We start from the raw sequence: 144,179 nt of genomic DNA on the forward strand, positions 1-144,179 counted from the left end.
ACGGTAATTGAGGCGACCAACATCACTACGGTATTCACGCCTAAATGTTACTACAAGTTCGTGCAAAGCATACCTACGACTAGGATTCATACCAACGCAGAAGGACAACATTTCTACAAGTTCACGAAAAGGTACGCCTACAGCTAGGGTTTGCACTAACACACAAAAAAAAACAAGAAAATCAAGTTGAAGAGGAAGTGTTGCAAGACATACCTGGGATTCGCTCGTCCGCTTTACTATTACCACATGGACAGAATAAAAAAAAAATAGGTGTGAAGTAAAAGGAGAGGCCGTCCCTCCTTTTATAGGCGTGATACTTGGGGGTTTGAATAAGGAAAGGACTTTCTATTTGAGTCAAGTAAGGAAAAGAGGCAACCGGGGCCGCAAAGACCAATCACCATGCCAAGACCGTCTGTGCCATTTCCTTGGCCCCACCACGCCAAGTCGTCCGCCATTCTTGCCTCACCAGGACCGCGCCATGCCTTGGCCCCACATGCCAAGATGTCCGCGCATGCTTTTCCTCACCAAACTGCGTCATTGCCTTGGCCCCACCACGCCAAGACGTACGCCATGCTTTCCTCGCCAGGACCGTGCCATGCCTTGACCCCACATGCCAAGCCGTTCACATGCTTTGCCTCACCAAACTGTGCCATTTCCTTGGCCCTACCATGCCAAGCCGTCCGCGCCATGACTTGCCGCACCAACACCGACAACTCGCCAAGCCAGCATCGTGATGTTCCCTAACCCAGCCAAGGTGATGCATAACCAGACTAAGCTGATGATCTTCATCTCACCATTTCCCGGTCTACACCACGAATATAATCTACGCAAGGCCGCCAAACACGAGGATCATGGACTCTCCTTACCCCTCGAAAAAGGTTAGTCGGACCTTCCTGACCATCTTTCCATGACTTGTCCTTTCGATTTTTGTCCTTGCCCGTCACCATCTTATGCTTACCTCGCAAAAATGCTCCTGTTCTGAGCTAAGCAAGGGACTAAATGTTGATGGTGGTTTTTAACTTAGGGTTAATATCGTAAAAACGTACAACTGACATGACGTCACTATGACCATTAACACATTTATTGAATCGATCAGCATGCCTACGTAATAATTACCAGGGTACCTTTTTTTTATGTGTCATGTTCCACGGCAGAATCCTTAACATTGACCGACATCATCTATGCCAAACCCTAATTTTCATGCTACTGCGCCAAGGCATGCCAACCATGCCAGCTGCATCACTGTGCCAATGAAAAACCATGCCAGCCACATCTCCGCGCCAAGGCATGCCAACCATTCCAGCCGCACCACTGTGCCAATGGCAAACCATGCCAGCCACATCTCTGCACCAAGGCATGCCAACCATGCCAGCCGCACCACTGTGCCAATGGAAAACCATGCTAGCCACATCTCCACGCCGAGGCATGCCAATGGAAAACCATGCCAGCCACATCTCCACGCCAAGGCATGCCAACCATGGCAGCCGCACCACTGTGCCAATGGAAAACCATACCAGCCACATCTCCACGTCAAGGCATGCCAACCATGCCAGCCGCACCATTGTGCCAATAGCAAACCATGCCAACCACATCTTCGTGCCAAGGCATGCCAACCATGCTAGCCGCACCATGCGCCAATGGCATGCCAAACCCTTGGCCCCACCATGCCAAGCCAACCGCACCTTGCCTTGGCCCCAACCATGCTAGACGCACCATGCGCCAATGGCATGCCAAACCCTTGGCCCCACCATGCAAGGCAACTGCACCTTGCCTTGGCCCCAACCATGCTAGCCGCACCATGCGCCAATGGCATGCCAAACCCTTGGTCCCGCCATGACAAGCCAACCGCACCTTGGCTTGGCCCCACCATGCCAAGCCGTCCGTACCAACCCCTTTGACCCATTATGCGAAGCCATTCGCGCCATTGGCCTTAGCCCCACCATGCCGGACTTCCACATGCGGCTACCAAAACGAAGGCGTGCGACGATCAACGACCACCCTTCCATCCTGTATGCAAATCCTAGTCGTCCAAGGTCGACAAGAAACGCATGGTAACCTTTGGCACAAAACCCTAGTTTTGGCCACGCCAAACCGCGCCAAGGAATGCCATGCCACATGTTCCAATGGCATGCCAACCACCTTGCCGCGCCACACCATGTCGGCCTTCCCTATGCGGCTACCAAAACGAAGGTGTGCGACGATCAACGGCCACCCTTCCATCCTTGATGCAAATCCTAGCCGTCCAAGGTCTCCAAACAACGCATGGTAACCTTTGGCCCAAAACCCTAGTTTTGGCCACGCCAAACTGCCAAGGCATGTCAACTACCTTTTCGCACCATACCATGCCGGCCTTCCCTATGCGGCTACCAAAACGAAGGCGTGCGACAATCAAAGGACACCCTTCCATCCTAAATACAAATCCTAGCCGTCCAAGGTCTCCAAACAACGCATGGTTACCTTTGGCCCAAAACCCTATTTTTGGCCACGCCAAACCGCGCCAAGGCATGCCATGCCACATGTTCCAATGGCATGCCAAACCACCTTTCCGCGCCATACCATGTCGGCCTTCCGCATGCGGCTACCAAAACGAAGGCGTGCGACGATCAACGACCACCCTTCCATCCTAGATTAAAATCCTATCCGTCTAAGGTCGCCAAACAACGCATGGTAACCTTCGGCCCAAAACCCTAGTTTTGGCCACGCCAAACCGCGCCAAGGCATGCCGTGCCAAATGGAATGCCAATCACCTTGTCGCGCCATACCATGCCGGCCTTCCCTATGCATCTACCAAAACAAAGTCCTGCAACAATCAACAGCCACTTTTTCATCTAAGATGCAGATCTTAGCCATCCAAGGTTACCAGCTAACGCATGGCAACCCTTGGACCTAGTTTGGTCGCGCCTAAACAAATCCAAAACCCTAACTTTTGGCCGCGCCTAAACTGGGCCACATTAAAGCCATACTAATCATACTTTCATGCCACTGGCTACCAAACGAAAGGTTGCAATAATCAACGGCTGCCTTCCTCTTAAGATGCAAAATCTCGATCGTTGAAGGTCACCACCGAGCCGGAAAGTCTCCCAAGCTAAACTTTCCAGACAACAACAACATGCTACATGTTTTCCACGAAAGCACTCGAGACATCAACACATGTCACAAACTGGGGGATGCTCATTGGGTATTGGTTTGGCGGTTTACAGCGTGCGACGTACACTACGCTCGTTATAAGAAAGTGTCATAAGGATAAGGCGGTTAGTAAATACAGGGAGTAATGGTGAAACACTTTCTTTTATGGAACATAAATTCCAAGCGTTACCGGTTACCACCTCCTCCCATTTACTCACCCGTTTTCCATTTCTTAATGAGACAAGAGTACGTTTCACTTCGACTTGTATAAATAGGCATTCCCTATTTCCACCGAACAACAAGTTCTGGTCAGGAGCATACAACACTCAGAAAACGTTTGCTAGCTTTCGCATCTGTTAGCTTCCCACTTTGTGATACAAGTCACAAAACAACTACTCTTTCAGAATCAAATATTCTGGTCTCAACACTCTCTTCGCTTCCCTCCCCAAAACTAACCCTTCTCCTCTTCTTTGTGACCGAAGCAAGTCTGGAACGACCATTTCTTGGTTTAGGACGGATTTGTACAGATTTATCTCTCGAATCTAAAGTACTCCCTTGCAGTACATTGTTTAGGGTTTAGACTCGTTTCCCACCCACACGCCCGAAATTACCAAAATCAGCAGAAACAGTTTTCACCCTCAAACAATATGTTAACTTGCAATTTCTACAACTGGAAAATGGGGACAAATTGACATTCCTGCTTTACCATTCATTCTCAATGATTGTGTATGCGCACAATGATTGCGTGTAATGATTGCGTATGCGCACAATGATTGCGTGTAATGATTGCGCAAAACTTGTGCGGCCATCCCTCTCTGGCCTGATGCACAATGATTATGCGATATTGGTTCTAAACCAATAGCCTTCGTAATGCGCAATGATTTCGCTGCAAGCTCAAGGCCATCTACCCAACTGGCCTAATGCATCATGATGATGCAACATTGGCTCTCTAGGACAATATTCCTCTTAACGCGACAGAAACTTGAGATGTAGCTTCATCTTATGCCATGCCGCATCCTTCAGCATGCACCATGCTAAAAACACGGGGTGTTACAATCCATCGACTTAGGCATGCACCAATTATGAATTGTACATAGCTAGGAAAGGAAGTTACTCGATATGAAAGTTAGGGAAGCTTGAATAAGTCATTTGCATCACAGAGATGATGCATGGTAAGAATGACATGAGCTTGACTGGTACACCCTTATCACGAGAAAGAGTTCCACATAATTCTTCTCTGAAAGTGGTTGGATGAAAATGGGTCTTTAGAATTAAGAAACATCCAGACTGTTAGAGCACTGCCCGGTCGAACTCGTATGCGTTGATATCTCAAGCATATTTGTCAATGTTAGTGATCAAAACTATAAGTATTGATTTTTAGCCTATTTATAGATGTCTCTGACTAGGACATAGATTGTGTAGTTGAGCTTAGTTTTCACGGCGTTCATCATTTGAAGACGAAGAACTACTAAAGGGAGCTTGTGGAACTTCATCGAAAAAAGGTATGCGGAGACTTAAACTCATCTATCACTTGGAAAGTATATTTCTACTTTATCTCCTATATTGAGACATAAGTCGTATTACGATATAGTTTTCTATATACACATTTGAAATTTCGAGCTGAGTTTATCTCGCTTACATATTTCTCGATATATGTATTGGCAAGCTTTTGCTTAGACCAAGTTCATCTTATATCATGTGAAAATTTCCGAGTAACATCTTACATGGTTTGTGTGATACAATCATTTGGTGTTGCCTTAGAATGTTTCGTAATGATTATTTCAATAACTTGAAAATTGCTTTGATGCGAATAGTGTGTGAAAACGGCTATTGTCATCCTCTAAGAAAGTTACAATGATTGAAATAAGAGTTTAGAACATTTAACCTGTAACAACATGAACATTATTCCTTGGGCTTTTAGCCGTAGCCTGACCCATATGGGTGTTTTTAGCTGAGTGGTCATCCCTTAGCAGCATTACTGAACATGAATAGTAGATGCTAGGAAGAAACTAGATACCTTGAGCATGTACTACACCTGTGTGTCATGAGCAGCAGGGAGGGGCGTAGTTGCCTTTTTCTTTCTTCGTATTTTATTTTGGTGTGCTTGGTTTTATTTACCCGGTTTTCTTCCCTCACTCTTCTATCAACATTTCTAATCTAAACAATCTCTAGAAATTAAAGGAAAAATGTTTACGACTTCAAATTCAAAAATTGAGTTCAACCCGCCGTCTGTTTTTGGCTAAATTACTCTTTGCAAAGGTAGGGGTTTCTTTCTCTCTCAATTTCGTTGGTTTTGCTTAATGCTTTTGGTGCTCTGTGCTTACATAAAAGGGAATTTCCTTCTTGTTTTAGAATTATGGGTATAATGGCGTTAATCAATTCGTCTTATTTGATTTTATTATCCATTGAAAATTTGGGACTTTTACAGACTAATGAGTGGGTATGTACATTTTCATGTGAACCTGAGTGTTTTTCTCATAGCACTTTGAAATGTTTACAAAGTTAAACTTTATAATGATTTGTAAAGATCAAAACTGTTTAAATTCACTCAAGTTTTGAATTCCTTCGTACTTTGAGATTTCATTTCAAGTTTTCTAAACCAACCTCATATCCGTTTGTGAGAATGACCCACTGGATAAAGTACTTGAAACATGCAGAGCAACTAGACTTGCTCGTAAGTTGTGCATTCATTAGTTTTTGGAACAAATTATTATTCTGGACAGCCTTATCATTTAAACTCTTAAGCATATTTCTGTTCGTGCTTTACATTTATGTCAATGCTTCAACGTCTGTGTAGGCTAAATCAATAATTCGTTTATGTTCCTTGAAGGGATTTCATGGGTTTATTCATCGTATTCTGAATGCTTTCTTTTTATGAATAACTTGATAACAACAAGTAGGACATGGCAACTGGCCATGGAAGCCTTTAGGGCTGGGCAATTGGCCATGAAAATTATTAGAGCTTGGCAATTGGTCATAGAAATTCTTAGAGCTAGGCAATTGGCCATGAAAATTATTAGAGCTTGGCAATTGGACATGGAAATTATTAGAGCTGGGTAATTGGCCACGGAAATTATTAGAGCTTGGCAATTGGCCATGGAAATTATTATGGTTTGGCAATTGGCCATCGAAATTAGAAAAGTTTGGCAATTGGCCATAAAAAGTAGCTGTATTTGGCAACAGGCTATGGATGAATTTGTAGAGTTACTTCTGTTGATTTAAATTCTCAATTGCGCAAAGTTCGCATTTCTTTTTACAAACGACCTTGTGCTTTGTGTATAATTTATGTTTCCGCAAGAACCTCTTTTTTTCCGCCATTAACTCCTACTTGGCGTTGCTCACTCTTTTCTTTGTTTTCCTCCCGCAGGGTACAAGAGGAGCTTGCAACAGTAAGCTGGGCAGAGCTTACGGCAGGCCTTGAAAGCATAGAAGTTAGTATTTTGTCTTGTTTTATATGTATATCACGGGGATGGATCTGGGGTAGTTCTAGTATCGGCTTCGACCCATGTTTTTGTCATATTTTGATGTGTACATAAAATGGAAATGCTAGGATTTTATTTTGATGTACAATAGCCGCCTATCTGAACTTGGGTCTAGATATATACATTACTGTCAGTATCCATGTATACTTATGTACTTCTCTTACATGTTCAACTGTTTTGGGTGGTAGTAATATTTTGAAATGATGTGCTATGTGGAAGTCTATTGGATTTAATTAAACTAGTCTCCTAGAACCTGTGAATGAAACAAATGCATGTACTCCCACTATGTTTAATAAGATTTTCCTTATACGTAATTATATAGCAGTGTCTTTGGTTATCTATTTTTTTGGCTTAAATTATATATGGGATTGTTGATGAACCTCTTTACTGGAACTATGGCGTTAATAATCATGTTCATATTTATTTATGCTTGTGTTACATCATCTGATGGACACCATTTGCATTTCTGTTTTTCCGAACTGAATGGTTTCCTCTAAATTTCTAGTGTTTGTTCCAAATTTGGTCCTTGTTTTATTTTGACGGCCTTCGTTACCGCACTTCCATATGAACTGCCATGTTATGAAAATATTATTTAATCCTTGGAATTGTTTCAGTAACCTGGTGTATGTGTAGTTCTTAGGCTTATATGCTTGATTTCTAAAATGAATGCTTTTTATTTCCTCTCTATTCCGATAAACTCTCATTTTTGAACACATATTCTGGTAACTGTTTTGAATGTATTATTGTCTTCTCTTTAAAATGAACACATAAAAATATACACGTATTCATCTTTCGAGTGACGTACCGGGGAATTAGCCTTGCTGAATGGGTTGAAATCCAATCCATTTAGAAGATAAATTCTCCCGTCTGTTACATAACCTTTATTGGATATGTCATGTTGTGCACTCTTGCACATATGTAATCCATGTGCGGGAACCAAAATATGCGCACCTGTTGGTTTGAGAAATCCGGGAACCTAAGTATGCGTACCCGTTTACGTACTGGCGTAAAAGTTCATGTCCGAGAATTTCTGTTGGGATTTGAAGTTTCCGTACCCGTTTGCGTACTGGCGGAACTCAATCTTAGCATGAGTATTTCAAGTATGCGTACCCGTTTGCATACTTGAAGATTAAAATTCTAAAATCGGTTTTAATTATGAATATAAATATTTATATAATAAGGAATGCAATCTTTGCAAACCGTGGCTATAATGTTCATGATTGATTCGAGTGAATCAAACCGATTTTGCTTCAATTGTGTTCTTGTATAATTCTATGAGAATATATCAATCGAACAACTCTTTAAGTAGTTTCATTTGAGTCATTTGAACTAGTTATGGATAAGGTTGATATAAGAGTAATCATATAGCTAACCTCGGTTAACTATTTGTGAACCAACATGGTGTACACGTTTAGTTACGGCTACATAAACCTAAATGAGGGTACATTTCATTAGTATGTAACAAGCTAAGTTCGATCTAACGGTTGAAAGATATTAGCTTGGTTGAATCAAGTTTTTCATCTAACGGTGAATATTGAATGCTTTGTTACCAAGGTAACTTGGATTGCAAACCCTGATTTGAAAACCATATAAAGGAGAACTCTGGCAACTGGGACATCCAATCTCCACACCTCCTGTGTATTACTAGTTGCGTAACTAGAGTCGATTCTCCTTTAACCTTAGGTTTCTTCGAGACCCTGTAGGTTAACGACTTCAAAGATTTCATTGGGATTGTGAAGCCATACCTTACTATTTTCTTCGTAGTTGCGTGTTCTGATCTTTCCCGATTCTATCGTATTGAGTACAATTGAAATAATTGACTCGAGATAAATTTATCCGATAGGCAAGATAAAATTAATCACAAACATCTTCGTCTCATCGTTTGTGATTCCACAATATCTTGTTTCACTAGTTGAGTAAGATTATTGTGAGGTGATTGATAATAATAGGCTGTTCTTCGGAAATATAAGTCCGGTTTATCAATTGGTTCCTATTCACCTTGATTTATCAAAAGACGGAACAAAAACTCTTGGGTATTTCTGTGGGAGACAGATTTATTCAATCTATAGACTTTTCTGTGTGAGACAGATTTGTTTATCAAGTCTTCGACTTTAGGTCGTAGCAACTCTTGGTTGCGGGTGAGATCAACTAATGGAATCAAGTGCGTAGTATCCTGCTGGGATCATAGACGTAAGGAACGCAACTGTACCTTGAATCAATGTGAGATTGATTAGGGTTCAACTACAGTCCAGTCGTAAGTTAATTGGTAGTAGGCTAGAGTCTGTAGCGGCTAAATACAATATGGTGTTCAATCTGGACTAGGTCCCGGGTTTTTTATGCATTTGCGGTTTCTTCATTAACAAAATTATGATATCTGTGTTATTTCTTTTCCGCATTATATTTTGTTATATAATTGAAATATCATTGGTTGTGCGTTAAGATATATCAATTAGAATATCCAACCTTTGGTTGTTGATTTACATTGATTGACACTTGAACATTGGTCTTTGGTACCTTTCAAGTAACTCTTATATTCAGTCGGTCTCGCAGATTTCTATTTACTGATTGCGGATTGAATTAAGAGTTAGAGATATTAATCTCTTTGATATACTTTACTCTAGATTGAGTTTGACTGTCTAGAAGACTCTCTAGAAAGTATATTGGATTAAGTCCTCTCAGATTGCCAAACGAATTATTGGGTGTGGTTGTTAGACCTCCGCATTTTCACAGATGGTACTATAGGTTGATATAAGGATAGACTTGTTGTCGAGGAATTTCATCAATAAGCTAGTCTAGACTACACTGGGACCTTCAGTCTAGTTGTTAATCCAACTACAATCAAGGTAATTCTTTCTCTAGCTGTAAATTTTAATTGGTCTACTACTTAGCTTGATGTTAGAAATGCATTTTATATGGTTTTCTTACTGAGGAGGTGTACATGTTTCAACCACTTGGATTTGTCGATCCTGCTCATCCATATTATGTTAGTAAACTGCATAAATCATTGAATAACCTGAAGCAAGCACCAAGGACTTGGTATGAGAAGCTTATAAATGTAATACTCACTTTTGATTTCAATCTTTTTATTGTAGACACTTCTCTTATTGTGAAGAAGCATCATTCCGTAATTACTGTCATTCTTACATATGTTGATGATATTCTTATCACTGGTAGTTCTATGAATGTTGAGTTCTCAATTACAGATTCATTTTCCATTGAAAGATTTAGGTCTAGTTTTTTGGTCTTGGATTCAAGAAAAATGACACTTGTTTGTTTTTATAACTATTTTTTTGACCATCCGGAAAAAATTGATATGGGTGGTGCAAAGACTTGTATCTCTCCATTTTTTGTGAATTGTAAGTTGTTTTCCAAATTTGATACTCCACTTGCAGATCCCACACCTTACATATCAATTGTAGGTGCTTATCTTACATGGACTACACTTGAAATTAGCTATGAAATAAATCAGGTATGTCAGCATATGCAGGATCCAACATTTAATCATCTAATTGCTACAAAGAGGATATTGGGATATATGAAAGGTACATTGGATATTGGAATTCTATTCAGAAAAGGTTTATCTGTGGTGCATGGATTCAGTGATGCTGATTGGACAGGAGATCCTGATTCAAGGAGAAGTACAAGGGGCTACTGCATATTATTTGGATCAAATCCAACTTCTTGGTCTAACAAGAAGCAAGCCACTGTTGCCAACTGAAGCTGAATTCAGAAGTCTAACTAACTCTGTTGTTAAGGTAATTTGGATATGTAAGTTGTTGAATGATCTACATGTTTTTCATCCTAAAACTCCTTCTCTTCTGTGTGACAACATGAGTCCCATTTCCTTCTCCTCCGATCAAGTTTTTCACACACGAATGGGGCATTTATCTGTCAACTACAACTTTATGCGAAAAGTGGTATGATCTAAAGACTTACAGATCTCCTACATCTCCACCATTGATCAAGTTGCTGACTTATTTACAAAGGACTTAACAAGTTTCATATTTCTTTTATTTTTAGGGACAAACTGAAGTTGCTTCTAAGGTATGCCCACTTCATCTTGAAGGGGGACAATAACACATAAACAGAGTTACACTCACACTTCTTTTATGTGTTGTCTGTTAATTCAATTCTCTATTCTCTAGTCTAGATGGTAGTGTACGTTTACTATCATGCACCCTGTCTATGCATGTTAGTCTTGTTATATTAGCAACTTATAAAGCTGGTGCCGGTTCACATAACGTGCTTAGACTATGGTTTTACACTAAATCTGATATTCTTGTAAGTGAAGGCATTAGCTTAATTTCTGTTATCACTATATGGTGGGATTAAAGTGTTCGGGTTGAAGTACTAAATTAGGCAGGAATTTGTCAAATCAATTGCTAAAGATTTGGTCTGATATGTCATTTTCTTGGATGTATACGTTTTCTTTTTGGCCTTTTTATAAGATTGGTATCAGCCCCTAGTAGAACTAGTATCAGCCCGTATAAATCATGCCAATTCATACTATGTCGAAGGGTGTATTTTCTACTCCTCTATTATTTTAGAATACTTCTGGCAGGTGGTTGTTTAGTGTAAACAAATAATCTATGAGCACAAAGACCCTTCAACATTCAGATTCTCCATACAATCAACAAATGTAATAGGTACTACTAAATCCAATCACAAATGAACATAAAAATACATTAACATAACTAAATAAAGATCCTTAAAACAAACATGATTGTAAAATGTCATACCACACTAGCACTGCCTCCTCCCTAGCCCAAAAATGCGAACAAATGAGCCAATAATAGTGAACCTCCAATCACCATAAAATTCAAGTTGCAGTTGCTAGTTGCTGCACCAGTGCTCCTCGCTAGTTTTGGGGTAACAGGGCTGGGAGCATCTACAGGTGGTGATGTATGATTTTTCGGAGGCCCCGCATTGCCAACTTTGACGGACAATTTCATTCCATTAGCACAATGATTACCTTCTGGGCATATGAAATACATGGTTCCTGCTACCAAAGGAACTGTGCTACTTCCATCGCTGAAAGACTTTATGGCATCTGAACCGCAGTTGTCGTACGTATCCTTCTTTACGACACTTAGTGAATGTGCAGGCCCATATGAAAAAGCTGATCAAGGTCATGACGGGATGAATGAAGTATTAGATTTTTAAATAGTTCATATAAGGATATGCAAATTAAAATAGCAATTATGAAATACTTACTTATTGTGTCACCGGGGAATAAAGTTTTGTCTGAATCCCAATCTTCATAACTGGTGCCTAAGGTCCAAGAGACTGGATAATCCACAGCACGAACAGCGGGAGCTAGCAACAGAAGAACAATTAGGGTTGCGGTAGTAATAATACTAGGAGTTGCCATGGCTATAGTTTTCTGGCTTCAAGAGTCGATCACAAAATTAAGACTGGTAATAATCTTGAAGAAGAGAGAACTAATAAATAGATCGAGAAAGAATATAAAAACCATGTCTGTATAAGTTTCATAGTTGTTATCATGTCACTATAAGTTCCATACGTATAGCAAGGAAAAACACAATATATGTCATCTAATGGAGCTAAGTCAGCTGACCAAGCAAAGTCACAAGCCAATTGAATATAAATGCTTAAAAATAATGCCATATGATTATTCGGCCTTGCTCTACAGACGCTGTAGGACTAACACTAACTGATTACACAGGAAATGGAGCAAGGGGTTTCCCCATAAACTTCACAACAATAAGAGAACTTGCCAGGGACGGAGCTGAAGCAGCATTTAAATGGGCTACATAGTTAAACACCAAGATGAACTTTAAAGGGAACTGCTACGGAGGTTGATCAGGGACATCTTTTTCCGCCTTATTATGGAGGTTTATGCTTTTTGACTGCTTCACATGTTATTTTCCAAGAACTGAGTTTGACATGGTGTGTCTTACCCAAGATTTAGTGCTCTCCCTATCACGAATGTAAACTATTCAATCGAACCAATACTGTAGAGAAATTCAATGGAAAAAAATAAAATCTAACAAATTAGTGGTACGTCAACTGACGAAGTCCTAGCCACATCCATCCACTTGATCAACCACAAAGATGAACTTTAAAGGGAACTGCTACGGAGGTTGATCAGGGACATATTTTTCCGCCTTGTTATAAAGGTTTATGCTATTTGACTGTGTCACATGTTATTTTCATAGAATTGAGTCTGACATGGTGTTTGCTTTATGCAAGTTTTAGTGGTCTCCCTGTTACGAGTGTAAAACTATTCAGTCGAACCAATACCGTAGACAAATTCAGTGGAAAAAAATAAAATTAAACAAATTAGTGGTATGTCAACTGACAAAGTCTTAGACTCCTCACATCCATCCACTTGATCAAAAAACCTTACAGCAATCATATTGAAGAAGAAACGTATAGTCAAGATACTCCGCAACAGCAGTTCATACTTCATAGGATATATATCCAGTAAAATAAACTTTTGTTAAGCATCACTCGCAGATGAAAGCATCTGCCAAAGTTATAAGCATATTCAAACTCGGTGAAAAAAAGGAAGAATTATTTCAACAATCCATTCCATAACAGCGGAAAAAAAAAAAGACGGATATCTACAGCAATCAAGCAGAGCCATCTACCTTAGTTTTGGTGCTAAGAGCATCCCGCAAAATCATTGGCAACTGCCTAATGAAAACAAGCGCATGCTAATATGCAGTTGAAGTCCACCCCATAAAGTTTAACAACACAGTTGCCAAGTTACTGAACATGTTGCCTCTACAAATTTTCGGTGCTTATTCATAGGTCAACGGTAGAGCTATGATGACACCTAAGGGTCCATAGCTCAGTGGTAGAGCATTTGACTGCAGATCAAGAGGTCACCGGTTCGAACCCGGTTGGGCCCTTTTTTGATAAACTTTTATTCGTTCTAGAGCAGTGACTTGTTTTGAATTAAATTAGCTACCGAAATCATCAAGGTAGACAAACCTGCAGTTTCCCCAGTATCAGCGATAAGAAACGACTGAACAAACGGAACAGGATAGAACCTCTTCACGCTATAGAACGACAGACAAATGATCTTCTATGTCTACTGCTGCTTCTTCAATGGAATAGGTGATCAACTCCAAACACAAGGTTCTCTTTTGTTTGAGAAACTCTAACAGTATAACTCAGTTTCGCTGCATAACATAAGCTTTGAACATACATAAGCATACTGTTCATCAAATGAGAAATGGAGAAGAAAGTGACATAATAAGAAAACATCAAAGAAGAGGGAGACATTGAAGACGCAGCCATTGTGAAAATCTCAATTAATGTCCATCAGTTCCCTCAGAAGCCTTCAAGGCAGAGCGGACATGTGCGAAAAAAAAATTTGGGGCCTCTTATAAGGTCTAATTTTTTTTTGTTCATAATTTTGTAATAAAAATAATATCAATTATCAGTATTTATTTATAAATATTTTTCTTCAATACTTATTTGAAAAATAAGAGTCTGTGGTGCATTAAAAAGAACTAACTATTGACGGAGGTGATAACGCGTACTCTTGGAGAAAAATAAATAAAAATAAGTTGAATTTTTGGTTGATGTCCACCAGCAAGAACGAAAATACACAAAAGAGAATTTAAAAGATATAATCATATAACCATTGGTAGAGTTGGTGGGGTAGAAGATAGAAATATATAAATTTACATAATATTTGAAGTAAAGCAGTTGATTCCAATCAGTTCAGTGGATTTTAAATAGCTTTATACCTACTGTCAGAGCTTAAATTTCTAGAGTCAACAAGTTGATCGTCCTTTTATGATTTCTTCTTGGAGCTTTCTTTGGAAACACAAACCCACTTTCTCGACCAACATCAATCTCAAATGAAATAGAATTCTCAAATTGCACAATCACTGAAGTTTTCTTTCAGCAATCTATTAATTACACCTTTAGTAATAAGTTATAACTGCATCAGATCTTCCAGTAATAGTAACAACATTTGCGATCTCACTAGATGCATATCTAGTTCTGACCAATTCAATAGAGGTCTTCTATCCTTTTTTACCTTTCATGAGTTCTATTCATCAATTTCTCATATTTGCATTGCTTTTATTGTTAACTACATATCCTACATTTCTCAGTTCTTTAATATCAAAGATCCTAGTACAAGTTTATTCACCTATAGTCTCACCATTTTCATTAAGAAATTTGTCCCAAGCTTAGCAGGAAATAAAAACAGCGATATTATTAAAATTAGCCCCGAATCTTCTCAGAGTTTCATAAACCATTACAAGAGTTTAAACATTCGGAACACTAAGTACCAAAATCCCCAACATTCAAATTCTAATTACAATATTCAAAATACTACTAATCAAACTCCATTTACCACATGACTACCAACTGTTCATCAAAAAACCTCCAAGACTACCAATTGTTTAACCCTTACCAGCAACAACTATACAAGCACACAAACCAAAAAAACTGCAAACAAAGCCGATCGATTACCCTTAAGAAGTAAAAAGAAACTTACCACCATCAACAACAACAGATTTAAGAAGTTTGAGATAAAGGGAAGTTACCAGAAGAGCCATTTCATATAAAACTTGCTAACTGTTTTCAGGCTTTATGCTCAACCTGAAAATCTGGCCTCTTCTAGTAACTCTACAGTGTTCACCACAACCCACCCCATTCATCCCCTTCACAGCGTTCACTATCTTCACTATCTGATGGAGCAGGCGAAGTTCCACTTGAGTATGAAGCATCATCCATATCTTCCTCATTTTCATCATCGGAATCAGGCACATTCAAACTTACTTTCAATCTTTCTGATTCACCCTCATTCATGGTTCTTGAGAAGATATTGGGGTTGGCAATTTCATACTCAAAGGGGCTCCTTAAATGCTTCTCATCATACACCATTCTTCCATGATTGTCCTCTTCTTGACCCCCATAAGCATCTGAATCCAAATCACTGGTCTCCATCTCTCCCTCCGCCTCAAACCCGTCGGTTGACTCAGAATCACTTTCAGTTACACTTCCATACTTGGGTGCCTTTGCTTGTTTCTCCGCTTGCTTCTCCTCCCACTCTTCATCTTTTATCTCTCGCCTCTCAAAATATTTTGGCAGCCATGCATCATAAAATCTCTCAAGCCTTCTCTCTTCTCGTTCTCGACCAACATTCTCTTCCTCCCTTTGTTGGATTTGAAGTTGCAACTGCCGATCGATATCAGATCGCACATCCTCCTGTAGCTTCTGTAACTCTGCAATCCTCAGTGAAGAAAGAAGAGCCTTGACTTGTGTATATTCTGGTGGATCTGGAGATGCAGCAGATGACGGCAGAGGTGACTCTTCAGGAACTCCCACAACCCCTGCACTCTGAGAAGACTTTCCTGCCATTTTTTAGACTTTATAAATTCTCCATAAACCTTTCCTTTTTCGTTGATAGAAAGATAATTTTCTGCTTTGAATATGCTAATTACCCCCAAAAACCACCTTTTAAATCCCTCACCATACCTATTCATTGCCATTTAAGGCGCTTGGTTAAGAGTCATGTCGCTTTGTTTACCACGCCTCTTCAAAGCCATGCGTCTGAGTTTACCCATCCAAATCATAATTATGCTATCAAGACCTATTTTCAACACCTAATCTTCATTAAGACTTTTACTTCCTTTGGATTTTCCATTAAGGGAGTATCTGGTGGGTTACCAAACTTTGATATTTATCTTTGGGGTCTAATTAACACTTTATGTTTTATGCAGACTAGGAGATGGCAGCACCAGTTGGGAGGCTTCACCGCAACCTGGGGCATATTAGACAGAAATGTCTTTAGTTTATCCATCAAACCTAACCACCCAGCAAGAACAAAATATCTTCCCCCTTACCACCCATCCATACAAAAAAAAATTCCCCCCTTTTCTACCATTATCACGTTTGGCAGTTTACATGATCACCTCAACGTCATCATGAATAATGACAAAAAAAATAAATACTCAACAACCCATATCCATGTCACCTATCCTCAATCCAATCTGTCTCAAATGTTCCAGCAAGGTACTATTAGCCACATCCTCTTGTGGCTCTCCCCCCATAATACTCACGTGAATACCTTGGTTCGAAGACAAACTCAAAATCATGGTAATGATAGTGATATTCCATATGTCAAAACTCTCACCCAAAGCATAACTTGCAGCTTTCCTACAACAATCTTACACCAAAACTCTCCTGAAAGTTTCCCCGACTATGGTCAACAACCTTCTCATTCCTTTTTTAAGGTTCAAATTCAAAAGAAAACAAACCCCTCCTGCATTTCCCTCTTCCACATTGCCTGTTACCTTTATCAAAACAATACCAATAAGAGATTCTTCTCTCTATCTCTTCATTTTATAATAGTTACTTGGAATTCTGATCTCAATCAAATAACATTTATATATACCCATTGCCTTTATACTATGGAAATCCCCTCTTCTTCTGAGAATACCCAAAACTTGAATCTTGAAATTCAAACTCTCTCAAACCAGATGTCTGAAAAATTAAATATACCATCTTCTCTTACTAAACCAGTCTTCATTGATAAGAAAGTTTCCCTAGCAAAAGTTGATACTAACTGGAAATGGTGTATGGCAGGATATATTTGTTGTTAAACTCTGATCCCAACCTCCTCTATCAGATTTTATATCTGCAACAATTGGCCATTATCTCAACACCCTACTGTCACTACCTTCAATGGTCATAGGAACAAAGTTCTCATCCGCTACTTATCAGAAGAGGATTTTAACATAATGAATTCTCAGAAACCTTGGTTCGTCTGTGGTTACCTAATGATGCTAAAAACTGTACCAATTGAAGGCTGGCCACCAAATCACCAACTTTCTTTTGATGAAGAAATTATGTGGTTCATCTTGTGTAATATCCCCAATGAATGCACAGAGTTTGAAGATCTTAAGCTTCTCACTCTAAATATGGGAGAACTCATTGAAGCTCAGAATCCGTTTGGTAAACATCCTCATAAGAAGAATGTTAAAGTCTGCATTAGAATTCCAGTTCAGAAAGCTCTACCAACAGGCATTCCGCTTTTCACAAATGGTAGAAATGAACCTTTTCTTATTGAATGTAGACACATCAGAGTTCCAAGATATTTCTGTACTTCATGTCGCATCCTTGATCAAAAAGATCAAAATTTCCCTTCTTGGAAAATAAAGCAAAAGAAGATTACAGATATGGACTGTCGCTGCAGTAATTACACTCTTCCGAGTCTTTCAAAGTTAATGATGCCTTCAGCAGCCAAACAAGTGACTCCTCCATCTGCTAGCAACACTGACATCAATATGCAACATTCTGAGGTTATACCAGATACTCAAATAAGATCTACTGCTATTGAAGTAAGTTCCAAAGGCAAAACTGTAGCTGTTGATCAAAGAATGGAAAACACTTCTCAGAAAAGTTTGTCAAACACTTTTTAAATGGGCCCCTTTGTCAACAGATCCACTACCCTGAAGATTTTTTATGTTGGCCCTGTTCAAAACACCCAACTCAGATGGAAAATGGCTTGCCAATTATCTTAAAGCAAGTTACAACTCAAAATGTTACTGTTGCTGCCTCAATTACTGGTTCTGAGTCTATTCCAAAGGGACCGATTCGCAGTACCAAATCCTCAAGAAGATTCAAAACTGCTGATATCCCAAATACCATCTCTATAATCACCAGAGGAGCAGGAAATTCGGCCGAAAAAGAAGCTATAGCAAACCTCAAAAGAAAGATCAATCCAAGATCTGACCTAAGAAAACGCACCAGAGCTAATTCCAATGTTGCTAGCCTTGAGGTTATCCTTGAAGAACAAACCTCTACTGAGCCTGATTATGCTCAACTATGCACCCCAATTACCAATTTGGGTGAATTACCAGACATAGATCTCTCCACTTACTCCCTCAATACCCAACATATCTTCAACTCCTTTGGTAGCTACAACGTTCCTGGTGATAGCTCCCCAGGTAGCAATGATGTCCGCAACAATTCCCCTCTCAATGTTGTCGGTTCTAGTCTCAATTCCTCCCAAAATTCTTCTCAAAATGGTGATGGTTCCAATGCTTCTCTTGGTGGTGAATCTGGCTCTACTACTCAGGTAAATCCCATACCCAACCATCCTACTCATGATAATTCAAACCCTGCCTTTAACCTCTTCCCTGTCAACAACATAAACTTAATAGCATGGAATAGAGGATTTGGAAAAAAATCTGCAAACAAAGAACTTAGTATGCTTTGTAGGAATGTTAATCCTGATATCATTTTCCTTTCTGAGACTAAATTGGAGAAAGATACGGCATCCAGAAAACTTAAAAACATGGGCTTCCCCTGCACTTGCAATGTTCCTAGTGTTGGTAGGAGTGGTGGTCTGGTTTTGTCCTGGAAAAAAAAGAAATCCATCTGAATGTTGTTGCTTCCAGCTTGAGGGGCATCTATGTGACTTCAACTGACATTATCCATTCAAAAACTTGTCATATTCATTTTGTGTATGGTGAACCCAATAGTACCCTCAGACCCTCCTTCTGGGAACACCAGTGTCAACAAACTACTTCCCCCATAGATGAGCCTGTCTTTGTCATTAGTGATTTTAATACTCTTTTAGGAACAGAAGATAATGGTGGTCTTCACGTTAATGATTCTGATTTTGAACATCTAAGAAATTTTTGCTCTACTTTCAATTTGCATGATCTTGGGTTTTCTGGCCCAAGATTCACTTGGTCCAATATGCAACAAGGTCCTGATTTAATTTTAGAAAGGCTAGATAGATGTTTTTTAAACCAAATTGCTGAGGACCTTTGTCCCAAATTATGTGTTAACAATCTCCCTAGAGATTCTTCTGATCATTGTCCCATGCATATAGGTTTTAATTATGAGGAAACTTGCATGCCTAGACCTTTTCATTTCATGGATATGTGGATTGGGGATCCTACTTGCAGAGACATTATAGCTAACTCTTGGTATGTCAATGTTATAGGATCTCCAGCCTATAAACTAAAAGCTAAGCTTCTTAGCGCTAAAAAAGGTCTTAGAGATTGGAACAAATCCTCTTTTGGTAATATTCAAACTGATATATCTACCATTAGGAAATATTTGTTAGAGCTACAGATTTCTGATCCCACTGATTTTATTACTACTGCTAGACTTAAAACTAGATTATAGTACCTTTATACCTTGGAGGAACTCTACTGGAAAGATAAGTCTAGAGAAGTATGGCTCATTGAAGGTGACAAAAACACACCTTATTTTCATAGTCACTCTTTTTAGGAGAAAGACGAATGCTATCTGCTGGATCAAGGATTCCTATAATGCTATCCTAACTGATAGAGATAGTATTGGGAATTCTTTCTTAGATTATTTCAAAAATCTTTACTCTTCCCAACCCCACCAATTCCAGGATGAAATTTTAAATGATCTACCTGTTAAATTTTCTGCTGAGGATAATGATACTCCAAATCTCCCCCTCACGGCTGAGGAAATAAAAAATGCTTTTTTTCAAATGGGAGGTAAAAAAGCCCCAGGACCAGATGGTTTTACAGGCTTATTTTACCAAAAACATTGGAATATTGTGGGTGAAGTTGTTGTTGATATGACCCAAACCTTCTTCAGACAGGGCATATAGATAAAGTCTTCAATCATACCAACATAGCTCTTATTCTCAAAGTTCCTCTAGTTGAATTAGTCAGTCAATACGGACCCATAGGATTATGTAATTTCATTTGCAAAATTCTTTCCAAAACTCTTGCTAACAGGCTTAAACCCTTTATGAATAACATCATATCCCAAAACCAAAGTGCCTTCATATCTAAGAGGAGTATTTCTGATAATATACTCCTTGCTAATGAAGCCATATATTCTGTAAATAATAATGACAAAGTTGAGGGAACTGCTTCCAATAAACTTGATATGTCAAAAGCTTATGATAAATTGGAATGGTCCTTTCTAGAAAAAGTTTTGAGAAAAATGGGGCTAGCTGAAAATTGGATTAAACTCATAAATCAGTGTGTTTATACTGTCTCCTATTATGTTCTTTTAATGGTAATCCTACTGGTTTCTTTCAACCTGAGAGAGGTCTAAGGCAAGGGGATCCTTTATCCCCTTACTTATACATCATATGTGTTGAGGCTCTATCTTCTTACATAGATTGTCTCCAAAGAAATGGAACTCTTAAGGGTATCAAAATTTGTAAAAATGCTCCAGAAATGACTCATCTACTGTTTGCTGATGATTCTCTTCTTTTCCCTTCTGCCACTACTGAAAATTTTACTGTTATAAAAGGTTATCTTCAAAAGTACTGTCTTGCCTCTGGGCAGGAAATTAATTTTGATAAATCTGGTATTCTTAGTAGGAAAATCCCTGAACATAGGAAAGCCTTTTTGGCTAATATTCTGGATATCCAAAGCAGAGATTTGGGTGATAAGTACTTTGGTACTCCTACTATTTTCAAAGCTTCTAAAATCCAAACCCATATGGGCATCCTTCAGGATGTGGATGCCAGAATAACTGTTTGGCTTCACAAGCTCCTCTCTCAGGCTGCTAGAACCACTTTGGTGAAACATATTGGCCAAGATATCCCCTTGTACCAGATGGGGGATTTTCTCATCCCAAAGCACCTCTACAGACAAATGGATGCCCATCTCTGCAAATTTTGGTGGGGTGAATCTCTTGACCGAAAAGTTAGAAAGCTCCGTCTTTTGGGTTGGGATACTCTGTGCTCCCCTAAATCTGAAGGTGGTTTGGGATTCAAAAAAGTTGAGCTAAATAATCTTTCCATGTGTAGCTAATAATGCTTGGAAAATTATTAAAACCCTGATTGCATGTTGGCTAAGATTTTAAAAGTTAGATATTTCCCTAGGATTGATTTTCTGAATGCCAAATGTCCTGATAAATTCTCTTGGACCTGGAAATGCCTTCATGTTATAAAGGAGTTGATTAAACCCTTTGTTTCCTGGATTATTGGGGATGGAAAGTTTATCGACCCCTGGTGTGATAAATGGATTCCAAATTTGGGTTCTGCTACTCCCAACCCTCTCACCCCTCAGGACCCTAGAATAAAAGTTGATTACTTCATTGATAACCATACTAGAACATGGAATGTTTCTAGACTCTCTACCCACTTTGATGATGTTTCTGACAAGAATATCGTCACTATTCCCTTAGGCCAGCATTGTACTCCTGACAGGAGGGCTTGGGACCTATCGAAGAATGGTAAATTTTCTTCAAAATCCGCTTACTTGGGCCTCATAGGCATTAATCCCTCTCCATGTAAGACTATTTGGTTACATATCTGGAAGATTAGAGTTCCTCACATAGTTCAACTCTTCCTTTGGAAAGCTGCTAAAAATGCTCTTCCAGCTAGAACTGTCCTTCATACCAGAATGCCCATGCATTCTGTTGAATGTGCCAGATGCAGGGATCCTCATGAAAACATTACGCATACTTTGGTTCTGTGTCTTTTTGCTTCTAAGGTTTGGTTCTTGTTAAGTTTTTGCATAAACACGTCTTTCTTTACTCAAAATCCTTTTCAGCAGTGGTTTAGTTTATGGCTTTTGGAGCAAAATTCTTGATTACCTGATGATGCTCAACATCACTTTGTTGCTATCCTGTGGTCCCTCTGGACCAGTAGAAATAACTCGGTCTTTCAAAATGTGTCTGAAAATCATAAGTAGGTCATAGAAAGAGCTAGGGAAATGGTCCTTACTAGGAAAAATACTTCTGTTGCTATCCTTTCAAATCCCATAGCTCTAAATCACAAATGGATGCCCCCTTTGGTTGGTTGGATCAAATGTAACACTGATGGAGCTTTTAATGACATCTCTGGAGATAATGGTGCCAGATATGTGATGAGAAATTATACTAGAAAAGCCTCTTGCTGTGCTGCCATGGTTTTTGAAGTTTCGTCTGCAGAAGAAGCTGAAACCAGAGCCATCTGGGGAGTTCTCAAGAAAGCAGTAGAACAGAAGATGACCCATATCATCATTGAAAGTGATGCTAAGAAGCTGGTGGAATAATTCTCTTTGGGTTCTTTTGATGGTGATTCTAGGACATATGCCATATTTAAAGACATTCAGTTATTTGCCTCTAATTTAATAGCTTGTATCTTTAGTTTTCAACCTAGAATCTGTAATACCGTTGCTCATGAGTTAGCTCAATGGTCTAAACGTAAGAAAAATTCTATGTACTGGTCTATGCCTCCTGTTTGTCTAGCTCCAGCAGTTGAGGGAGACTATTATCCTTGTTGAAGGCCTTTGCTTATAAAAAAAAAAATCACTTCAGTAGGTTTGAACCTCTGTGATTTTTGAATAATTTTATATTCTTTAATAAGTAAGATGTTTTTTTGGGCCCTCAACAGAGCTGGGCCCTGTGCGGTCGCATGGCCTGCACACCCTCAGGACCGTCTCTACTTCAAGGTAGTAGTGATTGGCATCTTCCAGTCACATTCATTTACAGCAAAAAGCACATCTTTATTACTGATTTTACTGCAATAACAAATCTTTATCATCAACTAAAACAAAACCAAGACATCCTTTATCATCAATTTGACATTACGGCAGTGAAATCAAACAAATCATATCTTGCATTGATATCTAATTGAAAAGGAAAAACAATAAATCAAATCTAGGGTTTGGGTTATACCTTTGTTCTAATCTGCCATTTGAATGGAAAAAGAATCCAAATAACTTGATTTTAAGAAAAGAGCTAAAGAATCTCAAATGGGTTTATAAAGAAATATTCAGAAAATAGAGAAAGCATTTTGGGGGAACAATCTCGCGCCAACAAGCACTCAAAGAACAGAAAAACGCACTTGCTTACCGGATTAATGAATATCTAATTTGCAATCGGATTAACTCCAACTTCTCTCGTTAGGTCAAGAAATTGTAATTTGTAGATGATTTCCACTCAGAATGATCCACATTATCATATGGTGAGCATCTAGAACGATGGTGGTGGTGGTAGCAAGGGGGAAGTTTCTCTATTAAGGGGTGAGCATTTGGCCCCTAATCCATGGGTTTAATCGGGACCAACCGGATTTTTGCGTGTGGATGTCCGGACCGTTCATTAATGGGTTGGACGCGGATGGAATTTTTGAAATCCAACAGATGACGGATTGGGTCCGGATGTAACTTTGAAAATCCGTTGGGCATCCATACCCGTTAAATTAAAGGCATTTATATAGTTTTCGAAAATACTATAGATAAATTAGGAATTTTTAATGTGTTCGCTTGAGGTGTTGTCCATAGCACTTATATATTTGTAAATATATATAGGATATATAGTTTCCATAAAGCCTATTCCTATGGGTATGCCAAAAAAAATTGTTTGGCATGTGCTACTATGGGAAAATCAATAGGCGATAGACATTCTAGCGAACGATATTATGAATAACGCTGGCGATATTGTGATTATCCCTGGCGTTATACAACAAAACGAGCGATAATAATAGTATCGCTGGCGATATTAATTATATCGTCCACTGGATATTTTGCAACGGATATTCCCCCCCTTCTTCCTCCTATATATACGCCCTCTTATTTCTCCAAGGTACTCACACCTACTTCAACTTATATTTCACCAATTTTCTCTATCTCTATTCTCATTTCAAATTTCATAATCATCAATGATGAGATCCAACGAAGAGAGGAATATTATTATGAATCGGTTTAGATTACAACAAGAAACCTATCGAAGGAGGTTGCAAGAACTTGACGATGAGGAAGTTGAAGATAATAAACTTATCGACATTTTGATGCTAGTACATACGGGCCAAATACCTAGAGTTCCAGAGTCACAAGAAGTATTCTCAAGAAGGTATACGTATCGAGGGAGGGAATTTTACCATCAAAAGCTGATGCATGATTATTTTCTTCCCAATTGTGTGTACTCTGATCAAAATTAAAGGTCGATTCTGTATGCCTCGTCATATGGTGATAAAGATTATTGAAGAGCTTTGTCGAGTAGAACTTCAATTTAATTATCAATTTGACGCACTCAATATTAGAGGTCATAGTCCTGAACAAAAAGTTACTTCGGCTTTAAGGATTCTAGGTTATGGCACTCCAACGTATATGAACGATGAGTACCTTAGTATGGGTAAAACAACTTCATTCACTTACCTTTCATTGTTTTGTGAAGTAATGATTAATCATTTTAGTCCAACATATTACGAAAACCAACCAAGGATGATGTTAGACAAATATTGAGGGAGAATGAGGATAGGGGATTCCCAAGAATGCTAGGTAGTCTCGATTGTATGCATTGGGTATGGCAAGGATGCCCTATTTATTGGGATGGCCAATATAAAGCTCATTATCCAAAACCAACAGTTATCCTTGAAGTTGTTGCTTCTTACGATTGTTGGATATGGTACGCTTTTTTTGGTATTCCGGGTTCACAAAATAATATCAATATTTTGCATAAGTCGCCTGTATTTGAAGATTTGAAGCATGGAATTAGTACGCAAGTCCGTTTCATGATCAACGGACACCAATACACTCATGGCTATTATCTTGCGGATGGTATCTACCCAAAATGGTCCACCTTGGTTCAATGCTACCGTCAGCCCACCTTGGTTCATACTGGCATTTTAACGATGCCCAAATGGAAGCGAGGAAGGATGTGGAATGCGTTTTTGGAATTTTAAAGAGGAAGTTCTCTATCATTTGTGGCCCATACCGTGGGTTGAGTCCTCGTGAAATGCACATGACTATGCTCACTTGCATAATTCTTCATAACATGGTAATTCAGGAAACCTGTCGTAATCCGGAGTGGACTAATTATGAAGATGAAGATTTGATGCCGGAGATTCAACCACAAAGAGGCATCCCTGCAAGGAATTATGCTCAAATGACTAATTACATTCAGAATCGAAATTTGTATGACAGTTTAAGCGACGATCTGAGATTGAATCTTTGGAAAACATGGAAGACAATGAGTTATGTATTTCAATTAAGTTATATATTTTAATTTAAGTTAATGAGCAACAACATTTCAAACTAATATTAAGTAGAATGCAACAACATATCAAATTAAAATGTAATACTTTAAATACATCAATCATTTAAAACTTAATTTAGAGGAACTGCTACATCAAACTCATCATCAGTTCCATCATCATCATCATCATCATCGTTGTTAGTAAATCCATCTTGTTTTTCAATTTGTGCTTGAATTATGTCAAATTTGATTTGTCGCACATGTTTTTGCTGGGCGTTCATAATTGAAGTGTTAGCTTGAAGGATGTTATGCTTATCATAGTCAAACCCAAATTTTTCTTGCGAAAGACAAAATTTTTTTACTATCCCTGTTTTGAAATTTCCTATCAACTGCTCTTTGCTTCTCTACGGTCTTTTGATGTTCCATAAAGTCCGCCATGTTAAATCCATCGGAACTCCTTCCTTATTGAGCAAATTTTCTAGCTAGTCTTGCTTTGTTCCTCCCTAACAATTTTTTCTTACCATCATCATCATAATTATTAAAAACTAAGTTACCTTTTGGGTTTCTTGCAGTATCTGGTGAAGAATTGGAATTTGGTGTTGAGGGAGAAGAATTATATGATGACCTTTCAGGTATTTGTTGATTAGTTATTAACAAATCTGGATTATATTTGTTCAACACCTTCAAAATATGATAACAACTTTCGAAAGCGAACTGTTTACCATGTTTTCGCTGCCAATCTAAACGAACCTTTGTTTCAAAATCAACATCGTTCTGACGACTCTCCCTGCCTGCTCTCTTGGCTTGCATTTTCAATGCAACATAAGCGGCTACTTCCCTGTTGATTACAATGAAGTGTTCTGCCAATCCTTTTGCATCACGAGAATTGATGTTCATGGTTTGTTCTTTATATTTCAAAAATATGTTATCCCACATGGTGTTATCATGTTATTGTGCACCATCGATACAATCTTGGGTAAAATAAACATAATTACAACAAATACATTCATCCTCTACCAGGGTGTATTTTGCACCATGGACTTTGGTTTTTATAGCTTTGCCTTTGTCTTGACTTTGATATTGTGAATCCATATTACAAGAAATAAAGAATTGTAGAGAAGGTGTGATTGTTTTAGATTTGAAGAAGAAGATTGAGAAATTCTTGAGAGGTTTAGAAATTCTTGAGTGAGTTGAAATGAGATTGAAATTAGGTATTTATAGAGGGGGGATATAGTAGCTATTTGATGAATATCTGATAAGCGATGGTCTAAGAGACCAGCGATAGCTTGACTAGCGCTAGCGATGTAATGACCAGCGAGCATTGGCTTGACCATCGAGCGATGGACACTCTATCGCTCGCTGGAAACTATGTCGTGTATGCCTATATGTTATTCCTTGCATATTGGCATATGAGTTTGGCACTTTGGAATACCCATAGTGGGTGCATATAGCCAAATATATGAGTTCGGCATACACATAGGAATAGGCCTAAGAAGTTACTTATGTTGGCTTTATTTCTCTATTATTAATTTTAACTAAAAAAAATCCATTGGATTATCTGTATCCAATTCGTCTATCCGTGCATCCATTGGATGTGAATCCGTTGGATGTTGGATTGGACGCGGATGCTAAATTTGAAAACCGTAATGTATTGGATTGGATGCGGATGAGGTGAAACCGGTCCATACCGGCCCATGATCACCCTAACAAACGGGGATCAGCCTAGTTTGTCAAGGGTCTAAGTACCAAGTTTGGTTGGGGTTTGATTCTCGTGTTGTCTGACCAGGTGTTGATGGTGGTTTTTAGCTTAGGGTTAAAATCGTAAAACCTTACATCTGACATGACGTCACTAGGACCACTAGCGCATTTATTGAATCATTCAACACGCCTACGTAAGAATTACCAAGGTACCTTTTTTTTACATATATATGTGTCATGTTCCACGGTAGAACCCTTAGTATTGACCGACATCACCTTCGTACACCAAACCCTAAATTCTTACACCACCGTACCAATGGCAAACCATGCCAGCCACGTCTCCGCGCCAAGGCATGCCAACCATGCCATCCGCATGTGCCAATGGCATGCCGTGCCAGCCACATATCCGCGCCAAGGCATGCCAACCATGGCAGCCGCACCACCGTGCCAATGACAAACCATGCCAGCCACGTATCCGCGCCAAACCATGCCAACCATGTCAGCCGCGCCACCGTGCTAATGGCAAACCATGCCAGCCACACCTCCACGCCAAGGCATGCCAACCATGCCAGCCGCGCCACCGTGCCAATGGAAAACCATGCCGGCCACGATTCCATGCCAAAGCCATGCCGGCCCCGCTACATGCCGCTGGCTTCCAATACGAAGGGTTGCAACAATCAACGGCCACCCTTCCATCTGAGATGCAGATCTTAGCCGTCCAAGGTCGCCAGCCAACGCATGGTAACCTTTGGCCCAACGACAAAACCCTAGTTTTAGCCATGCCTAAATCGCGCCAACACATGCCGACCATGCCACATGTGCCAATGGCATGCCGTGCCAGCCACCTTGCCGCGCCTAAACCATATCGTGCCGGCTTTCCCTTTACGGCTGCCAAAACGAAGGTGTGCAACAATCAACATCCACCCTTCCATCTTAGATGCAAATCTTAGCCGTCCAAGGTCGCCAGCCAACGCATAGTAACCTTTGGCCTAACGCCAAAATCCTAGTTTTGGCCACGCCTAAACCGCGCCAAGGCATGCCGACCATGCCACATGTGCCAATGGCATGCCGTGCCATCCACCTTGCTGCGCCTAAACCATACCATGCCGGCCTTCCTTTCACAGTTTCTAAAACGAAGGACTGCAACAATCGACGACCCCATTTCCATCTAAGACGCAGATCTTAGCCGTCCAAGGTTACCAGCTAACGCAGAGAAACCTTTTGGCTCGACACCAAGCCCTAGTTTTGGTCGCGCCCAAACAATGCCAAAGCTTTAGATTTTTGCCACGCCTAAACTAGGCCATATTAAAGCCATGCCAGCCATGCTTTCATGCCACTGGCTACCAAACGAAGGGTTGCAATAATCAACGGCTACCCTTCCTCTCAAGATGCAAAATCTCGACCGTCGAAGGTCACCACCGAGCCGGCAAGTCTCCCAAGCTCAACTTTCCAAACAACAGAAACATGTTACATGTTTTCCATGAAAACACTCGAGACATCAACACATGTCACAAAATGGGGGATGCTCATTGGGTATTCGTTTGGCGGTTTACAGCGTGCGGCATACACTACGCCCGTTACAAGACAGTGTCATAAGGATGAGGCGGTTAGTAAATACATGGATTAATGGTAAAACGCTTTCTTTTATGGAACATCAATTCCAGGTGTTACCGGTTACCACCTCCTCCCATTTACTCATCCTTTTTCCATTTATTACGAGACCAGAGTACGTTTCACTTCGAATTGTATAAATAGGTCTTACCTATTTCCACCGAACAACAAGTTCTGGTCAGTAGTATACAACACTCAGAAAATGTTTGCTAGCTTTCCCATCTGTTAGCTTCCCACTTTCTGATGCAAGTCACAAAACAACTACTCTTCCAGGATCAACTATTCTGGTCTCAACACTCTCTTCGCTTCGCTCCCCAAAACCAACCCTTCTCCTTCTCTTTGTGACCGAAGCAAGTATGGAACGTCCATTTCTTGGTTTAGGCCGGATTTTTACAGAATGATCTCTTGAATCTAAAGTACTTTCTTGCAGTACATTGTTTAGGGTTTAGACTCGTTTCTCACCCACACACCCGAAATTACCAAAATCAGCAGAAACCGTTTTCACCCTCAAACACTAGGGAGTTGAAAAATTGACTACAACCATGCACCGCTTCCTTGGCTAATGGAATAGAAAAATTCAAAAAGTTCATTTGTATCTTTTGGAATATGAGGAAAGACCCAAACTAAAGCTATTTTAATTAAGAGTTCTTTGCAATCGATTATAATGGAATTATTAGTCTATCTAAGAGATCCTACAATACCATTTATAGCTAAGACTATATTCAAGCACAAGCGATATAACCTTCCAAGTGCACATTTGAAAGTTATTTTTTTCCGCTCACTTAGACAGCCTCCAACGCAGATACAGCCTCAGTTTGTTCCTCATCCTCTAGACATGGTGGTTTGTTAATCCTTGAATTTGGTGTAGTGACTTAGTCATGATTTTTGTTAAAGGGAGAACAATATGTGATCGAGGAGAGTAAGAACTGTAATCGGCTCACTAACTAGACTGAACCATATGTTTATTTCTGACCCGGTCCATACTACCCTTACTAGCCACATATTCTTCGCACATGTTAAAAATAAAACAAAATGTTTTCTCTCATAGTCATCTTCTTGTTCCGCAAAAGAATCATGGATGATAGAAATTTAATGAATCATGAGTTATAATGTGTTTGGATATCAGATTGTTTGAATACCGATCGAGAAGTTATTTTTTGATTTTTGGAAGCAAAAAATCCCTATCCCCGGATCTTTCGGAATACATGGAAATAAACACTGAATCTAGTAGATGTTGATCTTAATCCTAGAAATGCTGAACTCTTTTGAAATAGCATGGTGAAAGCCATGGTTAAATGACATGTATTGGATTGGAACATAACTTTGGCTCTAGGGTTTTCGGGAAATAATAGGTAGCCTCTGTCGTCATATGAAACTTATTTAAAATAAAAAAAATCATGCAACACATTAATTAAATGGCACTGCTAAAGCGAAGTGGATAGATTATTTGGACGTGATATCTATGCACACATGCATGATGGCATGTCTTTACTTAATTAGCAGCAACAACTGCAGTGTTGGATTTCTTATTGCAGATTCGGAAGAACACATTGTTACAATGCTTCGTCGCTTCATTCACAGCTTTTTCTCATTCACTTGTGTGACATATTTCCAATAAATAACTAGCATTAAACAAAATGCAACATTCTAGATATACTTACCATAAGACAAATAAGGTTTTACTTGAAGATTCTTGGCGGAGAACGATTATGTTATTGCACGCAGAGGACATACATCGCAACTTACAGAAGTCATTAATTGGTTTGCAACGTTTGTTCTTTTTCTTAGCCCAGTTTTGTTAGTGTTCAGAAAAACTTGGATTAATCAATCGGTTCGGTTAAACACAATATTAATGAGTTGGTTGGTTTTATATGTGGCAGTTCAGAAAAATACGTATGTTGAGTTGGTTGGTTTATATGCGGCAGTTTAGAAAAATACCTATGTTGAACCCAGATTTACAGCTACAATCACAGTGTCTTTCACAAGATACTTGGGGAATCCCAGCAAAAATTCAAGAGTGGTAGCAATTTTTTGAGGAAGGATTCCTGCATCATACACCGGAACCACATGAGTTTGTGTCAGTAACATTATAACACCCCGTGTCTAGAGCATGGTGCATGCTAAAAGATGTGCCATGGTACGAGATAAAGCTTCATCCAAATCTTTTGTTGCGTAGGAAAAGAAACATTGGCCCTTGGCCAATGCGTTGAAAATGTTCAGCCATCATGGATGGACATCGGGTTGGCAGCGGACAACCATCATGACTGGACATCGGGTTGGCAGTAGACAGCCATCATGGCTGAACATCGGGTTGGCAGCGGAAAGCCATCATGGTTGAACATCGGGTTGGCAGTGCACATCCATCATGGCTGAACATCGGAGTTGGCAGTGGACAGGCATCATGGATGAACATCGGAGTTGGCATTGGCAGTGAACAACTATCTTGGCCGGTTTGTCAGAAATATATGGCAACGGCCATGAATAGTAAAAGTGGGACTTGGTGAATGATTCTTCCTCCCCTAATCAAAGTTGTAAAAATGTCAAGTTAACATATATAGGGAGGAGTACTTTGTTGAAGGTGTATATACGGACCATGCACCAAGTAAGATAGCCTTTGAGATGTATAACCATCACGTCTGGACATTGGAGTGGCCTATGGGACAAATCCGGAAATACATCCATCACGGACCTTCATGGGACCTAGCTTAGGAAGTGTTCAACCATTATGGACGGACATTGAAACTGGCTTGTGATCTAGAACTGAATGTACAACCATCAAGGTTGTACATCTTTTGTCCGGGGAGTTATGTGAAACCATCATGGCCTTGGGACTTGGTGAAGTCATTTTTCTTACCTTTTCAAAGTTGTATAAATTGCAAGTTAACATATATAGGGAGGGATAGTTGGTTGATGGTGCATATGCGGACCATGCACCAAATAAACTTTATACCTTAGCCGGAACGGTGCAAATGATGCTTAGGCCTCACTTATAGATGTGTAGACTTTCCAATGGAACATGTTAAGCATGGGAATTATTATGTCATGCCACGGGATCGATAATGCATATCATATATGCATTTTGACGAAACGGCCTACACGGACTAGGCCATTACCATTATTTCTTGACCACGACCTCATGAACGAATTGGTTCAAGTTTTGTGTCCCTTCGAGGATGAACTACGGTCTGTGCTTGATCCCTTTAGAGTAGTGAAGGGTACGTAGGCAGCCACAATGAGTTGCATCATTGCCGGTCCAGCACTTTGTCGCTCATATTATCTATTTGAGAGATGATTGCGACATACTGGCCTCTCATATCATCTGGCTCAGTAGCTCGATGCAATAGATGATTGTGTCCATACTTGATGAGTCTATTTGCATGTCATTCACTGGATGCTCATACTGCGTATCAAGCTATAGGAATGTGAACTACACCGATATGCAAGTTAACGGAGCTTGCACAAGCTAAGTGAAGAGGAGGTATTAGGCCTGAAATGGCCTATGCGTAAGTTCAAGGCATATGCCATATGTCTGGACAATATTAGAAAACTAATGATGCATGTAAGGTGCATCGTCCAACGATTACTCACATAGATAGGAAATTCAGTAATGAATTCCCTACGTTGACGCAAGGCTATATACCCTTGTCCAATGGTAAGTTGGAACGGTGTGGAAGCTAAGTTAGCCGCACCAAATGATTGTATCACACAAACCATGTAAGATGTTACTCGGAAATTTTCACATGATCATCTTTTGACTTTCATCAAGAATATAAGATGAACTTGGTCGAAGCGAAAGCTTACCAAGATATATTTCGAGAAATATGTAAGCGAGTTAATCTCAGCTCGAAATATCAAATGTGCATAGTAGAAAACTATATAGCACTACGAATTATGTTTCAATATAGGAGATATGGTAGAAATAGACTTTCCAAGTGATAGATGAGTTTCAGTCTCCACATACCTTTTGTTGATGAAGTTCCACAAGCTCGCATTAGTAGTTCTTCGTCTTCAAATGATGAACGTCGCGAAGTCTAATGCTCAACTACACAATCTACATCCTAGTCCTAGACATCTATAAGTACACTAGAAACCAAGACTTATAGTTTTGATCATTAACATTGACAAACAATCTTGAGATAGCAACGCTTGCGAGTTCGACCGAGAAATGCTCTAACAAGGGAGAAGCGCGTTGGTGTCCGTCAGTAGTAGTATCCACAGACGCGGAGCTGATTTTTGGAGAAACACTAGAAAAATTTCTTTAAGCGTAGGAGAGGAAACCGGGCATGAGCAGCGGAAAGAGATAACAAATTGCTTATGGGAGAGTGTTAGAGCATATCTTGGTTGAACCCACCAAGCGTTGGTATGTCAAGTTTGGTTGTCATATTTTAGTGAATTAAAACGCATTTAAAGAGTCGCTTGATTATGTACTAGAGACAAGTTCGTATAGGTTAGACTAGAAATTCTAGGATTATGAGACATACAAGTATTACTCGAAGACTTGAAGAATGTGAAGAAGTAAAGAGCTACATCGACAACATCATCCTTTATCTTGAGGTTAGTAATACTTTGACTTTGACTATTTCATTCCTAACGTATCTTTCAAGTCGTGCTATATTGAAAACAAAACTGCGAAGATGTGAATGATTATACTCAAGTAGTAAGACATGATCATATGATCATAATGTTGAGGAATAGGGTACGAAGTATAACGCTTATCTGTTGAACTTCGTATATAAGACATCGACATAATTGTATGAATGCTATTGTGATTATTTGTAATTGGTGTCACTGATCCTAGTAATTGGTGTGACCGATCACAAAAGTATTGTGTAATCGGTCCTTGTAATTGGCGCAACCGGTCCTAGTAATTGGTGTAACTGATCCTAGTGACTTGTGTAACTGATCACAAGTAATACCATGAGAATATGGTAACCGGTACTGGTAATTGATGTAACCGATCCTGGTAACTGATGTAACCGGTCCCAGTAACCATATGGAGGTAGAACCGATTCTTGTGTTTGGTAAAACCGTAAATCCATGATTAGTGAATTGATATTTGATAAATCACATTGTTGTATTGAAATACAGATGAACCAATTATAACTTGTTTGGAATTGTGGTATAATCGGTTCCAAGAGTGTAAATATGAAACAAGATTTACATAAGAAAATATGTTGACATACTTCGAACATGCTCAGTAATTCTTATCTTTTATTGTTCAAATATATTCCTTAATTACTCAAGGAGATCCCGGACCGAAAATAAACTAGGAATCTTTTAAATAAAGTTATTAGTTTTTGCAAATATCTGGAGAATAAAAATCGGTATTGTGCATTTACTGGTTGGATATTTTCTAGTAAGATTTCTTTTATATTTGGATAAATCATTTCCAGGAATTTTGAAAACCGATTTGGAAATATATTGCATATCTTGAGAATATTCGGTTTTGGAAATTCCTTGGTGTCCAAACTTCCTTGGTCTATAAATACCCAAGTTTGCATTTCGAGTAAACTAAGAGCCAGCAAAACTACCTAGTTGTGTTGTTATTGGTGGAGCCGTCTATCCGGAGAGGAAAGTACCCTAATTAGGCGAAACCTCTTACGACCGCTTGTTTAGAGACTTCTGTGGGATCAAGAAACTATACGAGTATCATTGGTGGGAAACTAGATAATTGCAGTTTATTTTAGTTTTCAATTGATTTGGTTGACCAATGGTTTTTGAACTTTGATTGCACCTTGGTATGACTGATCCTAGTAATTGGTGTGACCGATCACAAAAGATTATATAATCGATCCTTGTAATTGGCGCAACCGGTACTAGTAATTGGTGTAACCGATCCTAGTGACTTGTGTAACCGATCACAAGTTTACCATGAGAATATGGTAACTGGTACTGGTAATTGATGTAACTGATCCTGGTAACTGATGTAACCGGTCCCAGTAACCATATGGAGGTAGAACCGATCCTTGTGTTTGGTAAAACCGTAAATCTATGATTAGTAAATTGATATTTGATAAATCACATAGTTGTATTGGAATATAGATGAACCAATTCTAACTTGTTTGGAAGTGTGGTATAATCGGTTCTAAGAGTGTAAATATGAAACAAGATTTACATAAGAAAATATGTCGACGTACTTCGAACATGCTCAGTAATTCTTATCTTTTATTGTTCAAATATATTCCTTAATTACTCAAGGAGATCCTGGACCGAAAATAAACTAGGAATCTTTTAAATAAGGTTATTAGTTTTTGCAAATCTCTGGAGAATAAAAATCGGTATTGTGCATTTACTGGTTGGATATTTTTTAGTAAGATTTCTGTTATATTTGGATAAAGCATTTCCAGGAATTATGGAAACCGATTTGGAAATATATTGCATATCTTGAGAATATTCGGTTTTGGAAAGTCCTTGGTGTCGAAACTTCCTTGGTCTATAAATACCCAAGTTTGCATTTCGATTAAGATAAGAGCCACAAAAACTACCTAGTTGTGTTGTTATTGGTGAAGCCGTCTATTCGGAGAGGAAAGTACCCTAATTAAGCGAAATCTCTTACGACCGCTTGTTTAGAGACTTCTGTGGGATCAAGAAACTCTATGAGTACCATTGGTGGAAAACTAGATAATTGCAGTTTATTTTAGTTTTCAATTGATTTGGCTGACTAACGGTTGTTGAACTTTGATTGCACCTAGTTTGTTTATTCTTGAGAATCTTCTATTCTGATATAAGATTCACTCAAACTAGATCGAAGTTTCGACGGGATCTTTAGAACTGTTTATAGATCTAAAGACGTCTTGTGATAATCCATTGTTAACAGACTCCGTTTTGTGCGTGATTGATCACAAGAGATTCAAGTTGTGTTGTGCAGGTGTTTATTGAAGATCTATTTGAAGACAAAGAAGATTTCTAATTTGGTTTCTATATCTTTGGTGCACAAAACTTGATCGGCTGGGATCCAACTAATATCGGATTTATTAGATTGATTAGTTGTGTGAGATCAGTAGCAATAATAGATCTCTTGAGTCTATTTGATTATTACAAATACGGATCTTATTACTCCGAAAATTAAAGATTGGATTAATCTAATTAGGGAAAGGAGTTTATTGATTAAATGGAAGAGCCTTTGCATATGACTTGAGATATCTTCATTGGAAAGAATCAATAAAGTTGTTACCAAACAGATTTGTTTTTCCTTTACTGTTTGGAATACGATCCAAAGGAATTGTTCCAGTGCGTGCACTTATTGAATGTCGGAGGCGCAGGGATACTGAAGAAACTAGGTGAACTATAGGTTTAGTTGCTTGGTCTCAACTATATGAAGTTAGTGTTGATTTTGTATAGCGGCTTAATTCTGAGAGTATTCAATTCTGGACTAGGTCCCGGGTTTTTTTGCATTTGCGATTTCCTCGTTAACAAAATATTGTTGTGCCATTTACTTTATATTTCCGTATTATAATTATTTTATTATAATTAAAGTAAATTTAATTTTGTACGTTAACATGGCACTTGATATTGATCCTATTGGTTTCGGTTATTACCGTATCTTTTATCAAGTGATCACTTTGTTGTTGTATTGTCTCGATTCCATATCCATAGACGATCACACAAAGTGTATTGGTTTTCTCCACTTGCCTTTGATATTTAATTCACGAGTTGGCCCAGTTTGGACTAACCCTATATCAAGTGGAAACTGTGTTGAAATATTCCTTGAGTGATTGTTGCTCCAAGAGGTTTATACACAGTGGTTCTTGTATAGGTTGTGATCAAAATAAAAAAATTGTGGTATATTTGGGTACCCTCGTCTTTTCAGCGAGTTTTCGAGCAAATACATAAAGTTGGGTTCCGTGTCTAAGGTGTATGGGCGTGTATGTGGGGTGTGCTGATCAGAATAAAAGATATTGTAAGAAAGATGAGACGTGGGATTTTATTGGAATTAGACGGCTGGGCTAGAGACGAGCCCCCGGGTGTGGTCGCCAAATGTTGATGGGTGATTTTTATTTTGGTTTCACAAGTCCTAACCACAACACACCCAATTCCCAAGAGGAGGGAGAGATAAAAAGAGACCCCTCTCTATTGTACTATTAACGCGTTTGGATACAAATCTGTTTCTGACTTCTGCTTCTCCAGAAGTAGAAGTCAGAAGTAGAAGTCAGAAGCAGAAGTAGGATGCAAAACTATTTTTCTTCACAAAAAGCTGACTTTTCTGCTTCTAGAAGTCGTTCTGAAATATTATTGTCAAACTGACTTATGACTTTTTGACTTTCAGAAGTCGAAAAGCAACTTCTGAGTATGCATCCAACGCGCTATATATGCCTCTTTATATAGACTTTTCAAAATCCCCATATTTTTATGATATCATGCCACATGTTCTAAACCTCCTTAATTACTACTAATGCCACTCCTTCTCTAATACAACCTCCTTCTTTCCTATTAATTCCTCTCTTGTTCTTTCCATCTCTCTTAGTGGACTTGGGATTTAGTCTCCAAGTCCCCATGTTGGGTTTTCCTTCCTTTTGTGGGCACACTAGCCCGACTAAGGGGTAATACTTTTCATGTATCAACAACTTTCCTTTTTAAAACTACACTGACACTGAAACCTTAATCTTTTGATAAATCCCTGACTTTTTGGGTGGTTTCCTTTTCCTCTATAGCTACTAAATTTATTTATTTTATCTTCTTGATCCTGGTTGTTTTTTCCTCCATAACAACACGATTGAGCATTATCATCTAAACCTTAATAAAGGCCTTTCACAGGTATGGTTCTATTGATTGGAGGTATAATTGTTCTTTTATCACTCTAATTCCGAAGAAAGAAGACTCGTGTGACTTTAGACCGTTAAGTTTTATTGGTAGTATTTAGAAGATTGTTTCCAAGTTGCTTGACAATAGATTGAAGAAGGTGATGCCCGACATTATTTCTGATTTTCAAGGAGCTTTCATTCATGACAAACAAATTCTTGACGGTGTACTTATTGCGAATGAATGTGTGGATAGAAGGTTGAAAGCTAAGAATCCTGGTATTCTTTGTAAGATTGATATGGAGAAAGATTTTAACAACGTTAATTGGCAATCTCTTTTTACAATTTTACAAAAGCATGATTTTGGTGATAGATGGATTACTTGGATTAGATGGTGTGTTACTTCTTCACATTTGTCTGTCCTTGTGAATGGTAGTTCGAGAGAAAAATTCAAGCCGAGCAAGGGGCTAAGACAAGGAGATTCTCTATCTCCTTACTTGTTTTTATTGGTGGTGGAAGTTCTTTCCAAACTAATTAATGATACAGTGGCAAGAGTTCAATTATCAGGCTTTCAAGTTTTGGAGAATGGAACCATTATTTCCCACTTAAAATTTGCAGATGATGCATTGATTTTTATAGATGCAACTTCAGATGAATTGAGGAAACTTCTAATAATTTTGGTCGTATTTGAGACGATTACAGGTTTGAAGTTGAACTTGGAGAAATCTACCATGATTAGTGTGGGAGCAGATAATGTAATTGATTTTCTTACAAGGGATCTTCGATGTAAGTCGGAGAAATTACCGTTTACTTATCTTAGCATGCCTATAGGGGCTCACTGGCGTAGTAACTCAGTTTGGGATCATGTCTTGGTTAAGATGGAGCAAAAGTTGGCTACTTGGAAGAAGAGGAAATTGAATAAAGCAGGTAGACTTGTTCTTATCAAGAGTTGTCTTTCTAGTCTTCCAATTTATTATTTTTCTTTGTTTCATTTGCCGGTCAGTGTAGAAAAGCGAATGGTCAAAATCATGTGTAACTTATTATGGGGAGCGGCGGAAGGAAGAAGAAAGTTAGTTTGGGTTGGTTGGACAAAGATTTGTCTGCCTAAATCTAACAGAGGTTTAGAAGTGAGGAACCTAAGGAGAATTAACCAGTCGTTGTTGGTTAAGTGCATTTTGAGGTATTCTAAAAACAAAAATGGTTTATGGAAGAAGATTGTCCAAGAGAAGTTCAAAAGGAACAGTGGTTTGTTAATGCTGGATGTAGACTCTGAACCTCGATGCAGAAATCTGTGTAAGAATGTGGTAAACATGGTTCCTACGGTATAAAACATGGTACAATTTACAGTTAATGATGGCAAAGGAATCAGATTTTGGAAGGATAAATGGATTGATTGAGGATGTTTGCAGGAATTATTCCCGGAGGTGTTTAAAGTAGTGAAGGATAAGGACGCTTCTATAGATGCGATGATTGATAATAATGGGTGAAAGAGTGATTTCAAAAATTCTTTGAATGCTAATGAGAAGCTCGAATGGGACCTGTTAAGGCGTGATGTGCGTATCCCAGCCTTTGGGGAAAATGGAGATGTTATGTCCATTATGGAAAGCTTTAGCACAAGTAAGTGTTATAAGGCTCTTGTTGGGTATCTTGACTCGTGTGATTTCGCGAAGTATCTATGGAAGAACATTATTCCTCACAAGGTTAGTTTTATTATTTGAGCTTCTTTTCATAATTTCCTTCTTATTAGAGACATGTTGAGGCATAGAAGAGTGGAGATAGACAGTGATTTGTGTGTTCTATGCAATACTGAAAGAGAAACAACGGATCATATGTTCTTGCATTATCCTTATTATTTTGAGATATGGAACTATTTCATAAAATCTTTCAGAATTTCGTGGCCAAAAACTCTATTTGATCATTTGAAGCTTGGTCTACGAACGTCTTACAAGGAAAAGGCAAACTAGTTTGGAGGATTATCCATTATGCTATTTGTTGGAGACTATGGAAAGAACGGAATGGGAGAGTTTTTAGGGCTAGAAAGAAGGAAGCGACGGAGATTGTTGATCTTGTCAAACAACTTGTAGTTAGTATGGTCTTGTGATTCTGATACGTTTAAGCCCGTTAATCCTAGTTTGATTTGGAGTAATTGGGAGACTCTCATGAATGTGTAACAACCTTTGTATTGTGTAAGGTGCTTTTCTCATTAATATAACCTTTTCTTCAAAAAAAAAAGAAAAAAAAAACAAAACAAAACAAAAAATTGATAGGCAGAAGATTTCCTACACAAACACAAAAACTGAACCAAAACAAAAGACTAAAAAATATTCCATATTAAAATATGGGTTGTAATTATCATCATCATCATCATCGAGAAGGGGTGGCGTTATGCGTTTGACTTTCAGCCTTTCAGGGTATTGTTGGTGTTCCACGTCCATGGTAACTTCACGAGGGGAAAAAATTAAAAAAAAGATGTAAAAATTTTAATGCATCCAAAACTCATAACATCTTATAAATCAAAATCCTAATATTTGAAACTAAATATCCCCGACTATTTCACTTTCATTTTTGATGGTTTTTATTGCTGATGGTGGTACAAAGAGGAAGTACTCCATGGTGGTGTGATAGATGCACACACATATGAGTAGCACATGTACAGTTAGGCTATTTTTGACAAAAAATATTATTTTAGGGGAAAGTTGCTAAGGTTAACAATTAAAGGGGGAAAGGAAAGTTCAATGACTAATTTGTTTAGGTGTGGGAAAACTCAAAAACCCTAAAAGGTTAAACTTTTCGACTTCTAAATTTTATTTTGAAATTTGACGGCCAAACTGACACTATTGACTTTTAGATTTTTAGAAGTTAAAAAACTACTTGTGATGTGTTATTCAAACGCCCTATGAAAGATTCAAGAAAAGTACTCTCTCTGATTCAAAAAGACCGTCCTCTATTCCATTTCCGTCAGTTTCAAAATTGTGTCCAGTTTCTGTTTATAGGCGTATTTTTTAATAAAAATTATAATCTTAAATTTTTATATAATAAATACATATTAATGGTACCTAATCTAAAATATTAAAGAAATTTGTACAGTTAAGGAAACAAATATATCCTTCATTCATTTTAAAAAGACAATATAGTTGGCTCCAAGAATTAAATTCCCTAAAGAGATTATACTCCATAAATTCGATATCTTTTAATTTTCCTTTTTTAATTTCTATTTACAATCCTCTTAACAATTTTAGGTAGTTTTCAATACTTACATTTTTATTAACAAAAAATAGGTAAATAATTAAGGGTAGTCAAGTAAAGTATTATTGTTTCTTTAATATTGGGATTTTTAAGGAAATGCCACACTCTGCATTTCCGATATAAGAACATGTCACCGTTTTTCTGAAAGTTTATTTAGTGCCACGAACGTTAGTGTTTCCGTCTGGACCCACTTGGCTGGTCAAAAGTTCGCTGACCAGGTAAAGATTCTGACACCTGTCTATACATCGACGGATCTAGAGTGTGTCAATGAGAGAACTTGACACGTGGTAGCTGGTTAATTTACATTCCTATCCTTCGCGAGAATGGAAGCACACCAAGGGTTTGACTTTCTCATTTCTATTCTCTTTCTTCGTTCTCTCCATGTCTTTCCAGTAGAGAAACTTAGGTTAGAAAAATTAGGGTTCTACACAGAGATTTAGTTTAGGAATTTTGATCAATAGAGATTCTGAGTATAGGTTTCAGTAAAGTTGAAGATGCCGAAGAAGAAGAAAAACGGCAATAACAACAAGTGGTATGATTTACTAAAATCCTAAATTCGTTTTTCTCCATTTCTGAAGAAACCCATCTCTCTTTTCATCTTCTTATTAATTTTTTATGTAAATCGATGTTGTTGCATGTTTGATTTTAGGGTTTACATTTGGGTGTTTTTTGTAGTTAGGGTTTGCAGATATTGGGGTCTGTATTGGTTTTATTTTTGGGGGTTTTTTGTGATTAGGGTGTTGTTTTACTGAATTGTTTCATTGTTACTTATGATGCAGTGATGAAATATATTATCCATATAGAGACATCAGCGTGTTTGTTGAAAACAGTCAACTGACATTGCTATTCCCTCACATGGATAGAGAAAGAATTGACCTCAAGGAATTTGAGAAGATGTTGTGTGTTAAGTTGCGCCTTAATGAGAAGTAAATTCCTAGTTTATATTGGACTACAGACCCATGTTTGGCTGAGGTTTTGGAATCAAATGAGGACTTGTTTAAGTTTTGGGAGCATGCTGTACCTGATGAGAAAGGGTTTATATGTTTGCGATTGTCATTGTTAATTGCAATTGATGAGGCTCTGAAGAAGTCCCCTAATAAGATTGCTAGGAGGCCAGTTTCAAAGGAAAAGTGTGTGAGGAGAAATCAAGAAAAGAATGGAGAAGGTGTAAGGAGGTTACCAAGGTTGAAAGCTCAATCAGAGAAGGAAAACTTAAATGGAGGAGCAGCTAGGCAATTGTTCATGGATCTGCTAACTAAAGTGGAGTCTCAAGGTTATTCTTGCCTTAGTCAAGCCAGTGTTGTTGGTTCAAGCAGTGTACCAATTCAAGTGACTGAGACCTTCAATCATGATTACTGGGTTGATACAGTGAACAATAGTGATGTAGTGAACAATAGTGATGCAGTGAACAACAATGATGCAGGGTTCAACAGTGATGAAGAGGAGGAGAATGTGGTGCTAGAGAACACAAATGTAGATGACTGTCACCCCATTGAAGACCCAGATGATCCACCAATTTTTGACAGTGATGAAGAGAATGATATTGAATATGAATACATTGTCAAGACATATAAATTTGGAGATGAAAGCACCGATTCAAGCAGTAGTGAAGAAGAATAATACAATGAAGAAGGTATGGAAGTATTAATTTGTTCTTGTTTATTTTTTAAAATTTACTAACACTTTGATGTTGTTTGTTGATTGCAGTTTCTAATGATTGTGGGAGTAAGGATAAAGAAGATGGTCCTGAAGTAATTGATGATACAGATGCCATACCAGAGTTTAATTATCAGAATGGAAACAAGACTTTAGTATGCCCAATGATGAAGAAGAAGAACCTTTATTCCTTGAAGAAGAAGAGGTTGCTCCTGTTGATCCTACTAAGATTGTGGTAAAGTATGCTTTTAATGACGAGAAGGCATTTAAGAAACATCTTAGAGGTTACTGTGTAAAACAAAATTGTCAATACAAGACATATAAGAGTGAAAAAAAAAAGACTAAGAGTCAGATGTAGGTTTAGGGAAGAGTATGGTTGTAACTGGTTTGTGAATGCTAGCATAAAAAGGCATGAGTCTACTTTTACTGTTAGGAAGGTAAATTTAGAACATACTTGTGTTGGTAATCCAAAGAGTTTTAACAGTTCTGCAGATCCTGAGTTTGTGAAAGAGGTTGTACATGATAAGCTAAAGCAGACAGCTGGGGCCTTACTTCCAAAGCCTAGACACATTGCAAGGGACTTTTTTGTTACTCATAATATCAAAATACCATATATTTGTGCATGGAAGGCAAGAAATCTTCTTTTAGAAGATTTGTTTGGTAATTATGAAGAAAACTACAATGATGTACCCATCTTTTGTGCAATGGTGGCTCATACTAATCCAGGGTCTGTTGCTAAATACACTTATGGGGAAAAAGGTATGCATTAGCTGAATACTTCTTATTTATTTGTATGTTATGCTCAAATAGTGACATAGTTTGGTTACTTAATTTGCAGATAAGGCATTCATTAGCATGACTATTTCATTTGCTGCACCAATGAGAGGATGACAGAAATCTGGAAGACCAGTCATAGGATTAGATGCATTCCATCTAATTGGAAAGCGTGGTGGTGTTCTAATGGCTGCAACATCACTTGATGGTTAGAACAATCTTGTTCCTTTAGGCATTAAGGCCTTTCAGAGTGAAACTAAGGAGAACTGGACTGGCTTCCTCAAGGATTTGGCTCCGATGATCAATGCACATCATGCTGGCAGAATTATTTTTATTTCTTATAGGCAGAAAGGCCTGTTGGAAGCTGTTCCTAAGGTTTTCCCTGGTGCAAGAGTTACGTATTGTTTCAGGTAAGTAAATCTAATCCCCTGTTTTACATTATGCATGTATTCTATTGGTTCAAGAACTAACTATTTATTTGCATATGCAGGCACTTATACAAGAACTTCAAGAAGTACTACAAGGAACCCACCTTGCACAGTTCATTGTGGAATGCATGCAAAGCTTACAAAGTAAAGCATTTTTCAGGTTTGTGCCTCTTGTTAGAAAACTTCCCATATTTTTTGATTCTTAGTTTGTAGGTTATATATAATTGTGATTTATTTGCAATGTAGGAGCACTTTGAAAGCATATGCAAAGAAAATTTTGATGCTGGTGAATATCTTAGGAAAGAAGATCCAAGTACTTGGTCCAGGGCCTATTTTGATCCCATTAGATATTGTGAGCATATGAATAATAATTTTTCTGAATCTTTTAATTCCATGGCTTCTAATATGAGAGATAAACCTATAATTCAACTAGGCATGATGTATGGTCAATTAGTAATGGGTTTGTTCTTTAAGAGAAGGGAAGAATCTGCTAAGTGGGATGAAAATGGATTGGTCCCTGCTGTTGTTAAACTAATAAATAAAATGCTTGACTTGGTTGGTAAGTTCGATGCAGAAGGCAGTGTCGTTGGACAAATTTATTTGGTAACTAATGTGATCACCAAGAAAATCTTCACAGTGAATATTGTAGACAAGCAATGCACTTGTTTGCAATGGCAGCTAAGGGGATTCCCTTGTCAACATGATGTATGTGCATTGAAGCTGCTAAGGCCCAGCTGGAAAGAGTAAGTTCTTTGTATTATTCATGCACTTTATTGTAGTATTGTCCATAGTACTCACACATTTATTTTATTGGTTGAATAACTATTGTGCGGAATATTATAGGACCACATATGCAGATGTTGTCAAACCATTAGAAGACATAACTGAATGGGTGTGGGAAGATCAGGTACATTTATAAACTTTATTGAATGTGGTGCATTTACTTTTAAGATATGATATCTTTATTTTTCTTTATTTTCTATTTAAGAATCTTTAGGGTTTCATTACTTTAAGTTTCTCATTTCTTATCTCTTATTTTGGTAGCCAACCATGGACATCAACATAAAGCCTCCTCCTTATCAGAGAAAAACTGGAAGACCAGTAAAGAAGAGGAAGAGAAGTTATGATGAACCTAAAACTGTGGTGAAGAAAAGAAAGGGTGGAAAATGTGGATCTACTGTTGGTCACAACAAGAGAACCTGTGCTGGTGGTGATGTTGGTAAAAACCAAGCTGGATTCAAGCCAAGCACTGAGTATGATGCTGCAAACTGCACCTTCACTAATAGAGATCAGCCTGAAAGTAGCACTGCAAGGGGTAAAGCAAAGGCAAACACATCTAGAGGTACATCATCATTTGTTGATGACTCATCTGCAGGACCTAGCACTCATGGAATAACACCAGCAGGACCTGGCACTAATCAAGATAATCAAAATTTCAGTCAGAACTTTGCTGGTATTGGATCTGTGAGTCAACATCTTGCAGTCATAAAGGGAAAGCAGGCAAGGTCTAAGAAGACTATGAAGACTAGGAAGTAGAAGTGTGTGTGTGTGTGTGTGTTTTTTTGTGTGTTAGATCTGTTGTGAACTTTGCTGGTAGGCAGGTGTTGGTTGGTTAGGTTTCTTTGTTGCTTTACACACTGATTCTGGTCTGGACATTTATATGTACCAGAAGTCAGTTTTATTTTGATGGGATAATCTTGCTTTGCTGTCTAACTTTGTTGCTGCCGCTGCTTTTGCTACTGCAACTGTTACTTCTTGGAGAATTTATCACCCTTTGGCTAGTTGAAAAATTGTGTTGAACTTCTGAAGAAATTGAGTAAAAAAGAGTCCGTGTTCCTCATAGCTATATATACAACTTGAAAATGATGAATATGGCCTGAATATGACCGTTTAGAATTTCTCCAGATCTGAAGAATTTAATGACACGTGTATTCCAACAGTTATAAAATTGTTCACGTTTTTTTCACGTGGACCGAGTCACGAGTTAACTATTAACTCAGTCACTGGTTAACTCATTCCAAATAACTGATTCAGGGGCTTCAATGTCATTTTATAGGGGTGATTTAATGCCACATAAGCACTAACGGTTACTAACGCCAGGTTACTGTTTTTTCAAAAAAACAGAACGACAAAAGTCAAACATGCGGTATTTTATACTCTGAAAAAAACGGTGGCACTTTCTTAAAGGTAAAACCTAAAGTGGCACTTTATTAAAATCCCCTTTAATATTTTGACAAAGTCAAAGCGAACTATCTTTTTAAAACGGAGGGAGTACATTCTAACAATCTCAAAACTAGAACATCTTCTGAGTAAAAAAAAGTGTGCACTGCGTAGCACGGTATGGACAAGGAAAGAAAGTCCTTCGGATTTTTCCAGCTTAAGTGAAAAATGGTTGGACTCTTGATAAATGCCCACCCATGGAATCTTGCATGGTCATTTAGCCGTGTTGTTGCTGCCCCCTGTCAAAACTTGTTGTACATTTTGAAGCACACTGCGTTTTCATGATTTAAGTCAGGCCTTGGCCGACTGGGTTACTCCTGTTGGTTCCTGATTAATGTTGCTTGAAAGAAAAGAGAAAAGAATCTGTATGCATTGCAGGATAGTTTCTGTTATGGGGGCAATTTTTCTTTTATCCGCATTTTGGTTTAGGATACACTTGATATTTCACCAAAAGAAAGCAATAGCCTTTTCTTCCCAACTAAGACACGCACAAGATGGGTACCAGGATGCAGTTCTCCTGTAATGAAATTAAGCATAGCAGATTCAGAAGTGGATATACTAGTTTCGGTATGTGTTGGTCTGCCAGGCAAGGCTTAGATTAGATCCAGTGATGGATGCTGCTATCACATTTTTGAGTTGCCTTCCAAATCCAGCTGAGACAAAACAAAGCTTTTTTCTCCCCAAATTTGTACCTGCAAACAGTTGTATTAAGTTAGACCTCGATTGTTTTTCTCTGATCACATATACAGAAGAAAATATGCTAATCTTTTCCTTTTATGTTGGAATCGGGATAGCTCGTTGTCATTAGTCATCTATCAACTAATTTTCATCAAAGCACATCCACTGAATATACCAAAAGTGGTCCCATATGGTAGTTTCAACTTGAACAAAACGTGGAAACCATTCGTATAAACTGGGAATCCCACAAAACTCAAAAGAAAGGGGAAAAAAACGGAATTAGCTGTTCAGCTGAAAACAACCGATTAGGCATCGATAAAAATCAGCTTATTTAACAGAGGCATAAAGTAAAAAGACCAGACTCTTATCAACACAAAAACCAGACTCAAAATTAGTAAGGATGTTCTACACTGAATAAGTAATACATTCAGTTTGCAAGTCTGTGAACCGGTTATGGTATTTGATTTGAAAAGTGATAACAATCTAAGATAACTCGCTTCATAGTTTGATCACTGGTGAACTTAACCAGCTACGAAATCACTGATTTCCATCTGTAGAAGTAGTTTTACGTTAGCACATCAACCTATTTAGTTTTGATGTTTGAGAATCTTAGTTTAATTCATGGGACTTATTCAAAAACGCCCACCATATAGACGCACAATGTAACATGCATAGTACTTACATGGCCATGACTATGGGGTACAACTACAAGAAGGAATAGACCAAATCAAAATATCTGAGAGTTGAGATCAATATAGTTCCACGTATTCAGATTCCACGCATACAACTGAATCTTAGATTAATTCATGGGACTTGATCCAAAAAAAACTAAACAAAGAAGTATATATTAAATTCTAATTAACATCTCTATAGCCGAAAGAACATCAAGTTGGGTAACAAAAGAACTCACCTAATCAAGAAAACGAAATGCATAAGGTTCTGCCATATTCTGCATTTTTCTTCCTTTTGTCTCAGTATCACTATACGCATCAAAGCTTTTTAGTTTTTATGTAAAGTTGCAAAGCACTTTGCCTATTACATTCATTGGGTTCCCTTCCAGAAAAACTTATCAGCATCCTTATATGACCCTAATGCTCTGTATCATTTGAGATGAGACATCCAGTTGGGAATCTTTTCGCACCCAATTAATGCTTGCACAGTTTTCACATGATTATGCATTTGCTTAAGTTACAATGAAGAGAACAAATTATATAACCATTTGGAATGCAATACCTCGATGTATAGATTCCCAAACTATACAAAACAAAGTGCTTCATCTTCTTCTTGATATTATCAATACCAAATTATCTAATAAGCCATACAACAAACAAATAACAAATTAACTAGATTTTAATTCTAAATTGCATGGTTCTACTTCTCTGAAACCAATCTCATTTTCAAGAACAGGCACAACAACAAAATACAACCTTTTACATTTATATTGAAGCAAAGATAAATCCAAGCAAGATCTATAGCAGAACAAACTTCCCAAACTTTGAAGGTATGCTACTATAACAGAATACCAACCAGACTAGTTCCAAACACAACTCTAAACCTGTTGCACGTGATAACAATCTAACGAGTGAAGAAAGATTTTCTACGACATGACAAATATTTTCGAAGTCCATAGCAGCACCCATTATTCAAAATATATAGATATCTCATAATGAAAAGCAACACCGTGATAAATTTAACAGTGATCGAACTACCTCTGAAAGTAATAAAATTTTAAAACTTCTTCGGATGTTTAATAAAAGCATGGCTGAGTTCTGTTGGGTAAAAATGGTAAATATCGAAAGGCAGTTTGAAGTAATGAGCATGGCAAAGTCCTAGGTCTCAGGTCCTTGTTTCACTAGCATACTTTACTCCAAAAACCCAAGAAGCAGCTTATAAGTGTAACTCCTAATAACTGCAGTCATCAAACGCGTCTATCGATTATATTATTCTTCAAATCCAGAGCTTAAGATGGTTCCAGTTTCTCAGCTAAGACACATAAGCAACTAGGTATCAAGAACAACCCATTAGCTACCACCAACATGGGATAAAAAAGTTAAATTTGTTCCTGGTGCCTAGAGATATTTTGGGTAACGTTATGCGAACTAGTTAAACTGAGACTGTAAATTCCTGCTTACACATTAAGTATTAAAGTTCCAGCAGTAAGCAAGAGCAACAGATAACTAACCTGAGTACTGTATATTGCCATCATGATCATGGATAACAAGCCTAATAGACTCGATAACTCAACTTTACATATTGGTGTGTGAATTTGCCAAGTACAAAAACAAAACAAAAATCTAGGAACCAAAACAGCAATCAACATTTTATAACATAAAAGATTTCTATGATTCAATAAAAATCGAAAAACAACATGGGAAATAACTCTGGAAAAAACAAAGTAGCAAATTCATTAGCATTTAATATAATGTATTATTGAAATAAACCCTTCAACGCACCTGAAATAGCAAGATATTTTTGGGATCATTGACACTGGAATTTCTTACATATCTCATGAAATAAGCATGTCGTTAGCTTCTAGATGATGCTTAATATCAACAAACATTGAGAATGTTTTAGCCCACTCTTCCTGATAGGGATTTGAAGAATACATTTGTCGTTAGCTTCTAGATGATGCTCCAATTGAAGTCGGATTTAAAGGCTTCGGCATCTCTTTCTATACTCGAATTGGATATAACAGTTGTTTGGATGACTTTGGACTGAGCAAAGTACTAGATCAAAAAAACACCTTAAAATCCAGGTATCCTCGACTAAGACACCGGATCATGGGTGAGATTGAGAAAACACTTTCAAAAGCAACATCCGGTGTGCTAATCTGCCACCATTAGAAATTAGTTGTGAGAGTAAATACGATAATGCTGCGTTGGTCTTTGCGTCTTCATTCCACCGGAATCCCATACAGCAAAACCACTACTCCATCTTGAAGAACCCATGACTACCTTAGAGTATGTCGATCCACTTACTGATTACACAGGGCCTGTTTGGTAGTGTTTTCCAAAACAGTTTTCACTTTTCAAAAACAGGGAAAACAAAAAACGATGGGAAAACGTGTTTGGTAGCAGTTTTTCTAAAAACGCTTTTTACCCGTTTTTTTTTTTGAAAACACCTAAAACAAAAACGAGTTTTCCTCGTTTTCATTTTTTCCTTCTTCTCCTTCAGAAACGAGCGGAGAATTTCCCAGAGGAGGGTATGATTTTGTTTCGATTTCTTTTAGGCTATTAGTGAATCTCCCTTTGTAGTAATCGGGTGTATGATTTGAAGCAGATGGGTTGATTGATTTGGTATCAAGTTCTAGGGTTTGCAGCAATTTTTAGGTATGAATATCTATTTCAATTTCTGGGTTGCATGTATGATTTCTTTTCGATTTCTCTACGATTATTAGCTAATCTCTTTTTGGACTAATGGGTATATGATTTGAAACAAATGTATTGATTGATTTGGTATACGGTTATTAGAAACCACCATTCCTGCATCTTTTAATTGTTTGTATGTTACTGCAGATTCGATTCATATTGTTGCATATCTGGGCAGTTACAATGCTCCTAATCTAGAATGTAATGATTCTGTAAGACATATTGTTAGTCATATTCCATAAATAATAGTCTATGTTACATGCTCAGGGTTCTAGAATGTAATGATTTTGTAGGATTGTACAAGCATATTCATTCGAATGAAGCTTAACTCTCAATTTTCTAAGGGGTTCTTATACCATAATGATGCCATCGAAATTATTATCATTCAAGTCAATTTATAATGCTAGAGTAATGCCAATATCTTGTGCTAACAAGGGCATAGGCCTATGGGCATCCATTTGTCTGTAAACAGTTTTTATAACGCTAATGTAGTTTAAAACTAACATACTTTTGTGTTGTACGCCAATTGATGCTAAAGTTTGTTCTTGGTGATTATACTTTCCAAGCAAAGGTTAGTTTATAACCGTTCCAATCCATCACCATGCTCTGCCACGCGTGTAATGCGCATAACTGATTTACAACCGTCAGCCTAGACCATTCTCGCATCATCATGTAAAATCCTTATGTAATAAGCACACACGTAAAATCCTCTTGCACGCACACTTGCATATTTTAACCGTCTTAAACTCACTGTATTTGATGAGTAACCAAGAAATTTCCTTCTTGATTTTTATTCTGTGATTTTGCATACCTGTGAGCTTTAAGTTCTGTGATTTTGCATACCTGTGAGCTTTAAGTTTTATACAGTATGTATTCTGTAGAAAAAAAGATGGCTTCTCTATCAAGTGATGATAACGTAGATGATATCCGCACATGGCCACAGTATATTGTGGATTACTTTGTTCAATTGGTTCATGATGAAGCCAAAAATGGGTTACAAACCACTACATTGGAGAAGAAGAAATGGGGAGAAATAGATAATGCTCTCTTTGCTAAGTTTGGTAAGAGATACAGCATTCCTAAGTTGAAAGCTAAATTCAATCGACTGCGTATAGAGCATAGGGAATTTGCAAGGTTAGTGAGTGATACCGGTATGGGTTGGGATCCAGTTGCAAACACGGTCACTGCAAGTGATGATGCTTGGAAGCGTTACTTGAAGGTATGCTCATAAATGTTTACACTAAGATATTTACTTGTACATAATATAGGTACATAATGTAGGTCAAGAGTATAATGCATGTGTAACATTCCCAAATGCAGAAATATCCTGGTGCAAAATCCTTCCGTAAAAAGGAGACATATTGGACAACATGGAAGGAGTGGAAGATGATGTATATCTCAAAGCCATTGACAAGTTCAGAAACCCTGACTATAGGAGAATTTTTAAGAAAATGAAAGAATCAAGGAGAATTATGTGGCTTAAGAGTTTGTAATATGTTTTTTTTTTAGAATATGATCTCGGTTAAGGGTTGTTGAGTGTTGTGATTTAGAACTTGAAGTTACACTGTGACACAATATTTATGTTAATGTGAGCTTGGTTTTGTGTGATTTGATTTTTTTGATAGTAATTAGTAATGGGTTTATGTTGATATAAAGTTGCTTGTTTATTGTTATTCATTGTGCTTGTAATAACAATATGTATTTGCTTTGTGTAGGGACTGTACCAAAGGGAGTATTTGGAAGAGATTTGGTTGTTAACTGGCATATCAAAAAGATCCAGGTATGTAGCTTTACTTTTCCATTGTTCCAGCTTAAACCTATGAATAGAATATTCTTCATACGCCACTGCACATCATCAGGACAAGTGTAGGATGAATAGAAAATCCCTTTCCATTTGAAGAAAACTAGACGCAATTAGCCCAGAACCTATTAGCTTTAAGGTAAGAAGCATCAAATATGTATTTTGTATAAGTGCTAACTGGTGGTTTCCATGGCATTGAATCCCTTGAAGTTTGGATGCCGTGACTGTTCCCATTGCTGGATTTTCTAGTATTAATCCAATCAGACCTTTCCTAGTTAATAAATCTGACTAGGCTATCTACCTGCATCTGAATAATGGCAAAAGCCATTTTGTATCTGGATTTCCAGATGTGCCACATAGTGAAACCTGCAGAAATTATTAGGTTATTCTGATCCACCATAAAACTGTTAGGAATTGACTATACCAGCTGGTTAATCAATCATTGGTATCCATATGTTTTTATAACAGCCACAGTGTATACATAGTGGTATGAGTCTCAGACCATTGACCCTTTGATTGCTGTAATAAATTTAAAGTGAAACTCTTTTTGTTGAAAGATTAGTCGTCAAAAGCATCACTTGAACTCGATTTGACAATATTGCATTCTTGTTCTCTTCTATGCAGTGTTTGTCGAGTATTTCCATCAGCTTCTCCCTACTGTGTTTTTGTTTGTAAACAAAATATCATCAGTAATAATACTAGTAGAGACCAAAAACCATAAAACCAAAGACAGTGAAAATCATAAGAATATTAGAGAAAGACACTAGCATTACTAATAGTTTTAGTTGTCTTCTTATTAGTACTTATTTGTTTCCTGTTAGTATTTTTAGGCTTGGTCATGATGCATCGACCTTTCTTCTTATAATCATTTATATTTTGCATCAGGCAGTAATACTCTTGTGTTTTACCAGAGTATTAAAATGGAATCCAGGGATACAAGTGACTCATCCTCAGACTCGGAAGACTCGTTCATGGAATTGCTTATGGTTAAGGAGTTGCATAAGCGTTATATTAAGATACCAATGATGACATCAGTGCTTAGTGGGAGAGAGTTTATTTTGGAGTTACTGAATGGACATCCAAGACGAATGTACAACTTGATGAGAATGGATCCTTCTACATTTATGCTGTTGTGTTCAACTTTAAGGACCAATGACTTCTTACAAGATGATAGATCAGTAAGTATCGAAGAGGCGGTTGGAATATTTTTGGCTACTGTTAGTCAATCAATGCGCAATAGAGTGGTTGCAGAGATTTTTTAACATTCGAATGAGACCGTATACATGCACTTTAAGAAGGTTTTAAAAGCATTATGTCGCCTTGGATGCCTTATAATTAAACCTCCCAATATGGATGAGATACCTCCAGAGATTATGACAAATCCTAAATTCTATCCATGGTTTGTGGTATGACTCTGATTCCCATATTACTTGTTAATGTATCTTATATGCATGTTTGTTTCTTTACAGTTGATATTTATCTTGGTTTTAGCATCATTAGCTTCGCCTTTACAGTTGATAATTCAAAACAGGATTGTGTTGGTGCTATTGATGGAACTCATATTAGTGCCTGTGTACCTGCTTCTAAACAAATTCCATTTCGAGGCAGAAAAGCTCAAATCACGCAGAACATTATGTGTGCTTGCTCGTTCGATATGTTGTTCACATTTGTATATACGGGATGGGAAGGAACTTCCAATGATGCAAGAGTACTCATGGATGCCATATCGAACGAAGAAAACAAATTCCCAATGCCCAGAGAAGGTATTGAATACATATTACTTTAATTCTTGTTATCTTACATTTAATACTTCAGTAGATCAATCTGTCCATGCAATATCTGAATTGTTGTCCCTTGAGATAGTGTTTAAGATGATAAATTTTCCAACTGTCCGTTGAATTGATGAAGTTAGCAACTGGTAATTTGAATGTAGGAAAGTATTATGTTGTTGACTCCGCTTACACAAACATGCCTGGGTTTTTGACACCTTATCGTGGAGAACGGTATCACTTGCGTGATTTTAGGGGAAGAAGTCGACAAGCAAAGGGTCCTATGGAATTATTCAATCATAGGCACTCCTCTTTACGTAATGTTATTGAACGTTGTTTTGGAGTGTGGAAAAGTAGGTTTCCAATATTGAAATGCATGCCAAATTATCCACTTCGCAGACAAAGACTCATTCCCGTTGCATGTTGTACTTTACACAACTTCATTCGCTTAAATTCAAGGAATGACGAACTGTTTCGTCAATTCATGGCAGAAGATCTTCTAGTGGCAGATGAAGAAAGTTCAAGTACTGGTCAAGAAAGCACAACAATTGACATTGATGTTAGCACAGCGAATATTGAGCTGATGAATAATGTTAGAGATGACATAGCAGGGACAATGTGGATTTATCATCAACGCCGACATCACCACCAACGCCTTTAGCTTATACAAATATCTAAAATTGTTGTTATGTGTAAAACATTTGTGCAAGCTCATAACTACTTTTTGAATTGTTAATTTTAACATACAACTAATTTTGAAAAATATGTTTTTGAAAAAAGCCATACCAAACAGCTTTTAGAAAATGAAAACAATGAAAAAGGGTGTGTTTTAAAAACAGTAGAAAACTGTTTTTGAAAACTGTTTTTGAAAATGATACCAAACAGGCTCTTAGGGTTTTGATTTAAGAGAAAATTGAAAATTAGAATTAGGGTTTGAATGAGGAGAAGAAAAAAAAAATGAGAATTTTGGAATTGAAACTTACAGAACATAAATCGAGCTACAAAATCTAACACTAACGAGTGATTTCGTACTTTAGAGCCTAAATTTATCTGAAGACGGACTAGGGTTTTACGAGTCACTTTCCAGAACTTGTTTCTCCTCTCCTCTATGGATTTCAGATTTTCTAGGTGTAGAAACAATAATGTTTTGGTTTTTATTTGATGAAATGACTAAGTTGCCCTCGCAGTACCGTAAAATTACTAGATTCTACAAATTTCTGAATCCACCTTGTTTTCGGATTAGAGCACATCACAGTATAAAAGCACCTCTTCTTCATTATTATTATTATTTTATTTTTTTTTGATAAAGTAAGAACATGTATAGAATCAGCTGCCCTGAAAATTGGTGTCTCTTGCCCAAAAATTACATATATCAACTTAAACTTTTTTAAGTACGTCAACAGAGTTGGTAGATTCTCTTACGGATTTAGCAATATGGTCTGCAACCATATTATCATCCCTACTAATGAAATCAGAACTACAATATGAAAAACTTAAAGCTAAATGTATTATTTCTTTGATAATATTTCTATTCTCACATTGGATGATGAGACAATCACCTTTAATGGAAAGAATGACGTTCTTAGCATCAGTCTCAACTTGAATTTTTGTAAGCTTCTTATGTTTTGCCCCTATAAGTGCTTCACGGACAGCTCTGCACTCCCCTTCTTCTGCACTTAGTGCTCCATTTGAGTATGTTCCCTTGATTCCATGATAGGTTCCTGTGAAATCCCGCAAAACAACACCAGTGCCCAATAGGTTATTATCACAGTCAAAAAATGCATCCACATTAAATTTTAAAATGCTTTCTAGTGGTGGATACTATCTAGAGTCTTTATTAACATTCAAGGTTAAAACATTGTTGCAGTTATCAAGTAAGTGTGAAGCAAAATGATAGTTTATTTTATGCACAAATGTAAGGTGATTAAGAGAAACACACTGGAAAGCTGCATCACATCTATGTTTCGAAATAACCCAAGAACCAATCATGACAGTGAGCAACCATTTTTTATCAAGATTGTTACCAGTTTGACTGAACAAACTTATAGCCGATTCTGAGACATTGTTGCAGTTGGAACTAACTGAATCAATATCAATGTTTACCCCTCTCCAGACTCTTCTTGCATGCCTGCAGATGAATAGTAAATGCTCTATTGATTCTTCATGTTGACCACATATACTGCACCAAATATGTTTTTCACTATTGAAAGAAGACAACTTGCTATTGGTAGAGTGTAACCCTCTGATGCACTTCCAAACAAAGAGCTTAATTCTGTAATGTACATCACAATTCCACAACCTTTTCCATATTGAGGGATCAATATTAATGCCATTCAATTGAACAATTCTATTACACTTAGTGAGAATATGATAAGTACTCTTAACTGAGAATTTTTCATCCTTGGCAGGCATCCACAACATAGCATCTTCCTTAGTAAGGTCAATGTAAAGCATTTCTGAAAACCTAATTAGGGGGGATCCACACACGATATAATCCTTATAATATCTCATGCTTTGGAGGTATTTATTTTTAATTAAATCTTAAAGATAAACCTCGCGTCTTTAGGGGGGCCCTGAAAGAATTAAGGACGACTAATAAGACAAATTAGGGTCATCCAAACCTAAATTGAAGCCATACCTTATTTCCGATTTTTCATAGTGCAAATATACCCTCCATAATCGGTAGATAAAACTACAATCGGTAGTATACTTTAGTAATCAGTTGTTATTAGGATAATCGGTAGGTAATGTGTACATATGTAATTTGAAAGCTTTATTATTTTGAAATAACCTACAAATCGGAAGGTAATTATTTACCATGTCTCCCTATTATGAAGTTGCCCCAAAATTGAAATTTAAAAAAAATCTCAAGTTTTTCGAATTTGGGAACTACCATAATCGGTAGACTATGAGTAAACATTTCTCCCGATTATAAAATTTCCCAAAGTTAAACTTTGAAAAAATCTCAAATTTTTTGAATTTGGGAACTACTTAATCGGTAGAATAGGAGTTAACGTTTCTCCTAATTATGAAGTTGCCTTAAAATTAAAATTTGAAAAAATCTCAAATTTTTCGAATTTGAGAACTACCATAATCGATAGCTGATGAAGTTCGCCTAAATTACCGATTTTAAACCCTACATTAACCGGTAAACAATGAGAAAATGTTGTGCCCCATTATAAGGGCTTTTTGATCCAGAAGAACTGTAAAAATGAAACCACTATAATCGGTAGAAAATGTTAATACTTTTACTTCTGATTATTGAGCAGTCTAACAAATGTTTGGAAAAGTCACCAGAATCGGTAGTCAATGTTGATAATGTTACTACTAGTTCAGCACATATCTGACAATTTTTTGAAAATTTATTAGAATCGGTAGGAAAGGTTGATATATACCCTCCGATTATTGTGAAAAATTCAGCAGTTTCAGATAATAAAGTAATACACATAACTCAAAATACATTCATAACTCATAAACTTAAGAACATTATCCAAAACAAATATTTAAACAAACCATAATCTGAACGAAACTGTTAAAAACATAATCCATGAAATCAACAACAAATTAAGACCTATTTCTTAGTTTTCTTCTGAGTATTATTAGCTAAAGTTTTGGAAAACTTAACACAACCCGTACGTCCCGCATTATCACCAGCATCACCTTCATCTCCCTCGATATTTCCTTCAGCAAAAGATCTTGAAAAAGCTTGAGATCTTTTGTTCGTATTTGGTATTTTCTTCTTGGGATGCTTGTTCGTCACTTTCTCCCCAAACTGCGCTGCATACTCTTCATCATCAACATTATCAATCATCTCTCTGTCCTTTTTCATCGTCTCAATTGGCACGGGTACTCCAGTCGTTATGCAATCAGCGCACCATTTGGACAAAAACTTGAACCTATATTCACCTGTTTTTTTAATTGATAAAACATCAAATGGTGTTTACCTAAAACATTGAATCGTAACATTAAAGGGAAAGGATATAATAATAAGCACCAGTCTATCATAACCTGAGGGTTTTTCTTTGACGATATATCTGTAATTGGAATCCGTCGAGGTCCTCGTTGCTTTAAGTTCATGGATTACACGAAGATGACAATCCTCTCGGTACCACTCCATATAGTCTGGAGATTTTCATAACCTCGGTTGACAGCTCTCCCAGTGTTCACCAAGTGGTACATCCTCTGATCCCAATATTCAGTAACAGATGGTGTACCATAGTAAACTACTTTGATGGTATCTTGGTTAGACTCTTTATGATCCACGTCCAACTTGAACTTTCAATTTATGTAGTTGATGGTTTTTCAAAAGTGATTGTAGTAATAGTGGTAAACAGGGTCTTTTCAGACTTGTGAAGAAAACAGTTTTTAGATTTAAATTTAAACAGGCAAATAAATTTGTTTGAAAAATTTAGGGAAAAACACCAAGACTTGGATTCCACCATTGACCCATTATTTGATAAATTCTAATAATTAATATTCATGCAATTTTTCTTTTAGAGTGATTCTAATATTATGCCTTTTGTAGATTTTTGAAGTAATAAATGTAAACACCAAGCATGAAACATCAAGAGTCTTAAACTAAGCATGCTCCATCAAAGTGAATCACAATTATTCAATAAAAATCAATTTTCCAATAAAAATTCCATGCAAATAATCATGTAATAATATTTCAAATAAATAATAAAGTTAGAATTATACCATAAATAAGGACCAATGGCTTCCTCCGTCGCCTTGGCTAAGGGGTTTAGCTCCTCATATCTAAAACTTGCTCAAAATTGCTTAATAGGTGTTTTTATTGATGAATATGGTGATAAAGAGAAGTTTGCAACGCTGTATAAACGTTACAGCGTCACTGTTACAAAGATGAGTAATGCCGTTTATAAACGATACATATCTAGCGTTGTTGAACTACGACACATTTTTTCTGCGTTAAATACTATTCAAGAACGACGGACTTTGAGAGTCCGTTCTTCGTGTTCTTGAAGGTCTTCAATGGCGGACACAGCAGCAGCAACAAATCTCGTAGCTCCTTCTTCTCGACTCTCCTCAACTCCCAATTCTCTCCTAAGGGTTTCTAAAACTTTCTCACCACTTGACCCAACCTTTTTATAACTCAACAGGGTCATCAAATCCCGATGAAATCTCCTCTTTTTCTTCTCTGCGTTTGAAACGATAATCAGTTCTGTTTAGTTTTTTCACGTGCTGTTAGTTATATAATAGCTACCAAACTCTTCCCTAGACTTGAATAGGACCATGTACATGTTAATCCAGTGTCAAAGTCCTCCAGAAATCTCTCAAAAATCTTCTAAACTCGAAACAGAACACGTCTCTCTGTTGAGACTTTGAAACCATCTCTCGGATATTCCAGCCCAATTGGTTGGGTCCAATCGATTGTAACAGACCTGTTGAGTCTTGTAGAGTCCATACGTACCAAATACAGCCATTGAATCTCCTAAAATCACGTAGAAATTCGATCTCCAAATCTGCTCCTCGCTGCATGCATTTTCCCGCCAAAACTTGTATTTGAATTATGAAGATGACCTCCCCTTATCCAGTTCCGGTCTCCCTTTAGAAGATGCCTGGAAATGGGTCATCCCTTAGTAATTAGGTTACCCCTTATCCAAAGTGAGAGTCTGTATAGTAGTTTTCTCCCACGGACGCAAAAACCATTTTTTTAGCCAATTTCGCCGCAAAAGCTTATTTCTCCAAGAATACCTACAGGGACATAAAAAGCCATAATAAATATAAAATCGAGCACTAATAATATATACAATTGAGATTATATAAGACATAAAAATGTGCCTATCAGTAGTGCCATGGTAATGCTTGTAAATAACCATGTTGTCGCATCACCCTGGATCCATTGTACATCACATAACTTGTGTGGTGCCACAACATTCCAAAAAAATGGGATAACTCGGAATGACCCTCTATATGTCCACTAGATCGGTTTTCCTTGTATGGATCAAAACATACCTCCTCTGACTTAATTGAGTCTAGTTTCTCCCTCAATTGAACCAATTGCTGCTCTTTTTTCCTTGAACGGTTCTTTGTGGACTTGTACTTTGTCCCTCTTGGTGTACCTTTCTCCCAATTTGTGTTTACATCTGCCAATTTCAGACTAGGGTAGTGGTCATAGATCCATGTATACATAGATATCAAACCTAGTATTAGAAATTGATTGTTAAATTAGAGAAACAAAATATAACGATCAATGGATTAATAGAGTTGGAGAAAATACCTGGAATAGACTCACGTTCCCGGAAATTTGGCTAGTTCTAAGCCTCGACGCCTTTGTCAACACCCCCATAAATAATGCTAGGCATATCATTCCCCAGGAGTAGTCAGCTACCTTATTGAGATGATGCAATAGTTGTAGAAGGCTGGAGTCTACTCGGTAGCCACTAGCATTGGCGCAAATGACACATCCCACTATACACGAGAGATAGGCGGTGGCCGCGACATCCACTCCGGAATCACTTAAGGGTCCTTGCTTTTATTTATTGGCAGTGCCTTTGAACATCTTGATCAACTAACTAATGTTAAACTGTCTAGTTTTGTAAGAAAAACACCCGTTGAACTCAATGTCTGATGTCTCTTTATCCCAACCAAAACACTTTTTACACAAATCAGAAAAGTGTTCCCAACTTAACTGCCTTTTGTAGTAATACTTGACAGCTACACTATGGTCATTGAGATTAAGAATCTGCTTCGCATCATCTTGAGTAATGGTCATCTCCTCGAACAACATATGAAAGGTGTTAGTCTCGGGATACAATCTCTCCACAAAAGCTGATTTCGCGACCCGATCATGTTCCAACACGGAATTCTTGGCAGCAATAGATAATCCCGAGTTGCTATAGTTGTCTTGATCCTTTCACATTCACCGTATAAAGGCCAATCTTTCATCACTTTTGTTGGTGCGGCAGTAGGTTTGAATAGACAAATCGCATCGGAATGATACTATTAAACACACAACACATTACAAAATAAATAGAGTAGTATTACAAATAAAATTACAATACACTAATAAAAAGAATATGATTATTACCTCGGTTTCGTAGATTTCTTTGGCCCAAGAGTCTTTGTATCCAAATAACGATGCTCCTCTATCTCTAGGAATCCCCGAGATTTCTTCTTCAAAATCTGTATTCTTCAACTCAACGTGGACAAGGTGTGATGCTTTTATTCGCGATTGACTTCCTTGTAACTCCTCATTCTCCTTGTGTACCACTTGGTTGTCCTTCTTCTTGTAATCTAATTTCTGGACTGCTTTGTCCAACTTCATCTTGATTGATTTTTGGAGCGCTTGGTTCTACTTCTTCTTGAGTTCCTTGTTAACTCGCTTGGTTTTACTCCTTCTCGAGTACCATCATTGCTAGAATTTCCTTTTTGACTCCTTTACCTGATTTTATACTTTCTTTTCTTCATGTATTATAAACTTTTTTTCGAACGTCTCTGTCAGAACTTTTGCGATGTAAGTTTCAATTCTTGTTGTTAAGCTAATGTTAAATTCAAAAATTCCTGCTTTTGTAAGAGGTTGATCTGCCATTGAACCTTTCAACGGAAATAAAACTAAAGGTTTTTTTTTTAAATTTTTTTTTATAATAGGGTTTGAATTGATTTGCGGAAGAGATACCAAGGATCTATCCTAGATGAGAATCTAGGATTGTGGCTCAAATGCCAACTAATGCAGAACGTGTATGAGGAAGGAAATACGGATATTGCAGGTGATGAGAAGGGAATAAAAGGATGAGAAAACAAAAGAAAATATTATAAGGTGTAAGGAAAAGATAAAATATATAAGAGAATCGTAATAAACGATAATATTATTGATTGAGTGATAATGATAAGATTGTATTTTCTAAACAAGAAGGCATAGCCTTTATATAGGTTCTACAATAACCGATTAAAAGAAAGAAAAGGGAATTATATCTGACCTGGGAAAGTAAAGGACATGCAGAGAAAGTAAACTAAAACATACGTATAAGGGATCAACAATCATTGTTGATACAAAAGAAAAAAGGATCAACTATAATAGTTTACACATTATAGGAAGATATCTTACATCAAAAACGCAGGAAATACCATTTTAGGCAGAGGTGTACATGAGGTCTTGAACCTTTGCTTAGTGAGATATTACCGGAACTACTTGCTAAAGACAGTGAACGCGATATCTTGAACTACTAGTGTTTGATGTAATTCGCGATAACAACCACGGATGATATCTCCAAGGTTGCTTCCAAGATCGTGCCATTTTATCCAATTTGGCGCTGGACATATCATGTTTCTCAGAATGCTCTAGAGAATCAAATATCATATTCTCATAGGAAGCGGCCCCACTTCCTCATTCAGATAGGTGAGTTTCCATGAAGAGTGTTACTGCTACATCCCACTTCAATCTTAAATTGAAACTATATAACCTATTTAAACTTCTTAAAATTCATCCTTCACATGAAATCACATTATCACGTTTATACCATAGGAAAGGGACAGAGAATAAATTCTCTAATAGTGGTTACCTTTACCCACCAAAATTAGTTGTCTCATTCAAAACCTTGATCTTGGGATCTTCAGTAAGAAAGGTTAATATCCTTCGTGGAAAGTTTAATTTATAAGCTTAAGACCCATCCCCTTCGATGCAATAATAACCATATTTTTGGATAAACCTTTCGTAAAAAGTTGCGCGATATTCTCCTTGGAGTTTAACTAATCAATGAAAATAACGCCGATTGAGATTAGTTATTTTAGCTTTAGCTATTACAGCTTTCCTAACACAATGTATAGATATAGATGGCACATGCCTATGCCAGAGAGGAATCCTTCTAAAAAGCATCTTACGCACTCGGACCCTTCTCGTACTTTATCTAATTCACTACTCTCAGATTCGATAATGAATGAGCAATATATATATATATATATATATGTTTGGAAATCATCCAAAAAAAATACCTGCTAGAATGTAAACAAATTTACTCGTAGACTTAGATTTCTCTGAGCCAACTATCCAGTTCGCATCATAAAATCCCTCGAGGACAGCAAGATACCTTTCATAAATCAAACAAAAGGTCATAGAGTATTTTAGGTACCATAATACTCTACTGGGTGCATCTGAATGCTCTTGCTCTGGACTACAATTATATCTAATGAACTTACTCACAATATAGGCAATGTCTGAACTCTTACAGTTCATTAAATTCATTAGACATCATATAAATCTTGAGTAGTCAAGTTAAGATACTCCATTACCCTTATTTTTCTTGAGTCTACAAGAAGAATCGTACGGAGTACAAACAGTCTTACAATCAAACTAATTGAATCTCTTAAGCAAAAATTCAAGATAATGAGAATGATTAAGACTATAAATGTTAGATTATCTTCTAATCATCATTCCTAAGATTACACCAACATTGTCTAAGTCTTTCAAGTCAACGTTCTCATTCAACGCATCTATGTTTGTAACAATTATAAGCATATCATCAACATACAAGTGTACAATCACACATGAATCTTAACAAGTTATTTGTAAATATACTTATTAGATTCATTAACTTAAGTCCACTACTCATTATCACATAATCAAATTTTCCATGTCACCATTTACGTGCTTTTTTGAAAACCATACAAAGACTTGTTCAACTTACAAACTTTGTCTTCACAACATTTCAATACAAAGTCCTCAGGTTCGTGTATGTAAATTTCTTTATCTAATTCACGGTTTTAGAAAAGCTATGTTAACATCCATTTGATGTATCTCTAAGTTTTTTATGGCAGCAATTGCAATTAGCATCTCAACGGAAGTAATTCTCGTCATAGGGGAATAAGAATCAAGGAAATTTACACCTTCTTTTAGCCTTAAGCTATCAACCTACCCTCATATTTTTCCACAGTTCCATCTACCTTATGTTTCTTCTTAAAGACATCAATGGTCTTACTCCCTGGAGGTAAACTAACAAGATCCCAAGTTTGGTTCTGATGGACTGAGTCCATTTCACTAAATGAAGCTTCTTACCAGAATAAGGTTTCAGTAGATGGCTTCTTTACGAGTCTGGAGCTCAGACTATGCTAAGAATATATGAAGTATCAGGACTATAGGAAGTCTCATTTCTAATCATTTTACTTCTCCTAGGATCCACTCTACTTCATCTTCCTTTGAAGGCGTAAATTCCGACTAGTTGATAAGACAGTTAGGGGGTCAACAAAACATCTTAAGAAAAGACAGATGTCAAAATGAACATGTTTAAAGCACTCAACATCCCTAGACTCCATAAAAGTATTCACACCAATGTGAGAAAAATCAGAACGCCCAACAAAAAAACTATATGCAGCAGTGTACTCAGGATAACCTATGAAGATGTAGTCAACAGTTTTGGGTCCTATCTTAGTTCTCTAACGAGGAGGAATGGCTACCTTATCCAAACACCTCCATACTTTGAAGTATGCATAAGAAGGTTGCATATATTTCCATAATCATATGAACTTATATCTGATCCTTTCAAGGTTACTCTATTCAGGATATAACAAATTTAGAGGAAGACCTCCCCCACAAGTTGGCAGTTAATCTTTTAAATCAACATGGAATGTATCATCTTATTAATGGTTCTATTCTTACTTTCAACTATACCATTAAACTATAGTGAATAAAGAGGTGTAAACTCATGAATAATGCCAATAAAGTTCTCCTATATGAATTTCATAGTTTCAATTTTAAGTTTATACATCTGTAGATGTGAAATTTGGATAAGGGGAAAGAGTGTCATTTCAACCCTATAAACAGAATTTAACTCTCACTGGAGAGATTAATCCCTTGTCCCTCAAAGCATCCTTATTCACGATTTCTAGTATACATCTCCGCGAGACACTGCTAGTCGTGATGCGTGATTCCTAGAGCACATCCTCGATGAGATACTGCTGGTCACGTAGGTTATGTAGAGCGTAAAACGTCCCCGAAAAACTTATGAACCAGAACAGCCACAATTCCAGCATGTCTTCGTGAGACGCAGATGATTGTGATTCCATGATTCATAGTATACATCCTCAACGAGATGCTGCTGATCATGTAGGCTCTTTAGATGCGTAAATACGTCCCCGACGGACTTATATATGATCCAGAGCGGAGATTTTCATATCTCTTGTAAGAACGACTCACCCTATTTGAGATCAAGGACTGATTCCTAATACATCATAGCGAGATACATCGGTCATGTCTTCGCTAGGTTATGACTCGACTTACTGAGGTTTCCGAATACGCTAGTTATTCTACCTCTGAGCCCTTTCGACATACTTCTACAACATCCTTTCGTGATACACTGGTCTTGTTGGATCATCATATGGACACACAGTTGATTCTTAACAAATCTCTGCAAGATACGCTGGTCAAAGAAAAGTGAGCCAAAGTCTTGCATTAATCGGGCGTATAAATCCTTTTCTCGCTCTTCAGGCCGAGTCCCAGCTGACCACAGAGAGATTCAGATCCGTTAATAAAATCTTCGGAGAGATTTGAGCCATCCGCAAATCTCTCTGCAAAATCACATAGAGATTTTGAGCCGTCCGCAAATCACTCTGCAAAATCACATGGAGATTTTGAGTAGTCCACAAATATCTCTGCAAAATCAGGGAGAGATTTTGAGTTGTCCGCAAATTTCTCTGCAAAATTACGGAGAGATTTTGAGCCATCCTCAAAATCTCAGAAAGATTCACATGATAGGTACACGCCTTACCTAGTGCTCAAGCTTATTTCTCAGTCTCTCAAATACACTCACGGCTAGTAAATTGATCCTGAACTATACATGTCTATCCGAAAACGTGGATAAGCTCTCTAAATATACGAATGCTCAACAAAGGGAACCACAAACAATAACAGGTCTTCACATGACATATGTGACCAGCCATGGAGAGAGGGAGATCAGGATCAGCTCCTCTCACACCCTACACACTATTCTTGGGGAATAATTTCATACCCTTTCACGTGACTCATCCTAGTCATTCTCACAAATCATAAAATATCTCTCTATCTTGTCAAACTCGGCTAAAGAGAATATTTCTCTCAATGTATCATCACAAAGGCTGACTCAGCTTCACACAAATAAGGGGATAACAATTAGGGTTTTGTCCTGGCGGTCTAGGACACGCACTACACCATATCCTGGATTTGCAACAGTTTACTTTTTGTGTGTGCAACGCATATTCACGTTGCAAACTTTTTTCCGTTGCAAACTTTTTCCGTTGCACATTTAGCAATGACGTTGCACTAAGTCTAATATATTGGATAAGAAAAAAGAAAATGGGACACGCTCGTACTTTATTTAAATGGTTGAGGGATTTTATGTCTATATCATAATACTTTTTCCTATTATTATCTATTTTCTTTTATCTTCTATTTTCTTAAAATAGTATCTCTCCAGAAAGATGTCCTGTTCTCTTCCTTTTCGTTTTCTTCTCTTCATTTTGCAAAAACACCGAGATCTCTCGAAATCGAACTGGATTTCTGAAAATCAAAAATCCTGTTTCTGAAATCTAACCCAATTTCTGAGATCTCTTAAACTCAATCTGATTTGTGAGATGTGTTTTCATAAGATTGAGTTTAAGCTATTCAATTTTTTATTTTTTTAGATGTGGGTTTTAACCGAATTTGATTTGTGAGATCTCTTTAACTCATCTCACAAATCAAAACCCATCTTTCTGAAATCAGATCGACTCAAGTAACCCAATTTTTGTTTCAAACCCTAGGTATGTGATTTTCTCCTTTATAAACCCTAGAAAATCATTCTCTCGATTTCTTAGAATTTGAGTTTTTATTTTGGTTACTGTATGTTGCAAATCTGGTTTTATTGATTTTATTGTGGAATTTATAAGTAAGCAGTGGTTTATCTTGGTGTTTTGAGAAGGAGAGATTAATCCACATGAATTAATCAGATAACAAATAGAACTTAGTAGCTTAGATATGAGATTTCAGGGGTTTGTGTTGAGTTAATCTGGTTGTTTTAGTTTCTATTGTTGATCCCTTATTGATTATTTGAAAATCAGGAAATACTGAAAAAATTCTGCTAATTGTACAGAATTTTGTTGTTGTACCTATAGTTTCAAGGTGCATTTACTTGAGTACATCACCTGGAGATTTGCAGTTTCAGAGTGTTTCATTTTATTTATTTTTCATTTTGCTTCATTGTGAGGTGAAATATGTTTTGATGTGATTTTGTAAGTTCTAAAGGTTATTAAACACGATAGAGAAAGGTTTAAATCAGTGAACATTGGTGGAACTATTGGTGTTGGTTTAAATTTTGGTGGTACTAGAGGTGGTGGTAATGTTGTTGGTGGTGGTGGTTGGAGACACACTGATTTACATCATCCTCATGATAGTTATTACGCCATTGAAAATAATCATCCCACCAGCAATATCCATAATCCAGGTGATATAAACTGACTACAAAATAAACCATGTTATTACTATTGTCTGTTTTTTTATAATATAGGAATTTTTTTCCTAATAATTGTTGTTGGTCCAAATTGTTACCGGGGGACTAATTTTTATGATGAATAATGCTCTCAGGTAATCCTTCTCTAGCATCCCCTTCTTCTTCACATAGTGTGCTAACCAGTGTTGGAACAATCGAAAGTAGTACTGCTAGTTATGGTCTATACTCATAGAAGGGAGATTCAGGGCATGTGTATCTTTACCACTCTTAGAATGAGTAGTCAACTTATATTAGTCTGAGATAGAGAGTGATGTACATTGCATGCAAACCATTCCAGTACTTGTTTTTGTTGGTGTCATTTACAGAAATGTTCAATTTCAGCTTGTGGAAGCAGTAGTATTGGTAACTCTACCAGTAAATATTTCATCTGGTGGAAGTAGTAGTGTTTGGTAGTGATAGAGAGACAGAAAGTTATGGTGGTGTGTGTCTAAAAAAGAAAGTGATGGTGGTGGTGGGTGGCGAGAGGTGGTGGAGACGACCATGTTAAGTATCATAGGTCAAGACATTTTTCTGCTTTTTCAAATTCTTACTTTTGGTCGTTTTACATAGGCAACACTCAGAGATTTCTGCCCTGTATATGACACAAACGGTCCTGTCAACATGCTGGGTCTTACGTATTTGCATTAAAAATATGTCTTTGTCTTTGTCATGCTTCCTCTGTTAAACAATATGTCTTCTCTTAATTAGAATCAACTTGTGCAAATCCCAAGGCTAAATGGTTATGCATGTACAGTTACTTGCGAGGATAATTGGCTAATTGGTTATGTATTCACAGTACTTGGTCAGCAGCAAAATGAAGCTTCAATTCTTTAAGTGCAACTAAGGCTTAAAGTTAAGGTAATTATATTTGATTTTTGTGTCCTATAGAATTATACATTAAGTATTTATCTTAGAACCATTATGCTCTCTACGCGCATAAGAATTAGGATCACAATTTTTATGAACATTTTTCTTTTTCTTTGTGTACTGCCTTAGTTTCTTATGTTATCAGTTCGATGAGGAAGCATATTCTCCCTTTGTCAAGAAGTACGGTAACAGTTATTCATCCTGGAGAGGGTTGTGACAGTTCTGTTATTTCTATGAAAAACTAGTTTTGAAGGGTACATTGACTTCTTTTTTTATGCTCAATGTGTCTGGTATGGATACCAGACATTCTCAATCTATGTGCTTATCGCCTTTAATGATGTTACTTGGAAGGGAAACAGAAACAGGAAGCTGCCACATAACAAGAAGATTGTTTCTACACATACCGACAATCCCGGTGTAAGAAACTAAGCATATCTGAGTCAATTTATCCTGCTTCAGTATGCATAATCTTGTTACCAGTAGCATTAATTTGGAGTGTGGGTATATTGGGATGTTCCCTTTTTATTTCATGGAAAAAACAAAAGGATCTAACTCATGTGGAAACAACATAGAAATGAGCTTTATATTAAATTAATTACATGTCCAATTGTCATCCTTTTATGTGTCTGATTACGGAGTGGCAGAGTGCAACTTAATTTTGTAAGAAAAAGGTGATTCTGAATTCTAGTCTCTGTAGTTAATTTATTCCTTTGGAGTCGGGCATAATGAAAGCATGTTCTTCGTATACATAGATGACATATCATCTGTAATTATGTTAATTTATGTATTTTGTGTTGACAGAATGATGCTGCTTGTTGTGATATAGCAACGACTGAAAAATGAAAGGGCCGGCATCAACAGCTGCTACTGGTGTGATTTTGTTGGTAGAATTGATTTTCTTAACTAGAACTCTCTTTTATTTGTTATATTTTATCCTGTCAAGGGAAGCCCACTCAACTATAAACAACCTAGTTGATGGCCTTTTATTTTATTTTAATTTCATGACGGAGGAAACTGATCTATATACATTTGTCAGCCTTGTGCACTGATTCAAAACCTCCAAGAAGATTCTCCATTTAGAACATCGATACTATTAATTATTTTGTGTTGATTTTAATTCAACAGTAGAAACTTGATTACTTTGTCTTCCGAAATGAAACTAATCACATCATCTTTTGTCTAATTTCAGCCATTACTTGTTATAAACCTAACTGTTATTAGATGAAAGCTTGGCAAGGCAAGAACTCAGAGGAGAGAAGATGAAACACAACAGAAAAAGTGTGGCACCTGCGGCATACATGGACATAACAAGATTACTTGTCAGGGTGGGAAACTCAGGGTGGGAAACAACTAAAGGAAAGAAGAGATTTTCAAGTTGCAAGTGCAGTTGGTAGTACTTTTGCATCCACTAGTGTAAGGAAAGGCATTAAATCACACTCTACAGCAGGAACTAAAGGTGATCTCTGCAGAGGTTCATCTGGATCAGCTGCTACTTCTACTATCACAACTGTGTCGAGAGGAGGTCGTGGCAAAGCTACACTGACTATTAGTGATGGAGTTGGGAGCTGCACCACTAGCTAATATTTTTAAAGATGAGTAACGAGGTAATATGTCATGAAGTTGTGTATTGTTTGCTTGTTGTTCACTTGCTGGTATTTTTTCCCTTGTAGTTAGTTTATCTCATAGATATAAAAAGTCGATTAACGGTAAGGCATTGGAAGTTTTAAGCAACAAGATCTCAATGAAATGGTAGATAACCATAGGACACAACATCATTTCATAGGCTCACACTTGTAGTAGCTCTAATACTCATTTTCTTTTGTTCTTGTCTTGGGATGAACATTCATCAATTTCGATGTAAGGATTAGTAATTAAGGATCAGTTATTGGGTTGAATGTAGTTGGTGTATGGTTTTGTAATAAAAAAAAATTGGTAGAAAGATTTTATACATGAATATATAGATTTTGGAATATATTGATTTAGAATGGTATATTCACGAGCAGAAATTAGTGTAATACGTTGCCTAAATTAATGTAACCGTTGCACAAATTCAGGAATCGTTGCACAAATCAAGAATCCGTTGCTCAAATTGCAAAATATACGTTGCTAAACCTTTTGACAACGTTTATATACGTTCACAAGTTAATTTGTGCAACGGATTTTGGCATCGCACAAAAATTTGCTATGCCATATTCCCAACGGATATATACGTTGGTCAAATTCATTGCAACATTTATATCCACAAAATCGGTTGTTTTGGTGTGGTGACGTGTGAGGAATACCTGGCTTATTTCTCATCGTAGGAGAGAGTAAAGGCAATGGAATAATGAGATAAACTCAACCTAGTTTATCCTTACTCCTGGAGAGACGGGAGAATTGCTCCGCACGGCACAGAAAGCAATCCTTATCTTCACCGACCTGAAATTAGAGAATTCATCCATAAATAGGTCCTCTATTTTTACAAGCTACGATCATCTTTCTCGTAACCTCTCAGAGTAATTCTTCTTCAAACCCTAGAATTCTCTGCTCTCTCTCTCTCTCTTCATCTTCTTCCCTACCTAAGACAAAACTTGAATCTCCATCCCCGTGACTGAAGCATTCATTGAACATCGACTGTGCGTGGTTTAGGCGAAGACTGTTCATGGTCAATCTCATGAAACTCACTTTTAAAACCTTCTCATCTCTAGCCTCTCATCGATTTTATGTAATTACAACATCTTAAGGATTCAAAGGCATCATCCTTACCCCTAAGTAAGTATACAAAGATAGTATCTCGTACAATCATCTATGAAAATTAATAAGCCACCTTAGTTTGGGTTGATTTCATGTCAACTAGGTCTAACTGAATAAATTCTGAGGGCTTAGAATTACTCAGAAGAATTTTGCTAAAAGGTTTTATAACATATTTTGATTCTACGAAGATTTGATTTTTGTGTTCAATATCCAAACTAAATTTAGGAATGCATCCTACGCTTTCTAGTTTATGCATTGACTTATAAGTTTACGGTTCCATGTCTACCTTGCAAAACATTCAATCACACAAAAGAAAATACAAGAATCAAGTTCACTTCATCAGTTTTTCCCGTTTTGTAAAATATCAAAAAAAAAAAAGTTTTACAATTCCAAAAATTTCGAGATAATGTAGGTAACTATCAAGATGTCTACTACATTACGTCAAAAGGGTTCATCGAAATTCCTTCTAGGTTAAGAGATGAATTAGAAACTCTACATCTGATGACCAAAACTTTATTTTTTTGTATTTCACTTTACAATTAACATCCATGATTGTTACAAACTATAATGTCTTAATATTGTGCAATAATCAAAAACAAAAAAATTCAAATAAACGAAAGTCTTTGATACTTAGCTCCCTTATAATGGAAAGGATCGATTTGACGAAAGGATGAGCTCCCCAAATATTTGCAACATCAACAAGGCAAAACTTTGAAAAAACAGACTGAGTCACGTGTGATCAACACGCTGTCTTTAAGACATTAACGTCCCGCTACACTCAAGAATGATGATATAGCCCTCACAGAACGGATATCTCCAGGATAAAACACCATACTACACTTGCTACTAGCATATGTAGTAGATGCTCAACTTGAGCTTGGCAATTCCGGAAAAACCCTTCGGAAAATCGTGTAACGCTTAAGAAAACAATATAAAAATATTTTTCCTGTGGGGTCTCTCTAAAATATAGAGAAACTCCTTTCTCATTGATTTTACAAAAGCAGAGAATTTATTTATATAATAGAACAATACAACCTAAAAAGAGGAGCTCCCCGATATGAGATAAAAAAAATTTCATTCACAAAAAAAAAACAATAAATTTTTATTTTTCTTAAGAAAAATCAAAAATCAATCTTATATTAATTATTTTCCAATATAAACAGGACTCCACCTTTTATAATATAGGGGCGGAGGAAGCATATGAGTATATGATTATTAATTTAGGAGTACATAAACTGCGCATTCCAACCCCATCACAAGATGCACACTGAAAACCTACAACCAGGCGAAGAACCAAGCAAAATGCACCGCATTAATCAACACATAGAAAAACAAGTAAAACCAAACTCCCTAATCACCGAACCCCTTCTCCCGGCAATATTCGGCCCTGCGTTTAACAACCGTAATTATTTTATCAACTTCTTCGTTAGGGAGACCTTCGAGTTCTGCGTCTTCCTGTACTAATTTTTTCATTCTTCCAAAAACTTTGACTTTCACCTTTTGTTTATCTAGTGGTTCTTTGACTAACTCTTCATGTACAATATATTTCAAAGCTTTAAGTTCTGGTGCTGTTAATTTAAAATCGCCATTTGAGATATCTAGTTCTGCAAGACAAAATCAATAGAATAGATATTTCGTCTACAAAAGAAACATGTATTGTTAAAACAAAGGTGATACAGATATATGTCCCTTCTTACCTTTAATTACACACTGTGAAATCTTTACTCGTATAGCTGCAAGCAACAATTATGAAAACAGGTTTACAATTTGACCACACCAAAATAATACTAGTAAAACTTGCGGTATGTTAAACCATCTTCACTGAGGAAAGAAGGAATTCCGTTCATAAAATTTATAAAAGACGAGACGAGTTTTGCCTTATGTGAGGGTACAAATCCCAGGTTGGAGACGTCTTACTAAAAACAAAGGGGTATATGATTATATTCTTACGATATTCATCCAGCACAGGTTTTCGTCCATCTGCAAACAACAGTTGTAAAAGCAAAGCAGGTTTATAATTTGACTATACACAAAATAATATATCAATCACACCTATATCTTATATTTGTAAAAACAGTCCCGCATAATCGATAATTAGTAAAAGACTATAGTAATCGATCAAATACTTACCGGCAGTAGTCGATATTATGATCATCATGAGAACGGAAACTACTGTGGAGAAAACCATTCGGAAATTTCTCTCCATTCTGAAATTTCTAGCACTCTTCTTCTCGGTAAAATATGTTTAAGATATTTTGATGTGATAATCAGATTCAATTTGGTGTGCTATTTAAATTGCTGCCCCTTGCTTCAGCTGGAATAGTGAGAGCTTCTTTTTTTTTTTTATGTAAACTCCAAACTGGACGAAGTTTTCAAAATGAACCTTACGAGTTCTCTCATTATTTTATGCTAGCTTGTAGTTCTTAATTAATTGTTATACTGCACGCGTGAAAAATGCCTTCGACTAATGATTTATGAAATCTGGTTTCTATATTGTAGTGTAGCTAGAATAATAGTCAAGCTACTATATGAACAATTGTACATGAAACCGACCCGATTCCATTCCCACCTTTGCAAATATAAAATGGATGAAAGCTAGTGCAAGAAAAACAAAAATACCAACTAATAAAAGGGTCTAAAATCGTATCTTCGTGCTGAATTAAATTGAACTTCACACAATTTGTTAATTATTTTTGTAATTAAACATCACATGAAGGAACGAACGAACTAATTTTTATTGTAATTAAGAATCAAATGAAGGAATGAAGACACTTGAAAAGTTTTACGGTCTTGTAAACTTAGAAGATGACTAGATTTATGTCCGTAAACCGTGGTCGTGCAGAGAAATTTTGGTTGTTATAAGTATTTTTTGTTTCCTTTATCACAAAGAAACTAGATTTATGTCCGTACTATATATTAGATATCTTTTTCGTTTAACTGCATTTTTGTTTTGATATGATCTGGCTTTGTCTCGTCCAGTGTGCATTTTTGATTTGACGTGGTTTGGCTTCGACTCGTCACGTCTCGATTTGGTTTGGCGTGATTCGGCTTCCACACACCTTGTTCCGATATTTTTGATTTGGTATAGCGTGGCTTCGTCTCTCCCCAATCGCAATATATTTTTACCAATACCTAGACAAGTGATCCCATCATGGATATGGGTTTGGTGTTTTAGCTTTATCGATTTTAGGAGAGCTGGGCGAACTATCATTCTTGAAGAAGTTGAAGAATTGTATCACAAACTATGATGCTAACTATAAGATTGGCAGTACTCTTTTCTATAAAATAGGTTTAGCTATCCAAAAGGGTGTTGGTGCCCAGCTTATTGCCAAAATATCCACCAAATACCAACTTATTGTAAAATAAATCATATTGATTAAATGAACCTCCTTTAGCTTATATCTCAAGTAAAAGAGGTTCCAAGGTAGAAAACTCGGCCACCTGACACAATGTGTGCAAACAATGTGGCCCATTACCTCCCAAATTGGTGTTTTGGTTCAGGCATCTTGAAAAATCTTATATAGCCAAGTAATACTCCCATATTTTTGATGAATTTTTAGGGCAATAATTTGCGTACGGAATTTTTATTTGGCGTGGTGTGGCTTTACCCCGTTTCATGGCGATGCATTTTTTGATTTGGTACGGCGGGGAATGGGATGCATTAAACCTTGATTATAGACTACATGAAAAAGACCTTGATCTTCATTGTCCCATTAAATAGGCCAATACTAGGGAATTTACTTATTTTTCCGATGGCATGACCGTTATGTCAATATGAGACTACACATATAATATTCTAATGTCAATATGAGACTACACATATAATATGCTGATGTCGATGCTAGGGGCGGAGGGAGCGTGAAATAATATAATAATATATTTTTTTGGACAATCAACATGTTTCAATTCATTCAAATCAAAATAGTGATTACATGTTCGCTTACAAAAATAACAAAAACATCAAAATACAAGATAAATAATATCCTAATACAAATAAGGACATCAATTACAAGTAGATCGAGAAGGTAAAGAGCAATAAACTGCAAAGATATCCAATTTCTTCTTATGTATAAGGGAGATATGATGGTATTCCAGAAATGATTTCTGACCATTTAATCAGATTGTAGCCTTCTTCGATAAGAGATGCTCCTACAACAAAGGAGTAATAATAGATTTGATATTATCTTGTTTACTTTATTTACCTTTAAGAGATAATATCCTACGATAGTTGTTGTATTCCCAAAGAGATATTACTGATTTGATATAAAACATTACCCTAAGGAAGTTATTCCCAATCCAGTCCAAGATGGTATCAGATGGTATTCCCAATCCAAGATGGTATCAGACAACCATCGATTCCTCCTCCTCTAAATCGTTGAAACCATGGTAGGTGAGAAGAAAACTCTTCACCCGGCTTTTACCGTTAACAACATCAAAACCCTAATCCCTGTTCTCTTAGATATCAAACAAGATGAATATTTCTCATTGGTTTTCCTCTTTGATATTCATCTCCAAACATATCGATTGCTCTTCCTAATTGATGGATCGCAAAATCCTGCAGATGTTGATGCCGAAACTGAAAAATAGTTAGATGCCCTATGTCGTCAATGGATGTTCACCACCATGACCAAGGATTTAATGCTTACCGTTCTCATGAAAGGCAAAACTGCGAAGGAGCTTCGGGATCATCTTGACACCCTGTTTCAAGACAACAAAAGTAGCCATGCTGCAAATCTTGAAAGTAAGTTTGTCAATCTCAAATTTTCTGCTTGTGCTAGTGTTGATGACTATTGTGACAAGCTTAAATCATTGTTCGATCGATTGCATGATCTTGATTTTCCCACGAATAATAAGCGACTGGTTATCCAACTGGTAAATGGCCTTCCGGAGGAATATAACACTGTAGCCTCCTTTATACATCAATCCATGCCGATATTCGATGCTACACGCTCGCAACTTTGTAATGAAGAAATCAGACGTGCACATCATTCTCTTACACCTGCACCAACTTCCCTTAATGCTGTTGCATCTCCTATGCAACACACCTCGTCCTCATCATCCTAGAAAACGTGGAAAATCTCAGTCCAATGACAGACGCCCTGGATCTGGATCGGCTACCTCTTCCTCTACAAACCCGCCGTTACTGCCTACACCGTCAGGTTTCCATCCATCTCTGCCCGCTCCTTCACAGGCATACCCTCCCTACTGGACACCATACTGGGATGTTCCACCATGCCCATACCCGATGCTTTCTCCCTGGCAGTCGTTTGATTCACACCCCAGGCCGCCCACTTCCAACTACCGCAACAACCAACCCCGTGGTCGATCTCCTGGAACTGGACGTGGTCAAGCATATATCACTCCTACAACCGAGTTACTGCAGCCCACGGACATAGCTGAAGCATACATCTTTATGCATCTATAGATGCCTAATGATTCCTTCTATATGGACATCGGTGCTACCTCACATCTTACTGCTGATTCAGGTACTTTACATAACGTTTTAAATAATAGCACTGTACGTTCTATCTTAGTTGGCAATGGCAATAGTATTCCAGTTACTTCAAGTGGTACTAAACTCATAATCCTTCCTTCTCGTACTATTCAACTCAAAAATACTCTTGTTATTCCCGATATCATCAAAAACTTAGTTTCCGTTCGTAAGTTCACCACTGATAATCGTGTGTCTGTTGAGTTTGATTCGTCTGGTTCTTTTGTGAAGGATCTGAGTTCCAAGAAGACTATCCTTCGATGTGATAGTTCTGGGGAGCTCTACCCTATCACCAACTCTGTCGTGCCACCTCTCCAATCTTCCCAGCCCTCTCCCATTTCTCTTGTTGTCTGTTCGCCAGATATTTGGCATAGCCGCCTTGGCCACCCCGGCAAGGCTATTTTAGATGTCTTACGTACCAATAATTCTATTCACTGTAATACGAATCATTCTTCTGAACTTTGTCATTCATGTAAAGTTAGTAAACACGTTCAATTGCCATTTTATGAATCTAATTCCATTACTTTTGCACCTTTTGATATCATTCATAAGGATTTATGGACCTCTCCATTACATGTCGACACTGGTTTTCGTTATTATCTTATATTGCTTGATAATTTCACCAACTATCTATGGGTCTATCCTTTAAAATTTAAGTCCCAAGTTTATAACAAATTCTTGGAATTTCGTTCTTTCGTTCAAACTCAATTTAAACGTAAAATAAAATGTTTTCAATGTGACATGGTCCATGAATTTGACAACTCTTCCTTCCATAACTTTGCTGGTGATAATGGTCTCGTTTTTCGCTTCTCATGTCCCCAAACTTCCTCCCAAAATGGCAAGGCCGAACGCATGATACGCCGTGTCAATGATATCACTCGTACCCTTATGTCTCACGCTTCCGTTCCCCCCAAATATTGGGTCTTGTCTCTTCATATGGCAGTCTATCTACATAACCTTCTACGCACCAAAGTCCTTAATTTTCACTCACATCTGTCTATTCTTTATCAACGAAAACCAACGTATGAACATCTTCGTACTTTCGGTTGTCTTTGGTATCCAAATCTCTCATCCAAAACTCCTCACAAACTTGCCCCTCGTTCCACTAGGTGTTTCTTCCTTGGTTTCCTCCCAACCACCGTGGATACCGCTGCCTTGATCTTACCACAAACAAGATCATCCTTTCTCGTCATGTAAATTTTGATGAAAAAGTTTTTCCCTTCGCAGATCCTCCTACAAATAATCCTTCCAATACTGAATCTTCTCTTTCACCCATTCATTCTTCCTATAATCTCTCATACTCGTCAATACAACCTCCCCTACTGTCAACCACGCTCCCCCTTATACTCCGCCACACCGTCGTTCCAACTTCTCCTCTACTACGTAAGTTCCACCTACCGTTTTCCCCTTAACGTCCTCAACATCTACTGTCTCTACTACTTACACTTCAGTCCCTACCTGCACTGGTCCTTCTCCTACACCCACTACTGTTTCTACCCCTCCACTATCACCAACTGCTACTTCCGTCCCTACAGCTCCTACACCCACTACAGCTCCTACTCCCACTACAGCTCCTTCACGGCCTGTTAATCGAGCCTCCCGTGGCATTCACCGTCTCAATCTCCATGTCCAAACATTACGACATATCTCCCCAAGGCTCGTCTTGTTGATGCTCTTAGGGATATAAATTGGAATACCGCCATGAAAGATGAGTACAATGCTATGTTGAAAACTAACACATGGGAACTTGTACCACGACCGCGTGATGCCCATGTTATTCGTTCCATGTGGCTTTTTCGTCACAAATATCATGTTGATGGCTCCTTGCAGCGACACAAGGCTCGTCTTGTTGCTAATGGTAAATCTCAGCATGTTGGAGTTGGTTGTTTTGAAACGTTTAGTCCGGTTTTTAAACCTGCAACTATTCGTATTGTTTTTACTATTTCTACTTCGTGTTCTTGGCCCATACAACAGCTGAATGTCAAGAATGCTTTTCTTCATGGTGATCTGACCGAGATAGTATATATGCATCATCCTCCGGGACTTGTTGATCCTTCTCACCCTGACTACGTATATCGACTACGTAGATCGCTCTACGGTCTCAAGCAGGCTCCTCGGGCGTGGTTTCAGAGATTTGCCAAGTTTATCACTAATTGTGGTTTCCGTGGTAGTATGTGTGATCCCTCACTCTTTGTTTATCAATCAGGAACCGAGACGGCGTACTTACTATTATATGTTGATGATATTATTTTAACTGCCTCCACTGATGCTCTTCTATGCCACTTTGTTGATTTGATGAAATGAGAATTTGTTATGTCTGACCTTGGGCCGTTACATCATTTTTTGGGTATCACTATTACTCGTTCATCTTCAGGGATATATTTGTCTTAGTCGTTATATGCACAGGACATCATTGCACGTGCCTCCATGAAAACATGTAATCCAGTGGCTACTCCGGTCGACACCAACTCCAAGCTCAATGCTACCTCTGGCCCTGCAATTAAGTATCCCACTTCATACAGAAGCCTAGCTGGAGATCTACAGTACCTCACCTTTATCCGGCCAGATATTTCATACGCGGTTCAGCAGGTATGTTTATTCATGCATGATCCTCGAAAGCCTCACCCCTTAAGCGATCCTTCGCTATCTCCAGGGCACCATCAATCATAGATTGTTTCTCTCGGTCTCCATAATTTATGGCTTAACAACATACTCTGATGCTGATTGGGCGGGTTGTCCTGATTCTCGTCGGTCAATTTAGGGCTACTGCGTCTTCCTTGGTGACAACCTCATCTCCTGGTCATTCAAACGTCAAGAAAATGTTTCTCAATCCAGTGCTGAAGCTGAATACCGGGGGGTGGCAAATGTTGTTGCTGAAACAACATGGCTTCGCAACCTTCTTCTAGAGCTTCATCTACCCCTACAACGTGCCACTATCGTATATTGTGATAATGTAAGTGCGATATATATGTCTGGAGACCCTGTTCAACATCAGCGCACCAAACATGTGGAAACTTATATAAACTTTGTTCGTGAACACGTTCGTATCGGTGACATTCATGTCCTACACGTCCCCTCCGAAAATCAGTTTGCTGACATCTTCACCAAGGGACTTCCTCGATATCTATTTGTTCGTTTTCGTTCTAGTCTCAGCATTTGCTGCTCTCCCGCTCAGACTAAAGGGGTGTAATAGACTTGATATTATCCTGTTTATCCTTATTTACCTTTAGAAGATAATATCCTACAATAACCGTTGTATTCCCAAAGAGATATTATTTATTTTGATATAAAACAGTACCCTAGAGAATCACATTCTCTAAGGAAGTTATTCCCAACGACGATGTTGATTCACACAAATACGGATGTTGATTCAACACGATGTAGTGATGAACAGTCGGTGTTTTTGAATCGAGATAAGTAAGCCACGAACCATCCATTAAAATTTGAAGAACTCGCCCCACAACGACGAAGAAAATTTCCCCAAAACGGCGAAGAAAAGAGGATGTAAATTTCCTAATCTAATTCTAATTAAAATAATATTCCGATGTCTATACTAGGGGCGGAGGAAGTGTGAAGCTAAGCAATGATGTGTAATTGGATCTTCGTTTCACATGTCCAAATGAATGACCAAAGTGACTTTGCGTCCCAAGAAATACATAATTTAAAGCCCAAGAGTGCAAAACACATTCCTAAATTTCCTATAATATTACTGGTATAGTCTCACCCATAAAAATGAAGCCTATTATGGGGGCTCCAAAAAATTTTTTAACGGGTCCAATATATTCTAATGTTCTAAATGCGAATTAGGCGAGACCTATTTTAAAAAACAAAAACACAAAAATATCCTTTGTAAAAAATAAAAACACTAAAATATCCTTTGACAACTTATCTAATTACCTAATCTAATTCCAACTAAAAAAAACTAAACCTAAAAGGAAAAAAAAAAACATTTTTCATCTTCTTCCTCTAATCTTCTCCTCTTTTTCCTCTTTTACCATCTTCTTCTTCGTCAATTGTGTTAGTTCACAAAATAGAATAGATGATTGATTATCTTAGCAACAATGATTTCGATTGGGCAATAATTGAAAACTCACCCTTTTTTTTTTGCTTTTGATTGCAAGATTAGGTTAGATTTCACTAATGGAAAATGTTTATTTTAAGTCTGCTTGAGTTTTATAAATAAGACTTCCCTAGGGTTTCTTTATATATTGGGCTTCCGAAGTCCGTCATTTTCTCGGAACTGGGTAGGTTGTCTATTATCGATCAAATTTTTTATCGAATTTCTGACCCTTGCATAGTTCATTCCTAGCCAAACAACTCTGCTAAAAGAGTACCTCATGAGAGTATGCTCATCCTTTTCAACAAAAATTTGACACACAGTGCAAGTAGTGTTAATAGTCGATACCCATCTACCCACCAGTCTACTAACCGGTATATTACCGGTGTAGCATTTCCACACAAAGACTTGAATGCAAGGAAGAATATTTAGGTTCCAAATTTTCTTCCAAAAAGGATTTAGAATCAAAGGTTGAGCATTTTTATTGCGAAGCGTTTTTGATGAGGTGATTCGTACATTGGTTTCACAGTGAGATTTTTTTTTTTCCGAGAGAGGCCAGGTAAGGATTTAGAATTGGATCCCTGCTTGTTGGCAGGATTCCTTCCAATTTCTTGTCTACGAAAATTATATGAATTTTTTCTATTATAGGATAGTCAAACGATTTATTTTATATTTATTTAATATTTTATTTTCAAGAAAAATTATACTTACCAATGGTAGTTGATACGAATTTGCTAGCTTGACACAAATCTATTTTGGTGCATGACATGGTAAAACAGAAACATTTGGAATGAAACTGGCCCTAAATCGAATCAAATATTCCTATCCAGGAAATGAAGAAAGTTTTCTGCTTATTTTATCCTTTTTTTATTTTTTTCTGGTGCAGTGAGTCCAATTCATTTCCAAAGAATTATAACAAGGCTCTTTTCATGAAAAGAGTTTGGAGTTTGCACGATCAACCTAACTCAATTTGTGGGAGTCTTTTCAATGGAAATTATCCTGTTCAAAAACAAATTATACAAGGCATTGATACCATACCTTCTTCCTCTAGGCCCCAATGGAGACAATTGGCATCAATCTTCCCTACCATGCAACAACTAATATTTCATCGTATTAGAAATTGGTTATCAACACCAATAGTAGACAACTGGATTACACACTTACCAAACCTAGACCCAAATCACTACTACCCGATCCGAAATGTAGCTGATATCAGTGATCCAATCTCTCACGACTGGAACCAGGAAAAAATAAATACTCTCCACCAATCATGTAGCCCAAAATCATAAACATCCACCTCCCCCAAGATAGCCCCCAGAACAAACTTATCTGGCCACATTCGAAATCCGAAAAATACACTACTTCATCGTGATACAAATGCCTAACCCATAATCAATCTTACCATACTTCCTTCCCACCCACCAAATTCCTGTGTACCTTACGGTGTCCACCAAAAATTCAACTTTTCTCGTGGAAAGCAATCAATGAAAAGTTACCGACCTTCTCTCTTCTTCATCATATACATTTAACCAACTTAGACATTTTCCCCAGGCGTAATATTCATTCAGAATCAACAACTCATCTGCTAATTCACTGTCTAACAACAACTATATCTTGGAACACTTTACTTTTTCAACCCTCTCATACACATCAAACACCAATAATGCCCCCCATTTGATTTAACACCTCATACCACCGTCTCTCAAATCGTACGACAACCATCCCCAACATCTCTCATCTTTAATTTTTGTTTTCTTTTCTGGACCTTATGGCTAGCTAGGATTGATCTAGTATATATACGGTCAAAAACAAACAACAACAACAACAGAAATCTTAGCTTGGGCTCAAAGATAACAACACGAATACTGGGCAGCACTATAGTCCTTACCTCCGGCTCTACGGGGAGATTCACCTATACTCAACCACTTAAGAAACACCAAAAGGATCTCAAAAATATCGGTAGGATGGTCCATTAGCTCCAAAGATGAACTGGATTAAGATAAACACTGATTCAGCGACCAGAGGTCATCCGGGTTTTGCGGGGGCATGTTTCATTTTCAGGGACTCCGACGCATGAACGCTAATGGCTCTAGTTCAAACCTTGGGAATTACGACTTCCTTAACAGCAGAAACTTGGGCTCTTCTTCTGGCATCGAGAACAACAGCTGATTGGCAACAACCAAAACTTATCTTCGAGACAGACTCAGAGAACCTTCTGCGCTTTATCACATCCCCTACTTCCCCCCTCCCCACACCTCTTGGCATATCTCATGGATGATTGAGGAAATAAAGAATATGATACAACACATTTCACAGGATGTTATACGACACAACTACATAAAAAGAAATCAAGCAACAGATGTTTTCGCCAATCATGCAGCAGATGAAAGTCAAATGAAAAATTTGTCAACCAAAATTTGGAACCATGTAATCCCAATTTTTATTAGTCAAATTATTTATCATGACTCCACGGATACCACAACTTACATGCTTCAAGCAGAAGAAAAATAAATAAAAATAAAATCACAAAAGAACGTGAACTTGACCACCGGGGTAATAGGTTTCTGTGCCAACTTCACAATAACCCCCCTACCTACTTTATACTCTTTTTTTCGCTCCCCAATTTCTTCTTCTTCTTCTGCTTTTCCAAATCTGGTTTACCCTAGTTAACGTTTTCTACTCAACAATTCTCTCAAACCAGCTAATGTTGTTGGGTCGCTGCTGCTGGTTGTAATCTTAAGGTATTCTCTCTTTTATTTCAGTTACTTGGTTGTTAAACCCTGGAAGCACCATACCTACATCAATGGTTCTTTACTGTCCTCAAATTATCGTCTGGTCATTATTCTAGGGTTTTAAAAATTACAAACTAACTAGTAGTAGTTAGTTCAAATGATAATTTCTGATTCTAGGGTTTAGGAGTTCAAATGATAATTTCTGATTCTAGGGTTTAGGAGTTCAAATGATAATCTCTGATCATTTTTCATTTATTCAATTCAATTTGAACAGAAAATATGGATAGAGAAGCAGCAGCAGGTAAGGATAGAATCAGCAACTTAACAGATTCGCTTATTCATCATATATTATCCTTTCTTGAAATCAAGCAGATTGCTCAAACTAGTGTCTTGTCTAAACATTGGAGATGCATCTGGACCTCAATTCCCATCCTTCTTTTTGATGAGGATTACCATCCCGACTTGCTGACCAATAGGTTTATGGATTTTGTGGATGGAACATTGCACCGTCGGAATAATATGTCAGATATAGAAAAATTCTCTTTGATCCAGCTAAACAACTTGAATGAATATCGTGTTAGTTCATGGATCACCAATGTAATAAGCCGTAATGTTCAAGAGCTCAGTCTATCATTGATGCAGGAAGACCCGTTCGTCCTTCCCATATCTCTCTGTACTTGTGTATCCCTGGTTTCGCTGAAGCTTAAAATAACCCCAAGTATCTGCTTTCCTAGAAATGTATCTTTTCCAAAACTTAAGCACCTTACACTTGGAGGTGTCCAATTTACCAATGAGTGCTGGAATGCAAAGCTCTTTTCCAAATGCCCAGTCCTCGAAGATTTGATTTTGGCACACTGCACTTATGATACAAGGAATTTTTACATTTCAATTGCTACCCTGAAACACTTGAGAATTTATCATTGGGGGGGCCAGGATGGTTTACGAGACTGTGGTCTCAAAATTCTTGCACCAAATCTTGTTTCTCTCTTCTACCAGGGTTGGGTTGCAAAGGAATTTGTCTTGCATACCTCTCCAGAATTAGTTGAAGCACATGTACTTTTCTTTGGAGAAGATGCTGCTACAAGGGAGCAAAGGATGAGGTGTTGCGGCACATCAACAATTCAGTTTCTTCGAGCCCTTACTTGTGTAAAACGTCTAATTATTTATGATGCAATGCTACAGGTAGTCTTGCTTGCTGCTAAACTTAAAGTAGTTTCTGCTCTCTCTTTTTTTCCATGTTTAATCCAACTCCTTGAGATTTATTTATTTGTTGCTATTGCCTTATCATGAACAGGCTCTCTCTGCAGACAATCTATTAGAAAATTTGCCAACATTTCATAATACCAAACAGTTGATCCTGAGGGAAGATGTTGCTGATAAAGCATTATTTGCTTTGCTCAAAGCAACACCTAATCTGGAGTCACTTGTATTTGACAAGCTTTTCTTTTTCTTCTTTGCTAACTTCACCTCCTCAATCACTCGAAGATCTTTTGGTGCCTTGACCACAACCTGCAGTTGCATAGAAAGTGTCATTTGGTTCGAACTCGTAATCATCTACGTGTTCCCAAATTATCTTTTCGCAGTTTAGATGTAGTCTTAGCTCTTGAACGTGTTTCTGGTCCGATAAACCCATTTGACCTCTGCCTCAAGGATACCTATCTGGAATCATACAGCCAAAGCTCTCTTTTCTGCATCCCCTTTGATTGTTTTTATCGACAGGGATGCTCTTCTCTTCAATTGTGGCCAGTCTTTTCACTTTTCAGCTGCTCATCTTGTCTATTGGACTCCAAATTCCTTTCTATCTCCTAGTTTGTCTAGATCCTCTTTTGTCCTAATTCAGAATTTCTTGGTTAGAGTTGCCATCTCCTAGTTTGTCTATTGAATTGATTATATGTGTTACCTTGTCAGTATTTATTGTGTACTCCATTCGTGATAAAACAGAACGATCATCGGGTATGTGCAGTGGTACGAGGAGATTACTTCAGATAGTTACTTGGATTTCATAAAGGAGTATGTGGTAGGCATTGGACCTAGTAAAGACACAATTGTACCAGTCGAGAATAATTATCTACTGACACCAATTAATCTCGTCGCCAGAGCACATTCCCATAACCTGCAGGCGTGTAAGCCTCCGTCTCTTTGCATTTTTATTATACCTGTACTGTAGCATTAGTGTTTGCTATAACCAATGCTCCAATCTCTCATTCCTGTGATCGTTACATACTCTTAGCTTGATTAAGATTAAGTCACAGCTTCATTACGAATCTTGATAGCTAATCTGGTTTCAGGTGCACCCTTACACTTACCGTAATGAGAACCAGTTTTTACACTTCAACTTTCATCAAAACCCATATGCAGAGTACGAGTACTGGATAAACGAAATAAGAGTCGATGGTCTCTTCACAGATTTTACTGGGAGCCGTCATAATTTTCAGGAGTTGTCATCCCATCACAAGTTATAACACAACATCCCTGTGGGTAAAAAGTTATAAATATCTGATGAAAGATTTGTGTGTAAGTCTCTGCATACTCTGTAATTTATGATTATTTAGCAGGGAGATTTACATTAACTTTGCCGTAAGAGAAACAAATTACATCTCTAGTTATGCCACACAGAAGCATAACTTCAAGGGATTTTTTTTTTGAGGGAATTTGATGGCTTCAAATCAGTTTGTGAGGGAAATCCAGGACGAATTCGCCTTCGTTATTAGCTCTCTGTGTAAAATTCAACTGAAAACTTACCTGATGGGGGGGGGGGGGGGGGGGGGGGGGGGGGGGGGGCAAGTGACCATCATGCTCTGCTAAACTTCCATCAGAAATTTGAGAGATGAATGAGGAAGTACCTTTATGGGATGGACTCGCAGTTAAAAGGAACCGAGTTGGAGTGGACTCGCAGTTAAAAGAACCAAGTTGGCTCGCAATTAACTGATTCACAGAGCTCATGTACAATATAAAATCCTGGCCGTTGAGATGACTCTCGAGAAACCCATCTGTGAGGTACTATATAACAAAAATAAGATAGAGAAAAATCATTTGTTTCATATTTATAGAGATACTATTTAAGATTTTAGATTGGATTATATTGCAAATGATTTTATGATTATAGAAAATTCAATGGTATGTATTTGAGAGATCAGAAAATACCACTATAAACAGAAACATTACACTATTTTAAGACATGCAAAAATAAAACAGATGACTAATAAAAAAAGACGGAGTGAGTAATAGTGAACTTTTTTTTTTCTTCGGTATAATTATTTATTTATTTTGATCGTCAAATCATATGTATTTCATTCCAAGAGAAACATTTATATGATGGTTTTATGAAACAAATACAAAGAAAGATGCAAAATGTAAATAAACCGCGAAGAGAAAGAGCGATCTACCACGAAAGCACCATAAAACCTGTACTTTGAGATTGGAGAAGAAATGTTACTCGAAATTATGATTCAACCATTTTGATAGATTTTCTTCTTGGTAAAGAGAAGCTCTTATAATAGAGCGATAAATGCCTTGTGTAACGAAGAACTCGAAGACCTAGATATAATTTTCCGATGAAGAAAGACTTTGATCTTTAACCTTCTGAATCACTGATGTACTTTTATAAAGGTAACCAAACATGAAAAAATCATTAGAAAGAAACACATAAACGTGCATATAAAATCACCCTAATAGCGAAAGAATTATTGAAAGCAACAAAAATAACTCTTACAACAAAATCAACTACATCTAATGTTACTAATAACAAGAAATCTTTGCTCAGATTTATCCCCTAAAAGTCTAGATCTTAGCAAAGGAAAAAAGAAATTGATGGGTTTTTCTCGCGTTTTTAAGGGGGAACAAAAAATATAAAATATCCAGGTACGGGAAAATTAGTAGTTAAAATAATTTTACAAGGGCTAGTTTGAATTCACTATATATGAAAATTTGGATTCCCAGAATTAGTAGTTTACTAGTTTTGAATCATTTCATTTTATGTGATTCAACTCCAAAATATAAAAATTTGAATTCACTACTAATACTTAAAATTTACGTATCGAATCAAATTACCTAATATGTGCACTTAGTTTAAATACTTAACCTTATTACATTTGAAATATATAAAGATGTACCGCAATGGCTAGTTTTACATATTCGTTCGATTAGACTAGTACTAGGTGTAGGATTGAACTAATGTGTCAGTTGGATTAAGAAATATTAGTCTTTCGATTGAACGAAGTATTTGTCGTTCCAATGCCACTCAATAGTCATAAAACGTTGAAAATATAAAATGTACTGGTACTATAAAAGTAATAGTTTACATAATATGTTGAATCAATTAGTTTTAGGTAATTTAAACTCTAATAGATTAGATTAGAGATTAATTTTACATATGCACTCATCGCTATTATCTTAAATTTTAACAAATTTAAATTACTTTAATAATATGAAAATTTAGATTCACTTTAATAATATTTAAATTTTACATGTTAAATAAAATTACTTAATATATGCACTTGGTTGACATGTACTCATTATGTTTGAAACAAACATGAAAATTTTGACAAATATCGTTTATTGAACCGCGATGGTTAGTTTTTCATATTCGTTGGATTGGATTCATTGGACTAATACTAGGTGTAGGATTGAACTACTGTGTCAGTTGGATTAAGAAATATAAACCGTTGGATAGAACGAAGTAATGACCATGCCAATGCCACTCATCGGTCATAAAACGTTGAAAATATAAAACATACCGCTACAACAAAATTAATAGTTTACATAATACGTTAAGATATATTTTTTTATTTAATTTAAAATCTAATAGATTAAATCAGAGATTAAATTTTTATATATGTGTCCATCGCTATTATATTAATGAATTAAAATTTTAAATCAGAGCTTAAATCCACTTCTGTAAGATTTAAATTTTACACGTCGAATCAAACTATTTAATATCTGCCTTTGGTTGAAATAACCTCATTATGTTTGAAACAAACATGAAAATTTGGTTGAAATAGCCTCATTATGTTTGAAACAAACATGAAAATTTTGACAAATGCAGTCTGTTGAACCGCAATGGCTAGTTTTTCATATTTGTTAGCTTGTATTAATACTGTGTAGGATTGAACTACAGACTTAGTTGGATTAAGAAATATTAGTCGTTGGATTGAACGAAGTAATGGCCATGCCAACGCCGCCCATCAGTCATAAAACAACTGAATGGAAATAGTCCTTCGACTGCGATAGGAAAATGCCTAATTTTGCAAATTTACCTATCCAGTTTACTAATATGGCTATCCCATTGGAATTTCCCTTTGCTTCAAAGAAAGTCCAACGTGACTGGCAAACAGACAGATTTTCCCATTTTACACCCACAGTAGGATTGGCAAACAAGTAAAATGGATGGAAAAACCATCAAACAGGAGGGTTTGTCCATCGAGTATTATTTGGATCAATCTGAGCCGAGAACAGAATGAGACGATCGTCCTTATTTGTGTAAGGACCTGCCTTACAAATTAGCACAGAAACTACTCTTGATCTCTAAGGATATAGATAGATTGGGGAGGACAAAAATTCTAGAGAGAAAAGATAAATTTTATTGATTAATTTTTATAAAGAGTTCTACAACAGAAGGGAAATATAAATGATAAGAATTTGGAGTGCACACGTGCCACTCACACAAGCACTCTCCTACTCATACTTAGTAGCAGCTATTAACTAACTAATCATGGTTAATTAGCTACTAATTAAACTAAACAGACTACGAGCACCCATAACCCAGGTGGCCCTTAACTGAACTTGGCATCCCAAAGCAGGGTCCTGACAATTCCCACTCCTTCAAATTATCCTTGTCCTGAAGGATGGGAAATAAGGAGCGACATCGGTTGAAGCGACACACTGTTGCTGCAACTTATGAACAAGATAGGAGACGGGCTTCTCTAGACTTCAACACCAAGGCCCATAAAAGAATGAACTGATTCCTGTAAATTTCAGTAAGCAAGCCCAATTCTATCTTCTTCTTCGCAACTTGGTGGGCCTTAATAGCTTTTCTACCGATTCCATTGCAACCACAAACAACAACCACAAGAGAACCCCAGCTGAATGTATAAGTGCATCCGAACATAAGAAGTAGAATTCCATTATCAGTTGATGCATGAAAGTTAATCTTCACGTTTCCTTATTGTATAAGGACTCCATAAGCGCATGAGCATAACTGGTGTAAGGACCTTATAGTGTCTCTGTTTTTATCTGAACATTTGGCGTACCAGGTAATAAGCTGGACTATTGAAATAATAGTTGTTGAGATCACTTCATAGAGCCAAGATTGTACAGCAAACAGGTTGAGGAATGCAGAGGGGTAGCTAATATGATGAACATTTCTTGCTAGAGCCCAAGACTGTTCTGTAAAACTGTCATTCCTATGTACTACTCCATATATTTTGCAATAACATCTGTATCATACTGTAAAGTCACAAATGCACCTGTTGACCATATGGATTTGAAAGCTCTTTCCTCTATTTGCTTAACTGTTCGAGGGTGATGAGAACTGCTGGGTAGTAGAGGGGTAGCTAATATGATGAACATTTCTTGCTAAAGCCATCTAAGAAGTAAATATTTTTCGCTGTGTAGTGTGTCAATAGGGAATCCATATGATGCGGTGACAAAATTTACCTTTACCTCCGCGGTCTTGAGCATAGTGTCCCTGGCGATGTGAAATTTAATGGAAATTGATATAAAAATTGCAATGTGCGTCGAGTAGTTCTGTAAGGTCCAGAAAGTCACCATCCACAACTGACTGCAAAGGAGCCCCACACTACCAGCAATCACTGTATTATATAACTCTCTTTTATAAGTTGCAAAGAATGAAGCAAAATATGACACTTTCCCACTTTCATCACCAACACCACATGAGCCTGAAACAAACACAATTACCCCCAAGGCCTTAAATGTCACCTTCCATAATTGACTCCAAGAATTTCCCACAATACTAGCAAGAATCAGGCTATACATCTAACTTTTATAAATTGTAGAACCTGAATTTATCCGAGTCTCGTCATCAACATCTTCTATACACATTTGACTGAGCAACTCATACTATCTGTTCTTCCCACCATTCGTCCTTACAAGCATTTCCGTGATATCCACTCTTCTTTTGCAGAATTCCACTTCTGTATAATGCATCATGTTTCGTAACAACAAACTAAACACTTCACTACAAGAAAGGTGTTGTCGAGCAATAACCAAAGTAGAAATACAAACCATGGACAAAAGATTCTCATTATCTTCGATTTCCACCACCCATAAAAGAGTTCCTCTCTAGATTTTCCGTTGTTGAATGTGCACCTGAAAGTATGTTCTTTTACCTGATATATAATAAGCTATAAAAAATCGACTAAGCCAAACTCCATGATTCTTACCCACCGTTTTCTCAGGTTTCGCGTCTCGTATTAGCAAATCCAACACTTGATAGTGATGACGAGTAAGCACCATGGAGAGAGTACCACCCACCTGACAGTTCATAATAGCTTTCATCTTGTGTATCTTAACTAGTGGTGCTTTCTTCATGTTACAGTTACTCATTTCCACCATATATACAAAAAGACTTCTTCCTTTACAGCCACATAATATAAAATGCTGAGCACAATTGAGGGTCGTGTGTAAACCAGCAACACGGATCCTCCAGGACTTCATATCAAGAATATAATCTTCTTCATCTAGAGTTTGCACAACTCTTGAGTGAGGGCATATCTGATTCACCATGAAGGAATACTGTTGAACAACATCTCCTAGCTATGTAAAAACACTAACCACCTCATTATTTGTTTCTTTCAGCAGTTCTTCCATTATACTAAACCACTTACAATCATCACTTCTGTCAACCAACAACAATTCAAAACCATATCCTAGTTCTAGAATCAGAGTATAAACAACAACTGCATTGCATTTACGCATTAAAATCAATCCATGAAGAACACTCCACCGAGAAATAAGCACAACAAAACTGAAGTTTGAATTGTTTAATGAGATAACAACTTAGAACAGTGATCATCATCCAAAGATATGTATATATCCATAGATTTTCTTGAAATACGGTTATCGGATAACCGCATATATCATCTGGTTCAAGTACTCAAGTTTTGTCCCAATTAGTTTTCCTGACGCAGTTTCATCAGAGGAAGTAATTTTGTAACGACCCTCATCACGTTAAAGCTCCGAAAGTGTACTCCTTTCGGATTTTATCCCATTGAATTTTAACGAATTTTTTTTGACGAGACAGTGCTCTTAAAATGTTGGTCTAAGGGGGAGTATTGTGAATAGATCCTTAGTGGATGGCCCACCATTTTAACCTCAAGGACATTCCAGTTTTAACCGGACTTATCTTAAACTAGGATAAGATTAAGTGTTTTCTTAATCTCGAAGGATCAAATACTACTGTGACACATACAACCCTACGTGGCTGCTAAACATTTCCTCCCACGGATTGTATTTGGGCTATAAATAGCCGAGAGTCCACTATGTACAGGAACTAAGTGACATAATAAAGTGCTTTCCAATTTTCTGTCTCTGCTAGAGTATTAGTTCTGTATATGTCCATTTCCTTCGACTTGAATGTATATTAAGTCGAGCATATCCTAAATAGCAACATTGTTTACCCATAAATAGCTAGCAGCTTAACGCATTAGGCTAACTAAATGAATACAACAATTTTGGGAATTTTAACAAACCACCAACTTTGGATTTCTGGTTTAAGAAAGGATTTTTGTTAAAGGGAGAGCAAAATGTGATCCGAGGATTATAAAAATCGTAGTCAACTCACTGATTAGAGATAACTCAGTATATTTTTATATATTAGTCTAAATATCCTTACTAATCCCACGTCCCCTTCACACACGTAGAAAAGCACATCTCATTTTTATTGTTGTCTTCTTCTTTTGCGAAAAGAAGAATCCCTAACTACTCGGGGAACTTACCTAAAACTATGACTGAAATGTGGGTTTCTTTCAAAAGTGTGACCAATTTGAAAATTCTTCTAAAATGTGACCATGACCGGTCAACTGACATATAAGCCCTAGTCTTTTATAGAAATACCTAATTTTATCTTGTCCATACCTGTTATATGTAGACATCAGACTTTTTTATTATTATTTTTTTGGATTTTATAATATTATCGTAAATTTATTTTTGACTGAGACCCCACTGTTTTTTTATTGATGCCACGTGGATGTGCAGTAAAAATACGTAGACATCCACAATCTAGGCATAATATTATTGTGTTTGTTAAGTGCACACATCAATGTACGATTCATAAAGTTTCAATCTTTAGTTTTTGTTTGATTTTGGACCAGTACTATAGTTCACATTTTGATGTTTTTGGACAACTATTGTAGTTTCTTTTAGATTACGTTTCTGATGTTTTGGACAAGTGATATTAGTTTTTCTAGCATTGGCTTGTATGGCGATATTTATGTTACTATCTTTGTGAACTACTGGTTTGTGCATGAATGGATGCATGTGAATGCTTGTTGGTTCTTCATTGTTTGGTTAAACTTTCAACTAACTGTTCGGTTACCTGCAGAGACATTGAAAGACAAAGGGGGCAGTGGCTTCACCAAGAGTTCTCATCTTGTCAAAATAAATGCAAAGCATCAGTGAGTGACCCTGATGCCTTATTTGATGATGTTATGTGATATGGAGCAGGAAAATGGATGCACTGACCTCAAAGAATACGTGGTAAATGAGTTTTAAGGGTCTGATACATAATCCATAACTAAAAAGTTAGAGTTGGATAGGATTCATTTTGTTTGCAAAGAACGGGGTTTCTTTCAGGTATATATGTCGTATATACAAGCATTGTGATTGCATCCAGTTTTCGGGTTGTATTACTAGCTAGCTAATGCTAATATGCTTTAATGTTGTTGCAGGTGGTAAACATGGTGTTAACACTTTGTGGATGGAAAATGTAAAATCAGTGATTGAGAAGTATCTTAACGTTCCAATGAATGTTTAAACACAATATGGGCAGAAAGAAGGAGATGGTGAAGGATTTGGGCGACACTTTGTCAAATCAGATGACCAAAGACTTGATTGGGCAGATGTGTTTTACGTGGTCAGTTGGCCACTCTTCTCTCCATTTGCGGAAGCCATATTTATTTTTGAGCTTGTTATACACCTCTCAGGAGGTCAGGTTATATACTATCTGTCTTTAATTTTGGTCTTTGCCAACCACATGATTCTATTCTGCTATTTCTGTCAATTTAGTTTTGATCCTACCTCTTAAGGAATACAAAGTGGTACTTTTGGTTTTGATCCTAAAAATGTGAAAATCTAACTGATGGGGTCTTCTTTCTTAGACATCTCAAATCTCTAAGCTGTGTATTAGCAAAATCTTAGGCCAACAAGTTTAAATATTTGTAAAATCTTCTACCAGGAAATTATGTTTATGTCGAGATTCGTCTCTAGTTTAATCACTAGTTAAGAAAACCTACCAGTACCAATATTCAGATCAATGGAAAAAAGAAAGACGCCTCGCCGAGGGATCTCTCTATCTTCTACTGGACCAGCCCAGTCTATAAGAAGATCAGGGATGCAAGCTGAATTACCTCCTCCAGGAATCGGTATTCTTGAGTTTCCAAGTCGATTTCTAGCTAATTAAATAGTGATGTAACATTTTGATTAATCTTGCTTGGGGTGTTGCACAGATCATAACAAGCAGATGAATGCTGATGGAGGCTTTATTAACACCCAAGAAGATGCGTGGACTGCACATAAGGCTGAAACATGAGCAGCGTGCTATTATAATACCGTCACAAAAGAATCCACATATGAGAAGTCTGTAGGTTTTAAGGGGAGGTACATAAAAGGATTTGTTTGTGTTAATTGTACGTATTAGTCTAAATGTGCACAATCATACTTAACTGCTTAGGTATTTTCTTATACAAAAAGTTGTTTTATTAATTCAAAATTGTACCCTGTCCATTTCCAATGTCCAGAACCTTTGTCCATTCAGTAGAACTTACTCCTTTTGGGTCCAATTTTACAGCCTAATAAAGTGACAGTTCAGCCAACTCCTGTTTCATGATAAGTAAACATTCTCTCGCATTAGTCTTCGAAAATAACTTTGTGAAAAAAATAGAAACTTCTGTCTTTTTCATTGGCCTTAATTAATGGTCTTGCCCAGCTTTTTGATTCTGGTAGGATTACTATTTTCATTTTTGATATTGATATTGCCATGCCTTCTCCATGAATTTTTTTTTTGCTCTCACATGTTATGAAATATCTTTGACTTTTAACATTTTCACTACCAAACAATTGGCTGCTGCACAATTTTTACTAATTGTGATTTCCATTATTTTTTGCAGAGAGCTGATGTTTTGTCTTTCCTCCAGTTGACTCTAAGGAGAGTCATGGATACGGCAAAGCAAGTCACAAAATCTGGACTTCTAAATGACTTTACGATGGTCTTACTTAATGACACTCTCTCTTTGCAACTGCGGCCTTTGCTAATTTCCTTTTCAGTAAAGTGGACTAACTTTTCACTACGTAAGTTACTTTGTCCTCATTTTACTTCTATGCTAATTTGCCAATCAGTTTTTCTCGCTTCAGATATAACCGTCATTGTACTTCTCTTCTAACATAAATTTTAATTCGCCTGAAGATTTACTTTTAATATCTTTTCTAACATAAATTGATAGTCACTTTTTTAATATCTAGTTATCATCTCAGAATTGGTTTTTAGTATTCTGTTGCTGCATAAGTTTGGATACTCCTCAGATTCTTGACAACTTCATAAATGGTTTAGAGAAGGACAGTTAGCCAAATTAGGTTATAGCTTTCTGATTCCGCCCAAACAACATATCTTTTCGCATTTCTACCGACAACTAATGCATTCTTGAAGTTAACTGTCAGGCCTCTTCTAAGTAAGCATCCGTTCTGGCTGGTCATGACCCCGTGCTCATAATTTACAGCTGAATGCTCATTACCAGCGGTTTCAGTATAACATGCAAAGCCTTTGTCCATCAAGCACTTCATATGGAGGAGCATATACAACTTCCTTATCACAGCTAGTTTCCTCTGCGGTTGATCAAGCTGCTACTGATTCTATGTCTGTTTTTGGTAATGAGGGACAATATTCATCTGAACTTGAGTTTAGGCCACCAAATATTTGTTTAAAGCTGGAGAGAAGAAGATGGGAACCGATGAAAAGACTTTCATCCACATTTACTGTATAGCAAGTAGGGCACATTTGGCTGTTGTCAGTGCTGCGTATGAAATGTATATAGCTCACTTATATATGTATATATTATGTGGTGTTAATGAGATTGCATCCTTCTTACATCCCCTTAGTTTGCTTTTTGTTCACATTTTGGTTTTGGGTGCAGTCACTTATTGGTGCTTCTGTAGTCTAGCCCTTTTAAATTGATAGATTCTAAAATTTCTCGGATTCTTCTTCCAAAAACAAAATATGCTTAAGAATTATTTTTTTTCACGTGACAATCAGATTCAATTTAGTATCACTTCCCCCTTGCTTCAGCTGGTATAGTTACAGCTGTTTTTCATAAACTTAATCTGGAAGATATTTTGTCAATAACCCTTTACGGTACGTGTTGAGTCCGTTGACCGTGTGCACGTTCCTTCCTTTATGGTACGTGTTGAGTCCGTTGACAGTGTGCACGTTCCTTCCTTTATGGTACGTGTTGAGTCCGTTGACCGTGTCTAATAAGCTTGTTATTCAACTTATTATCCACAAAATTGGTTAAAAAGACCAATATCAATAATTTTTGGGTGAAAATGACAGTTAGATTTTGATACCGTTTAAATGGACAAAAATGTAAAAATAGGCAGGATGTAAACAGTTTCATCATGCCATTTTCAAATATTTTTTCTTATTTTTAATTTACACAGGATGTATCTAGTTTCATCCTTACTATTTTTTAAATTTAAGATAAGATGAATCCAGTTTCATCCTTGCTAAAATATTTTTGTCCATTTCACCCAAACTATTTTTAACTCATCCATTTGAACCGTGATTTAAAAATATTTAGACAAATGATCTATTTTTCGTTCATTATCATTATTCTAATTTGTGCACGTTCCTTCCTACGTGTTGAGTCCGTTGACCGTGTCTTCGGCTTATGCAGACTAGAAAAAGCCATATAGGGCCCACGCACGATGCTGGCAATATTCCAATTTTGTCAAACTCTTTCACTTCATAGTTCAGACCGAACTTGTCCAATTTCCTCTGGTCCAAATTTGGGTTGCTGTCTCTAGCTAATCTTGCTGGTCAGTGCTGCTGATCGTAATCTTCAAGGTACATTTCTCTCTTTTGATTTCGATTTGGTAAGTTTAACGCTCAAAATTTTGAAAACCCTAGAAACTGCTTCAAATGGAATCAAGTTGGTTTTCACTCTTTCTAGGGTTTAGGGGTTTAGAGCAAACTAAATAGTTGCAGCAGTTCAAACCATAATTTCTGTGATCATCTTATTTCATTTACTCATTTTAATCAGAAAACATGGAATTGAATGATAGAGAAGCAGCAGGTAAGATAAAATCAAGTTGGTTTCTAATCTTTCTAGGGTTTAGGGGTTTAGAAATAGCAAACTAAATAGTTGTAGTAGTTCAAATCGTAATTTCTGTGATCATCTTATTAGAACAATGATAATCTCTGATAGTTTTTCAATTTAAACAGAAAACATGGATTTGAATGATAGAGAAGCAGCAGCAGGTAAGGATAGAATCAGCAACTTAACATATTCTCTCATTCATCATATACTCTCCTTTCTTGAAATCAAGCAAGTTTCCCAAACTAGTGTCTTGTCTAAACAGTGGAGATGCATCTGGACCTCAATTCCCATCCTTGTTTTTCATGAGAGGACATATTACCATCCCGATTCGTATTCGCAGGCCAATAAATTTATGGATTTTGTCGATGGAACATTACTTCGTCGTAATAATATGTCAGATATAGAAAAGTTCTCTTTGACCCAGGGAAACAACTTGAATGAATATCGTGTTAGTTCATGGATCACAAATGTAATTAGCCGCAATGTTCAAGAGCTCATTCTATCGTTAAGGCAAGAAGACCCATTCATCATTCCCATATCTCTTTGTACTTGTGTCTCCCTGATTTCGTTGACGCTAGAAATAACCCCAAGTATCTGCTTCCCTAGAAATGTATCTTTTCCAAAACTTAAACACCTTACACTTAGAGGTGTCCTATTTAGCAATGAGTGCTGGAATGAGAAGCTGTTTTCGAAATGCCCGGTCCTCGAAGACTTGATTTTGGCACACTGCACTTATGATACAAGGAATTTTTGTATATCAGTTACTACACTTAAAATCTTGAGAATTCATCATTGGGGTGACCAGGATGGTTTACGAGACTGTGGCCTCCAAATTCATGCACCAAATCTTGTTTCACTCTCCTACCAGGGTTGGGTTCCAAAGGAATTTGTCTTGTATACCTCTCCAAAATTAGTTGAAGCACATGTACTTTTCTTCGGCGAATATGTTGTTGCAACAAGGGAGCAAAGGAAGAGTTGCAATACATCAATAATTCAGTTTCTTCGAGCCCTTACGCATGTAAACCGTCTAATTGTTTTTAATGCAATGCTGGAGGTATTCTTACTTACTGCTAAATTTAGAGTCGTTTCTGCTCTCTTTTTTTTCCGTGTTTAATCTAACTCCTTGAAACTTATTTATTTGTTGCTATTGCCTTGTCATGAATAGGCTCTCTCTGCAGACAATCTATTAGAAAATTTGCCAACATTTCATAATACCAAACAGTTGATCCTGAGGGAAGATATTGCTGATAAAGCATTAATTGCTTTGCTCAAAGCAACACCTAATCTGGAGTCACTTGTATTTGACAAGGCAAGTTTTACGGAGCTTTCTACTCTGCAGGCATACCATTTTATAAATAATAAAACTATAAGACAAGACCTGGGACAAATTTTGTTCACCAATTATGTTGTGGTAATTGTTTTTTGATATTTGTCTTATCTTTTCAAATTCAACCCCAGCAGATCCGCATTGATGACGCAGAAGAAGATGATGTTGCTGGGAACGAGGCTGAGGAAACATTTAACCATGACAACGAAGATGATGATTGGATACTCAACGTGGTCACTCCTGGATCATTCCCTGTACAGCTTAAATCGGTTTGCTTTAAGGAGTTTATTGCGAACCCAAAGGAGATGAAGTGGGTGCAACTGATTTTGAAGAATGCAAAAGCTTTGCAAACTTTGACTATTTCCTCTTTTCAGTATTCCGACCTTTTAAATGGAAAGACCAAAGAACTTATGATGGAGCTAACGAGTCTTCCAAGAGCCTCAACAAGTTGCACTTTGAAGTTCCCCTCTTGGCGTTCGTAGTCTGTTGTTTTTCTGTGAACAGATAAAGAAAGAAAGATGGAATCTTTAGCTTAATTAAAAGAAGTTGTACCGTAAAAGTTAAATTTGTTCATGCTTCTCTCTTGAAAGGTCAACAGATTACAGATTCAGTTTCTCTGTCTTATAAACGTGATAGAATTAAAAATGCAGAACAATAACAGGTCACGTTTTCAGGAGTTTAGACTTTTGAAAGTAGTGCCCTTTTAAATTAAAGTTTAATTATTTTAATTTTAGTTGCCATATGATATTATTATCTCTTGTGTATTGGAGTATTGTTAAGAATGAAAGTTTAAGGAAGCCAAGAAGGTCAAAGTTGTGAAACAAAGATGTAGCGATGAAAATGCCTCTATCACTTTGTAAGTTCAAACATTTAATTTCTTAGTTGCTCTACTTTGCGTTCTATTTGTTATTACTTCATATGTATTGTTTTTTTTCTTTCAGATTTTTGTTTTTTGTTTTCTCTAAAATAATCTACAACAGTAGTTTTAAGCTTCATTTTGGTTGGTTAATAGGATTCAGAAGTTGATGAGTTTCTAACTGAGGTCATGGGTATCAACACTTACACCTCTGTTAGAGAGGCATTGGCTAGTTTTTGGTTGAACCTGCTCTTTTGATATGGCCAATTACTTTGTTTTTCTTGTTGTGATTATTATTTACTGCGACTCTTCTATCTTGCTACGTATTTACTGAAAATCCAAATATTGTATTAACTCTTATGATATGAACAGGGGTTGTCCAATTTGTTTCTCTATCACTCATTGGAGGATGTGTTGGAAGGCCTTTTTATCCTCTTCCAAGCAAACCACTGGTTGATAAGAATAAGCAGCCGATGCAAACATTTCGACCTTATAATATAGCACACCGAGGTTCAAATGGTGAAATTCCAGAGGAGACTGCTGCGGCATATAAGGTAATCAACTGATTGACTTCTTGGCTTTTGCTTATTTATCTTGATGCAGTCTTTTCTTTTCTTTTCTTTACATACATGTTTTATTAGAGTGTCGAGCTACCATGTTTGTTGCTTGTAGAGAGCAATTGAAGAGGGTGCAGATTTCATAGAAACAGATATTCTTTCCTCTAAAGATGGTCACCTCGTTTGCTTCCATGACTTGATACTTGATCTCACGACTGATATTGCTGCTCATAAAGAATTTGCGGACCGTAAAAGAACTTACAAGTTTGAATATGCGAATGTCACTGTCACCGGATTTTTCATTGGTAAGCAAGCTTTAGCATACGCTCCCTTCAAAATCGTTCTCTGTATGGCCGTGTTTTGTATATGATCCGATCGTTCTCATTTTGCACATTATCATGACCCAATGAGGTTCTGATTAAGTGAGTTTGGTCTTATGAGCAGTTGACTTCACATTAAAGGAATTAAAGTCATTACGAGTGAAGCAGAGGTATGGGTTCCGGGATCAACAGTACAATGGTAACTTCTTGCTGGGAAAATTCTTTTAGAGTTCCTAGTCATTGCCTTACTCATTTAGCTATGAACATATCATTCAACTGTGAACATAGTTTGCAAAATATTGGCAGGTAAATATTCAATTATTACTTTCGAAGAGTTCATTTCAATTGCACTGGATGCACCCAGAGTTGTCGGAATTTATCCAGAGATTAAAGATCCAATTTTTATCAACAAGCATGTGAGTAATTCTTTCTAAACTTGTACAGACCTGGCCGAATGGAGGGAAAAGAAGATAAGTTCCCTTCTTCCTAGCATATACGAGTGACCTGACACACGTACCATAAACCACTTTCATGTCACCCTCTTTCTTTATCGTGATTTTGAGTAATAAATTCTATTCTGATCTCTATCCCAATCTGATATGCTAACTAATAACGAGCTGTTATATGCCGATTTTGACTAATAAATTTTATTCTGATCTCTAACACATTATTAACTTGTGTACTAAATCTGGCTGGCCTTCTACAGGTTAAATGGGCAAACGCAAAGAAATTTGAGGACAAGTTTCTGCAGACGCTTCAGAAGTACGGCTATGTAGGCTCATATTTGTCAAAAAAGTGGATGAAGCAGCCTGTATTCATCCAGTGTTTTGCTCCAACTTCACTCATATATCTTTCAAACATGACCAACTTGCCCAAAATACTTCTAATTGGTGATAAGTCTATCCCAACTCAAGATACTCTCCAGGTCACCCTTCTCATCCATTATGCTTTTGTTTTTTTTTACTACATACTGCATTTGATTATGTGTTACCTTGTTAGTATTTATATTCTGTATCCAACAAGTGACTATCTATTTCTGGTGGATAGACATAATATGGGCAAAAAACTACCAAAAACAGGAAGGCCGGCAGCATGTGTATCTTCCCGGCCCCAACCATCAAACTATGTTTTGATATTGCACACACTTCTCTTGTGCTAGAAGTAGTATCTTGTCAATGCTTTTCTTTTTCTTCTTTGCTAACTTCACCTCCTCAATCACTCGAAGAGCTTTTGGTGCCTTGACCACAACCTGCAGTTGTATAGAAAGTGTCATTTGGTTCGAACTCGTAATCATCTACGTGTTCCCAAATTATCTTTTCGCAGTTTAGATGTAGTCTTAGCTCTTGAACGTGTTTCTGGTCCGATAAACCCATTTGACCTCTGCCTCAAGGATACCTATCTGGAATCATACAGCCAAAGCTCTATTTTCTGCATCCCATTTGATTGTTTTTATCGACAGGGATGCTCTTCTCTTCAATTGTGGCCAGTCTTTTCACTTTTCAGCTGCTCATCTTGTCTATGGACTCCAAATTCTTTTCTATCTCCTAGTTTGTCTAGATCCTCTTTGGTCCCAATTCAGCATTTCTTGGTTGGAGTTGCCATCTTTTTTTTTTACTACATACTGCATTTGAATTTATTATATGTGTTACCTTGTCAGTATTTATTGTGTACTCCATTCTTAATAAAACAGAACGATCATCGGGTATGTGCAGTGGTATGACGAGATTACTTCAGATAGTTACTTGGATTTCATAAAGGAGTATGTGGTAGGTATTGGACCTAATAAAGACACAATTGTACCAGTGGAGAATAATTATCTACTGACACCAACTGATCTCGTTGCCAGAGCACATTCCCATAACCTGCAGGTGTGTAAGCCTCTGCCTCTTTGCATTTTTATTATATCTGTACTATAGCATCAGTGTTTGCTATAACCATGCTCCAATCTCTCATTCCTGTGATCGTTACATACTCTTAGCTTGATTAAGATTAAGTCGCAGCTTCATTACTAATCTTTATACCTGATTTGGTTTCAGGTGCACCCTTACACTTACCGTAACGAGAACCAGTTTTTACACTTCAACTTCCATCAAGACCCATATGCAGAGTATGAGTACTGGATAAACGAAATAACAGTCGATGGTCTCTTTACAGATTTTACTGGGAGCCTCCATAATTTTCAGGAGTTGTCTTCCCATCACAAGTTATAACACAACATACCTGTGGGTAAAAAGTTATAAATATCTAATGAAAGATTTGTGTGTAATTCTCTGCATACTCTGTAATTTATGATTATTTAGCAGGGAGATTGACATTAACTTTGCCGTAAGAGAAACAAATTACATCTCTAGTTATGCCACACAGAAGCATAACTTCATGGGAATCTTTTTTTAAAGGGAATTTGATGGCTTCAAATCACTTTGTGAGGGAAATCCAGGACGAATTCGCCTTCGTTATAAGCTCTCTGTGTAAAACTCAACTGAAAACTTAACTGATGGGGGCAAGTGACCATCGTGCTCTGCTAAACTTCCATCAGAGATTTGAGAGATGAACGAGGAAGTACCTTTATGGGATGGTCTCGCACAATGTAGTCAATATCGGCCGATATATCGGGGATATTTCGGATATCGGCCCAGAACGATACGATAAGAAGGATATCGGGGATACGATATTCGCCCGATAATATCGGCCGTTTCGGTCAAATATCGGCCGTATCGGTCGATACGAAATTTTCCTACATTTCCTGATATGAGACGGTATTGGTCGTTTTCTATAAAGTTTAAGGATAATTTTGGCGAAGAAAGTCTTTCGGGTGGTAGTAGAGGTGCATGTAGCTCTCGAAGCAAGTCTACTAAAGTTACTCTTTTGTTTTTTTGATAAAATTGATGTTATCTATTATATCTTATCCGAAAATGTGTGGAGAAATGTTTAATATAAAATTATAGTCTCTAAATCTAGAACCGATATTTCAACGATAATATCCCCGATATAAAATCGTACCAGTGTATCGGTCCCGGCCGAGATGAACCGATATCCGATATTAACTACATTGGTCTCACAGTTAAAAGAAACCGAGTTGGAGTGGACTCGCAGTTAAAAGAACCGAGTTGACTCGCAATTGACGATTCATGGAGCTCATGTACAAATTTAGGGGTGTCAATGGGTCCGGGTCCTTCCGGGTATAACTAGACCCGGACCCTACTTATAAAGGTTGGGTCGGTTCCTAAATTTGTAGACCCAGAACCGGATCAGTTTAAACTCCGGAATACCCGTCGGGGTCCGGTACCCATTGGGTCTTAAGAAAACTATCAAAAAATCCTCAAAAACTTAATATATTTCTCTTTTTGGCTTAGATTTAAATAATTTTCATAAAAAATTATTATTATTTCTTATTAATGTACTAAATAAAGATTAAATGTAAGAGAAAAATTTGAAAGGAGTAAAAAATCAAAGCCAAAACTAGCAAAATACTTGTAATTTTGCTAAAATTGTGAATAAAAGAATGAATAAACGGGTACCCGATACCCGGGGGTACCCAACGGTATTACCCGTTTATATTCGGGTCCAATCGGGTAATTATCCGTCGGGTTCTAAGTTGTTAATGGGTCTAACTTTAGGACCGGGAACCGGACCCAAGTGTATCGGTTCCGGTTTCGGATAATGGGTACCCATTGACAGCCCTATGTACAATACAAAATCCTGGCCGTTGAGATGACTCCGGAGAAACCCATCGGTGAGGTACTATATAACAAAATTAAGAGAGAAAACTAATTTGTTTCATATTTATGGAGATACTCTTTAAGATTTTAGATTGAGTTATATTGCGAATGATTTTATGATTATAGAAGATTCAAGGATGATGAACTTGAGAGATCAGAAAATACCACTATAAACAGAAACATTATATTAAGACAGGAAAAAATAAAACATATGGCTAATAATAAAAGACGGAGTGGGTGGTAGTAAAGCTTTCTTTTTCTTCGGTACAACTATTTGTTTATTTTGATCATCAAACTATAAGTATTTCATTCCAAGAGAAACATTTATATGATGGTTTTCAACAAAAAACAAGTACGTCATAACATGAAACAAATATAAAGAAAGATGCAAACAACAAATAAACCGCGAAGAGAAAGAGCGATCTACCACGTGAGCACCATAAAACCTGTACTTTGAGATTGGAGAAGAAATGTTACTCGAAATTATGATTCGACCATTTTAATAGATTTTTTCTTGGAAAAGAGAAGCTCTTATAATATAGCGAAAAATGTCATGTGTAACGAAAAACTTGAAGACCTAGATATAATTTTCCGATGAAGAAATCTTCTAAATCACTAATGTACTTTTACCAAGGTAACCAAACGTGAAAAAATCCATTAGAAAGAAACACATAAAAGTGCAGATAAAATCACGCTAATAGCAAAAGAATTATTGAAAGCAACAAAAATAACTCCTACAATAGAATCAACTATATCTAATGTTACTAATAACAAGAAATCTTTTCTCAAATTTATCTCCTAAAGGTCTAGATCTGAGCAAAGGAAAAAGAAATTGATGGGTTTTCCTCTCGCTTTTAAGGGGAACATAAAATATAAAATATGCAGGTACAATAAAATTAGTAGGTAAAATAATTTTAAAAGGGCTAGTTTAAATTCACTATATATGATACTAGTTTTGAATCATTTCGTTTTATGCAATTTAACTCCTAAATATGAAAATTTGAATTCACTACTAAGATTTAAACTTTATGTATCGAATCAGATTACTTAACAGGGGGTTAGTCAAATGTGATTTCAAATGATTTCTGGGGAGTTTCCAAATCTACTGCTAGTTCATAGGGATTTTCAGACAGTCTCAGAATGTCTCTTGTTATTGGTTAGAGACTTATATTTAAGTCATTAAATTCTCTGAAACTCTATGTTATTGGATTAGGATTTCATAAGAGTCACTCCAACACTCTTGTTATTCTAAGGACAATTGGAAGTCATTGATTTGTGTTTTTCAAAGATTTGGAGAGACTTTTTTTTGATAATAGGCATGGTTCAAATCTCTCCTCAAGAGGTGATATTTTGGGAGACTTGGAAACATGGGGAATACTTGTTTTTGAGAGCATGGCCAAAAAAATTTCACCTTTTTTTGTTTGAGTTGATGACCAAAAAATGGGCCATTTACAACGAGAAGATGCTAACCAGTGGCAGACGTAGCAAATAAAATATAGGATGGTTGGAATAAAGAGGATAAAAACTTAGGCATATGACAACATTGAGATTTATTTTGAAAATGACACATATTTTACTAGGTATTCATGGTAGTTTTATTAACATTATAACGTGCATAACAGAAAAAAGAAAAAAATGAGATTTGAAAAGAGCCTCTGTGATTTGTAGAAAACAATGAGATTTTATTTTGACAATGAACACATATTTTACTATGTATTTATAGTACTATTATTAACATTATAACGTGCATAATAAGAAAAATCAGTTGATGTTATGAATTTTTAATTAGATACTATACTTTTTATTTCTCTACAAATCACAATGACTCTTTTCAAATCTCATTTTTTTGTCTCTACAAGTCAGAAAGATTCGCTACAATACTCTCATTAAATCACTAGAAATCTCTATATTTTCAGTGAATTTCCGGAAGTCACTCAAATAAAAAGTCTATGAAAGTCTATAAAAATCTTACTTGACTACCTCCCTGTAATATATGCATTTAGTTTAAATACTTAACCTTATTACATTTGAAATATATAAAGATGTACCGCAATGGCTAGTTTTACATATTCTTTCAATTGGACTAGTACTAGGTGTAGGATTGAAATAATGTGTCAGTAGGATTTAGAAATATTAGTCTTTCGATTAAATGAAATATTGGTCATTCCAATGCCGCTCAATATTCATAAAACGTTGAAAATATAAAATGTGCGGTACTATAAAAGTAATACTTTACATAATACGTTGAATCAATTAGTTTAAATTAGAGATTAATTCTAAATATGCGCTCATCGCTATTATCTTAATGAATATGAAAATTTAGATTCACTTTAATATGTAATATTTAAATTTTACATGTTGAATCAAATTACTTAATATCTGCACTTGGTTGACATGTACTTATTATGTTTGAAACAAACATGAAAATTTTGACAAATATCGTATGTTAAACCGCGATGGCTAGTTTTTCATATTCGTTGGATTGGAGTCATTGGACTAATGCTAGGTGTAGGATTGAACTACTGCGTCAGTTGGATTAAGAAATATAAATCGTTGGACTGAAGGAAGTAATGACCATTCCAATGCCACTCATCGGTCATAAAATGCTGAAAATATAAAACATACCGGTATAGCAAAATTAATAGTTTACATAATACATTAAAATATTTATTTTTATGTAATTTAAACTCTGATAGATTAAATCAGAGATTAAATTTTATGTATTTTCCCATCGGTATTATATTAATGAATATGAAAATTTAAGTTCACTTTTGTAAGATTTAAATTTTACACGTAGAATCAAATTACTTAACATCTGCCTTTGGTTGAAATAACCTCATTATGTTTGAAACAAACATGGAATTTTGACAAATGCAGTATGTTAAACCGCAGTGGCTAGTTTTTCATATTTGTTAAATTGGATTAATACTGTGTGTAGGATTGAACTATATTCTTAGTTGGATTAAGAAATATTAGTCGTTGGATTGAACGAAGTAATGGCCATGCCAACGCCGCCCACCGGTCATAAAACAACTGAATGCCAGTAGTCCTTCGACCGCGATAGGAAAATGCCTAATTTTGCAAACTTACCCATCCAGTTTACAAATATGGATATCCCAATGGAATTTCCCTTTGCTTCAAAGAAATTCCAACATGAATGACAAACAAACAGATTTTCCCATTTTACACCCACAGTGGAATTGGCAAACAAGTAAAATGAATGGAAAAATCGTCAAATAGGAGGGTTTGTTTATCAGGTATTATTTGGCTCAATCTGAGTCGAGCACATCAAACTTGGATGACCGCCCACACTGAGACGACCGTCCTTGTTTGAGTCGCCAACGGCTACTCTCATCCAACGGTTATAAATCTTCACCCTACAAAAATAACCGATTTCAACTCCTCCACATATTACACCTTCTACACCGACAAATTTTCTGAGTAATGGCTCAACCGTATGCTAATCCCGTGCAATTTACGATAGCTGAAGATTTGTCGCTTTGTCGAAACTACATAACTTCTTATCCTTCTTGCGAGGCGGAACGACGGTTAATGAGTATGAGTTATATCCATAGAATCTATGAAAACCTCTGCAATGATACCGGTAACCCCAACAACCGCAATGCCCTGCATTGTTTTGTCGATTTCATGATATAAAAGAAGACGTTGGAGAATTTATAGCTTTTTTTCGGCTTGTTAATCATTATCGATTAGAGGTGAGTCAAATGCTGATGTTATATTGCAATCTTGAAAGAAATAACGAGATGGAAACTACGAAGCTCATTACGCAATCTTAAAAGATTTTTTGATAACACGTGTGCATATTAAAAAGTAGATAGACTATTAAAGAAAGATATTGTTATAAATCTTAATTGAATGTGAAATAAAATTTAATACCAATTTCCTTTCATTTCATTAGTTTGTTCTAATTATGAAAATAGTTGTAATCTCAGTTTCAGTTATAAATATTAATTAAAACATAATTATAACTGCTGAATCCTACTCCAGCTTCTGTCATACTTGCCTCCTTGCATCAAACTCCCAAATCCTTGATATGTTGATCCTGCAACTTGAGACCCTTCACCAACAGGAGGTCCTCTTCTTTGATCTCCAATCCATGAATATGTACTTTCAGCTGGATAACAATCGAAGTTTAATGATCTTCTATAATTTTGATAAGCTAGACTGTTGGCCGGCCTGACAATACAAAGATTATTGTATATGTATCTGTTATTGCACTGGAATAATATAAAGATTGTGGCCTAACATGTACTTGTGAATATAGCAATAATACTTTATGGGAATGTGGAGTTGCTGAATGGTGAGAAAAATATGGACTGAAGTTCAAGGTTTCCCCCATTATTGGCATTTATTGTAGGTATATACGTCTAGTTTCAATAACTCTTAACTCTATTTGATTAAATTGTTATTGACTTTCCAATGTGCGACAAATTAGGACGGTCGAGACCTTGTGAGATAATGAGAATCATCTGACGTTCTTCGGAAAGATTATAAGTCTCTGGATCCCAACTCAAACTGGTAAATCAAACCCAGCCTTAGAAGAAGAAGAAGTAGTTCATCGCATTAAAGGGGTCGATAAAGAAGAAGATCTTTCTGAAGGCTAACTAGTCAAAGTTGGAATCATTGGTGGTGGATGTGTTGGGACATCCAATTTGGGTACTGCTTTACCTAATGCGACAAAATCCAACCTGTAGATGTTTAATACTTTTGTACCAATTATCGGCTATGTAACATTCTTGTACCAGTGATCGTATTGGTCTTCGTCACTAGGCGTGAATTTAGTCTCATACCTTATCCAACCTTTTCTCTATAGTGATACGTATTTCGAGTCATATACAGTAAATAAACGTGGAGGTTTAATTATGTGGCTCTCTAACTCGACCAACTAATTTTCTAGTACATCACCCCCCACCCCATAAAATAAACACCAATATCACTGATAGGAATGTACAACACCATGTGCCGGAGTGAAAATTATTCGATCCTTAGGGCTCTATCAGTATTGAAATCCTCAAAATCCACATACGACATCCAAACATCATTATGTTTGTTCTTAATCAAGCAACGATATCTCCAAAAATGAATGTTATCTCAGCTCATTCTAGTTTTTTTTTGGATACCAGCTATCTCCTTCATACCTTACTTTGATTCGAATTTTTTTTTCGTGTAGTCATAAAGTCTTGGTACACTAATGTTGAAATATGTATACCACCAAAGATGAAATAAAAGAACATACAAAAGAAAGTAAATCATATTTAATCTAACTTGCTAGATATTTGTAAACTGATTTAAAGCCAAAAGAATGTATTATTGTACGTATTTACCTCAACGAGGCCCCATGGACCTTCGATGTTTGGCAAACCTATGCGTGCGACATCGAGACAAATGTACAATTCGGTTAATATAACGGACCTCCAACCATAATCAACATCCTTTTCCATATCTTGCAATGCCTCTAGCCATCTCACTTGAGTACTTGTGCTTGAACTAGGAAAAAAAACATGAACCAAGTATCCATAATAAAATAAATACCTTAGCAATTTATGTATCTTTAGCAGAGTTATACGCTGCGGCATCAGTATTGTTACGCCACCATGCAATTCGTTAAATACAAATGTCTTTAAATTGGAAGTATCAATGTCACTATTTCTTAAATTCTTATAATTTTGTTGTGTTGTTACCTCAAAGTACAACAGACGTGTATCTTTGTATCGGTCTCCTGCCAACAAACCTTCTTGGTTAAATGGAACATCGTCTCACCCAGAAGGTAACCCAAGTAGAAAATATAAATCTAATTGATGTCTGTAAAAAATTAAAATTGTTAATTTAATTTGTAAAATACTCATACTGATTGTATAAAAGATGATAAATCAAAATATATGTTATGACATACCTATTTCGAAATGCTGGAAATGAAACGTCTATGTAGTACGCCACCAACGTTCCTTCAATATACCCATCAATTTGGGCGAATTTTTATGTGCAGCATGAAGATGTTTTGCATAAACTTTGCTCACTTAGTACCAACCACTTATTGGTTTTTGATAAGAACTATCCTGTCGTATTTTTGTAGATAGATGACCTTGAGTTGGTGCTAATTCTCGAGCGGAAAGTAGAGTGGAATTGTTCTTTTCATTTGACTATTCTTATCTCCTCGGTAGAGTTTGACTATATTTACTTCTACCTGTTTTTTCTTTTCTTTTTCTTTTTTAGACTAACTTCTTGAGATTGAGACATTATATAAATGAGTGTTGAATTGGGTTGAAAATATGTAGAGAAGATTGAGTTTGAGTTGAAACTCTCTTGATAAGATTCAATTATAGGAAGAGAAAATATGGCTGTTATTTTTGGCTGTTGCAAAACGGTCGTTGCCGCATCAACTTAAGGAGACACTCGGCTCAATCTGGTATGACCGCACCAATACGCAATGGTCGTATCTATTTGTCTCGGTAATCAGTTTTCCCACCACCCATAAGTGAGTATGTCCATACACCTGGGATGGCAAACTATCAAATTAGGCTACTCCCAATCGAGTTTCCTTAACCAATAAGACTATTAGATGATCATGATGTGAAGTCATCGAGTGATCATCCCTCATTCCCTTTCAGCACTTAACAACCATTTGATGAGTATTTCGGTCGGAACCATCAACCCTTTCTTCATCGGATGCATGAACCAATTTCTTTTTCAAAGACAGATATCATGTATTCACAATTGATATATACACATTCTTTCACTTCCTCACCACAAGCCTAAAACCCTACTAAAGCAAAGAAAGAAAAAAGAGATCAAGAAAAAAAAGTCATTACAACTCACTTTATAATAAACACACACATCATACGAACAAACACACACATCTGTAATACCCAACTTTATAGAGTTGAGAGATGATCACACACACAAAAAAAAAAAACATTCACCCAACCATTCCATCCATGACTCTCTATCAAATCTTGCCCTACACCAATAACTTCCACAACAAACCCCCCGGCCTAGTTTAACACTCCAATCCTCCTCAACATTAATGACAATTGTCACTTGACAACTCAGCCACTGTCACCCTGTACCAACACGACACGTGTGAATTCGATTTCTTCATATTTATGCTGACGTGGAAGACCCCCTGTTACAAACTACAATGTGCCACCCATCAAAGACCCCCTCCCCCTCTCTCTGGCTAGCAATTATAATGAAATTTACTAAAGAGAAAAAAGAGAGTAGAGGAGGAGGGGACTAAATGATGAATCCAAAAGACAAGTACAGAGAGTGGTGCAATTATTAAATCCTTAGAATTCTTCCTAAGCAACAGAGAATTTCCTTTTTTTTTTTCTTCTCATCTTAATCTCTTTTTCCACCCCCCACAATAGAGAAAGTATAGAATTTATCACCATTTCCTTCTTAAACCCAAATTCTATGTGTGTGTTTTTTGATTCCCAATTTCACACACATATTGAGAACCAAAAAAAAAAAGAGTACTGAAATCCATTCATCATTCTTAGATATATCTTTCTTTCTTTTACTCTCCTCCTCTCCACTTCACCTAGTAGAATATATCTCTGTTAGCTCTAGTTTCTTCTGCTGTTGCTGTAGTGGAGCATATATACATGATATGATGATAATGATAGAAGAATAAGAGATCATAATATTTTTGATTCATCTTCGAGCAGTGTTTTTGATCAGGTAGGTAGCCATGAACAGTATAAGATGCTGCATATCTTGCATTCTACCATGTGGAGCTCTAGATGTTATAAGAATCGTGCATTCGAATGGAAAAGTGGAAGAGTTTACGCGAACGATTCGAGCTGAAGATATCATGAAAGCAAATCCTAAACATGTTCTTAAAAAACCCACATCATTATTATCAAATGATGGAGATTGTGCTGTTCAGAAGATCGTTATAGTTCCACCTGATGCTGAACTACAGAGAGGGAAGATTTATTTCTTGATCCCTGCAGCAACAAATTCAGTAGATCCCAATAAAAGAAGAAGCCGCGATCGATCATCGCCAGCCAATTCTGGTGTAAGAAGAGCTAGTAAGATCAAAAAGGCGGTTACAGAAGAGAATAATATCAATAGTCATTCAATGAGCACTGCTAATGAAATTCTTATCTCTGATAGATATCTGAAGGAAATACTATCAGAAAGTAAAGTTTCGTCTTCGAATCACAGAGATCGAAGAAGGGGAAGGATAGGTGTCTGGAGACCTCATCTTGAAAGTATTTCAGAAATCCCGATCAGTGAACCATTACTACTATAAAATTTGTTAAGGTCGCCGCCGGTATGTTTTTATTACTACTACTATCTATTATAGAGAGATTGAAGCATGCACGATGATCACGGACGATCACTGTGAATGTTTATTCAGCCGAGAGTACAGAGATTTTCTTTAAACTACTTTTTTTTCCTTAGAAATTAAAAGATATGAGAGTTATGATCTTCATTTTTCTTCTCTTTTTTTGTATATAAATCATAAATACCAATGCAGTTTTATTTTGGGTTTTCTTTATTTGCATTTCTTGCTCAAACGATCGTTATTTATCGTTCAGATACTGGTGATTAGTTTGGAATTCAGGTCATTGGTATTACCATTTAAACTCAGAGTGGCATTTGAAGTTATGTTCTAATCCAATTATTGTGTCCTTGACTAGCTAGAGATTGAAAACTGAGTTCATTATGTTCTTCTTCGGATCGAATTATTGATAAAGGAAAAAAGAAAACAGATCAAAGAAACATCAATGAGAATGTACAGCTCTTAAGAATTTTTGTTTTCTTTTTTGAGAGTGAAAGCTAAAAACTAAAGAAAGTGGTCATCAGTGGAGCAACTACTATTAAATTTTGATAAGGGACCCCACTTTCTACTATTTAGTGTTTTGTTTTGGGCCATTTAATAAGTGAGTGAGTGTTTTAACTCGGTTTGATGTGATCCGATTCGACTCACCATTACTCGCTCATTTTATATTTTATATTTATAGAGAAAAAACTTTAATTGTGGGTCTATGGTCTGCCCACTGAGTGATCACAGATCTTATCTTTTGCTGAATTATTGCATAAAATTATGGAGGGATTTTAATTTTTGAAAAGCGAAATTAAATTATACTGTTTGTTTCAACCAGAAGAAAGTAAGAAATGAGTGGACTCAAGTGAGTCAAAAAATTCCCTTTCTTAAATTCTACCCGAGTCTGCAGAGATCTGTTTTCTACAGTACTTTCTATATCTAGTCAGTGAGATATTGTTTGGTGCATGGTCAATTCTGAATTTTTAAGTGATAACGACTTAAATATGTATTAAATAAAAAACAAAAGAAATCGTTAAAAGTGAAAATTTAGTTTAAGTGAAGCGATTTACCATGTTTTGTACGTAACGATCTGATGTTCAAGTTCGGTTTTCTATATTTCTGCATCTCCAATATCCCCATATATCCCTGTGATAAATCACGTCATTAGTATGAAAAGAAAAATTATCGTTTGGTCATATTTAGGGGTCCTAAATCTGTTTGATCCAGCAGGGAAAAACGTTTTTTGTTTGGTCCATAATTATTTGAAAATATCAATGGACAAAAATATCCTTCTGTGTAAATTTTCGTAAATATTTCCTTCTCGTAGTTATTTGAGTTTATCCTCTCTGGTGAATTTTAAAAACTCCTACTTTTCTTATAGGAGTTCATTCTGTTTGATGAACTATCAGGTGTCTTGGTAATGCTTTTTGTAGATTCGAGTTCATTCTTAACAATAAACAAACAACAAAAAATTCATCGTTATGAACAAAAATCTGTGTTCATTCTTTCGAATGAACACCTAATTAAATCACAACTAAAACAAATCTAAAAACAGAGTTCATTCTTTCAAATGAACACCCAATCAAAGTTCATTATTATGAACTAAAATCAGAGTTCATTCTTTCAAATGAACACCTAATCAAAAATTCATAATTGTGAACAAAAAACAAAGATCATTCGTCAAAGTGAACACCTAATCAAAAACAAACTATTCGAACCTAGAACGGATTTCATTCTTTCAAAAGAACACAACAAAAACAGAGTTCATTCTTTCGAAGAAACAATTAATAAAAAAACAAACTAATTCAAGATCTAAAACAAAGTTCATTCTTTAAAATGAACAGACAACAAATATGTATAAAAATTGAAAGTTCATTTGAATCGAAGAACAAATATCAGAGAAACATAAATCTTCATCGTCTTCGACGGCAGCAGCAGAGAAGGAAAAAACACGAAATCTTCATCATATTCAACAACAACAGCAAGAAAGAAACGTAAAATATTCATCATCTTCAACAACAACAACAACAGAGAAGAAAAAACACAAAAACTTCATCGTCTTCATCATTTTCGTCGAAGATCGTCTTCGTCACCGTCTTCATCGTTTTAATCATCTGCAGCAGAGAAAAGAAAAAAGAAGAAAGCAAAAGTAAATCTGAAAATGATTTATCCTCTACTGTTTTTTTTCCATATAATGTATTTTAGGCATCAAGATCGGAGGGTAATTTACACCCAAGGACCAAACAGTAATATTTAGACCAAACAATAATATAAAAGCATAAAAAAGGACCAAACTGATAGTTGACTAGGTTAACAAGAACAAACTCACTCTATTATGTTATTTCTAGGACCATATGGTAGTTTTTACAATCTAATAATATACTCTCTCCATTTTTGGAATAAAAGATATTATCATTTCTTTAATTCCACGTACTTTTAGATTAAAATGAAAAAAATGATAACACATTTTTTTCCAAAATCTGATGAAGCATTAGTGATTTGTATTAGTGCAGCTTTTATACATCTCTTTAAAACTGGGATGCACATTTATAATGGGTCATGTACTGCTTTAGAACCTAGAAATTCTTTTATTAAATTCTATTATTAAGATTACATTACTTACAAATGCATCACCTAATAAAAAAGATGTAATGTGCATCCCAATTTGTACAAGGAGATTATACTGTCAATCTTTTTTATTTACCCTAAAAAGGTTGAGTATATAATTACTACTTTCGTTTGGCTGGTTTCATGCGTAAAATTACACATGAAATTAGACTATGTTTTTCAAACCGAGGAAATACCTTTTCTATTATCAAAGGACCGAACAAGATGCTTTAGTTAGTTTACTACTCAGCTAAGTTTTACCAGAACGTTTCGGTCGACAGTTACTTAACCGATTCCGGGACCCACACTGGTCCTATAATCAAGGAGGTGAAAAGTCATTTGTTAGTCCAAGTTTGACCATTGTGTTTATGCCGGTTTAACATTTAGTGTAGTGGGGGGCTCTAACTTCTATCACCGCTGATCAGGAGATCTTACGTTTTATTTTAACTTTGTAAATTAAAGACAATCCAGAGCAGTTTTTGTTGCTTGCGTCAACAATCCATACAAACATTTTTATTTTATTTTTCCCGTTCGATAAAGAGGAAAGTTAGAAAATGACAAAAGCCTGAAATTTACAATAAAAAAGATTAAAAAAAAAAGGAAAAATACTCTTATTAAACTAGCACGACAATTCGTTGAACTAATATAGTATTACGTTGTTGGGATCAGCTTGTTAGACTTCCAACTAGTTTCTTCTTGTAATTTTTTTTTCACGTAATAAAGATATGAATCGCTATGGAGATCGTGCATTGCATTGTGCGAAGGAGGTGGGTCTTAAATATCGACATGATCTTGTTCGCGACACTGTTGCAGACATGTGTTTTCGTGCTGGTGTTCCTTCCAGGAAGGAAGTCGATTTAAGGTTCTTGTCCAATGAGGGGAGTGGTTTGCGTCTGGCTGACATTCTTGTTTTCAATTGGGACAATGGTCGTGATGTGTGTTTGGATGTCACTGGGGCTCGCCTTTCACTGGCAATGGGGTTAGTACTTTTCAACTGGGCGTGGCTTTGGGAAATGGTACCACTCGTAAAAACAAAAAATATTTTTATAAATGCTTAGATCAGGGTTATGGATTTGGTGCCTTGGCTTTTATAACACTCGGTGATTTGGGGGATGAACTGGTGGATTTATTGAAGAGGCTAAATAACCATTTGTCTAGGTTTAATGTTACTACTAAGAAATGTAATTTCTTTTTCCATATATTAGATATTGTTATTCAGAAAGGAGTTGGAGCCCAGTTTATCGCTAGGATTCCTTCTGATTTTCTAATAATAAAAGAAGATAAATAAATAAAAACTTAAGAAATCAAGGATGCTCAAAAAAGAGTTCCTTTCAATTTCTAATAGCGTTATCAATAAAACCTCGGGCCATAGCCTAATGGAAACCTGGCTAGTTTAGGGCCTACCACTACGTGACAAAATAAAATACTATGAAGTAAAATGAAAAACTTCTTCGCCAAATATTTTACTTAATGACTAATTTATTCCTGGTTAGTTAGTGCTAATTCAGGTGATTAATAGATGTTTAATCAAGTTAACAATTTAATAAACTAACATTAATTCATCATCAAAATATCAAAATTTTTGATTCTTTTTTTGGCAAAAATCAACCCAGAATCGGTGGATGTTCATGCACTCATATGGAAATTCTGGGTTGATGTTTTAATTCATGAAGAAAACTAAGAATCCGTGCATATTACTTACTACATAGTCCGATTGTAGGAACCGGTAAGAACGGTACACGCGCATAGACCGATTCCAAACACAAAACAAAATCGGTTTGTATAAGTGCCAATGTAATCTGATTCCATGTTAAAAAGTACACGCGAAAATTAAATATTTTTCCACTAAGAATCGGTTTATATACAAATTTACATGAACCGATTCTAGAAGAAAAAAAAACTAACTAAAAACTTGGTATAAAACCCAATTTGAATCCATACTCGAACCGAAAATGAGTATGACTTCATACTCATTCTCGAATTGAATATGACTCATACATAGTTTGGGAATGGGTATGAAGTCATACTTATTCTCAATATACTCCGTTTTCAATTTGGATATAAAACTTTCATTAAAAAGTTGGGTATTTTCTACAATCAGAATCTTTGTGGGAAAGAACTTAGAACCGGTATACGTTAATGCATATATAAATCGAATATGGTTGATTTTTAGAAAAATTTGATGAGAAAATTTCAGATATACATATATATATTGATGAACCTCTCTTAACATGAATGGGTTCAAGGGGTTTGACTCAATAACTCGAATTATTTGTCTCCGATTTTTTTTTTCTTTTTTGCAAAAACTAAAAAGAAAAATTCGATTAAATTGTTGTTTGGGATTAGGTTTCAGTTTTTGATTTTGATGGAATTAAAAAGAAATTATGTTTTAATTGAAGATTTTGATCAACAATTAATAGAAATGATTTTGGTTTTTATTTGTTATTAGTGTAGAGGGTAGTTTAGTATTTTCAGACACTTAGACACCTCTTATCATCTTTTTAATTGGGATCAAAATTTTAATAGGCCCCAAATAGAATGACTAGGCCTCAAAATAGCCGGGCTCGGAAAACATGAATCTTCACCATAGTGATGATTTCTTCCGGCGTTTTTTTTAGCTGTGTTTGATAGGAGTTAATTCCATGGAAATAGTCATCTTTTCATGGAAATAACGTGTATTCCGTCGTTTGATAAAAAAATCTGTTTCCATGAAATTGTAAAAATAACATGGACTAAAATATGTTTTAAACTTAATTCCATGAAAAGTCTTTCCTTGCTTCCCCCAAGAAACTGATTCAATGGAATCACTTTCCATGAAATTGTTTCCTTAGTCTATTATCAAACACAGAAGAAATTCGATCACATCTTTCAATCCAAACAATCCACATGATAATAGCATAAAGACTTCTCCAAATTTCAGGCCACTTGAAGGTAAAAGAAAAAATGTCTCGATCAATCCATAAAAACCTATTTCCTTCCATGTTAAGTTGTCCCCCTCCACAAATTGTTCTTACCATCCCACTAGTTCATTCCAGATGACAAATTTAATCTTCCAACAAACTAATCAGCAGAGCACATTTTTATCACTTCATAAACCTTTTGAAATAATTCCAACTCTTTCAGAGTGCAAGAAATAAAAATATTTAAACTGTAAATAAGAAAATATTGATGATTTAAGAGAACTCTTTCGTGCTTCTCAACTTAATTCGCAAAGGTTACAGCGATAGCAACTCGGCGAGCGAAAAGAACATCAACAAATGTCGACAAGATAAATCATTAGACGGTATAAGAGAACACGTTTAACCTCTGCTGCCCCAACCCTTCAATGGTGTGGGACGTGATGTATTCGCATCCGACACCCAAAAAATCTTACCGTGGCCGGAAAAACCAAACACCAAAATATGTTTAACTACAAGAAACTAAAAACGAACCCACTAAAATTTATGGCATAAAACCTTACATGGTAACACTTACCATTTTCTTAGTACCAAGTACTACGTACTAAGCAAGTAGATCAAATGTCTACAGATGATATTTACAGAACCAAATGATTTATGTGCGGGAGAGCCCACATTGTAGTCGACAGTGTAAGATAAGGTTCATAAAGGTTTGATGTATGTACCTAAAGTTTTAATCATCAAAATCCAAAAGGAAATTGAAAAAAAGAAGGTGCACATTTTGAAAAAACTAAGGGCTAACATAGAATTTGGTCGATTTATCATAACTTTGGCAATTGATTTTGAGCAACAAGCAAAACCTACCACTAAACTGCACCAAAACGAGTAGTAACAGAAGATAATTGTTCTTAGCTTTTTGGCGTGGTGCTTTGCATTGGTATGGCATCAAATATTGTGATGCGCATACAGGTAGATGGTAAATGTATATATATAAGAAGAGATGCAAAATGAGACTTTTTGTTGGCTCCACCATTTTCTTCCAATGGAAAGGAAAAGTAAAGAGAGCACCACCATGTTAGATATCATTCATAAGAATCTGATGCTACCAGACTATTCTTCTTTTTTAGATACAGTAGCTAGCTTTCAGGTGAAAATAAAAGTTTCCTTTTGTTGTTGTTTTTTTCTTTTTTAAATTTTAAGTTGGTTAATTTATAGAAAAGAGTGAAAAAAGTTGAAAAATATAATTTGGAGCTCACTGAGGAATTGTTTTTTTTTAATGTTGGGACATATGGGCATCAATAACTTGATTGGATACCACTCCATGAGGTCTCAACGTGTTCCAGGTCCGACAAATACACTAGTAAGTTCTTCAAAATTTTCTGGGAAAAAACTCACATACAACTAATAGAGATGGTAAACAGTTTCTTCTACTCTCTCAGTATTCATCCACTTATGAATCATATAAACCTAACGTTAATCCCCAAAACAGATCACCCATCCAAACCATCGCAATTTAGGCCTATAGGACTCTATAATGTAACCTACAAAGTCATCTCAAAAATCCTGATCAACCGCATACGTCCCTTGCTCCCATTCCTAATAAGCCCTTTTAAAAGCGATTTTGTACCGCAAAGATCTATCCATGATAAAATTGTAATTGCTCGAGAGCTTTTCCACCGTATTAAAACCTCAACCAACACTAAGGACCCCAAAATACACTTAAACTGGATATCCAAAAAGCCTATGATAGTCTAGACTGGGGTTTCGTTAGAAAAGCCTTCACCAAATTAGGTTTCCCAACAACTTTCACAGAATACATCATGTTTTGTATATCAACTATCACGTATTCGATCAACATCAACGACACGCCACATGGATATATCAATCCAACTAGAGGAATAAGACAAGGAGATCCTCTCTCCTCATATGTGTTTATTGTTTGTGCGGAAATTCTCTCAACAAACTTGAGAATTATGGAGACCCAAAAAGCTGTGGAGGGACTGCGCATTTCACAAAAATCTCCATCAGTTTTTCATCTTATGTATGCGGACGATATCCTCATCACATACAAGGCCTCAAAGGAACGAACGATTCAACTCAAGCACCTCCTCCAGGCATACAACACATCAGTAGGTCAGCATATTAATACTTCAAATTCCGCCATCATCCAAAGCTCAACCAACAAAAAATACTTGAACTTCATGAAGCTTTCAATATGCCCACAACCTCGACACCCCTGATCTACCTAGGAATTCAATTCAAACATGGAAAATCCTCTAGCCACATTTTTGAACCATTGTTAAACGATTAGCGCGCAAGGCAAAGGGATGGATGACGAAATGTCTAACACCTGCAGGAATACTAGCTCTCGTAAAATCTTCCCTAACCCCTACATCAAACCAAATCATGCAAGCACAACTTTTGCCTATCAATGTGAATAAGAAAATAGATCGTATCACCCGAAACTTTTTCTGGGGACATGACTCCTCAGTCAAGAAGCTTCACCCGTTGAGATATGATAAGCTGACTATGACCAAATCAGAAGGCGGTCTGGGAATTCGAAGAAGCGACGATCATAATAAAGCTCTAATCATGAAGCGTGTATGGAACATCCATAATAAACCAGATTCAACCTATGCTAGCCTCTGCAACGAAAAATATCTTAAACCACAACCTATATTTTCAGGGACTTTAGCTACCGCTTCTTCAGTCAGTCCCCAATGGAGGCAATTAGCGTCCCTCATTCCCATACTCAAACAACATATTTTTCACAAAATCGGAGATGGATTAACAAACCCTATTCAAGAAAATTGGATCCAGCAATTCAATAGCACCCTAGACCCGGCGAGCTGTTACCCAATCCATAAAGTCTTTGACCTCATTGATTCCCTCACTCACACCTAGAATCACTATAAACTAAACCTCCTTCCACCGCATATGATACAACGAATCGTGAATATCCATTTACCCCAAAACAACCCCTCTGATAGAATTATATGGCCTTTTACCAAATCTCGAAAGTACACCACATCATATGGATATCATTGCTTCACCATCTCATCGGAACATTCCCACCAAAACCTCTTGCCACCAACTAAGTTTCTATGGAAACTTCCATGTCCTCCAAAATTACAGCTTTTCTTGTGGAAAACAATCAACGAAGGACTCCCAAACTTTGTCATTCTAAACCATATCCACGTCACTGATACCAACATCTGTCCGCAATGCACTCTGATCTGGAATCTGCTGGTCACATTATCCTCCATTGTCAAGTGGCTGCGGCTGCATGGAACATTCTCCTCACAAGACTCCCTACTCATTCATCCACAACCCGAAATATTCCGAACTTTCCAAACCCCCAGATGACAATCACACAACTTTCACAATTGAAAACTCATCCTTCAATCAAAACAACATTTTGCTTCCTTTTCTGGTCCTTATGAATAGATAGGAATGATTACATTTATCAACAAAAACAACCAAATCCAAGTAACATTACGCAAATGGCTCTTAGTCTTCAGCAACAGTTATATTGGGCACAAGAAAACATCCCTCCCGTGCTACCTGGAACACCAGCTCCCACAAACCCAAGAAATGAAACACCAGCGCGTGCAACAATCTTAATAGGCTGGATCAAACCTAATATAGACCGTATTAAGATCAACACAGATAGAGCAGCACGCGGACACCCGGGAATAGTTGTAGCAGGTTTCATTTGCAGGGATGCTTTTGCCAACACCTTGGTATCCGTAGCACAGCTACTAGGAATCACAACCGCTCTTACAGCTGAGTCTTGGGCAATGTTCATTGCGTCCAGAAAGGAAAAAGAACGAAGTTGGCCAAAAGTTTAATTTGAAACCGACTCGGAAAACCTGCTTCGATTCCTAAACTCGGATGTTGATCCTCCTTGGTACATCTCATAAATGATTTCTGAAACCAAACAAATCATGAGGCAGATCCCATACTGCACTGTCAACCACAACTACAGGGAAGAAAATCAGGTGGCGGATGGACTGGCCAACCTGGCGGCTGACAACAACCAACTGGAGAACCTTACAACTTTATTCCGGAACCATACAGTCCCACCATGAATTCACCAAATTGTAATGGATGGCTCCTTGGGTATCACCTACCCTCGTGTAATTGCTGCTTAACTCTAATAATATTTTCATGCTTCAAAAAAAAAAACCTCCATAAGTTGCATTTTATCTTTTAGAAATTGTAAAATCAAAAGTTGCTCTAAATTTACAATTTCGAAATGACTTCTACAAGGAAAAAATTAATTTTTTTTAGATAAAAACATTTTGATTTTGATTTCTGTTTCCTGTACCTAAACAAATTGTAAACATGGTATGGTTTTGCATAAGAAATTCGGTAGTTGAATTGTTAGTCTTTAGAAAAGAAAAATTAATGACTCATTTGTTCATCAATACAGTAAGATTAGATGTTATATCAGAATAAAAATCTTCGATCGTACACAAAGCGAGTTATTTTAATATCAATGACATCATTATTTAAAAAGGTTTATTTATTACATGATAAATTTTACTATTCTATGTATTGCCATCGAAATTAATTAACATAACAATTTAAATGAAGTGTTCCAAATAAGGTAGAATAAATAAATAATTTTTGTGAAACATATATGTTATATGATGTATTATATTGCGTTTTATCTTATGCTACATGTTGTGTTTATCAGTGTCGCATGTTGTACTGAGAAGCGTGTCGTGACAGATTGTCACTGTGCCGATTAGGATGGCAAAATAGGGCATACCAAGCAATTATGATGTGCCAGTATTCTGCCAGGTAGCTTGACTGTGTTCAAAATTTAGCGTGTTGTGGTGTGTCTTTCTCGTGCTGGCATGACACACTGTTCACCTCTAGATATTAAGTATCACACATTCTCAACAATTTTACTACTTGTATTAAGGCATTTGTTCAAGTCATCTATATTGATGATTCTCCTTTTTTAAGGAGTTAAATTTTCTTGCCAATGCACTTAAAAAAGGAAAAGTTTGTTAAAGGGTGAAACATTTTGTCATTTTTGTGGTTTACATGGTGATTGAGTTTTCATTTTCTTTTTAACTTTTACTTCATAAAAAGAAGCAGAGGAAACAATAATGGCGCCTCTCCTTTTCCATTACGTTTTTAGGTCTAGCTCGTTGCCTTTAAGACTCCAACTTTTGCTTTCATAATCTCCCATAGACATTTACGTATGTCTTCCTCCACCATCCCCATTAATCAGAGTTCATGAATCCCAAAGTCCTAACTAGTGGGTAGTTAGGAAGGGGCACAGAAAGAAAAAAGTGTCACAGTACAGTAAAATATACTCTGTTGGAGCTTAGCTCGTTACGTTTCTAACTAGTTTTTTTGTAATAATCAAATCCTTTTCTGTTGTTCGTCATATTATTTAAAGCTGAAAAATATGAATTAAAAAAATAACCCAAATTCTTTTTTTTTTACAGAAATTTGCATAAGTAGTCTTTTTGAAACCAGTTAATATGGGTGAATGGCTCGATTGATAGAAAAAAAGTTAGCATTCTTGGCGATAACTTTTTCTCTTTATTAATTAACTTGGTAAAGAAAACTTTGTTAAAGTCTGAAACATTTTCCAGTTTTTGGGATTACATGGTGATGGAGTTTTTACTTTCTTTGGGACTTTTACTTCTTTAAATGAAGCAATAATTTCTATAGCGCCTCTCCTTTTCCATTACATTTTAAAGACTTCAACTTTTGCTTTCATAATTTTCCATGAACATTGACATACATGGCCATAGTAATTCACAAATTCTTAAGCAATGTTATAACTAAAATAAAAATAGTTTTCTTTTCCTTTTTTGAAATTTTACTATACACAAGTATTGGAAGTTGATACACTTCTAGTAAACTATAACAGTGTAACTTTGGCTTTGATACCACCCGAAAAACTATTTTTGACATTCGAAAGCAAAATAATCATAAGTTAGTGCGAGTACATAATTTCAGGATGATTTCTCGAAGCAAAATGATAAACTTTTTAAGGAGCAAAATGTTTCCCAGAGAAACAAAAGTGTTTCTGCATCTGGTATCTGTTGGAAACAATTTACAAAATCAAAACGGATCTCAAACAGCTGAGTGGCGGACTAGGTCGCTATGTTTAAGGTGTTTCGCGACTCTGCCTCTTGATTGTGTGCTAGCAGTCGGTTCTTGTCGAAAACCCTATGGGATAAAACAGCTGATAACTCTCTTGTTCGATTTCTCTGCACTGTGAAAAATCGAACCAACAACAACTCTTTCTACACTTTCTCAGAACTCAAAGTAGATGAAAAAAAACTGTGTTTCATCTTCTCAAGAAACTGTTCTTTTATAACTCAAAAGAAATTAATACGGTTTTAATGAAAATCAATTTTGCAATTAGTGCTCACTGAAAACTCTCCATAACAGTCACAAAACGGTAACAATATAATTACCAAAAAATTAATAGAATCAATTGGAGAACATTAAGTTGAAAAAACCGTTTTTGGAAATCAAGAGTTATATCTGTAAAAAACCAGTTTCTGAATCACCAGATTTAAATAAATAATATAAATATATCTAGTCAAATGTATGGGATGAACCCAAGTCTATAGTGTGGGAGCCAAAATAATACCACCATACTATTTCTCTAAGTTTGATATAAATTAAAAAACTATGTTTTTAAATATATATATATATCTCAACAATATCCAAATATCTTATAAATATTTTTAGTGTCTAAAATCAAAATTAATTTTACTTCTTAATAGAAGAAAAAAAACAAAATTGATACGCGATAAAATCTCAAGGGAATGATGTTAAAATAGCAACCCTTTGAGAAAAGGAAATGAAAATAGAGTACTCAATATAATATGCCAGTCACCCAAACTAATTAAAGGGAGACAACTTTTGGGTTGGTCGATGAGAAATAAATAATTGTTTAACTAAGTGTTAGATTAGAAATGGAGACAATATGTGTTTTTTGCAACACCCCACATTACACTATTGTCGAATGGACCACACACATATATGGTTTAATCGTATGCACAACTTTACCTTTATCTTGATCCACCAAATTTTGAATCATTTGATCACACTGGTAGTACTAATTTCTATAATTTGCGTATTTGTTGGATTCATAAAAGATATTTAAAAATTTGTTACTTTGGGATTTTCTAAAAGTTACTAGTGAGATTGGAAGTAATTTTTGAGTTTGCAACCATGAAACTTCCTCCTTCGATAAGATCCCCATATTTGATATTCTCTGGTAAATTCAAGATTGCTATATCGTACTAAGTTACCAAATTTCATAAGTGTGCATGATGGCTGATCGAGTGGTGTCTTTTTTTCATGACGTAAAAATAAAATTTATTAAAAGGCCAAAAATACAGAAATTAATCGCGGGTAAAAGATTTCCAATCTAAAAACACCAAAGAATCAGCGTAAACCTAATGAAAAAAAAAAAAGATATCCGTCGTAGTCTTGTGTCTAATCCTGAAGATTTTCTGGAGTTAATTTTTCCTACTTGTGTCCTAAACATAAATAAATAAATAAATCTAATAGTCAAGATTTTTTTTTTTTTTTCCTGAAACCAAACTACTAAAAAAAAACAAGCTTAAAGAGCAAGTACACGTTGAAATGTCATGCCAAGTTGGTCCTGGATTACAAGGTTATTAAGGAATTGTGGATGCACGTCTAGCCAAATGTGTTTTGTTACTGTATGCCCCAATGCCTGAGTCTTGTCAGCTGCAAAGTTTGCTAACGCATCAGTAAACTGATTTGCTTCTCTGTAGACATGGAATATCTCCCAATGTGGTATTTGTCGTAGAAGCTCTTTGATTTTGTAAATAAGAGGTTGAATGTGCCAAGGCGGTGTGGTGTTTGTGGTGAGGTAGAATACAAGTGAAAGAGAGTCAGTTTCGATGAGGAGCTTGGTGATGTTCATTAGGCAAGTCTGATGAAGACCGGTTAACAATCCTCTCGTCTCTGCCATGATTGCAGACGTAAAGCCCAATGGTTCTGCTATGGAAAAGAGAACATTTCCTTCTTCATTACGCAGGACTACTCCAGCCCCAGCTATGCCCGGGTTGTTTCTTGACGCCCCATCGCAGTTGAGTTTAGATATCCTAGTCGGTGGTAGAGTACATCCTACAGAAATCTGATGGTTGTTGTTGCGCCTTGTTGGAGAGAGACCTGAAGCTAAAGGTGAGTCAAGATTGTTTGTTCGTTATCGACTCAGTGATCCCTGTGGAATCTGATAATCTATGCAGGAGCCGTGAAATTAGCCATCCATGTGGGAACCATCCATGATTGCTTCCATATAAGCCTAAGAATTTAAAAAAAAAACCGATCAAAAGGTTTCGGGAGCGGCTACAGCTGGGAAAACAGGTCTCAGACAGATATGGGATAATAGGTGGCGCCTCTGGGACCATAGATCTGCAGGGCGTGCTTTTGTGTGGATCCGTGGATGAACGCCACGTCACTTTTTCTTTCCTTTATCCCCGTCCCATATGGTTTGCCTTTGAATTTGTCCCGGTTCTAGTGTTTTCGAAAGATTTCTTTTAGATATTAATGAAAACTCAAACAATGAATAACACATTGATTGCAGTGGTTTGCATTTCAACGTTTTCCCAGTGACTAATTTTATCGTTGGGATCACCAAACAGTTTTTCCTCCTTTTTTTATTGTTGGGAATTTGGGATCATCGAACAAACTTCACGGCCTTCTATTCATACCTGCCCATGGTAGAGAGAAAGCGAGTTATTAAAGGACCAAGTCATTTAGGTATTTCAAATTAAAGATATTTATTTTCTGGATTTGAATATCTATTTTACCTCTTATATTTAGATTTTTCATTAACACATGTTAGTTATCTTGAATACATGTTAGTTATCTTGAATTTTACCTATACTATTGTCGGGAGTAATATTTTTTCACACATGAAATTTAACTAGTAATTATTTTATTTTTTTTGAATTTAACTGGTACTCCTTCTGTTCGAGTTATACAGACGGAGAAACCAAATCTCTTGGAATGCGTTTGTGACCGATATTTTTTTATCGGAGTGGAGTTGGGGAGGTAATTGGAGGAGGTAGTTGATTTTACGGGTATTTGGCACAATTATTCTAGGGCTTATACCGTTTTCTAGGGAATTTATTTCCCCTTGCCCAGTGGAAAAGAAGTTGACATCAACCCCTACACGCATGCATGTATAAAGTAAATTAGGGGATATGATAATAGTACATATAAGAATTTAAATAGTAAATCAGCGTCATCAGGAATCCATGTATTTTAATTAATTTCTAATCTACCCTCATTAATTATGTTTAGTGGTTAATTAAATTAATAGATTAGTTTGATAAAGATTAATATAAATCATAATCACTTCACTTGGATGAGAGTAGAATGAAATTTTTTGAGGTAATATGAATATGGTTAAAATGAGTACTCTCAACATACAAAATGCCGACAAATGTACAGAAAATAGGTACTCCTAACTTATAGTGTCGGAATTGTAATTTATTTATGGAGCACGCCGGCACATTCCTTAATGTGGTCTTCATCACTAATACAATGTCGGCGATGCATGTAAAAAAAAAAAAAAAATCACTTCCGCACCACATCATTTTTCCCGAATCGCGACTAAAATTTAACGGCTTAGAAGCCGTTACAAATTTTCCTGTTACGAATGGTCGTTACAACCTAGTCATAACAGGCCCAAGCTGTTACAATTTTTTTCCAGGTTCGTAATAAGGTGCAGCAGTTACGAATCGTAACAGGATAATTTATTACTTGTGCTAATCACACGCTTGGTTACGCTAAAGCCGGTAACAAATATTACTTGTGCTGTGCCATTCAGCCGTGTGCCACTTTTTTCCACCCAAGGTCACTTATGCAAGAGGATTATTCCTCCCTGAAGAGATAAGGGTTTCATCGCGTAAACCCATTTCTTATTTTCACTTTCTCTTTCTCTCTTCTCTTCTCATCTCATCGCCTCCACAAAAGATACCAGGACCGATTAAATCGATCAAAGAGATTAGAAATTAGTGAATTACAACTTTCTCGATCTGTTGTTTCAATCGTAAGTTTTTCATTGAATCGCTGTTTTTTTTTTCATTGGGGTTTTTAATTTTAGAGCCTTTTCCATCTTATATATCAATTACAATTTCTTTTTCTGTTTTCGTTTTCGTTTTTTTTTTTATCTGATGAATCTAATACGATTTATTTTTCTGATTTCATTTTAGGGTTTTATCTATAGAATTGCTGAAGAACTTTGAAGGTGTTTGTTTCATTATCTGTTAAATCAAGTTTTAGGATTTGAAGGATATATACTAACTGATCTAATATGATTTTCTGATTTCATGTTAGGGTTTGAAAGACTGAAGAACGATGAAAATCTCTGAAGAACTCAAGTTGAAGGTATATGAATTGATTTGTTTAGTTTTAATTGGTATGAATTGATTTGTTTACTTTTAATATTAGGGTTTCAATGTAACGCCCCAACTTAATCACCTGCTTGGCTAATAGGATTACAACCTAATTGAAGCATCAAATCTAGATTATCTATTTTAGGAATTATAATTACATAAACTAACCCCACGACAAACCCAAACACTCTGATATTATACAAATGAAAATCTTTAGAGTGATATGAATATAATAATGTGTTGTTTTAGAGAATAAAGAAAGAATATAAATAATAAAAGATACACAATATCTTCCGCACCTTTCTCAATGACAAAACACGATCTTTTTACACGAATCCCCTTAGTCGGCGCCAATGTTTGTACCCAAAATTACTTTTAGACACTAAACACGATGATTTGATGTGAAATTAGGGCTAGAAGATGATATAAAATAAATAACAAGACAAAGATTTAACGTGGTTCGGCAAGTGTTGCCTACATCCACGGAGGAACGGAGAGATATTTTATTGATTGTGATAATATATACAAAGGTTTTTCTCCGGGTTAGCTAACCTAAAATTACATCTCCCTTTAGGTTTTAGGATACATGTATTTGTAGTATTTATATAATCCTAATTCTGATGTAAACTTTATGTGCAAGCAACTTGGGCAACGAGACTTCTGGAATCTTCCTTCATGTTTAACGGGCTTTGACTAGCGGGCTTCCAGTCAAATTTATTGATCGTACAAACAATCAACTTGTCGAAGATGAGAAATAAAAGATAAAGTGTCTGATGAGTTGTTTATCCTTGCATCTGAAGCGTCTCAAGTGTTCTACTCGAAGGATATTTCTGATGAGGGATGGTCCATGGTGTTGCACTCACAGAAGGGGTTAATCTGTTCAGTAGATAAATTTGAAGTTCCTACAGCTTATCAGTCAGGTGTTACTGACAATGAGAATTTTGAAAAGCTGCTATGCGTTGGTTCTATTTGAAATGAAACTGATGGCACCTTGGCAATGTGTTACGCTTCACGAATGTCTATAAATAGAATGACTTCCCTTTTTCTGTGATTTGTTTTGTTCTTGTTTTGTTTGATGTTACTGATTTGTTTTATCTTGTGCAATCCTTCTATCATGATTTTTTTTTCCAGGTTATGGAAGCAGTAGTCGTCAATGAGTACGGACAACCATTTTCCAGGAACTACACAACACTTGGTCACCGGAAGGGATCATTGGTTCGTACACATGTGCGTGTTTCGTACGAAAACTTGAAGATTGTTTCTCATAAGTATAAGGATGATGTTTCGGATACCATTAAGGTACAAAACTTACCTTAATAAGGGTTGTATCCTCCTTAGTTTTTGTTCACTCCTTGTTTAATTTCTTTTATAGTGGTTGTATCCTCAGTAAGCCATTAATGAGATCTGTCTTTACAGGACAAATTTGCTCTTTCTGAAATATCTAAGGAAATTGTTCTGAAGTCCATGGCTGGTCCATGGAGGAGACTCAAAAATGAGTTACATCTCAATCATTATGATTTGTACCCTACTCATGAAGAAAGGATTCCACATGTTCCACCAACTGTAAGACAAAAGGATTGGATAAAATTTTGTGAGAATGAAAGAGAAGAAAATGAAAAGGAAAGAACAATTAACCATAAGCGGAAAAGACAACAATATGGATACACACATTTTTCCGGTCGCAAACGTCATTGTTTGGTCAGAGCTGAATTGGCACGTAACTTTTATCGATCTCTATTCTATTCACAATTTTTCTTGATCTCTTTTGTATTTCAACAATGCCTCAAACTCTGTTATATTCATAACTTGTCTTGATCTCTGTAAATGTAAGAGGCCGAGAATCCTGATGTAGAGGTCACTCATGAGGATGTGTGGCTTAAATCTCATACACAAGAGAGTGGTTCAATCTTACCTAGTATGACGTGCTAGGTAAGTGGCGCATAATGATTGCGCGTTACAGAGTTGCAGGCCAAGTTAGTGTCCGACAATGATTGCGGGATACTGCATAGACTGTCAAATGCTAAGAATGGAACAACCCTGCAAGGCTGGTGAAGCGCAAAGGTAGTGCTACAATGTAAAGAAATTTGGCTAATTAATGAAGCTTATTGGCCGACACAATGAATCTCCATTGAGGGAAAGGCAAGGCAAAGCCAAAGTGGCAAGATGCAAGATGCAACATGCGATGTTGGCATTAAGGCATATCCATGGAATTGAGTTGGCCCAAACTCAAGGATGATGCAAGATTTAAGGATAGGCCAAGAGTTGGTCGATGGAATTATTTCAAGGCTGGCCAAAGATTGAACAATGCAAACAAGCTAACAATGCAAGAGTGACATTGTTATTGTCAAGAAAATTGGCTAAGTGAAGCATATAACGCATGAGCAACCAGAATGAGGCTTAAAGAGTTGGACTCGATGATTGAAGCACAAGGATTTTCCGTGCATTATCTTAAAGTGATAAGCATGCAGGGCTAAGATGGCTGAGCTTTGGAGCGAGACATAATTCAGTAAAGCACAACTGTGGTGCAATATGGCTCAAGTGATAGTTAGGAGTTGGTTATTGGCTTTACAAGCATGCCAAATGTGTGAGACAAGGGAGAACGGTTATAAAAGGACTTTATAACCATTTGTGAGTGGTCATAACCACCAAGAACAGGTGTGGCACCAGTTGACGTGATAACACAAAAGGTGGCAGTTGAAGTTGGCGCGGTTATGGAAACTACTTGGACACTTGGCTGTCCAAGGCTTGTGCAAGCGGTTACACAGAGGTTTTGGGCTGATCCTAGTTAGTATAAATATCTTAGGAATCAATAATGTTGGTGTTGTTCAATTGAGAGAAGAATCACTGGTTGTAGAGAGTGTTAAGCATTCACCAAGAGGGTGAATGGCATGTTTTGGTCCATGTGATGGCCAATTTTTGTAATCATCCTTTAGTGCAATAAAATGGGTTTGTCGTAGTATTCTTTGTATTCATTTAGTTGCTTATCTTGTTGAGTTTGTTTAAGTAATGCAGGGTAAGTCTCTTATGCTTATGGGAGCATAAAGAGTTAGAGATAAGGAAGAAAAGACTTCCATTATGCAAAGCCTTATGAGTAAACGGAGACGCATACTTTGATGCAAGTATGCAAGGCTGATTGATTGTGGGTGAAGATGATTCACTGAACCACAATTATTGCTGGTCATGTCCCATGAAATTTTAGGCGATTAAATGGGCATGTGACAGTAGGTATCAGAGATGTGTTTGGGGACACAATTGCTTATTTTTCTCTCTTTTACTCAAGTTGGTGTCATTTGTTTTTCGAATTCAGTGAATAATTGTTTGGTTTTCACTAGTATGGAGATTAGAAGAAGTTGGTCTTGTGTGTATAGATCAATTGGAATGAACTTTGAAGCTTGAGGTAGAAACAACCCGTGAAAGTTTATGACTAAGGTGTCAAAATTCCAGCCCAAAGTGTTAGACGAACACGCAAGAATCAATGAAAACCGGGTTTTCAAGTGATGGCATGAAAAACTAAGCAGTATGTTGACTTCTATGGTGCAAGTCAGGTGTTAAAGTCCATGCTTCTCACAAGTATGCGAAGATTAAGCATTTGGAATGCATGTTTTCGTAGTGTTATCAGTAGCGAGTACATTACATGTGTGGTAATGGGAATTTTGTGAGAATTCCTGAACTCAAAGAAGTTAATGGCCTTTGCAGTGGCAAAAAAGATGAATAACATGTCTATGCGATAGATTGAAGGTGTTTTCATCGTAGCCAGTTGATGGAAGATTATAGTTATCTCTCTCAAATGCATGTACCTTGGTGGTAATGCAAAGTCTGGTTGCGAACCAACATGTTTGTGGCAATGTGATGCCATGAAGGAAGATATGGATGGGAAATTCTTATCTAGCATAAAGCTTATTGAAAGGCTGAAGAAATTAGCGCAAGTTATAGGAAAACCGTACACCACGATCTTGCGTTTGCAAAGAGTTCTTCGTTGATGCTGGATGTGCAGAAGGAGTGTGCTTGCACCTGGTTTATGAGTGGGATCAGTATGATTGGACAAGGGTTTCCAAAGACTTATATTTGATCATTACCACAAACGGATGTTCTTTTCGACTGCAAATCAATAATTGTTGCTACTGAAGTTTACTTTGGAGAAGGGGAAAAACAAGAGTTTCCAGTTGTGCATGGACAGTAAAAATGAGTTCCAAGCTTGAAGAAGAATGCGACATTCTTGCTTCATGGAACGTAGAAAGTGGCGCCTCATTTGCAAGGATTATGGACTTGTTTACAACTGTCCATAGTGTTTATCCCCATAAGTCATTGAGTGATATGACTTTGTTGGGCTCTATGGTGATGCTCAGAATCACTAAGTTAAGTTTGTTCCAGTTGTGCAAAGGTACTCAAGTTTGTGTCAAGATTTGGGTGCTATTTTGCATAGAAGGTATGCAACATAGCATGCGCCAAATAGGATTTGGGAATGGCCAAGAAGAATGATGCGTTTGAAGATGCAAATTAGGCCAAATTGTGGATGCGGGAAAGATAAGAACAAAGTAGTGGTGATACATAAAGATGGCATGTGGCCACTATTGAAGAAATATTCATGAAACCTAAAGCGACATGATGGCATCAGTTTGAAGGAGTATTCAACTAATTGTCAATTATATTGTGCTTTGTTATGGGAGTTGCATAAGAACGTTGATAGTTGGAAGAGTGCATGTGGAAAAGTGAATTGCTACATTGAGGACAGTAGGTGCTGTCTCGCTTACTTTGTTGCTTAGAAGCGAAGATGAAGTCAGTATTTCAAGACTTGTTAAGTCTTACAAGTTGCAATTAGTTGGCGCGAGTATTTTCTCAAGTGTTAGTATACTTTCATTTTGGGTCGAGTGGACCTTGGTGTTGGAATGAAGTCTCTCTATATAAGGAAGTAGTGAATGAGGGTATTTGAAGTGAAAGATCTTGCCTCTTTTTTTCAAAGTAAATCTAGTTCGCGTGGAAGATGTTACATAACATATTAAGCCAAAATATGTAATAGAAGACGCTGAAAGTGAAAAAAGAAAATAGAGTTGGTGGCATAGTCGAGTTTTCTGTTGAGAGTTATGTAGAAGTGCGACGACATATGACAATGATAGCATGGAGTAACGCAGCAAGAATGAAGATGTAAGTCCATCAAGTTTATGAGTTAGGAGTAACTCATAGCTAGGAAGAACATGATGTTGTTTTTCCGCTACATTAAAGCGTAGAAGTTTGAAAGAGAAAGTGATACTTACCTGGTTTCATAGGCGCATGGACAACTAACGGGTTAGGTATGTTATGTCCAAAAGATAGTTAGTCACAGTTGCGTAGATGGGTTGTGCAACTCAATAGTTTTGGTTTAGCGAGTTAGGGAAAGGAAATTTGCAATTATGGTTCAGATATGCAAAATGGCATAAGTATGAAGAGTTTATGCTTAGCCATATTCAGAGAAATGAGTTCTTGAATGATGCTTGCATAATCAGAGTTTGGCGAGGCATGAAGTGTTGAATTCGGGTGTCTTATGCGAAAAGAACCCATGTTCACTTTATGATGTGCTTAACAAGGGCATGGAGAACAGCAGTTCAATGCATGTGCCGGCAAAACTGATTGAAAATGAGGCCGAGTCTTGTATAAGTCCTGTTATGTTGCGTGGTGCAAATAAAGTCGGAAAATGAAGGCATAAGTTTATGGCAATGATCATAGTGATCAGTTAAAGAAGAATCATTGTGTGCATACACTTAGGCATAAATGATTCAAGTGAAATACAAGCCTAATTCAGGGAATTGGCAAGAGGAATTTCCAAGTTACATTTGAGTATTGAAGCATGATTTTAGTAGCCGTGTAAGTGTAATGCATGACGCCTAGAAGTGGCTCAAGTATATGAGATCAACGAAAAAGCAGTGAAGATAAGTGATGCGGATGCAATCGAATGTGGAAAGTTGGCTTAGAGTGTAGCTAACGAGTACTGCTGAATTTCAAAAAGGGTTATGAAAGTGCATACGACAAAGATTGAGACCAGTATAGAGTTTATACTTGGTTGCGTTCAACGAGGGTGTTGAACGGATTAGGTGGGTGTAACACCCCGTGTTTTTAGCATGGCGCATGTTCAAAGATGCGCCATGGTCTGAGATGAAGCTTCATCCAAAGCTTATGTTGCGTAGGAAAAGGAACATTGTCCCTTGGACAATGCGCTGACAATGTTAAACCAACATGGTTGCACATCGGTTTGGCAGAGGAAAGTCAACATGGATGCACATCGGGTTGGCAGAGGACAACCAACATGGATGGACGGGTTGGCAGTTGACAGCCAACATGGCTGAACATCGCAGTTGGCAAGAATGGTAAGGTGCATCCATCATGGCCTGAGGAGTTGATGAATGATTTTTTCCCCCCTAATCTAAGTTGTAAAAATGTAAAGTTAACATATATAGGGATGGGTAGTTGGTTGATGGTGCATATGCGGACCATGCACCAAGTAAGCTTCATAGCTTAGCCAGAAGAGTATAAATGATGCATAAGGCTCATTTATAGTTGTGTAGCCTCGCGAAGAGTTTATTTGATGCTTAGGCATCATCATGCCATATTGCGGACTAAACGTGCATCACTTGGATGTATTTTGACGGAGCGGCCTATGCGGACTAGGCCATTACCATTATTGCTTGGCCACGGCCTCGTAAACGATTTGGTTCAAGTTTTTGTCCCTTCAAGGATGAACTACGGTCTGTACTTGATCCCTTTAGAGTAGGAAAGGGTACGTAAGCATCCACAATGAGTTGAAGCATTGGCGGTCCAGCACGTTGTTGCTCATATCATCTAATTGAGGGGTGATTGCGACATACTGGCCTCTCATATCATCTGGCTCGGTAGATCGGTAGCTCGACGCAAGAGATGATTGTGTCCATTCTTGATGAGGCTAGTTGCATTCCATTCCTTGGATGCTCATACTTCCTATCAAGCCGTTTGACTTAGGCATGTACCAATGGCGCATTGGGCATGGCCTAGAAAGTAAGCTAGATCGATATGCAAGTTAGTGGAGCTTTCATAAGCCTAAGGGAGATGGAATTAGTCCGTCAATGGCCTATGTGCAAGTCCAAGCATGCCTTATGTCTGGGCAACACTCGGAAGCCAGTGATGCATGCAAGATGCATCGGCCATAGCCTCTATGGCTTTGAACCCTTCGCAGAACAAGGGTAAGTTGGAACGGTTTGGAAGCTAAAATAGCTGCATCATACCCCTCGAGCATGCCTGCGAGGGCAAATGAGCGTGCATTTGCCTAGATTTAAGGCCCGAATCGTAGCTTCATCATGGCGCATCGGGGAAGTTACGGCCTGAGGGGCAACGCACCAAAAGAGTAATTTTCCAGTCCGTCACAGTGGGGGAGGTCTATGACGTTCCAGGAAAGTGGAGCACAATGATTGCGCGTTACAGAGTTGCAGGCCAAGTCAGTGTCCGACAATGATTGCGCGATACTGCATAGACTGTCAAGTGCTAAGAATGGCATAACCCTGCAGGGCCGGTGAAGCACAAAGGTGATACAATGTAAAGACATTTGGCTAAGTAATGAAGCTTATTGGCCGACACAATGAAGCTTCATTGAGGGAAAGGCAAGGCAAAACCAAAGTGGCAAGATGCAACATGCAACATGCGTTGTTGGGATTAAGGAATATCCATGGAATTGAGTTGGCCCAAACTCAAGGATGATGCAAGAGTGAAGAATAAGCCAAGAGTTGGTCTATGACATTAGTTCAAGGCTGTCCAAAGCTTGAACAAGATTACCGGGTAAGTACTTAACTTGTATATTTTCTAAATTCCATGTTTCTTACAGGACTTTGGTTTGTCGCGTTGTGAGAGAGCTTATGGTCTTTGGTTTGTTTCATGACCAATTGCAATGATAGCATGGATTAGTGGTTGCACTTTCAGTTGAAGCTCTTGATGACTAATCATGGACTTGTTCTTTATTACAAAACCACAATAAGTATTTCGCATTGTTTTTTTCCCCAAATGATATATTTTTGTAATTTCATCCGTATGTGGTATAACATCTTAGTTTTGTCTGCTTTTAACAAAGGTTGGTGTATATTCTTATGATTCAGAGAGTGAAATGACGACATCTCTTGTAAGTATATCTCATTATTCATGTAGTATGTTGGTATTAAGAGAGTCAAATTATGGCAACTCTAATTGATATTTTTGTGTAATTTCATCCGTATGTTTTGACTAGGGCTGTCAATGGGTACCCATTTACCCGAATCCGGATTGGTACCGGCTCATACGGGTCCGGTTCCGGGTCCTAAAAACGTACCCGTTAAGACATTTAATACCCGACGGGTCTACCCGATTAGGAACCGATTAGTTTTCGGTATTTACTGGGTCTACCCGACGGGTACCAGCGGTTCTTGGGTACCCGACATAATTTTATAAAACCTAAAAAAGAAAGGTTATGCTTCACTGTATCACTATCTTGTATACATATATTAACTGGAAAAAAAACTATCAATGTATATCCTACTCCATCTTTATCTTTTAATCTTGAATTAATTCTTTTTCCTCCAAGTTCATACTAAGTGATAACTACCGATCTCATATCGAACTTATCCTCATCTTTTTGGACGACTTCTGTGTATGGCTTTTGATATTTACAACTCCAAATTGAATTTGATAAATTTCTTCATTGATTTGAATGAATTTGATTGGCTTCTTGAGTTTACTTAATCGATTCTTTAATAGGTTTGTTAGTTTTTATAGTATCATTAGTTGGTAAGCTAGATTTAACATCTTCTTTTTTGTCTGTAAATTGGGAAAAAAAGGTTCAAGCCGTTTTTTGCTAATAAGATCTTGAATGAAGAATGGGTGTTGTGTTCAATCTATTTCATGTGTCGGGAAGATGTGACCTTGAACGGAGAACTGATATATTTCAATTGTTGCAATGTGAAGATGCGGGGAGGTGGTGCTAATCTCTGCTCGTGGTTGATGGCGGCGACATGATATAAAATCTACGGTTTTTCTTAGTTTTACATACATATTAAAATGGAACATGACATACCGGGTAAATACCCAGAACCGCTAGATACCCGACTGCTTAATAGGGTCCGGTTCTGGACCTAATGATCTTAGAACCGGATCGGAACCGGAACCGAGCAAAATAATAGGGTCCGGCTGTGGGTAGTATGATACCCACAAGGACCCGGACCCGTTGACAACCCTAAGTTTGTTAGCTTTTATAGTATCATTAGTTGGTAAGCTAGATTTAACATCTTCTTTTTTGTCTGTAAGTTGGGAAAAAAGGTTCAAGCGACTGTTTGCTAATAAGATCTTGAACGAAGAATTGGTGTTGTGTTCTATCTATTTCATGTGTCGGGAAGATGTGACCTTGAACGGAGAACTGGGAGCAGAGTTTCAATTGTTGCAATGTGAAGATGTGGGGAGGTGGTGCTAATCTCTGCTCGTGGTTGATGGCGGCGACACGATATAAAAGCTACAGTTTTTCTTAGTTTTACATACATATTAAAATGGAACATGACATACCGGATAAATACCCGAAACCGCTAGATACCCGACTGCTTAATAGGGTCCGGTTCTGGGCCTAATGATTTTAGAACCGGACCCGAAACCGGTAGGAACTGGAACCAAGCAAAATAATAGGGTCCGGTTCTGGGTAGTATGATACCCGCAAGGACCCGGACCCATTGAGACCCCTAGTTTTGACTGCTTTTAGGGTTGGTATGCTTATGTATGTTTTTGGTTCGTTTCATGTAGCATGGATTGGAATTATGAACTTAAAGCAAGGGATGAAGGGGTTGATTTGTCATCTGGGATCGTAAGTTTCCTAGTCCACTTCCCTTACTTGCAGCAGTAACCTCAGAACTTAGGGGTTTGATTTTTCTGTGCATACTTCCATTTAAGTATATATTTTTTGTGTCTACAGGTTAATTGGATGACGCTCTGCTGAAACAAGTTTGGAACAGAAAGGTTGGAGAACAAGGCAGACATTAGGTTGCAGTAAATTTCTATGTACATTCTAAGTTAGATGAATTTGTGAACATATGAATTTCTATGAATTGATACTTAGTATTCCCTTAATATTTGATACTTAACAAATAAAATTTGGTACTTAGAAGAATTCCATTGGAATTTCTATGAACTGATACTTGATATACTTGACAAATAAAATTTGGTACTTGGAAGAATTTAAGTTTTTTTTTTTTGTAACAATCCTTTATATCAATCAAATTGAATGTGATAAGCATTGATTGAATGTGAGATATATTTGATTGAAGAAAATATTGTTGATTGTGGAGGATGAAATGAAAGGTGTATGCAGGTGGTTATTTGGAATTCCGGCGTGTTTCCTGTCGATAATAAACTGCCATGACCTGGTCAAAATTGGTCATTGCTGACTGATTTTGACCAGGTCAATATTTACCTGCAGTAATTTTTTTGTTGTTACAAAAAAAATCGTAACGGATTAAAGAAGTTACAACATCATGTTGCTAAATAAATTCGTAACGGCTCGTGCATGTTACGAAAATGCCACGTAGTAACGGTTGACCGCCATTACAATGGTCGTGGCATAAAAAATTCGTAACGGCTAGTGGGCCGTTACAAAAAATTTGTAGCGCCCCTTTTCATAATGGGTTAAAACCCCGTTTCGTAACGCTCAGAAACCGTTTCGAATCGGGAAAATGGTGTAGTTCCGGCATGATCTTCATCACTTCCGGGATAGTGTTTATCATTTCTGGAGTGGTCTCCGTCACTTTCTTCATCAGTAACATTTGAGCCGATGTAAAAAAAAATCGTTTCCAAAGTAAGAAGCCGGTAGAGAAGGAGAAGAGAATTTGAAAGGGAGTGGGAAAAGGTTTGATTTATATTTTATTTGTTTTAAAGGGTATTTTAGTATTTTCCGCCTCTAAAAACACCTCTTAGCATAAACTCTTGGATGGGGATACTAATTTATATCCCCATTTGCGCGTTCTTTGTTTTCCACCCATATTTAACCAACATTTTTCTTTCTTTTCTCTTTCCTCTCCATTTTACTCTATTCTTCCTGAAAACTCCGCCGTAGAATGAAAACTTCAGATCTTAAAACTGGGAATTCTTACTGTTTTCCCATTTTGCATCGTGAACTATTGTTAACTTTTCTTTGTTCCTTTTCCCATCTAGTTTTTTCATCATCTTTTTGATGGATTTACAAACCCTAGATTTTTCTGTACCAAAAAGTTAGGTATATATGTACTTGTTGGGTTTCCACATAAAGGATAAAGAAGTTTTTATGATCGATTTGATGTTTTTTAACCAAAAGGTTTGGGTAAGTAGAAATATATGTACCTTCTACATATACAGGTAAATAACCTGGTTTAATTGGGGGCCATAAAATTAAATGGGGGCCAGAACTAGAGGACAAAAAAGATCATCCCACCCTAATTTGGGTCACCCCTTATAGAAATTTTTTTAAATGGTTGAAATGCCCCTAAATAATTAGTGATAATCTTAATTAATTAGTGATAATTTTATTTAATTAGAGTTTAATTTTTTTTTCCAGATTTTTTGTCTGCAATTTTTTGACTGAATTTTTTTTTCCCATCTGTATGAAAAGTCGTCATGGTATAAAAAAGATTCAGTGACGACCCTAAACAGTCGTTAATGTTTCGACTGTTTCAGTGACGACTCTAAACTGTCAAATATTCATTAATGGCGGAAATGTACGACATTTTTGCGTCGTTATAAACATAATCAATTCCCTAACGACCCTTTAGAAGAGTCGTTATTGTTTTGATTACGTGTATGACGACTGTAAATAGTCGTTAATGTTTTAGAAGTGTCGTTACAGACAGTCGTTAGTCTCTTACAAGAGTCGTTATCTTCGTCGTTAATGGCGGAAATGTACGACAATTTAGAGATAGTATTGGAATTTTTCAGTGACGATTCTAAACTGTCGTTAATGTCTATGAAGCGTCGTTAATTAGGGTCGTTGTTTGAAAAAAAAGAATATTAACCAAGAGTAAAACAGTATATTCACGATCATATTAATACGCCCATTTAATATTTATGACTCCCAATTAAATTAGGATAAATAAGTTTTCATGATCAATTTAATGTTTCTTTTGTTTTTCTCATCACTATGTATGTTGCAGACTTCAATGGTTAATTAGATTATTATCAAACTCTAAAAACCAGTGTACTTCTGGTTACTCAACAAAGTAAATTCAGTATGATGAATTCCATCCATGCCAAATACTTAGAATTTGATTTCCGGCCAGATTATCCACCCATTTAACTTTAATGGCAAACATCGATTATTGGAATTGAGGTAGTTGGATTTCTAGGCAGTTAGAACTGCCTAGAAATTGAATTCCGTTGATGCCAAACAGACCTTTAGATTAAGAAATTTGTATGAGTTTTATAAATATCACCATTTTTTCTTATTTTACCCTTTGCTTTTGACGAAGGAATATTAAATTAGATTTAGTGCAATATTACTATCATAAATAAAGGCATATTTGTAAAGAGTCATCTAGAAAATAGAACTATGCCTATAAAAATGGACAAATAAAAATTAATTCTCCGCATATATAACTTGGACGGAGGGAATATTTCTTGACGCGTGAAATATAATTAGTAAATTCTTTTCGATGCATGAAATGCCAATCTAACCACCTTCGGATTTAATGTGATGTTATATGTGATCATATGGTAACTGAGTTATTTTAGCTCTCCGGGGATGCAACGTTAACTTCAGGGACGTCGTAACTTGAAGATCACTTTTTTTTTTTACTTTGTGGACTCTGGAGTAAAGCATTATTAGCTCTTGGTGAACTGAAAGTTGTACATAGTTCAGTGTTTTTGGGCTCGGATAACCAAGAAAATCTTTGAGGTCAGCGAGGAAGTACGGAGTAAGATATATTGTACTTATCCCCGAGGAGCGAGTTTGGGACTTGAACACCATAGAGCAAATGTTTCCAGCTGAGTTTTACTCGATCGGCACTCATTTTAAAAGCACGTAAAAATGAGCCACAAAACATTTTTTTATTCAGAGATAAATCTTGGAGGTGGTAATTAATAGTACTGTTTTTCCCCCACAAAGATCAACCCAAAATCGGTGAATTTTCGTGTATTCGTGGGCCGATTTTGGCTTGACGATGGTATTTGACTATTAACACGCAAAATCAGTTTTATTATTAACTATGTAAACCGATTATTAGGCCGGTTCATATGGGAGTTGGTATTAAAGTTGTTTTGCCATGCCATATAGTTTCCCCATTATGGTAAAACTGACAAATTTTATTAAAGTAGTATATTATATTGTGTTTTGTGGGACTCTTATAAATAAAAAATTTAGTTGTTTGTGTTTGGCGGGGTCTTTATTAAATTTTAGGGTTATAAAATATTTTGTGGAACCCTTTTACAATAAAAATCTGTTATAATAACTAAAAAGTAGGTGAGAAGAAAAAACTAAGACCTAAAATACTAATAAGCGATCGACATTACACCGCTAGCGATCTAAACTAGACCGCTCGGTGTAGTTTTGACCAAGCGGTCGAGACTCGATTTCCCGGTAGAAACTTGACCTGGCCTGGTTAATTGGCAAATTTGCCTACTTAGCCACGCCAGTTTGCTTGTTACCCAGCTCCATAGTGGGTGCAAAACTGGAAAATCTATTGATTTGCCACACCCATAAGAACTGGCCTGAGGAACGGAGGGTATAAATATACATATACACCTGAAAATGCGGGGGTCTAACAACCACACCCAACAATTCGTTTGGCAATCTGAGAGGACTTACTCCAATATACTTTCTAGAGAACCAACTAGACAGTCAGACACAATCTAGAGGAAAGTATATCAAAGAGTTTAATATCTCTAACTCTTAATTCAATCTGCAATCAGCACATAGAAATCTGCGAGCCTGATTGAATATAAGAGGAGTAACTTGAACGGTACCAAAAACCAATGTTCAAGTGTCAGTCAATTTAAATCAACAACCAAAGGTTGGATATTCTAATTGATTGATCTTAACGCACAACCTGTGATTTTTCAATTATATAACAAAATATAATAAGGAAAAGAAGTAACACAGATACCAGAATTTTGTGAATGAGGAAAACTGCAAATGCAGAAAAACACTGGGACCTAGTCTAGTTTGAACACCATAATGTATTAAGCCGCTACAGACTCTAGCCTACTATCTACCAATTAACTTTGGACTGGACTGTAGTTGAACCCTAATCAATCTCACACTGATTCAAGGTACAGTTGCGTTCCTTACGTCTCTAATCCCAGCAGGATACTACGCACTTGATTCCCTTAGCTGATCTTACCCACAACTAAGAGTTTCTACGACCCGAAGTCGAAGACTTGATAAACAAATCTGTCTCACATAGATAAGTCTATAGATTGAATAAATCTGTCTCCCACAAAAATACCCAAGAGTTTTTGTTCCGTTTTTTGATAAATCAAAGTAAACAGAAACCAATTGATAAACCAGACTTATATTCCCGAAGAAAAACCTAGTATTATCAATCACCTCACAATAATCTTAATCGGCTAGCGAAACAAGATATTGTGGAATCACAAACGATGAGACGAAGATGTTTGTGATTACTTTTATCTTGCCTATCGGAGAAATTAATCTCGAGTCAATTATTTCAATTGTACACAATACGATAGAATCGGGCAAGATCAGAACACGCAAATACAAAGAAAATAGTTGGGTCTGGCTTCAAAATACCAATGAAGTCTTTGAAGTCGTTAACCTACAGGGTCTCGAAGAAACCTAAGGTTAAGGGAGAATCGACTCTAGTTGATGCAACTAGAAACACACATGAGGTGTGGGGATTAGGTTTCCCAGTTGCTAGAATTCTCCTTTATATAGTTTTCAAATCAGGGTTTGCAATCCAACTTACCTTGGTAGCAAAGCATTCAATATTCACCGTTAGATGAAAAACCTGATTCAACCAAGCTAATACCTCAAGCAACGGAGGTACTCAAATATACCTCAAGCTAAAAAATTTCCTACCTATAAGTCCTTTCCCCGAAAGTGATTTTCTATGGACTGAGTCGAGACAATACAACTAATCGGTTCACACTTCGTGTGATCGTCTAAGGATACGAGATCGAGACAATACGACAACAAGATAACTTGCGTGATTGACTGTGAATACAAGATCGAGACAATACAACAATGAAGCATGATTACTTGATAATAGGTTCGGACTTAACCAAACACAATAGGATTTCTATCAAGTAATTAGGAATTAACGTTTGTGTATTTTACTTCTAATTATAATAAAAGCAATTATAATTGCGGAAATAGAAAAGTAAAAAACACAACAAGATTTTATTAACGAGGAAACCGCAAATGCAGAAAAAACCCGGGACCTTGTCCAAAATTGAATACCCTCAGGATTAAGCCGATATACAAAATCTAAACCAATTTCGTATAGTTGAGACCAAGCAACTAAAACTATAATTCATCTAGTTCTGTCTGTATCCCTGCGCCTCCAACTTGCAATAAGTCACGCACTTGGAACAATTCCTTTGGTTCGTATTCCAAACAGTAAAGGAACAACAAATATGTTCGGTAACAACTCTTTTCAAACAAGTGATATGAGTTTGACAAAAGGCTCTTCCGTTTATCCCAATAAACTCTTTTGTCAGGTTCTTAGATCAATCTCTTAACAACTACCAAAGTATTTGTCTAGACTATGCAATCAATACTTTGAATCACAAAGAATTGTATTGATGCCGATCTACTCAACTAATCAATCAAGGTTATCACAAAGATAAACCGATTATAGTTGGATCCCCAGCCAATCAATTTTTGTGCACACCAAAGATTATGAACTCAAATAAGAAATCTTCTTTGTATTCAAATCTTCTTAGATATTCAATAAACACCTGCACACAAACAACTTGAATATTTTGTGATCAATCACACACAGAACGAAGTATGTTAACAATGGATTATCACAAGACGTCTTTAGATCTACAAACAGTCTAAATATCCCCGTCGAAACTTCGATCTAGTTTGAGTGAATCTTATATCAGAAGAAAATATTCTCAAGCATAAACAAACTAGGTGCAATCAAAGTTCAACAACCGTTAGTCAATCAAATCAATCGAAAACTAATTATAAACTGCAATTATCTAGTTTCCCACCAACGGTACTCGTAGAGCTTCCCAATCCCAAAGAAGTCTTTAAAACGAACGGTCGTAAGAGATTTCGCCTAATTAGGGTACTTTTCTCTCCGAATAGATGGCTCCACCACTAACAACACAACTAGGTAGTTTTGCTGGCTCTGAGGATTAGTTTTCTCGAAATGCAAACTTCAATATTTATAGACCAAGGAAGTTTGGACACCAAGGAATTTCCAAAACTGAAAATAGTCTCAAGATATGCAATATATTTCCAAATTCGGTTTTCATAATTTCTGGAAATGCTCTGTCCAAATATTGACCGAAATCTCAGTAGAAAATCTCCAATTAGTAAATGCACATTACCAATTTTTATTTTCTAAAGATATGCATTTTAATTGCTGGAAATTAAAAGAATATAAAACTAAAAACCTTAATTAAAAGATTCTCAATTTATTTCGATCCGGGATTCTCCTTTAGCTATTAAGGAATATCTTTGAACAATAAAAGATAAGAGTTATTGCACATGTTCAAAGTATATCGACATCTTTACTTTGTAAATCCTTTTTCATATTTACAATCTTGGAACTGATTTTCCACACTTCCAAACAAGTTTAAAATTGGTTCATCTGACTTCCAAGAACTATGTGATTGATTATCTTATCAAAT

The 144,179-nt window shown here is 36.7% G+C and overlaps 8 protein-coding genes, 2 long non-coding RNA genes and 1 other non-coding gene across 19 annotated transcripts; 9 read left to right on the forward strand and 2 right to left on the reverse strand.

Moving 5' to 3' along the window:
- Positions 1-5,252: 5,252 nt before the first annotated feature.
- On the forward strand, positions 5,253-6,780 carry LOC113324755. The gene is made up of 2 exons (XR_003347950.1): positions 5,253-5,385; positions 6,494-6,780. It is a non-coding gene; the product is annotated as an uncharacterized LOC113324755 (long non-coding RNA).
- Positions 6,781-11,226: 4,446 nt separating this feature from the next.
- On the reverse strand, positions 11,227-12,076 carry LOC113324761 (uclacyanin-3-like). The gene is made up of 2 exons (XM_026573051.1): positions 11,823-12,076; positions 11,227-11,727 (listed from the first exon to the last, which is right to left on the reverse strand). Exons 1-2 carry the CDS (start codon positions 11,977-11,979, stop codon positions 11,369-11,371), a joined length of 516 nt encoding a protein of 171 aa, XP_026428836.1. The 5' UTR covers positions 11,980-12,076; the 3' UTR covers positions 11,227-11,368.
- A 1,338-nt stretch (positions 12,077-13,414) lies between these two features.
- On the forward strand, positions 13,415-13,486 carry TRNAC-GCA. Its single transcript has one exon. It is a non-coding gene; the product is annotated as a tRNA-Cys (tRNA).
- A 37,334-nt stretch (positions 13,487-50,820) lies between these two features.
- LOC113324687 lies at positions 50,821-54,162 on the forward strand. The gene is made up of 7 exons (XM_026572987.1): positions 50,821-51,150; positions 51,252-51,345; positions 51,647-51,711; positions 52,644-52,910; positions 53,031-53,131; positions 53,224-53,495; positions 53,666-54,162. The coding sequence occupies exons 1-7, from the start codon at positions 50,821-50,823 to the stop codon at positions 54,160-54,162; spliced, it is 1,626 nt and encodes a 541-aa protein (XP_026428772.1).
- Positions 54,163-71,763: 17,601 nt separating this feature from the next.
- LOC113324766 lies at positions 71,764-72,827 on the reverse strand. 2 transcript variants are annotated; one of them, XM_026573056.1, is made up of 4 exons: positions 72,686-72,827; positions 72,506-72,535; positions 72,253-72,288; positions 71,764-72,159 (listed from the first exon to the last, which is right to left on the reverse strand). In XM_026573056.1, the coding sequence occupies exons 1-4, from the start codon at positions 72,759-72,761 to the stop codon at positions 71,906-71,908; spliced, it is 396 nt and encodes a 131-aa protein (XP_026428841.1). In that variant the 5' UTR covers positions 72,762-72,827; the 3' UTR covers positions 71,764-71,905. The 2 variants fall into 2 exon arrangements, with proteins under 2 accessions (XP_026428841.1, XP_026428845.1); XM_026573060.1 differs by lacking the exon at positions 72,506-72,535.
- Positions 72,828-75,178: 2,351 nt separating this feature from the next.
- Positions 75,179-75,619, forward strand: LOC113324694. Its single transcript, XM_026572992.1, has one exon. It carries the CDS (start codon positions 75,179-75,181, stop codon positions 75,617-75,619), a length of 441 nt encoding a protein of 146 aa, XP_026428777.1.
- A 7,083-nt stretch (positions 75,620-82,702) lies between these two features.
- Positions 82,703-85,568, forward strand: LOC113276640 (F-box/LRR-repeat protein At4g14103-like). 2 transcript variants are annotated; one of them, XM_026526276.1, is made up of 4 exons: positions 82,703-82,844; positions 83,110-84,017; positions 84,799-84,958; positions 85,124-85,568. In XM_026526276.1, the coding sequence occupies exons 2-4, from the start codon at positions 83,115-83,117 to the stop codon at positions 85,144-85,146; spliced, it is 1,086 nt and encodes a 361-aa protein (XP_026382061.1). In that variant the 5' UTR covers positions 82,703-82,844; positions 83,110-83,114; the 3' UTR covers positions 85,147-85,568. The 2 variants fall into 2 exon arrangements, with proteins under 2 accessions (XP_026382061.1, XP_026382052.1); XM_026526267.1 differs by lacking the exon at positions 85,124-85,568 and having other exon boundaries at positions 84,130-84,939.
- Positions 85,569-92,397: 6,829 nt separating this feature from the next.
- Positions 92,398-95,186, forward strand: LOC113276654. 3 transcript variants are annotated; one of them, XR_003324591.1, is made up of 5 exons: positions 92,398-92,645; positions 92,741-93,433; positions 93,518-93,668; positions 94,178-94,358; positions 94,725-95,186. It is a non-coding gene; the product is annotated as an uncharacterized LOC113276654 (long non-coding RNA). The 3 variants fall into 3 exon arrangements; XR_003324593.1 differs by having other exon boundaries at positions 94,182-94,358; XR_003324598.1 differs by having other exon boundaries at positions 92,398-92,549.
- An 849-nt stretch (positions 95,187-96,035) lies between these two features.
- On the forward strand, positions 96,036-98,415 carry LOC113276669 (F-box/LRR-repeat protein At4g14103-like). Of its 5 annotated transcripts, XM_026526290.1 has the most exons (6): positions 96,061-96,126; positions 96,323-96,355; positions 96,505-96,540; positions 96,642-97,433; positions 97,545-97,688; positions 97,841-98,415. In XM_026526290.1, the coding sequence occupies exons 3-6, from the start codon at positions 96,520-96,522 to the stop codon at positions 98,186-98,188; spliced, it is 1,305 nt and encodes a 434-aa protein (XP_026382075.1). In that variant the 5' UTR covers positions 96,061-96,126; positions 96,323-96,355; positions 96,505-96,519; the 3' UTR covers positions 98,189-98,415. The 5 variants fall into 5 exon arrangements, with proteins under 5 accessions (XP_026382074.1, XP_026382076.1, XP_026382073.1 ...); XM_026526291.1 differs by lacking the exon at positions 96,323-96,355 and having other exon boundaries at positions 96,046-96,126; XM_026526288.1 differs by having other exon boundaries at positions 96,052-96,126; positions 96,505-97,433.
- An 18-nt stretch (positions 98,416-98,433) lies between these two features.
- Positions 98,434-101,758, forward strand: LOC113276725 (glycerophosphodiester phosphodiesterase GDPD6-like). The gene is made up of 8 exons (XM_026526293.1): positions 98,434-98,562; positions 98,935-99,116; positions 99,235-99,424; positions 99,564-99,638; positions 99,746-99,855; positions 100,146-100,364; positions 101,152-101,307; positions 101,476-101,758. Exons 1-8 carry the CDS (start codon positions 98,541-98,543, stop codon positions 101,647-101,649), a joined length of 1,128 nt encoding a protein of 375 aa, XP_026382078.1. The 5' UTR covers positions 98,434-98,540; the 3' UTR covers positions 101,650-101,758.
- An 8,585-nt stretch (positions 101,759-110,343) lies between these two features.
- LOC113276741 lies at positions 110,344-111,685 on the forward strand. The gene has a single exon (XM_026526294.1). The coding sequence runs from the start codon at positions 110,870-110,872 to the stop codon at positions 111,434-111,436; it is 567 nt and encodes a 188-aa protein (XP_026382079.1). The 5' UTR covers positions 110,344-110,869; the 3' UTR covers positions 111,437-111,685.
- Positions 111,686-144,179: the final 32,494 nt, after the last annotated feature.

This window comes from Papaver somniferum, chromosome 1, assembly GCF_003573695.1.
Source record: "Papaver somniferum cultivar HN1 chromosome 1, ASM357369v1, whole genome shotgun sequence".
Lineage (NCBI taxonomy): Eukaryota > Viridiplantae > Streptophyta > Magnoliopsida > Ranunculales > Papaveraceae > Papaver > Papaver somniferum.

Coding starts and splice junctions, on each gene's coding strand:
- LOC113324687 (XM_026572987.1), top strand. CDS start 50,821: ATGGCTTCTCTATCAAGTGATGATAACGTAGATGATATCCGCACATGG. Junction 51,151..51,251: donor CTTGGAAGCGTTACTTGAAG/GTATGCTCATAA, acceptor TCCCAAATGCAG/AAATATCCTGGTGCAAAATC. Junction 51,712..52,643: donor GGCATATCAAAAAGATCCAG/GTATGTAGCTTT, acceptor GTGTTTTACCAG/AGTATTAAAATGGAATCCAG.
- LOC113276741 (XM_026526294.1), top strand. CDS start 110,870: ATGAACAGTATAAGATGCTGCATATCTTGCATTCTACCATGTGGAGCT.
- LOC113324766 (XM_026573056.1), bottom strand. CDS start 72,761: ATGGAGAGAAATTTCCGAATGGTTTTCTCCACAGTAGTTTCCGTTCTC. Junction 72,536..72,685: donor CATAATATCGACTACTGCCG/GTAAGTATTTGA, acceptor TGTTGTTTGCAG/ATGGACGAAAACCTGTGCTG. Junction 72,289..72,505: donor ACCTGTGCTGGATGAATATC/GTAAGAATATAA, acceptor TGTTGCTTGCAG/CTATACGAGTAAAGATTTCA.
- LOC113324694 (XM_026572992.1), top strand. CDS start 75,179: ATGACCAAGGATTTAATGCTTACCGTTCTCATGAAAGGCAAAACTGCG.
- LOC113276725 (XM_026526293.1), top strand. CDS start 98,541: ATGAAAATGCCTCTATCACTTT. Junction 98,563..98,934: donor GAAAATGCCTCTATCACTTT/GTAAGTTCAAAC, acceptor TGATATGAACAG/GGGTTGTCCAATTTGTTTCT. Junction 99,856..100,145: donor CAATTTTTATCAACAAGCAT/GTGAGTAATTCT, acceptor GGCCTTCTACAG/GTTAAATGGGCAAACGCAAA.
- LOC113324761 (XM_026573051.1), bottom strand. CDS start 11,979: ATGGCAACTCCTAGTATTATTACTACCGCAACCCTAATTGTTCTTCTG. Junction 11,728..11,822: donor ATTCCCCGGTGACACAATAA/GTAAGTATTTCA, acceptor GACCTTGATCAG/CTTTTTCATATGGGCCTGCA.
- LOC113276640 (XM_026526267.1), top strand. CDS start 83,115: ATGGATAGAGAAGCAGCAGCAGGTAAGGATAGAATCAGCAACTTAACA. Junction 84,018..84,129: donor TTTATGATGCAATGCTACAG/GTAGTCTTGCTT, acceptor TATCATGAACAG/GCTCTCTCTGCAGACAATCT.
- LOC113276669 (XM_026526288.1), top strand. CDS start 96,328: ATGGAATTGAATGATAGAGAAGCAGCAG. Junction 97,434..97,544: donor TTTTTAATGCAATGCTGGAG/GTATTCTTACTT, acceptor TGTCATGAATAG/GCTCTCTCTGCAGACAATCT. Junction 97,689..97,840: donor AGTCACTTGTATTTGACAAG/GCAAGTTTTACG, acceptor CAACCCCAGCAG/ATCCGCATTGATGACGCAGA.